This window comes from Podarcis liolepis (assembly GCF_965112155.1).
Source record: "Podarcis liolepis genome assembly, chromosome: 5".
NCBI classification, from domain to species: Eukaryota; Metazoa; Chordata; class Lepidosauria; order Squamata; family Lacertidae; genus Podarcis; species Podarcis liolepis.
This window is the reverse complement of record NC_139556.1, coordinates 65,785,315-65,929,493: the sequence shown is the minus strand read 5'-3', so window position 1 is coordinate 65,929,493 and position 144,179 is coordinate 65,785,315. Positions and strand designations below refer to the sequence as shown.

Here is a 144,179-nt window from a genome sequence, read left to right as displayed (position 1 = left end):
GCCAGCCAATCCAATGGCTGGGGGGCATGGCTGGGCCCCATTTAAACTGAGGCGCGAGCCAGAGAGCTTCCTCTCGGCTCATTTCCTCGATCTGCTTGTTTTGCGCTGCACACCCAGCTGTCTCTTTGCTCCAGCTGCCTGCCTTTTCAGGAGAGCGCTAGGCTTTGGAGGGAGTTGCCGCTCCAACCCCCATGCTAATGGCTTGCCTCTCGCTTTGGGAGAGCAGCTATCTACCGCTCTACAGCTGGCCCATGGCTCCCGGAAGGCAGCACGCAGAGGGGATTTCCCCCTATAATACGCAGGTTTTCTTTTAGTGTGAAAGTGCTTGTGCGGGTGGTCTGTTGGGTGAGCTAGGAGGCGGCGCCATAGAGTGTAGTCTCAACAATACTCAGGTTTCTTTGCTGTGAGTGTTGGTGTTCTGTGAAGCTGTGAAGCTGTGTGTGTGTGTGCTGGGAGTTGAACGGAGCCGCGTTCCCTTTCTCAGGCTTTCCCGGTTGTAGCATTTTGGGGGGCTATTACTGAGGCTTTACAATAAAGTTAAATCATTGAGCAGTGCCAGATTCCGGAAGTATGGCAGTAGCAGTGAGCAGCCAGTGGCAGGTGGCAGACAGGTGGGTGGCGGCAGCAGGTGAAGGTGTGTGAGGGCCCATCAGCAGGGTGGTGCAGGCGGGGGAGTGGTCAGAGCCCAGGGAGGGAGCAGGAGCAGGAGCAGGAGGGAGCCAAGAGAGATGGGTTGTGTCCCAATTTGCCTCACCCCTAGTATTTACCATTTGGAATGGTCCAAGTGACTATGCAAATTTGATCCTCAATAGGTCACCACGCTGCCTTTCTCTTTGCAATGACAGAATGCATAAATGATTAACCAGTCCAGTGCTGATTCCAGTAATGTCAGCCTTCCTTTTCTGTCATTTTCACCTACAACTGTACCAATAATTTGAGCACCAGAAAGTCCCAGTGCTCAACCCAAAGCAAACTGACAGTGGCTGATAAATTGGCTGTGTAACTAAATCCAGCCCAAACTGGTATCTGCTGCCCAAATTCTTCTCTGACTGTGGCAAATTAGTGTTTATTTTCTAGTTTATTTATGGTCCCCTACATTTCGATCATCCATCTCAAAAGCTTCTCCTTGTGGTGAAATTTGCACTGTTAAATTATTAAAATGTTATCAAGGCCAAGCAGACATGCTCAGTATTTTTCTTCCTACTGCTGAATAAACTGTTGTATAATTCAATTTTTGTTCCACTTTCTTCCCTTACTCTAAGAAATGCCCAACAAGTCCTTCTTTGCTTATATGGGAATGCGCTTTTTTTGCTACATCTTCTTCAGTCTTTAGCACAACAAATTAGGTTTCTAAAATAAGAAATCATAATAAATAAAAGGACTCTTCTTTTATGAATATTTCCTCTTAGCTAATTGTAATATCAATGAAATAACATGGAATTCAAATTGCTGGTTCTCTGTGTCTTAGGTCCTGCACCACAGATAGATACTTGATATTGCTCTAAAACACTTGGACTTGCTTCAGACCTAACAGAAAATTATGATTTCCTATGACAAGAAGGTGTTGTAATAAGCCTCAGGATAGATAGAGGATTGATTGATTGATTGATTGATGATAGATAGATATATAGATGATAGATAGATAGTGATATAAAACAAAAGCACATACATAATAGCAATGCAAATCCAAGACCGATGCCAACTGGTATAAAGTTGTCCATTTAGAAGGGTTGTTGAAAGAGGAACATCTTTTACAGGCAATTGAATAGAGCTGGGTATCACTGGCGCTCTTATTACATCTCAGCCTGTCTGTCTTTCTTTGACACACACAAACACACACACTGGGAAGCAGATAGATTGGGGAAATATTTATTGATTTCTTTATTCTGTCCAAAATATTTATAACCCTGTTGTTCATGGCAGCTTATGAAAACAATAAAACACTAAATATATCAGAGCATACCCAATTCCCCGGAGTCTGTGTGGCCTACTGCAACCCTGTAGTCAATGACACTGTGGTTTTGCAGATTGCCTCTCTCCACCTAGGGGACATATGTACATAAAAGGAAGCTTTTCTGTGTGTATCCTGTTTTGATGAAAACCCCCGAGTACAAACCAATGATGTTAACAGTGGCTCTTTCTTGGATCCAGCTGTTGCAAAATTGCTTTAAAACTACTTGAACTTCACAGTACTGGCATGAAGTGCTCTTCCACAAAGTGTTGCTGCTGAAAAATGCAGTAAGATGCAACACTTTTGTATAATCATATTTCCAGCTCAGCCCAATAGGCGACATACATGCCCAGAGCAGGCTGTTGTCTGCCTATCCCTACCAGGATGAGAACCCACACACTCTACATAAAAAAAATCAGACCCAAACCGGTACTGCAGGTGCCATTTCTTCCCAGATCCAGCTGGTATGTCTGCATATGTGTGTAGTTCTGTTAGAAAAACAAGCAAAGTATCCAATACATTGGTGAAGAGGTGTGTGGCTGTCCCTACAGCTGCCTCTACGCAGTCAGTTGCAACATAGGACAATGCCTTATTACCAAGTCAGTCTGTTGGTGCATCCAGTTCAGTATTGTCAACACTGGCCAGCAGTGGCTCTCCAGAGTCTCAGGCAGGGCAGAGGTCTTTCCTAGGCCTACTTGCAGATGCCAGGGACTTTGCATGCAAAGCAGATGCTCTCCTGCTGAACTATGGCCTATTCCTAGGGCAGCACATTGGGCAATTTTCTGACAAAGCTACGTCTGAGTGATCTCAGCCGTGTGTACACTGCCGGAATGGAACTTTTACGTGCAAATTAAAGAACTAATATTGAGAATATGCCAAATTCTAGCATGATCCAATTCTGAGCATGATCTGTTACCGGAAAAATTCGAGGGCTCCCTTGGACAAAAACAAAGACACCAACCAGGATAACTTGGAGCAAAACAGCAGCCTGTAGGCTTGGCCTTTATTGAACTGTTACAACAGGGTGCTCCCCTCACTTGCAGGAGAGAGGAAGGACCCAGAAAAATGGTGTGCAAGACCTTATAAAGACTTTTGAAATTGCCACCCTGTAGATCAAGACAGCCCCCAGAAACATCATACATACATCACAGAAGGGGTGTAACCTAAGACCACCCCTCAGATACATACATCACAGAAAGGAGGGGTTGAGGGAGGAGTTGTGGTGGTAACCTGAGTGTCCTATCACCTGGCTGGTTCCCCCTTTCCCCCTCCCCATGAGTACTTTCCAGGTGACAGAGGGGAGTTTGCAGTTTCCTGCCCCCAGAGAGAAGAGCTGATTATTGTCCTTTGTTCCAGTCCGTGCTGAATCCACTCCCATATGCAAGTTCGTAGCGTATGTAGCGTATGTAGTGTGTGAGTGTGTGTGAAGTTTGTACAAACTGAATGATTGGGGGGGGGTGTCCTGCTACAGATCCAGAGGAGGAGGCAGCTGTCCCAAGTCAAAGGGTGCTGAAGTCTAACCAGATCCCAATGCCACACCTGAGCAGAAGCAAATTCATTCTAGGGTCAATTTTCGAAAGCTCCACTTATTTCAGAATTTTATAAAATGAAGTTTGGAAGTCTCTGTAAAGAGCAGGCTACATAGACCTTTTTTCTAACCCAACAATGTTGATCATTTACCCAGAGGTAGGATCAGAAAGAGACACCTAGTACTGCTTCAATGGCCACAGGAGCTTTTCTCTGTTTCTCTGAACTGCCCCTCTGTTCGGAACAAAGTTGTTACATTGAGACCTGCCATTCTGTATGCTGACCATCTGTCATATATGATTTGACAGAGATTCCTGCATTTCAGGGGGCTGGACTAGATGACCCTCAGGGTCCCTTCCAAGTCTACAATTCTATGATTTTATGATTCTATGGCCAGACAAATTCTGAATTATTGCACTGGACTCCCTTGCCTGTATGTTGTTTTTTTTATTTACTCTGATAGCTGCTTTCCAGATAAATGGACAAATTGGATAAATGGGGGTTCTTCTGTGTGCTAAGAAGATGTTAGTAAACAGACATTAATGCTGTGATTAACTCTAGGAATCATATGCATTTTTCATGGTTCTTTACTCCTACAGATCCCACAATTTACTCCACAAAGCTCATCTTTTAAAACTGCACTTGTGATGTTTTATGATCAATAGTGTTTGGCTGCTGTTGACTGTTGAGGGCATTGCATCCATGAAGCCTTGTACTGCAATGCAAGGATGCTAAAAAAAATTTGAGAAGACTCAAAAACAGCACTTCCTGTTGCGGCTCTTTCTGGGCTCCCAAGTTGCCTCTGTCTTTGTCTTAACACATTGCCCAAAATGCATCACTATTCATTCATCAACTGCATATTGTGAGAATAGTATTGTGCTTTGAGCCAGGACTGGGAAGAAAGGGGGAACCTTGTTGATGCTAAAATCCAAATGGAAAGGATCACAAGAAACTCTGAAAGAGATAGGCTTCCTTTCCCACCAGAGATGTTCAATATAGCAAGCACAGTAGGAAGAAAGAATTTACAAAATGAAGCTCCATTTCAAAGATATCTCAAATCATCAGCCATTGCTCTTGGGAATTCTATTTTATTTTCAGTTTCAGGTGTTCCTGTGGTCTTGTCTGTCCATTAGGAGGGGATCTCTGAATTCTGTGTGGAGATTAGTTGTTTGAATTTCACCTGAACTGATGCTAGAGAAATTGGATTGTATTTGTGCTTTGAAGTCTCTTTTTTCTGGGGATGTTGTCATCATGACAGCAGCTTGTGGTACAGTATCTGATCCATTTCCCTTCTGGCTGAAAACATATAAGCCCAATTTGCCTTTGCCTCTGAACAAGGCATAATTGGGAGAAAACTTTAATATGAGCCCACACCCACCCACCCTCTTTTTTACAAGCTAAGCTCCTGACGTCCAGACCCTTCAAAGATGATGCAGGGATCAAGCTATATAAGACACATTCTCTCTCTCTCTCTCTCTCTCTCTGGCTAGGAAATGCTTCAAACTGCTTATTGTAATTTAAATTTGATCACTGAGCTGCATTCCTTGTGCTGGAGGGTGAGGGTTATTGCTGCAATTCACAATTTCTGAGGCATATGGATGGGGGGGGAGTCTGTTTGAACTTGCAAAAGAGGCAAGAATTAATCTAATGTGACTGCATTTGTGATGAATACTCCCTTTGCCACCCTTATACTGGGATTCATAACAATGTGGTATTTGAACAAATGTAATTAAATGCCCATGTAGATAACACTTTTTGGCAAATAAAATCTGCATTTTGCAAGACAAGAATTTACTTGGAATTATGCAAACTTAAAAAAAAAGGAAAACAAGCATGGGAGTCAAGAAGATTTTGCATGTGAGTTAGAGACACTGCATAATGTTGGCTAATAATCTGCTTATTTTTTGCCCTTTTTAGACCATTGTTGCAAATATAAATCTTTTCTCCATGTGTTTATTCATTAGTTATTATTTTATTTCAGGTGACTTCATGCATGTGTCTTATGAGAGCAACGATGCCTTATGAGGAACGGCTAAGGGAGCTGGGCATGTTTAGCCTGGAGAAGAGGAGGTTAAGGGGTGATATGATAGCCATGTTCAAATATATAAAAGGATATCATATAGAGGAGGGAGAAAGGTTGTTTTCTGCTGCTCCAGAGAAGCGGACACGGAGCAGTGGATCCAAACTACAAGAAAGAAGATTCCACCTAAACATTAGGAAGAACTTCCTGACAGTAAGAGCTGTTCGACAGTGGAATTTGCTGCCAAGGAGTGTGGTGGAGTCTCCTACTTTGGAGGTCTTTAAGCAGAGGCTTGACAACCATATGTCAGGAGTGCTCTGATGGTGTTTCCTGCTTGGCAGGGGGTTGGACTCGATGGCCCTTGTGGTCTATTCCAAATCTATGATTCTATGATTCTATGTGCTACTTTTAATTTAATCATATATTCTCTTACCCAACTATCCCTTCGTTCTTTTCATATTAAGCCGTTTTTGAGAGTTGCACATGTATATTCCTTCCTGAGAACAACCTTGCTTTGAAATAAGATTCCCTTTTTGTCTTACTAGCTTTCTTTGTGTGATGACATTTAAAGGGCCGCTTGCACTTTGTAAATCTGCCTGGACCTTATGATCAGCATCAAAGCCCTGCTGATGGGCCTGTCAGCAAGATCAATTAGATTAGCTGGCCCTAGAGACAAGGCCTTTTCACTGGTGGCTCCGTATATGTGGAGCGCTGCCCCTGGAGATACACATCCTGCCATTGACTTTTTAAAGGACCTTTAACAGCCCAGGTGTCAGCCAGCTGACCAATTTTTTTCAGACTACAATTCACCTAGGTCCTCTTCGCCAGCTCCAGTTTTACTCTCACTATTTAGTTTGAAAGGTTCACACATTTGAGCTGGTTATTATTTGTAGTCAGCCAAAATCCTGCCACTCTTGCAGATGGAGACTCCTCAAGGGACTGAGAAGTTAGCTTCTCTCACTCCAAAGTCAGGTTTTGAGGACACTTGGAAGCAGCAAGAATCCCCCTTGAAATTTTGAGTGTTTTCAAAGCATGATATGAATAGAGAGAGAGAGAGAGGCCCTCTTCTTCCCCCAAGTCCTCTGTATTCCGAAGGAGAGGAGAGGAGAGGAGAGGAGAGAGAGAGAGAGAGAGAGAGAGAGAGAGAGAGAGAGGCTGATTCTTTTGAACAGCATGGTCTGATTAGGAATATATAAAATTAATGTGAGCAAAACTTGTCTTCCAGCAGGTTTCTAGTCATTGTGGTTAGGGATTGGGGGCTGGGGGAGTAGGTTTGGTACTTAATAGTAAACGGGGGGGGGGGATTATTCCATTCACATTTAAAGATGGATCTATCAAATTCACAATTTCCAAAAATAATATGTGAACTGAAAAACAGCTAGCCTTCATAATTCACACTTGTCCATATTTTGTGACGCAGCCCTCCAACCACCCAGTGTTTACAAAAATGTATACATTAGGGGAAAGTATGCACAAAAATAGGGATGCGGGTGGCGCTGTGGGTTGAACCACAAAGCCTAGGACTTGCCGATCAGAAGGTCGGCGGTTCGAATCCTGCGATGGGCTGAGCTCCCGTTGCTCGGTCCCTGCTCCTGCCAACCTAGCAGTTTGAAAGCACATCAATGTGCGAGTAGATAAATAGGTACCACTCCGGCGGGAAGGTAAATGGTGTTTCCATGCGCTGCTCTGGTTCACCAGAAGCGACTTAGTCATGCTGGCCACATAACCCGGAAGCTGTACGCCGGCTCCCTCAGCCAATAAAGCAAGATGAGCGCTGCAACCCCAGAGTCAGCCACGACTGGACCTAATGGTCAGGGGTCCCTTTACCTTTACCTATGCACAAAAATGAATATATTTGTATGCCTTATATATGGGGAAATGGCTTGCAAAACTAGTCAAATTAGTCAAAACTGCATATAAAAATGTGTTTATAAGGAGAAAAGCATACACACATGTTGATGAATTTTCATGAGCGTTTTTTTTAATGCAAATTGCTGCAGAAATGTGAACTGAACTTGAGCATGGAAAATTAGAGACTGGGAGAAATGAAATTGACAGTTCTCTCGATTCCTAGTGCTTAATTTGTACTTCCTGAAATGATTTGCAAGCCCAAATGCAGTTTGTTGTTGTTGTTGTTTAGTCATTTAGTCGTGTCCGACTCTTCGTGACCTCATGGACCAGAGCACACCAGGCACTTCTGTCTTCCACTGCCTCCCGCAGTTTGGTCAAACTCATGCTGGTAGCTTTGAGAACCCTGTCCAACCATCTCATCCTCTGCCGTCCCCTTCTTCTTGTGCCCTCAATCTTTCCCAACACCAGGGTCTTTTCCAGGGAGTCTTCTCTTCTCATGAGGTGGCCAAAGTATTGGAGCCTCAGCTTCAGGATCTGTCCTTCCAGTGAGCAGTCAGGGCTGATTTCCTTAAGAATGGATAGGTTTGATCTTCTTGCAGTCCATGGGACTCTCAAGAGTCTCCTCCAGCACCATAATTCAAAAGCATCAATTCTTTGGTGATCAGTCTTCTTTATAGTCCAGCTTTCACTTCCATACATCACTACTGGGAAAACCATAGCTTTAACTATACGGACCTTTGTTGGCAAGGTGATATCTCTGCAGTTACCCTTTGAAATTTACATTTCTCCAAATTTTGGAATTCAGATCTCCAATGAAAAACTGCATAAATAATGTGTATATTTAGGGAAAAGTGCATAAAATGGGGGTGGGAACTATATTGGGGAAATTGCTTGAAAAAATATGAATATTAGAAGAAATGCACACTAAAATGCTGACATTTTTGTGATGGCCTTTTTTAAAAAAGAAAGAAAGAAAGCAACACATTGCAAATGGCTGCAGAAATGTGGTAAACTGAACTTAAGGTTGGGAAAATGTGAAAATGAGAAAAATCGTAACTGGCAGATTCATCCAACCCATGAGTACTCAGTTCCACTAGTTTCTCTGATCCTATCCTCTAGTTTTATAAAAATACAGAGATAGAATCACTGTGCACAGGTAGCCCCTTTCAAACAGAGACTATGCTTTGCTAGAACAATACAAATAAATTTTGTATTTTTGGTCACCTGCTGATCCTTGACAACTTGGTCCACAGAGACCAGATACATCAGAGAACCAGGCAGGTAGGACAGGTTGACCATCTAAGGACAATTTGAAGGTGTTTCTGTGTGTTCCCAAGAGTTCCACATACAGTATCTTTCTGGGAAGTATGAATGCATCTTCTCTCTGTACAGAACCCTTTGCACTTGCTTTGCTCGTTCAATTTTTATCCCCCTCCTTGGCTTTGATCACAACGAAGGCTCTCCCCTGTGGCCTCAGCACTGTACTTGCTATAATTGCAACTGAATCCATAGAGATTGGATAATGGGCTATTGATGTTCATTATGTTCTAATTCTCTCCCTGCACCACCTATACATTTCCTGTCACCCATTGGCAGGTAATCCTCAAGTGACCTTTTGGAGAAGTGCATCCATAGAAACTACTTGGTATTCAGAAGCTCCAGAAGTGCATCTAGAATTAGCAACTACTCCAGGTTGCTCTCTGATCATTTTGCAATGTGCCACTTCACATCCCTTAAAGAGTCTGATTCGGGAAGTAAACGGGGTTTGGAGCAGGTGAAACATTAAGTAATTACAAATTATTGGGACACTTCATGGTGTAAGGACTCTTCAAATAATTTTAAATTGCTCTGCACTAATTGTGATCAGTGCTGCGTACACTTCCAGCACCTCTTCAGATTGACAGCAGTGTTGTATTTTAGTGCCTGACGTACAGAGTCAAGGCTTTTTTAAAAAAGATCAGATCTTGTTTTCATTTTTTTAAAAAAAGTTAAATACTTCTCTGCAAAAGAATTGAAGATCATTTCAAAGTCCTAGCACACTGACTTTTATTTTTCTAGTGGAATGGTATGCTAACTGAAAGGTCAGAGTGGGTGAATTCATAATGCTGCTTACCATGACTTCGCAACTTATAAAGTAGCACTATATGCGTTGGCAGCTAAGAAGATCAGGAGAAAAGAACTAGATAAAATAGTGGTCAATTGCAAAGGTAATTCGGACATTTAAGCTGGCACATTCCATCTGAGAACCCCCTGCTATTCTATCGTATGCAACAAATAATTTCTAGGAGACGTGACTGTGGTTTATTGTATTTGCAGTGTCTGATGTTTTTATGGTTTTTATGGTTATTGTTATTTTTCTTTTTGTTTCCTTTGTGAATGATGCCATGGCCTTTGGCTAGTGCAGTAAAGTTTATGATGATGACAGAATGCTGCTTACCAAGTGATAATGCATGCAAGTATACAGAGGAGTTGATCATTGGCAGTATCTTTCCATGTGGGGATGAGTCGATGAGACTTTTGTCATGTCTCCATCACAGTTTGGAACTGCAAGGAGAAAGTGGCATGGTTACACTCTCTTTGTTTCTCTCTGTCAGCAGAAACTACAGAAACCTGGTTCCACACATGGCTGCATGCACAAGGCAGGAATTTCCCAGTTTGTTAAATAGACATTGCCACTCACCTATTTGCCTGCTGGTTAATGTGCAATTAGTTTAAAGTTGTGTTGGGAAACGGCCCTTAAGACTGCAGTTCAGAATACACTGGCTGGAACACAGTGGGACTTAACTTCTTGCTAGGTGTTCCTTCGTGTCGATTAATGTGTCTGGAGGGATACATTGGGGAATGTCCCCGATGAATGTTCATTTCTTTGGGGGACCCTGTGTGCGATCTGGAGCCCAACAAAGTTTGACTTTTCTTACTTGTTTGGTTACTTGTTCATCTAGTAATTATTTGGGTCTGTCGTGATGATACTGTATCTAAACATAGCTACTGTATCTGTTAAATAAAGATCCCTTTATTTGTTTGTTTGTTTGTTTATTTAATGACTTTGGAGGGTGGTAGATCACTGCGAGTTTTGGATACTTGTTGGTAGATCACAGCCTACTTGAGGTTGGACATGCCTGGACTAGATGAACCTTTGGCTCCCTTCCAACTCTACAATTCTGTGATTCTATGAAATACTGTCCCTTTTTAGCAACGAATCTTTCAGAATGCCCCGGGAAACCTTTTGCTAATCTGAAACTTGTGGGTCATCTTGGATTTATTCTATTATTATTATTATTATTTAAAAGGGGGTTTTAAAAGAGTAAAATAACTGTAAAATGTGAACACATTGAATATAAACTATTTTATGGGGTTTTCCCAATAATATGAAGTATAGATTTTCCCAGCCTGTGTTCATAGGCTCAGCCACCATATCTACATGATTGTAATATTTCATCATGGATTAGTATAATTTCCATTGATTATGCTTCAAAAGAAAGTAAAGGGAATAGCATGAAGTGCAGTTTTCTAGCTTCATTCACAGCAGGACTCAATTCAGCACCAGTGTTTCCTTCTCTCTCACTCTAGATTAATATTGCTCAGTCTTCATTTCTCCATCACTGTCATTCATGAAAATATAAAATTGCATGTGTGATCCCTGTTGAGTCCATATGTTTGACTTCGAGATACTGACAGCCCATAAGGTCAATAGACAGATGGCCAACATGCTGAAAAATTGACAGAGCAGAAATTCAGCCGCGATATCCATCATTCAAAGTGACAGGCAAGATAATTATTAACCTTAAACATCTAAGCAATACCATGCTGCTTTTTATGCAGGCTGCGCTATTCTCTCCAAAGTTGGGAGCACACTTAGAAACAAAAAGACAAATGACGCCGACAATTGTAGTGATTTTTAAACGCTGATTGTAAGAAGCCACATACGTCTAGAGTTTCTCAGAACCCCAGTAAAGAATACTTGCTCTATATACCAGAGGAAGCCCACCACAGAGAAGCATGATTTGACTTGAAATGTTTAATAGTAATAATTAACCTTCTGCCAGGAGCTATGCCTTTTGCCTGCCTAGCTTGTCCTTTCCTCGGCCTTTAACCATTTCCATGACCCCATTTACTCTCAGCTCTTTTGCTGTTAGCTTTATGTTCAAAAACACACTCAGAGTGTCTGGCAAGAGATTGCTTCCTACTTGAGGGGTGTGTATGCACGAGTGTCTAGTTTCCTGATTGCCTTGCCACTGGATTCCTAAAGTAAACTGTGAGCTTGCCATTTGTTCTTCAAGGTGGTGTGTGCCTTGTGTTTCCATAATTTCATTTACTGCCATTCAAATATACATTGAAGAGAGTGTTCAGCTCAGCAAGAAAGTTTATCCACCGGGGCCTTGCAGTTGTCTTGGCATGTAGAGAATTGCTGAAGCCTTGAGTCACAGCCTTAGAAAGGGGCACCAAGAGGTAGAGAGAAGAGATGACCTCTGAAGGTGATAGGATAGTTGTTAGGAAGGGCAGTAGCTCAGCAGCAGAGCACCTGTTTGCATGCAGAAAGTCACTGACATCCCCAAGTAAAATCCTGTCTGAAAACCTGTCTGTAATCCTGGAGACTCACAGCCAGTCAGTGTAGATTATACTGGGCGAGATGGAGCAGTGGTCTCTGACTCGGTATATGCAGCCTCCTCTGTTCCTATTGGCTTGGGCTAGGCAGAGTGGGAGGAGGTTAGAGGGGAGTCTTAAAAGAGTAGCATAGATAAGGAAAGTGGAAATGGGTTAGTGCCTGAAAAACATGAATAAACCTCATGTAGTTCTCTGTACAGTGGTACCCCGGGTTACAGACACTTCACGTTACAGACACTTCAGGTTACAGACTCCGCTAACCCAGAAATATTACCTCGGGTTAAGAACTTCACTTCAGGATGAGAACAGAAATCGCACGACGGCATCACAGTGGCAGCGGGAGGCCCCATTAGCTAAAGTGGTGCTTCAGGTTAAGAACAGTTTCAGGTTAAGAACGGACCTCCAGAATGAATTAAGTTCTTAACCCAAGGTACCACTGTATTAGGGCATACCACATAATGGGTGCAATTGTTTTAATAAGAACCACATATGCTGTATACAAGGGGTTCCATGTATTCTTATTACTGGGCAGATCCAGTTCTGCTTAGCTTCAGAAATGAAACTCCCTTCTCTGAGCTTTTGTGACCCTCTACTTGCCTGCTCTCTTTCCATGATGATTGACTTCCAAAAGGCACTCTAATAACAAATCATTAATGGAGCTCCATGACTGAGTGAAGATTTGACTCCAGATTTCCCAGTCCTAGTCGGTCTGACCACTATGCTAGTCTGATTCTTCTCATGGAGTGAGAAAGCTAATGTCAAGGCTGCTTCCCAGCCAAAGGAATGCACGCGGCGGATACCGTATTTTTTGCACCATAACACTCACTTTTTTCCTCCTAGAAAGTAAGGGGAAATGTCTGTGCGTGTTATAGAGGGAATGCCTACAGGTGGCATGCCTACGGATTTTCCTCCTCTAAAAACTACATGTGTGTTATGGTCGGGTGCGTGTTATAGAGCGAAAAATACGGTAGTTAAGTCTTTATTGTCAAAGGTAACACTTACAGTCACTTCTACGGCTCTGGATAGCTGCACACACCAATCTAGCATCTAGGCAATGATGTTCAGGTCTGCGTTCTATGGAGTAGTTGTAGCAACAGGGTGCCATTCCCCTCCACCAGTTAATGTACCTCCCGTGATGGGCTGTGCACATGCACCCGGAGACTAAGCCTGGCCGAAAGCTTCCTCTGCTTATCCCATTTCAATCCCCTCCTTGTTCTGGGACACAGTGGGGCAGGACAGAATGGAGAAGCACCAGGCCCTTCTCTTGCCTGACCTGCCTCTTCCTCCTCTTTGTCTGTCCCACCCTGTGCTCCACCCTCCAGCTCCGAAGCTTCCCTGCCCCCGACTCTTGCCTCCTGGCTGGAACAGTTCCCCACAAATCACTGCCCCCTCTCCCAAGTCAGACACCAGCCCCTCTTCCCCCGATGCACACTCTCTAGCATCCTGACATACCCTGCCAGCTATACACACCTGTAGTTCTCTAAAGGTTGTTGGACTCCAACTCCCATCAGCCCCAGCCAGCATAGTCAATTGTCAGGGATTATGGGAGTTGTAGTCCAGCAACAGTACTGTAGTTCTGAATCCCTGATTTGTACCTTTTGCCTTCTTATAAGGTAGTGTTGAATTCCTCAGCCAATCCACATCTTACTTTCAAGTAGATGCAGGCATTAATCCTTTTGATGTTATGAATTTTGTCACTTGGGCGACTTAAGGGAGCCCTCTCCCAGTGAACATTTTACTGTAGGAAATGCCCCTCAACTGTCTGGAATGTAAGAGTAGTCCCATTGACTTAAACTGAACAAGTCCCATGGTTAACATTAAATATAAAGTGCTTTGCTGGATTGAGATTAGGAGGAGCATGTGCACCACATCAGATTCACATTGAGTTTATAATTAAAGCCTCCTGCCACCCGTTATTCTTTCAAGAGCAATTTAATAAGGTACCCATACAATGCAATGCCCTTGTGGTTTGCAAAGCAATATGAAAATCATGCATGCGCATATTCAATGTACACTCGAAGCTGATAAATATGTTCATTCATATGCATGCAGAGGGGTCCTACAAATCAGTCATTTTATATCCTTTACTTACTAGGAAAATTGGAGATGCAAGGTGCTTCTCAAGCTACAACAACAATTATTATCCACAATATAAAATCATCCAAAATTATGTGAGTATCAAAATTAAGAATAAACTGTGAATCCAGCAATTCTGGTATCAGTATTGGCATTGTAGGGTTGTTCATTCTGAAAACATTTGTTTTAAGAGCTTATTATAAATTTTTCTCCTTCACCTGTGCACCTTGGCCTGGTCAGCCACCCAGCCATTGACATTCAGGTCTATAAAAAGAAAAGAAGCAGAGTCTCAGTGCTCTCAAAACTAGAGAACCAGTTCCCTTACTGGCTAATCTGTTTTCTTTTCTCCCCACCCCCTCTTTTTCCCAGCATCCATGCAACACCCTCTTCTAGTAGCAGCCCACACCTCCTTCTGCTAAATTTGGATTCTCCTGATCCACACATAATCTGATATTTTAATTTTGTCTCATAATGAAGGGAAGGTTTTTGTTATTTTTGTTGTTTTGTCATTAACTGGGATGTTGCCTCAGGTTTATAGTTCTGTTTTGTAATCTTGAGCATTTGTGTATAATTTACAGCACACTTAAGCACAAGAACAATTTATGCAAGAAAATATATATATATCATCCAGTTAATAACAGAACCCAACACCGGCATAATGAAACATCAATAATTGTACAAAAGAAAGTTTATTTTATTGCAGTCCTATGGTCTAGCCTGTTGGGATGCATGACTTTCAGCATGCTTATTATAAGACTATGATGAAGAACTGAAAATTGTGGCTTATATTCCATTTAAGGCATTGACATATATGCTTTTGGTTTGGAGTTGACACCAGTTTTGCCCAGCAGATCACTTGCTTCTTGCTACACCCAGAAACTTGGTGGGCAAAACTGGATTAAATTGAATGCCCTCCTCCCTTAGTTATCCATCAGCCAAACCAAGTTGACATATTTATCCAGGATCAAGTCTTGGATTGCAAAGGTCCTCCCGCTTACTGGCCTGGCATTAAGAATATGAGAAAAGCCCAAGGGATCAGCTCACTGGCCAATCTGGTCCATCATTTTGTTTCCATAGTGCCCAACCTGATGCCTAAACAATCAGGCCATGAGCATAAAAGCAACTGGTTATTCTGGAACATACTGTTTCTGGTACTGGGAGTGATTAGTCATCATGGCCAGTAGCCATTGCTAGACTTATCCTCCATGAATCGATGAACTGTGGACTAGTTCATTTTGTCAGTCCAGAATCCACCTTCAGCTTGGAGGATTCTGGGTTCTAGTATTATGAAAGAGGGAGAAAAACCTTCCCTAACTGCTTTCTTCGTGCCTCTTATGATATCCCCCTGTAATCACCTTTTTTCCCCAAACCTAAAAGCTCCAAGACGTGACAAACAGAATTGTATACATTATTCCAAGTGGAACAGCACCACAGATTTTTAAAATAAAGGTATTGTGTTAGTGGCAATTTATTTTTTAAAACATCTCTTTCCTGATGATCACCAAGATGGAATCTGTCTTTTTCATATTACCTGCACACAGGAGCTATATTTTCATCAGTCTATGCATCACAACCCCAAGATCCATTACCTGATCAGTCACTGCCAGCTCATCAATGTATATGTGAAATTTGGCAGTTGATGCCCCATATTTCACTTGATTTTATTGAACTGCATTGGCCATTTAAATGTCCATTCCCCCTCTCAGGACAGATCCTTTGGAGTTCTTTGCTATCCTTATTTGTTTTGTTTTGTTAAACTACATTTGCTATTTTATTGCCCCTTCAACCAGTTTGAAGAGCTCTTTTGTGAAGCTCCACACAATCCTTTTCTGTTTTTGCCACCCTAAATAATTTGGTGCCATCAGCAAACTTGGCTACCTCTCAGGTCTCTCTGAGCTACAGATCATTTATGAACAAGTTAGAAGGCATTGATCCAAGCCAGTACAGATCCTTTGTAAACCCTGCTCATTACATCCCTCTAGTGTGAGCATTGTCTATTCATTCCTTCTCTCTGCTTCTTGTTACCATTTTGCAAGAGGACCTCTCCTCATCCCACAACTACCAAATTTGCTCAGGGGTCTTTTAGCGTGGGGCTTTGTCAAAGGCATTTGTTCCATAATTCATTATTTTTGTGACCTCTGGGTTGCTTTGCTTTTCATTACGCAGAGTACCACCAATTAGAATGTTATTTATTTCGATTCTGGCATTTTTCCTCTGGCCCAAAAGGGTCAAGGTTGGTCCACATTATTTACAGTTAGGGCAGAAGAGGATGGGGGATATTCTTTTGCTGCAAGCACACAGAGAAAAGCCATTGGCTCATTTTGTGGTTGGTTTTGGTAGCAGTTTGTATTAGCAGCAGTGTTGAAAAGAAATCTGGCATGACTCTATTTACCAGAACAGGGCATGGCACTTGACCTTTCATTTCTCTTCCTAGAGCTAGTTGTTGACACATGCTCAGTACATAGCATTTCATGGTGCCATGATCATAGAATCCTAGAGTTGGAAGGGACCCAGGGGTCATCTAGTCCAACTCCCTGTAATGCAGGATGAGTGCTCTGAGTTGATTCTGGCAGTTCAGCCTGACCTAAGTAGAGAAAACCTGCTCCAGTATGGTTGAGAAGACCATGAGTGGCAGTCCCTCTGTCGACATAGACTCATCCTACCCATTCCTCTTGCAGATCAGAGATTTGTAGGCTAAACAAACAAGGGCAGCCCATTCTCTCCGGCTGAACAGTGCAAACACTTAATGGGGGAAAGTCTGGATTCAGTTTCTTCTGCCTCCAATAAGGCGGCTGCAGCTGACAACATTAGTCATTGTACTCAAGCCCTGCTTGCATCTTTCCCATAGGCAGCAGATTGGCCACTGTAAGAACAGGATGATGGACCTCTACCCTGATCTAGCAGGGCTCAACTAGCCAAGAAGGGGATGGGTGGAAGTGCTGCTTAGCAACTAGTCAGAGTGGCATGGTCTTCAATGAGCTAGCATATGCTCTGACTGGCGGTGTAGTTATGAGGGAGTTTTTCCTCTGTACATTTGGTTGCATGTCTCCATGCTGTGTACAAGGCCTGAACTGAGAAAGACACAAAAAACCAACCCACCTTTATGTTCATTTCTCCTCAAATTATATCCTGTTTTCATTCCATTTGCTCAGTAAAGGGCTTATCCACACTTACGTTTCTTCTGTGTTTTCCAGGTATGGTCCACACTTTAAAGCTGAATCAGACTGAATGTCAATCTGAGGAAAACCTCAATAGCCATTTGATCCAATTCAGCATTAAAGAGCAGGCTTTTGTAGGGAAAGTTCCAGGGTGGGCAGGGGGGGGGGGGAGACGCTCAGACACAGAGCTTTAAAGTGTTGTTGACCTGTACCTAGAAAGAGCAGGGCAAAAGGTAGCTGGAAGTGTTATCAGGACTTTTCTCTCTGGATACCCCCTGTGTTATTTAAGTGATTTTGCTAACATTCTCATGTTTTTTGTCTATTTGGTGCCACATCAGGTGGAAATGGGGGTCTGTTCTTTCCTCCTCCAGCACCTTATTGTTTAGAGAAGGGCTATCCATGCACACTTACCACTTTCTGTCCTTTCTCCTGAATCAGGATGATGTTAACAACACTGATAGGAGAATCATGGCAGCTGTTTGGCTGCAGTGTTTTCCTCAAAAGGTTGGCAGTGTGATCTACATTTTATTCATCTCCATCTTTCCCATTTTTAAGGTTAATGAAATTTCAAAGAATGCGCTGAGGACCGAGTCCTGACTAACAATAGGAACCCACAGTATATAATGAACATTCTACTGCCGTATGGCAAACAGAGCTCATTAGTATTGAAATTGTCTCATACATAGTTCACTTGCAATTTAGGGTCCAATAAGCTTTCTATTTAGAGCCAGCAATGCTATGAATTTATGTCTTGACTGAAAGCCGGTGTAAGACTATTGCATAGACATGCAATTTCATACAGAGATAAGATACTGATCTGCTGTACTCTGATGATTCAGAACATAATTTGATATGCTTTTACCATCTCTCCAGGATAAAGGAAACACCCTTTAATTCAAAGAAGAAAAACACATTTTCGCTCCTCTGCTCCGTAATGGCACAAATAGGAAAATGGACAGATTATACCCAAAGAATGGGGGGAAAGAACTATAGGAAGGATGCTCAAGGCTGAATTCATTTCTGGAGATCTTTCATATGACTTGGGTATAGTGGTTCACCCTAAAGTTATTTTGTCTTCCAAAATGTCAGGCTAATGGTTTTAATGTGATATTGATTCACACTGCCCAACTGGCTCAGTACTGTCTACACAGAGGTGGCTAGCCTGTTGCCCTCCAGATGTTGTGGAACTACAGCTCTATCTGTCACCACCAGCATGGCCAGTAGAAAGGGATGATGGGTACTGTAGTTCAATAACATTTCCCAGCCAATCTGAAGATGCCAGGGACTGAACCAGAGACATTTTGCATTCAAAGCAAAACGTGCTCTACCCATTGAGTTACAGTTCTTCTTCAACACATATATATCACTGAGGAACAAGAAAGCAGTACAACCCAGACAAATTAAGCTAAAAGGCATTAGGCCTAAACTGTACCTAAGCTGTACCATTTAGTACCATCAACTTTGGGGCAGAGAGAGATGTATTGAATGAAAGCGCTTGCACTTAGCAATGTGGCTGATCAGCTGTAAAAACTGGTTTCCTTTCTGAAATATTTGTACGGTGGTACCTCAGGTTACAGTCGATGCTTCATGTTACAGACTCCGCTAACCCAGAAATAGTACCTCGGGTTAAGAACTTTGCTTCAGGAAGAGAACAGAAATTGTGCGGCGGCGGGAGGCCCCATTAGCTAAAGTGTTACCTCAGGTTAAGAACAGTTTCAGGTTAAGAACAGACCTCCAGAACGAATTAAGTTCTTAACCTGAGGTACCACTGTATAGGATTGGGATTGAGATGAATGCCTTCTCATGTTACCTTCTAGCCCTGTGATTGTATAGCTGTAAGAAATGGCCAGACAAAAAAAAATGGCCAAACCAGTTTCTTTGTTAAGTCAGTAACCTTGCCAGGATCTCTTAAGTTTCTGCTTTTTATGTGAGCTTGGGCCAAAGTGTTGCCATAGAAACTAAAAAGGAGACACTTATGGAAGGTGAGCTGAAGGGGGCATGCCTTCCCCCGCCCACTCCTGCCTGGAGATGACATGTTATTTCTGTTGTAAATCACTTTGGGACTTTTTAGTATGAAGTGCAAGTTTAATAAGTGCGTATGAGAGAAAGAACAGTCAGGCAGCTTTGGGACTGGAATTGGAAAAGAGACACTGAGGCCTGACTTGCTCTCTATGCTGAAATCAAAGCTATGCCCACCTCCAAGAAGTAAAAACATAAGGGGGAGGGGAGGATCTGTTGGAGTGCTGATACTTTGAGCCTTCCATCTTATGCTCACCTTGTGTGTATGTGCATAAACAAACCTTATATTATACAAGCACAGTAAGTCTCCAGTAACCTTCATTCCAGGGAAATTAAACCCAAGACATGTGCTGGGACTCCTGAAACTTCTCCCTATTTAGAGAGTGCTGTGTGTGTGTGTGTGTGTGTGTGTGTGTGTGTGTGTGTGTGTCAATAGGGGCTGTGATTTTCAGATAGATGGATAGATAGATAGATAGATAGATAGATAGATAGATAGATAGATAGATGGATGATAGATAGATAGATATAGATGATAGACAGATACTGAGGCCCCCATAATAGATGCTTTAGATATTGGAGTTTCCCATAATGAACACTGAAAACATTTCCCCTAAATATTGGGGAGGGGGAATACTATGCCGTTTGTTACTTAACATTTCATGTTGTAAAGTTTTAAGAAATACACCTTACAACTGGGACTGGCAACAAAATGTTGCAGCATGGAGTTCTCTTCTTCAGTATCCCAACTAGCTAGCTATGCCCCCCCCCCCCACACACACACTATTCAAGTTGTGTTTTCTACAGATCAGTTTCATTTGTTGTGAGACATTAGTGTTGCATGCAATATTATGTTAGGGAAAAAAGAGGGGCCTTTTCTAGGACACTTAACCATTCTCACTCCCCCTGGTTTTCTGTCTCTCTCCCCCCCCCCCCCCATGCTAGTAGCCCTCTCAGGGTTTCTAGAAGTTAAATCTCTGAGTGAGAAGCAGGTCCGTAGTGACTGCTTTTGCTGCATATCAAAGCACACTGACATACAATTCTGGCACGTCGCTTCCCTTCCATCCCTGCCTATGCAGAGAATAAATGCTGCCGAATGGGTCTTGGCTGTAGCTATTCTGTAATAACTACAAGAAGATCACTGTGAGATTAAAATTCTATTAAAGTTTTCTTTTCTTTTTTAAAAAGGTAAAAGTGTTATCACCGGTTTGCCAAGACACCCTGCTTCAAAATTCAGTGCAGGACAGGCTATGTCATTGCAAGTGAATACAACATATATCAGGTGGAGGAGAGCCTTCAGATGTCTAATGGGGAGGAGGGATTAAGCTGTGATCTGTGGGGTGAGAACAGCAATGCTAAAGAAGTATACAGGGAGGCTCATCTGGCTCCGTTGTGTATCCTTAGGCACCAGGCAAAAACATTCCTAGTTTCCCAGGCCTTTGGCTAATTAATCCATGGCCTTTTATACTGGGCAGCGGAGGGAGACGTTTATTACTATTGTTTGTTACCAGTTTCTAGAAACAGAGGTGCCAGAATTCACCATGAACACCTCCCTTGTTCCCTTATACAGTGGTACCTCGGAAGTCAAACGGAATCCATTCCAGAAGTCCATTCAACTTCCAAAACATTTGGAAGCCGCGGAAGCCCCATCAGACGTTCGGCTTCCAAAGAAAGTTCACAAATCGGAACACTCACTTCTGGGTTTATGGCATTTGGGAGCCAAAAGGGACGAGTACCAAGGCGTTCAACTACCAAGGTACGACTGTAATGGTAATGGCGCCCATTTGAGAGGTGCCAGAACTTGGTTCCTGTGAGTTCCGCCTGAAGAATGACCTGTTTGTTGTGCATTTTTGTGTTTCAATATTGCACACTGCCCTGTAATCAGAGGTGGCAATGCTTCTGAATAGCCATTGCTGGGAACTGCAGGAGGGGAGAGCATACCCTCCAACATTTGTCTGATGAAAATAGGGACATCCCATTCCATAATGATAATTTTACTATTTATACCCCACACATCTTACTTGGTTGCCCCAACTGCTCTGGACAGCTTCCAACATATAATAAAACATTTTTTAAAAAAAACCTTCCTTATGCAGGATTGCCTTCAGATGGCTCGGGGGTTGGATAACTCCATACACTTCAACATTTCACAAATGAAAATAGGGACATCCTAAGGAAAAGTGGGATATTCTGGGATCAAATCAGAAACCGGGACGGCTTCTCTAAATCATGGACATCGCTGGAAAATAGAGACACTTGGAGGGTCTGGGAGAGGGCTCTTGTGCTCAGGCCTGCTTCTGGGTTTTCCACAGGCATCTGGTTGGCCACTGTGAGAATAGGACGCTGGAGCAGATGGGCCATTGGCCTGATTGAACAGGCTCTTCTCATGTACCCTTTTAACTTCTAGAAACTCAGTTAAAATGATCAATGTGAAAAACGTGGGTAACTTTCACAGACAAAAAAAAAGGAATTGATTGTTAGAAAAATACAGTATTGACCAAGCAAATGCCAAACGGTGCTGCTGATACAGAACACAAATCACAATCAGGGAGAACATTCAATTGCTGTTAAAAGCCGATGCAAACTCTCGGGTTGGCAAAAGAGAAAAGCAAAGGCACTTCAGATTGCTGTGCGCTGTGCAGACTCCTGCGGTGCACACTTACAAGCTAGCCTAAACAAAGAAGTTTCGGACTCTGCAGAAGCTCAAATGCATGCAAATATGCCAGAATGCCCTTCCAGGCAGTAAAGTAATTCTCCCGGTTAGAGAAATTGAAACTCCATTCATTGTTATATAAAACATCATCTTGGGCTGTGATCGACCGAGTGACTATGTTTACCTCAGGCACCTTTGGAAGCTGCACACACTGAAGGGAGGTGGAGAGGTATCTTTGTTGCGGCAAAACAGGAGGAATGTTTTCTCTCTGGCTGCATTGTTGATAAGACAGCCCTTTCATTGTGGTGATGGTGCAGTTATTCCTTAAAGGAGAATGTGGCCGAGAATTGTGAAACTGCCTTTTCCCACCATGCTGACCCATGTTATACGTGTACCGTTATGCAGCAATGCAGTTTAGATCATTTAATCCTCTGGGCTTCAGAGAAGACTTGCCTGGTGAGGCAGAACTGCAGTGTGTGATGGCCTGGGACTCGGGCTGGGACTCAGAACCAGAGGAGTCTCAGTCTGCACCAGAACCTTTGCCTCAGGCATCATCTGAACCAAGTTTGGGGCCTGACCCTGAAGAGTTCCAGTCTGCACAGGTTCTCCTGCAACAAACACCAGCTGGGCTGAGTCAGGGGCCTAAGCCTGCCCTGGCTCCAGATGCACGGATTACCTCGTTGCCTTCAGCTGGGCCATCACATGCAGCTGCTCCACTTGGGTCAGGGGAGGCTGAGGCGGCCTCTGGGTCTAGTAACCCACCAACGTCTCCCGAGCTGCAGAGACTAAGGTCTGAGAGAAGGAGAGACCTGAGTACTCGCAGGAGGAGTGCTCACCTGTGGGCGAAACAGGGAGGTGAGTCACCAGGAGATCAGGACTAGCTATTACCCCGACAAAGATAAAAGGCTGTCAGACCCCGCCCCAGGTTGTGGGAGTAACATTGCTGTATGCCAGATCTTGCACCTGTCCTTGCCTGGTTTCCTGCCTCGGCCCTGTCAGACCTACTCCTAGTGGAACCTTCGGATTCTGGACCAGTCCTGGACCGCGTTTCACGGGTTACCCCCAGGCCCAGCACACAGTGCTAACTTCCTGGCAGCAACATTAATGACAGTTACTGGGAGGGCTGGCAGCCATAGTCCAGAAACATCTCTAGGGGAGCAAAACATTGACTACCCTTGTGTATTGTTCCACTTACTTCAAAAGCCGGTAAGCCAACTCTGCTGCACTTGGGGGCTCTCTTGCTCATTGTGCTGAGCTGGATGCTAGACTTCTGCTCCCAAGTCTTCCCCCGACTGCATCCCTATTTCTGTGCTGAATTTGTAAGTACTCTTCAACCCATTGAATTTCACCAGCATCTTCCACCGCTGGTTACACTCAGAGGCAAACTGCTGTACTAAATGGATCTTTGGTCCAGCGCAGAGTGTTCAGTGAACCACTCACTGACTGGGTGGCTTATAGCCCTAAAGTGGCTTGAATCCAAGTACCAAGATTTAACTGGATTGTGCTCTGGGCTGCAGCTCTCTTTATGTGAAGATTAGCTTGGATTCATCTGTTTGACACAGCTCTACAGATTTAATCCGATCTATTGCATTTGACACCCATGAGCGTGAGGCCTTGTATCATTAATCCAACTGAAAAATGAAGATGTGTTTCTCTTTGCTTTCTGCCCCTATCAAAATAGCATGCAATTTTGTTCCCATATTTCATCTGAACAAGCCACCCTTTGTACAACCAGATAGAGCGGAGATATCAAATGGCTCCTTTTAGGAGTGCATTTATGGTTTCAAAGTCTTTAAGAGAGCAAGAGGCAGCTCATTCAGTTATTCATTTGGACTCAGTACTGTTAGACACGGATCTTAATGGATAATATTGATTGAGAGAAGCAAAGCACATTCGCGTGCGTCCCCCCCTCCTCTTTTCGCTTCAAAAAGAGGACTTTGCAGAGAAGGATGTTCGGCGTTTCACTCTCATGACAGCAAAGTGCTGTACTACAAAATCCACAAGAAGCCCTCAGGATAGAATCCCAGCAAAGGAATGTGCTAAGCATTAAGAGAGTGGGAAGTGGAAATCAAAGACAATGAAGGGAATGCTTCAAGCAGCCTTTGGCATTCTTGTTCCCATTGCAGGGAAGTAGCCTAGGTCAGGAGGAGCCAATTCAGTGCCTTCTGGTTGGACTCCAACTCCCATCAGCACCAGCCAGTCTGGCCAGCTGGTCAGACGTTATGTCAGTTGCAATCCAACAACATTTGAATGGCACTGGGCTGGCTAGTCTTGGCCCAGGCTTTTGAATTAATTCTGACCTGGAAATACTGGCTGGCACAGAAGGGTCAGTGGCATAACCTTTATGATCCAAGAGTGGCTTCAGCTCTACTAAGGCATACCCAGAAGAAAACTGGGAAATGCGTCTTTCTGGGCTGCACTGCCCCACAAGTCATGTAACTTGCACAACAGCAGGGCCCCCCAAAATGGGATGTCCTGCTTAAATTAGGACAGTTGAGACATATGCTAAGGGCCAGTTTCAGCTGACCCTTGCTTAAGTTTGGAGATTCTTTCCCTCCCCTTATAGCTGAAAAACAGCTATCATTTTTATATATATTGCTCAGTAACATATAGCTTAATTTCATCATCATTAGTTTTTCATTCCTCTTTCCCCCTCAGTTCCTATCTTTCCACATTGTTTGGAGATTCTTAAGGTGGTCTGCTTCCTTCTTGCAGAAGTAGGGCTTCCTCAAGTACACAAATCTACCTCTGCATATACTTGAATTCCCAACACAGGAAACCATGTTTTTTCAGGAGTGTGCACATGCAGCAATCCCACCTTCTGCTTGTGAATTGTTGTTGTTGTTGTTGTACCACCCCACCCATCTGGCTGGGTTTCCCCAGCCACACTGGGCAGCTTATAGTCATTAGCCCTGTTCATACAGTATATAAGGGGATGTGAATGTGTGGGTGGGAGAAATAGGATTGCACCCCCACTCTAGTTAATGCTTTCACCTGAACCTGAGATCAGAGCCTGTGTGCATACCACAACTTGTGCATGCCTAGGCTCTGTACATACAAACAGGAGATAGCCGAAGGGCTTTGAAAGCACAGATTAGTGTTGCAGGATCCTCTGTCCAAGAAGGGGTGGAGCTTGTGCAACAAATGGAGCAGAAAGCACTTTTGGCCACTGTAACAATCTCCTATAGCAGGGATGGCCAACTTCAAAGAGACTTAGATCTACTCACACAATTAAAAGCTGGCAGTGATCTACTCCGTTTTTCTGAAACAGTCAGCCTCACAGCGAGAGCTCCGTCTTTTGTTCTACCGATCTAGAGGGCGGAGCGAGGGGGCGGGGCCGGATGGAGGAGCCAACAATCGACGGCAAACTACCAAAACCTCCCGGGGATCAACCAGTAGATCGTGATCAACCTGTTGGACATCCCTGTCCTATAGTGTCTGGATCAAAAGCCACTCAGAACCTGTTCCAATGATGAATATGCATTGGATCTCAGAAAAACCAGCCTCTCCACTTCCTACTAGTGTCACCTCTGACTTCCCTCAAGCCATCTCCAGACTGTTAACCCTCTTTCAAATGCTGATTTAATTACGTAACCCAAATCTCATTCCTGAAATACTATGAACCTTTGGGTCTTCGGCCTCTTTTAATTATTAGCTGGACAGTATGTTTAAGCGATGATGTAGCGATCATTTGCAAACATGGACCCAAGCCAGATTTTGCCTAGTAATCTGTTGATTGATTGGCGATATGTTCAGGACAGACAAAAGCAAGCCCTTCTTCACTCGATGAATAATTGACATCATGTCCAGCCTCCCTACCAACATTAGCTACAGATATCAAATTATAATCCAATGATTCCTCCCATTTTACAAATTAGCCTTCCTCCTGCGGCATCTGTAATTATTTCCGATATGAAATAAAACAGTCAGGCAACTCAAGAAAATTGGTTATCTCCATAGGAGGGGGAGAAGGTGTGGTGCTCTGTGTTCGTGACAAGGCTGCAATGCTGTGCACCTATCTTGCACATCCCCAGCTGTACAGCTGTATCTCAGTAGCAGCCTATACATACATTTCTCTCACGGATTGCCTGGCAGTCCCTGAGCCAAGAATAAATGCATCTCCCAACTCGACTGCCACTGGCAGAGAAACACCTTCTGTTGATAATCTACAGTGCTCTTGATTTGAAAGCATTGGTTAAACTCCTGCCCAAACTAGTTGGACTTAGTACTTTCTCTCTGCAGACACAGCCCATAATTCATAGGCATGCTCCAGCAATTTTGTACTGCTCCTTCGGTATGAAACAACCATTAGCCAGGTTTAATAAGCCAGCAAGGAGGAGTTAATAAAGTGTGCTTTCCTCTGTATGTTATACACCCAGAAAAAAAGCTTCGCATACTGTCAGCTAAAGAAAGCAGTGTGAATTAACAATGCCTGCCCTTCCTGCAGCAAGGACTGGGCATCATGGCCAAATGCTTCAACCTGCTTCAGGGTGGTACTGTTGATGCAGGAGAACAGCTTTTAGTTTTTAGTATTTGGGGCTTTTCTGTGCTAGGGCCCAACCTAAGTACCACCCCTTGTGTGCTACAACAGCTTCCAGTACTTCTGCACTGAGGACTGCTCCTTGCTATTGCCATGATACAATGTACTATTTGCAGGAGGAATCAAACATTTGGAGATCTGAAGAAGGAAAAGCAAGAAGAAAGGGCTCTCTTTGGGTGTCTCGTTCAAAATACCAGGATCAGGCAGGTGCTCTAGAATACTGTAGTGTGAAGGCTAAGCTAGACATAGTATCAGTGGCATTCATACAATTTACATGCCTGCTTTTTGATCTGTAAATAGCAGCCACAGGGCAATCTGAGCAGCTTCAGGGCTGTGTATGACAGGGGTCAGCAAACTTTTTCAGCAGGGGGCTGGCCCACTGTCCCTCAGACCTTGTGGGGGGCCAGACTATATTTTTGGGGGGGGAAATGAATGTATTCCTATGCCCCACAAATAACCCAGAGATGCATTTTAAATAAAAGGACACATTCTATACATGTAAAAGCATTCTGATTCCCGGGCCGTCCATGGACCGGAAGGCAATTGGGCCAGATCCTTCCCCAGGGCCTTAGTTTGCCTACCCGTGGTGTATGGGTTGGTCAGGAAGTTTAACCCTTTCTCTCCCTGCAACAGCCCTGATAAAAACTGCCTCTCTGAAGCTGCCATTTGTACTTCAGGGAAAGCTCCCATTTCCCTTGAAGTGCAAATAGTAGCTTTGGAGAGGTGCTTTATTGGCATGGAGAGCAAGGGTTGAACTCCCTCTCCTCACCCACCCATTTCACAGTCTTCAGACTATTCAGATTCCCCCATGGCTATTATTTAAATAACTCAACCATGCAAGTTAAGTGCACTCATGCAATTAATGTCAGCTTAGTTTGGAATTTATTTATTTATTACATTTAGCTTCTCTCTGGAGAGTTCTGCTATCCATCCATGACCAGACCTAGATCTCCTTGACTTCAGCAATATTGCTGCATCAAGTGCCTTTAGAACAAAGAATCTTTCAAAACGTAAAAGGAGCTTAGACCAGGGCACACATCCTTCACCCCATCATAATTTGTAGCCATCATAACCCTGAAGCTACAAACCATCTCTAGCCATCATGGAAGCACAACCATGTTGGAAGGTTCAGGGTCATGTGTGCCACCACAGACTCCTCTATCCATGACTGTGTCGGGATTCACAGAATGCTGTGTGAGACAGTAAGTCTGCAGGCTTGAGTTTGCTAGCTGATGCAACCGGCTGATGCAATCAGCCTACAATACTTTCTCTGGAAGTGCTGGGTCAGAATGACTCAGCAGTAATGTGCTGTCAGTTGATTGGTTGTCATCGGTTTAAAAGGGAAACCTGCCCAGCAGTAAGGGTGGTGGTGTAGAGGAGTGTGGGCAGAGAGAAAGAGTTAGAGGTCTTCCTATTTGCCTTAAGGTGCAGCCAGGTACTCTGTTTGACTGTATGAACTGCTCGTGTATTATAGCCTGTAGATATTTGTATATATAGCTCACAATAAATATACTGCACTGAAGAACCTGGAACTCTGAGCATTTCTGCTAAAGCACCACAAAGAATTAGCAACAGACTGTGCCACATTGACCAGCAGGGTCTGAGGGGGGCTTGCAAGCAGGTTCACTTTGACAGGTTGACAAGACTCCTCTGTGATCAGAAACCCCATGTGACCTGATCTCCCTGCCCTTTCTCCCTGATATTTGCTTCCCAGTGCAGAGGGACTATTTTGTATTAAGGAGCATTCAGTGTAGCGCTGGGCCAAAGTCCACTTCCACCTTTGCCAGACCTCTCCACCCACCACTAAGAAGAATGGGAGGAGAATCCTGGAGACTGTCAGATGGGGTGTTAACTAATAGCTATAGTTTACAAGCTGGCTGAGGATTGATTTTTTTTCCCCTGTCCTCTTAGCAGTCCCCCTACTGCAGAGGCATTATTTGAAAATGGGAACTGGAAATGTCTTGGTAGCATCTTTCCCAGGGACATTTCTGGGCCAAATTTCCAAAGCATGTCTCAGTGGTAGTGAGGCTACCAGGTGCACTTTATCATTACTTGAGACAGCACACACAATGGGGTTTTTTAAGAAAAGGGTAGAAGAAAAACCCAACCCTTGGATATGTTGTAAACTGTGAAGTCAGAAGTAGGCAGCCCTTTTTCTGGTGAGGTCCATATTCCCTCAGGCTAATTTCTCAGAGGCTCCATATGAATGATGCAGTGGGGACCACAGTCAAAAGTGAGCAGTGCATATCTCTCTCTCTCTCTCTCTCTCTCTCTCTCTCTCTCTCTCTCTCTCTCCTATTCCCATTTTCCCCATCCTTGCCATCCACAAGAAATTAGGCCAAGAGCTATAAGTATGTAGGACACACTGTTTCCCACACCTGCTACAAATATTAGGCAATACCCTTACTCAAATGTTCCACCACACCACTTTAATAGTCACCTTCGCTCTCCAAACTCCAAAGTTCATCTTGGTCAGACAATCAGCACAGCCCCAATTCAATTAAATAAGCCCCCATCTTCAAGCTGAAGTGGTACAAGCCTTATCTGAACTGGGCTATTCTGTCTTCAAAATAACTGTTACATTATTTATTCCTAAAATACACTGCAGATTTTCTCATTCACTTTCTTAGCTATTGCTGATTTCCCTCTCTACCCCACCTCAGTTTCTCCAGAAATTCTAGAGGCCGGACATCCAGAATGTTTCCAATGCAACAATGAACCTGAGGGAAAAAATAATTTTCTGGAAATTCTGCTGTATTGGAGCAAAGAGAAAAATGAAGCTCTTTTATGCAAAATTAAGAATGTATTTATACAAACTGAAGTGGAACTGTGTTGCCATCTAGTGGTTTAAAAAGTCACAATGGGACCCCATGAAATGTATTTTCACTTTGTGAATTAGCTGGGCCCAGGACCTCAGAGAGCTCCTGTACTTTCAAAAATTGTAAACACTGCGGCATTTAACCTCGTGCAGTTTTGACCATCAAAGCATGACCAAAAAAAAAGGGGAGAAGCTGTATTTGGACAGTTTCCCCTTTTATATGGTTTTGAAATTATTCAATATGTGAATCCATATTATCAGTTACTTCTCAGAGCAATCCTATGAAATAATCCATTGCATATCGATTGACCCTGAAGCTAAGAAAAAGTCATTTGTCCAGTGAAACTGCAACACAGCTAGAATGTGAACATAAATTTTAATTCACCAAACAATTCCTTGCATGTAAGTCTGCATCCAGCACAGAGTGCTTTCTCTTAGGAGACTGCTAAGCCCTTTGTGACATCAGAGGCTGCAGGGACACTAGCCAGAGAGAGTCACACAGACACACAGAGCACACAACACAGATAGGCTATGCATGGACTCGGCTAGGCTACAGGGCAAATCAAATTAGACATATCTGAATATATTTCTTGGCAGAGAATGACATGAGTGGAGCAAAGGTAATGTTGATGCTAATGAGCAAGGGTGGGTCTCTGCATGGCTGCTTATAGTTCTGAAGCTCTATAATAACTGTAGTTGTGATGGAGCATGGCACTGTGTGTAACCCACAGGCATTGTTGAAAGTGAGCCCTTTGGGGGAATCATCGCAGCTCAGTAGTGGACTTCTGATTTGCATGCAGAAGGTTCTACGTTGGTGGATTGTGAGAGAGGAAACTCTGCTTTCCTTTCTCAAAGTAGGCTAAGCAGGACCCCTCCAAGAACTGGGCGGTGGTGATGGTTGTTGTGATCAGGGAAGTTTCTGCTTCTTCAACTGCTGCTGTGTGCCACTCTTTGTGGAAAGTGACAGGAAAACCCACCTGGCTGAGAAATGAGACATGCGTTCTCCTTAAAGCTTATGTTGAAGCTATGATAGCAGTCCCTGTAGGTAGACCTGTAAGCTAAGTAAGCTACCATTTAGGGCCTCAGATTAAGAGGAGCCTCTAAATAAAAACAACTGAATTTCAGATTTACATAACTGGTTACAAAATACAGTGGTACCTCATGTTACATACTTAATCCATTCCGGAGGTCCATTAGTAACAGGAAACCACTCGTAACATGAGGCGCACTTTCTCTAATGGCACCTCCCACTGCTGTCGTGCCACCGGAGAGTGATTTCGGTTCGCATCTTGGGGCAAAGGTCACAGCAAGGGGCATCTACTTCCAGGTTAGCAGAGCGCGTAACCCACAGCATTCGTAAGGGGGAAGGTACATAACACGAGGTACCACTGTAAAGAAAATGAGAAAAACAAGACTCTGTAACTGACATTATCATTCTGTTAATGACAAAAATAATGTGCAAGGCATATTGTGGCTCTTTTGGAGGCTCATGGTAACAAACTACTGAGGTCATCTGAAAAAAGATTGATCTGAAAAATATCAACAGTGAACTCTGGACAACAATGCTACAAGAAAAACTGTCTGCACTAAGCATTATGTGCAATTATTTTGCTTCTGGAAGTTAAACAAAAATTCTTTAAAAATGCCATTTCTGCCAGCAGATTTCTGAAGCCTTTACAGCTGTCAACATAGGAACCAAAAATGCCAGGTAAGTGTTCTTAAGTTAAGAGTAGTGGGGTCAACCGGGAAGGGAGCATGAAACAGGGTGGCAACTTACACATCACCCAAAAAAGAGGAGTATTTGTATACATCTGCATGTGTTAAGTTAATGGTCAGAATTCAACATCTGGAGATTCTCCAGACACACTGACCCATGCTGAGCCAATTTCAAGGGTGTGCAAGAAGCCAATTTCAAGGGTGTATAAGAAGCGCTGTTGCACAAATGGAAATCCTTCTTTAGGTCTTCCACTTTAACTTGAAAACATTTTCTTCTTAGATCCCAAGTTTGCAATAACTAAGGTACTGCATATTATCTTTTAATATCCCAACTAGGGACAGTTGGATAGCAGCAAAAGGAGCCTCCATCTTCCAGTCCAGGCATACAAATATATGGTTGAGAGAACAAATTAACTGCCTCATTACGGAAGGGAACAACATCAAGGCAAATATTTTGGATTTACAAGGAGCTATGAAGAACATGAAAGCTGAGCTCAAAAGGCACGTGTCAATAATCAATGGAGTGTTGAGTGAATGTCTGATTCCAGCTTGGGAACAATTATTTTTCAGAAAGTTTGAACCTTACCAAGTTTTCCCTGGAAACTTCACAAAAATCAGTTGCATGCTATAAAACTACAGTGATGTGATGAGGGCAATTCTGATGGTTGGTGGTGTTTTCTCCTGGTTAACCAGGTGGTGGACGCTCCTCTGGAAAAGTCAGGTCCTGTCACACACATCTGGATTGCATCCAGCAGTGGCCTCTGTGGTGGGAAAGAGCTGCCCTCCCAACACTGATATCATTGTAGCGTAGTTATATGGGTCCCAGTAATGGTGAGAGAGCCCAATGGTCCACTCCAGTGGGAAATGACACACTTGAGCATCTTGCCCCATCATCCCCATTGGCAAAAGATGCTCTTGCATCATTTCTTGATGCAGGTTGCAGGAGCAACCCTTCTCTGGTGGCCTCTATGTACTTCCCCTTTCCCTGTATGAGGCTTTTATTTTCCTTGGAGGAGGGGACCAAGATAGCAGGTACTAAACACTCAAGGGGGACACATGCTTTGGAGGGCAAGCATTCTGGTTCTCGCCCAACACTGCCTGCCTTTGAAAAGTGTCTGGAAGCTTCATTTGGTGCAAATACAGCTGCAGGAGCTAGAATGTTGTCACGATTCCAGTTCTCAGTTCATGCTGATGGTTGGAGGTAGTTAGGCTTCTGAATACCAATTGCTAGAAACTGCGGGAGGGGAAAGGGCTCTTGTGCTCATGTCCTACTTGCAGGTTTCCCACAGGCATCTGGTTGGCCACTGGATGCTGGACTAGATGGGTCATCTGCCTGATATTCTTATCTGCCCTATACCACTTCATTGGCTCTGGATTTGTTTCCAGGGACAATTCAAAAGGTTGGCTTTGACCATAAAAGCCCTAAATGTTCTTGTTGTTCTTGCTATTTATTTGATGCCTTACCTACCTTTCACTGTAAGGTCCTACGGTGGATTATATTAATTTAAAAATACAATATGAAAATCCATTTCAAACAAATTACAGTCAAAGGAATGTGAGGTGGGCTTTTGCACTAGCATTATCTGAAGGATAATAATTCCCCCCATGGCTTTCCCCCATGTGACCCAACCTTCATGTTCTGACTGTCTAGTGAAGAGCTGCTCTATGCCCTACCCTGAGCTGATGGCAATATGGCAGGTGAGAGAGGGCCTTCTCAGTGGTGGCACCTGGGCTTTGGAGCCCCCTGACCTGGGAGAGTTGGATGATGTCCCTCCCCATTTCTGCCTTTCCTGGAGAAGCAAAACTGGTGCTGTTGCTCAGATGAGCAACTGATTAAAGCACTCTCTAGAATAAGCTTACCGTATTTTTCGCCCCATAAGACGCACTTTTTCCCCTCCAAAAATGAAGGGGAAATCGGGGTGCGTCTTATGGGGCGAATGCCTGCAAGCCTCGCGCGCCCGGCAGGAGGTCCCACCGGGTGCGCGAGGCTTGGGGCGGCAGCCTGTCGCCCGAAGCACGGGGAGCCCTCTGGAGGGCTCCCCCTGCTTCGTGCGAGTGTCTGCAAGCCTCGCGCACCCGGCAGGAGGTCCCACCGGGTGCGCGAGGCTTGGGGCGGCAGCGGACTGCTTGCGCGCACCTAGAAGCTTGGGGCGTGCTGAGGTCAGCGCGCCCCAAGCTTCTGCATGCCGGCAAGCTGTCCGCTGCCGCCCCAAGCCTCCCGCACCCGGCAGGAGGTCCCGCCGGGTGCGCAAGGCTTGGGGCGGCAGCGGACTGCTTGCGCGCACCTAGAAGCTTGGGGTGTGCTGACCTCAGCGCGCCCCAAGCTTCTGCATGCCGGCAAGCAGTCCGCTGCCGCCCCAAGCCTCCCGCACCCGGCAGGAGGTCCCGCCGGGTGCGCAAGGCTTGGGGCGGCAGCGGACTGCTTGCGCGCACCTAGAAGCTTGGGGCGTGCTGAGGTCAGCGCGCCCCAAGCTTCTGCATGCCGGCAAGCAGTCCGCTGCCGCCCCAAGCCTCCCGCACCCGGCGGGACCTCCTGCCTGCATGCCGGCATGCAGAAGCTTGGGGCGCGCTGACCTCAGCACGCCCCAAGCTTCTAGGTGCGCGCAAGCAGTCCGCTGCCGCCCCAAGCCTTGCGCACCCGGCGGGACCTCCTGCCGGGTGCGGGAGGCTTGGGGCGGCAGCGGACTGCTTGCCGGCATGCAGAAGCTTGGGGCGCACTGACCTCAGCACGCCCCAAGCTTCTAAGTGCGCGCAAGCAGTCCGCTGCCGCCCCAAGCCTTGCGCACCCGGCGGGACCTCCTGCCGGGTGCGGGAGGCTTGGGGCGGCAGCGGACTGCTTGCCAGCATGCAGAAGCTTGGGGCGCGCTGACCTCAGCACGCCCCAAGCTTCTAGGTGCGCGCAAGCAGTCCGCTGCCGCCCCAAGCCTTGCGCACCCGGCGGGACCTCCTGCCGGGTGCGGGAGGCTTGGGGCAGCAGCGGACTGCTTTCCGGCATGCAGAAGCTTGGGGCGCGCTGACCTCAGCACGCCCCAAGCTTCTAGGTGCGCGCAAGCAGTCCGCTGCCGCCCCAAGCCTCCCGCACCCGGCGGGACCTCCTGCCTGCATGCCGGCATGCAGAAGCTTGGGGCGCGCTGACCTCAGCACGCCCCAAGCTTCTAGGTGCGCGCAAGCAGTCCGCTGCCGCCCCAAGCCTTGCGCACCCGGCGGGACCTCCTGCCGGGTGCGGGAGGCTTGGGGCGGCAGCGGACTGCTTGCCGGCATGCAGAAGCTTGGGGCGCACTGACCTCAGCACGCCCCAAGCTTCTAAGTGCGCGCAAGCAGTCCGCTGCCGCCCCAAGCCTTGCGCACCCGGCGGGACCTCCTGCCGGGTGCGGGAGGCTTGGGGCGGCAGCGGACTGCTTGCCAGCATGCAGAAGCTTGGGGCGCGCTGACCTCAGCACGCCCCAAGCTTCTAGGTGCGCGCAAGCAGTCCGCTGCCGCCCCAAGCCTTGCGCACCCGGCGGGACCTCCTGCCGGGTGCGGGAGGCTTGGGGCAGCAGCGGACTGCTTTCCGGCATGCAGAAGCTTGGGGCGCGCTGACCTCAGCACGCCCCAAGCTTCTAGGTGCGCGCAAGCAGTCCGCTGCCGCCCCAAGCCTTGCGCACCCGGCGGGACCTCCTGCCGGGTGCGGGAGGCTTGGGGCGGCAGCGGACTGCTTGCCGGCATGCAGAAGCTTGGGGCGCGCTGACCTCAGCACGCCCCAAGCTCCTGGTGTAGCGCAGCGCACCTGGGGGGGAAATAAAATTTTTTTCCTTTATTTCCCCCCCTAAAATCTAGGTGCGTCTTATGGGCCGGTGCGTCTTATGGGGCGAAAAATACGGTAACTCTTCGTTTCCCCTGCACTTAAATATTTTTGGATGGTGTAACATTGTTGCTATTTTAAATGTTATTCTTATTTAAGTAATTTGTATACTTCTTTATTCATCAGTGGTTTACTGTGATAGTTAGCTGCCTTGATGGTCTTGTTTGGGGCAGAATGGGGGGTACAAGTCTTTGAATTATTATTATTATTATTATTATTATTATTATTATTATTATTATTATCAACACTACAATCATCCTTACCTCAACCATATACAGGATAAAGCAAGCTGAAGAGAAAATAACCTATTTAGAAACAGAGATTGAAGCCACAAAGAAAAATCAGGAAGAAGAGACTGTAACAGCATCTTTAGAGGAGCAGTATCTTAAAAAGCTGGTAGGCAAAAGAAATCTTCCTGATCAGTGTTTAAAGAGCGTGTGTGTGCACGCACACACACACGCACACGCACACTGCATGTCATCATTAAAACAACAAAACCCAAAGATTTGTTGGCTAGGTGAACACTGTCTGGTGATATTATTCCATAATCATTTTTTAAAAAGAACAACTGTATTGGTTTTGGACATTTACTAGTGTGGTATTTTCTGTGGAATCAATAGCCTCCATTGCCAGCCTTCACCAAGCTGATGACTTTCAGATGTTATAGACTACAACTCATACTTCCGTGTGGCTTTGGGATGTTGTAATCCAAAACATCTGTAAGGCACCACCTTGGTCAAGGCTGTCCTACCATGTAGGTGGCAAACCAAAAGCTTGTGTATTTCTATAGCATGAATACTTCAGTTAATATAGATTCCATTCTGTAGGCCTCACCAGGTATAGACCTATTTGTATTCATTGTTTCATCTGCTGTGCAAAGAATAACTTACACAAATCTGAGGGAGAGCCTTGTGAATGGGAGGCTCATTGCCTACAAATAAAGGAGATTGCAAAAGCAATCGCCTGGAGGCTTTCCATATTGCCATCTGTGAACAGCTATTTATCATGTGGATCCTCTGGTGTTTCCCCACACCACTACAAAACAGGAAAGAGGGAGGACTGCAGCAGACAACACTTGCTGTTGTTATGGCATCTGCCTGGGCTAGCACAGCACAGAAAACTCATTTTGCATCAGCCCAATCAAATTCAGCAGTCCTAGAACTTAGAATTGGAGAGTTAGGACTTTGAGTTGTGTGTGACACTTTCCTGAGTGTTTTCTTTAATTTGTAATGAATTGTTGCATCCCTTCAGCTGCAGCCCAAAGAGTCGGGTATATGTCAATCTTTGCAACTAACTGTGGCAATTTCTTACCCTCACAGGAGAAGGATAATGAAAATTTACACTTGAGGATCTTCATGCTTTCTGAGAAGGTACACCAATAATCAGATAGGTTTCCTCTGAATTCCATATGTGCACCATGTCCTATCTTTCCCCATGTTTGTGAATGTGCTGCAAGTGTATAATTCACAATCACCTCATCAACGTGAAGCCACTGAAAGTAAGTCGAGAGATGGAAAAAATAAACGCAGGTTGAGTAGTGGGCTGGATTTCTGATGAAGTATTCTCACCTGTAGTGGTTGGGTGGGGGCAGTGATGCTCACCTGATCTGTCACTAGTATTGCTGAGCTTCCTGGGAGGGAGATGGGCAAGGCAGTGCAGAGGCTGGCACGGTGCAAATGCACCAGAAGGAACACTGGGTGTGTTTGTGCCATGCTGGTGTGTTTACTCCATACTGCCTTTCTGCCCCACACCAGCCCGGTAAGCACAGTGAAATTGGTGACAGGAGGTCAGCTAAATGATGCTGCTTCTCCCCACTGACCACTACTGATTTGCACAATTGCTATTGTCAGCTCTGCATGGGCCCACCCAATCCACATTCCCAACATGCCAGTTTGGGTGCATGAACCAGTCTTCGTGTTATGCTGGTCCTGAATAACTGCATCAAATTTCCACTCTGAAATGAAATGGAAATGGAAATTGACACTGTTGCATTAGTGTTCGTTCAGTCATGTCAAAAGAATCGCTTTTTTTAAAAAAATAATGTAATACATCTATTATCTCCCTGGTGCTCATCTTTCTTTGTTGTATGCCTGTGTTGGCAGCACCAAAGCCTTTTTAAAGTAGGCATGAAACAGCATGCATATCTGAATATCTCCACTGTATGCTCACTTGCTGTAGAAGTCAATGTTATGCTTGAAGCTCTAGCCTTTGACAGACCGCAGTCCTTTTCACTGCATAGCTTTGCAGTTACTCTTTAATTTCTACTGGAATAAATATTAGTGTTATTTGATAGACATTGTTCCACTCAGTTGTTCTGAAATGAATGTCTAAAGCAAAGCCAAAAATGACAAAGCAGATCCATGATGGTGATTTCCCATTCCTTTTGTTTTGCTTACAAGCACCCCCACTGGGACTTAGGGACACAGGACACTCCCTTGCAACAAATCAGATCTTTGGCCAACCTAACTGAGTATTGCCTTCACTGATGTCCACAGCTCTCCAGGATTCCAGGCAGAGGCATCTCCCAGCCTTACCTGGTGATGCCAAGGATTGAACATGGGCCATTCCGCATGCAAACCAGACTCCTCCATTGAGCAACTGCCCTTACCTGACTTCCTGGAAGTTGATGAATGTGAGGGGGTTTTACCTGTTCCTCCCATGACATTGCCCCATTGAAACTCCTTCCTCCCCACCTTGAATCTCCTATTAACTCAACTGAGAGAAAATACCACTAATTAATGAAAGGGAGGGAGGGAGGGAGGGAGGGAGGGAGGTCCTTTATTAGGATTACCAGGGTCATCTCTGATTTGCCCTCTAAACAATGAGGTTGTAACAGAATAGCAAAGAAGGTTCAGGCTGGCCAGCGCATATTGGTGAGACTGAATCTGAATATTTGTGTGTTTTGTGCCCCAAACCAGAGCTCAGCATTGACTGCATCGATGAAGATCAACCAGCAGAGTTACCTGCAGCTCTGCTGCCATGTCAACAAGCTAAAAGTGAGTAAGATTATAGAACCACAATAATAAAGTAAGGTTGGAGGAGGAAGGTTAAAAGAAGTGTCCATTGGAATTAATACAAAATACGTGGGGGACAATACATGGGCAACTGAGAAAAGGAGATAGCAATATTTATCAAGGTGGCATATATATGGGGAAAACGAGAAGATTTCACACATCCCTGTTTTGGTCACCTCTGCATTTCTTGTTTATGTGGAACGCCAAATAGATGAAGTTCTTTTGCTGCACTATGCTAAAGTCTTCTGGCTCTGCATGCTAGCACCTGGGTATGACAGATACAGGGGGGGCCAGTTGAAAAAGATGGCAGTCCAAAATATCATCAGGTCATTTTCACTTTGTGCCATTGGGGATTTGGAATATTTTTAGGATGCAATCCAAACCTCTCCCCTCGACCACAGGGCTGTGCGACCACAGCCACATATGCACCTCTGAGGTTCATGGTCGTCAAGTTGGAAGGTGGTGTGTATGTGTAGAAGATCACTGGGCCAGCCTAGAGCTGTCACAAAGATGAAACCCAGATTGGGTCCAATGCCATTGTGTGATGGTAGCGAGACTGGCATCGAATCCAAAAGATCCCATACCTGAACAGCCCCTCTCCACCCCACTTTGGGGCTTTTGCTGGTTACTACTAATTCCATTGACTTCACTGCTATCTAGCAGGTGGAAGTGCTGCACCAGTGGAGTGACTCTTGGGTCACTCCGTCATCATCGGCTGGTGGAAGTCCAGCTTAGCCTGCAGAGCTGGGCACAGAGACACCTCTACCCTACCCAACGTCAGTAGGACATAAAGAGGGTTTGGATTGCTCTATTAGTGTCCATCAGCTTTTTAGTTCAACGTGAATACTTTAAAATGACTTCATCTAAAGTAAAGATATATAAATGGGTATACTTTGCTATATATTGGCACTCACATGGATTTCCGATGAGAGGCACAATCTGTTGAGAAGGTCTCCAGTACAAGCAACATTGACATGTTCTCTTGGAAGGCGACCATTTCCTTTCATTGAGGATTGAATCTCTTGGCCAGAGTGGAAAATAGAAGTCTTACTTGTGTTTGCTTCAGAGATGTTGCCAACTGAAAATTTATATATTTATTTTTAATTAGAGAGAGCTCCAGGAATGCAAACTGACCTGCGGTGAGGAGGATGAAGTTTTTACAAAGGTAAACTTAATTATCATATACATAGGAGACAGCTGAGCCAAAGTTAAGCAGTTCTGGGTTCCGTTGCTTTGGGCTAACCCTCCCGTTGAAATCAATTAGGCTGTAACATACACAATTTTGCCCGTGGGTTTATTTATTATTTATTTTCCTACATTCCACCTCTCCTCCAAGGAGTCCAAGGTGGGTTTTCCCCTCCCCAAAATATCTGCATAACTGTTACAGTTGCTACAAATGGAATCCCTGACCTGAACCCATGTGCAAAGTAGAAAAATGTTTCAAAGCTTCACTGGAAACAGTTTTAAAATGGTTACAGATAAACAATATAAGATATAAAATAATACCTCAAGGACCGCTTTTCCCCATATGAACTGACCTGAACCCTGTGATTATCATCTGATTATCATTCTATGTCCTTTTAAATGTGTTTATGGGAGGGGAGTTATTTGGTGTGTGTTTTTGTTTTTATTATGTATTTTGTGCTCTCATTTTGTATTTTTATGTTGTGAACCACCCTGAGATCTTTGGATGAGGGGCGGTAAACAAATTAAATAAGTAAATAATAAAATAAGTAAAACGTTGCTGTTTAACAGCAAGCAATGCAATCCCGTCTTCTTTTTAGTCCTTACTTTCCTGTATCTGGTCCCAGAGCGAGTTCCAAAGCAACTTGCTTCTTCATCATTGCAGAGCTTAGCCGCTGCTGTGGCTGCTGTCTCCATCAATGGACTAAGGCACTGAGTTCTTATGTTCCATCTTCCTGCTGTGAGAGCTCTTGCTTGGCTTTCCAGTGATGAGTCATCAGTTAGCATAAAGGCTGAACGGAAAACATCCAACCTTTTCTGGCACATTTGCCAGAGTGAAACCTTCTCCCTAATGCAGACTTCTCTACTTTGCAAATGCAAATTTTAAATTAGTTTTTCAAATTTCAGTGCATACCAACATTACTTTTTATGCAAATTAAACTTATCTTTAGGGATAACAATCCTGTGGTGTAGGTTAGGTTGAGAGACGGCGAGTGTCCCAATTACACCCAGTAAGCTTGATGGCTGGATTGGGATTTGACCCCTCATCTCTCAGGTCCTAGTCCAGCATTCTCTAACCACTGCACTAAACTGGCTGAAGCCACATCATCCCAAAGAAGAAATACCCATCACTTCCTTCTCCTATCTTCAGCTGATAAAAAACTATTTGACTTTTAGAAAACATCTGAAGGCAGCCCTGTTTAGGGAAGTTTTCAATGTTTGATGTTTTATTTTGCTTTCAATTTTCTGTTGGGAACTTCCTGGGGCGGGAGTGGATGGGTAGTAGGCAATGGAAGGTTGACATTAATCAGGCCCTCTTTCTTGGTCAATGCTCAATCCCAAATCCCAAGGCTTTCAAACTAAAAGATAAGAGGGCCAGACTGATTTTCAAGGTGAGCACCAGGCTGCTTGGCCGTGCCTAGTGGTATCTGATCTATCCCTTGAATATTGATGAAACACCTGGAATTGGTATGATCATACTAGGCAAAAATTGTAAGTGTTCTGACTAAAAACCCAAGGCAAGAAGGATTACAAGGATGGGGCAAAAGAAAAAAGTCATGTTCTTCTTTTCCAGATGAAACACCAAATCTGGGAACTGGAAGAGTATATACAAGAATACAAAGTGAAAATACAGGTATCTGTGTGAAATGCTTAACCATTGATGAACTGAATAAGGAAAGCAACAGCCGCCTAATTTAGGTTGCAGCACTAAACACACTTAGCAGGAAATAACCACAACTGAGCATGGTGGAACTTACTTTTGAGTAGGAGTGCAGGAAAAAATTGATTTAGTGTGTACATAAAGCTGAATCTGTCTCACTCACACTTTCCAAAACAGCTCGCAAACCAAAATACAATTATCTTTTGAAATTCACACTTATTCAAATTTTGCAATACAATTCTCCAGCAAATGTTTACAAAAATGCATATATTTAGGGGAAGTGTGAATAAAATATATTACTGAAAATAGCATACAAAAATGCATCATATTCCGGAATATTGCTTGCAATAATGTAAAGGGAAGTCTCTTTCTGCACAAAACTGCTCCATTTTGGGGAAGCCTTGCTCCTCTTTTCTCTTGCTTTCTGAGAAGTATTGCTCGTAGGTTTTTCCCTGCTTTTGCACACACTGTACGAACCTGCTCTTCACGCCTAGCTGACCACAACTACAGAACCTGATTGTTACATTGTTACATGATATGATCAATCATTAGTAACAGACATCCTAAGCTCATGGAAAACAAACTGTACTTGCTCTCCATGCCTAGCTGACCATAATTATAGAACCCGATTGTTATATTGTTTGTGCCAATTAATCCCTAGTTACAATTCAATTAGGAGGCTTCATGCCTGTCTAGTTCTAGCTCCGATTCTCAGCCTTTACTCCATCAATGATAAATGATCACATGTAATCCCCACCTCTCACATGTAATTCCCGCCTTAGTACTTATGTTAACCAATCACAAGTTTCTGTGTGTATGTATCAACCAATCAGCCACAGGCACACCTTTGGCAATGCTTGTAATATTCAATAAAAGAGGCTCTCAGGGTCCGCCCAGACAGACGCCTCATGTTACACCTGCCTCTCTCGTCTCCCATGATTTTTCATTCCTACAATAATGTGTACACTAGTGAAAGCTACATGCAACAATATGTTTGTTAGGAGAAATTCACACTAAAATGCTGATCATTTTTCATGAGAATTTTCTTTTCTTAAAAAATTACAATTACTGTAAATTGTGTAGAACTGAATTTTATAGTTGAAAAATGAGCAACTGAGAGAACCGAAATGGACACATTCACCCCTACTTATGAGTAAACATGCATCGGAAAGTACTGCTTTGTTTGGTAATTCTGAATATTTGGATTTGGTATTTCCCCATTGGTTGTTGGGGAGGAGAGGCCATAAAATGTCAAAGCAAGGAGTGCATAACATCTGGAGGGCAGCACACCAGCTACCCATGGAATGTATACAAAATTGCTCTAGGTCTTGATCTGTGGGGATTATCAGAGATCTCTGTGGGGAGGAAGAAGAAACAGAAACTTGCAGGGGACTTGCTGATTATTTTGTTTTCAGGTTCTTCAGGACAGAGAGAAAAGCCTGCAGGATGAGCTGTCAGCTGTTGCGAAAGACAAGGTTCGGTAAGACTCCTCTATGAGTCCAATCCTTTCTGCAACCAGTGTCAGTCCTTGAAGCATGTCAGATGAATCAAAGTCATGGTAATTCTTCTAGTGAAGAGCACAGCTTTCAGCTGTAACATATGTAATACTACTGAGCCAGAGAGACAGCAAGGAATAGCTGAGGTTATTTTATGACTGCAAGCGGTCAAGGAAACAGCAGATTCATATCATTTTCCTGAGCTATATTTGATGAGGCTGTGCCAGGGGTTGACCCAGAAGGTGCAGTCTACTATCCAAGGTATAGATACTGATGGAAGTGAACCTTTGCAAAATGCAAAACCAATTTACTGGACCAAAGGCCAGTAAACTCATCACTCTGTTTTTATCTGGATCCATAGTTCATTCTTCACCAAATATGTTTCAAACCCAACCTTTCAAGTTTTAATCACTCCGGTTGGCCTGCTCATTCATGAATTGCTTATCTCACCTATGTAATTTCACACATACACATCACACGGTCTGGACTTAAACTGCATTGGGCTAGGCCATGACCTCAATGTAATTATCTCTGGCCAGGTACTCTGCTATGCTGTAACCCTGCTTTTCCCTGGCCATGGACTCTTTATTTTATGTATCTCTGATGTCCATCAAAAGACAGCAGAATTACCACAAGTGCTCCTCTATCACACTACTTTTTCCACATGCAATGGTGTACAGTGGTACCTCTAGTTATGAACTTAATTCGTTCCAGAGGTCCGTTCTTAACCTGAAACTGTTCTTAACTAGAGGCATGCTTTCACTAATGGGGCCTCTTGCTGCCGCTGCGCTGCTGGCACACGATTTTGATTCTCATCCTGGGGCAAAGTTCTCAACTCGAGGTAACTCTTCCAGGTTAGCAGAGTTTGTAACCTGAAGCGTTTGTAACCTGAGGTGTTTGTAACTCGAGGTACCACTATACGTCTCAGGAAAATGCCAGCAGTTTGCTTTGTGCTGATGAAACAGAATGACATCATAGAACTAATTAGAAGAGAATGCTCCTCCTTTTGTAAAAGGAAACTATATGGCTCCACAGATCGACTGCTTATAGGCCATCTTTGTGGTAATACAAGTGCTCTCAAAACTATTCCCAATTTCCTCTTTCTTATTCTCCAGACATCCTGGCTACCTTTTAGCCAGCTGGCTTTTCAGAGTTCAGTTCAGAGCAGTCAGTAATTGATTTTATGTATGATGAAATGGCTGCTTAAAAGTTTGATTCACTGTCAACCATGATCTGGGAAATAAATTAATAAATTAAAGGGATTCCTCATTTTCAGAAGCATTTATTATGCACTTCCACATTGGTCCTCATAGTCAAAGAGAACTGTTTCATAAAGAACCCACAGAGAATCTACATTGTATCTGAAAGAACATTAACTTATTAGGAATTAAATTGAAAGTGTTTTACTTTGCATCCTAAACTATTATGCATGCACTTAGCCACCAGCATTGCAAGAGAAACCTTTTAAATCTTCTTTTTCCTTCAGTGATTTGATGTTAGGCCAGATATTGAGCTTGAACTCCAATACCACAAACACCATATATTTGTCTGCCTTGTTAAATAATTGGGAGGAGGGGAACTATCTTTTAGTTCTAATTCATAGTCATTAAAGGGAGTTTTATCATCATGTACATATGTAAAAAAAGGTGGGCCAATCTATCCTTTGCCACATTTTAACCATTATAACCAAACCACCCTCTTAATGTGGATTTGTTATGCTTACAATGTGATCTTCAGTCATTCTTGGCTTTTGGTACATCCTGGCTCTGCATGTATCAAATGTAGTATGCTATGTCAAAATAACTTCAGGATCAATCCATTTCTAGTCAGTTTCACACATGTTTATTCATAAACCCATTCCATCAATGTTTCCACATTAATCTCCTAATTCCTTTCAAAATAAAAGCCATACTGAAGGCAAATACAGAAGTGTACATAAATTCATATTTTATCACAAAACAATATTCAAGCACGTACAGTATTTTATTTCAATGTAAAATATGTATTTCCAAACCTATTTTATCCTAACATATACATATTGGTACGTTATTGGAGTGAATAACTGTATAGTAAAATTTGGTGAAATCTGAAATATAATTACGTTCTGATCTCTGCATTAGTCCCTGAGGAGCAAAGGAGGTCACTTCACTTAAAATTGTGGATGAATTGAAAATCTCCTACATCCATATGTCATATATTACATGGTTCTATCATGAAATGTTGGTTAGAAGGCTGCCAGCTCCCTCAGGGAGAGCCAGAACCTGGCTTATCCACGTGCCTTACAACATTTTCTTCTTCAAGGAACCAGAGGAATTTGTGCATTGCCCTGTTTGGGACTGCAAAGAGGACATTCCTGTAATTTAGAGAGACAGAATAGCTGCTACAAAATCTGCTAATGATCCAACCTTTTTCAATTATTTCAGACATCAGAGCAAGTTGCCAGGCAAGTTTTTGAACCTTCACCCAAAGAGCTTGATGTATGAATTGGCCAGGGCTGAACTGGTCAGTAATCTTGATTTACCCAATAAAGAGAAAGCTATCTGGTCAGTCTTGTGAGCATGAAATTTAGTTCATCGGTCAATAAACAGGAAGGTTTTGATTTTATGCTATACATAAAGTTGACAGAGTTATTGCAGCTGAACCCCGCAGGGTCAGGCCAGCAGTGTTGGCGGCTTGGTTGCACCTTGTGTTTGAATGTGAAGGTAGAGGGAATGCTATTTAACAGCTTCTGAAAGGGAGGAGATGTGTGTTGCCTGCTATGTGGCCAATGAATGCATCATAAGCTCACATTCTACATCACTGATGGTTTGTAGTAGTTCTCTTCTTAGAAAGCCAAGAGGAATGCACTGTCCTACAAGTTCTGGCTTATCAGCCTGATCTTACGATCTCTGCAGTGGCAGCAAAGCGCTGAATCTGGTACAAGAGCTTAGCACTACTCCAAGGGAATGTTTTGTCATTGTGCTGTTGGTTTGTGACACAATTTCAGCCTCTGTGCTGTGTTTCAATAACGCCCCCCTCCCAAGCATAGGTGTGGCACTTTTGCTGTTTTACTAGCATACTGGTTATATGCTACCTGCAGCATTTGAGGCAGCATGTCTCTGAATGCCAGTGGCTGAGAAATAACAGTGGTAAGGAATCTCACTGGCCACTTTAGGAAACACAGTGCTGGACTAAATAGGCCTTTGGGTTGATTCAGAAAGGACGGTTCTTATTATATATTGCTCATCACAAGCGGTTAAAATAGCCATAGGTGCTGTTCTAACTGCTGTAGTGCAAACTTGGGCTTGCCTCACAACAGCTGGCACGGTGGGAGAAGTTTGTGGTTTTAATTTGGCAGCATGGGTATTCTAGCGACAGAGAAATTGCATGGCTAGCCAGTTCCATTTTCCTCACTTCACTTTGGAGAGTCCCACAATTTAGAACTTGAAAACTCCCAGTAATGAACTGCTTTGAGTTCCTTGTTCATTTACTACTACCTGTACAAGCGTATATGTGTTGGAGGGGTAACTTTTTCCAACTTTCTTTTTAACTACAGGAAGAAAAAATGCGAAGAGAAGAGAAATTTGTGAAGAAACAGCTTTGTGGTGGTAGGTTAGTGAAGAAAATGTTTACTATTTGTCACCGCTTTCTCACTTTTTAAAAACACGCACCCATAAATGTATAACAATGCAGACATTTGCAGCAATAACCTCTGGCTTATATTTCATATAGTCATATTACTTTGGGAAGTGGGAGTTGGTCCCCATTATTTATGGTGAGACTGTGTGAGACTTCTGCTTGGATTTTCATAACTCTGTGATTAACTGGTTATGGTACCAAATTCCATAAAATAACCAGAATCCAGAGGTGGGTTTTACCTTTGATCCATGGAAGTATTGCCTGTTCCAAACAATGCTAGGACTTAACAAACCCAGCAAGATTCTGATACAGGTTTGGAAACCTCCATTAACCACAAAACTGTGAAAATACCACTGGCAAAAAGGAATAAGAGAAGAAGAAACTCCAGATGCTAAACAGAGGGCATTGAAAAGTACATATGAATGCAGACAATGCAAATAAATAACAATGACTTCCTTCCACCCATCAAGATATGTGGAAGAAGTACTGATGTGTGTTTTTCCCAATGGTTGTCTAATATTGAAACTGTCCATTTTCTGATGTGGAGTAATTAATGTTAGAATTCCTGCTCCATGATTGCAGTCATGGGATTGTTGTCTATCACATGATGGTGTATGTTTTGACTCCACAGAGTGGGAAGTGACGGAGACAGGATGTTTGTGCTACTGTGTTCTGTGAAGTGGGACTATTTTCCTTTGTGCTTTTTCTCTTTGTTGTCTGATGCTAGAGAGAGAGGGAACCATCTTGCAGTGCTCTCTGTGTGTTTATATGTAAATAAAGTAGATTAGCCAAAATGCTGAGTTGCTGAGGTCTGTTATGCAAGCTGCAAAGACTCTGCGGATCCCTAAGTGTGCTGGTGTTTGTTGGCATCGGTCGCTGTGATGTTCGGGCTGAAGAAAGCTTTTTGAAGCTCCTGAATGAAAGACCAGGAGGGAGAGAACATGCCAGTCGGACATGTTTCTCTACCAGGGTCCTACTCAAGTGTAGGATGAGCTCCTGACAATTAATAGGTACAACAAATGAGCAAGGTACATGGAAGGTATTATTAGGTGTGACCAGCCCTCTCCACCTGGTTTTCCCGGGCATGCTATTTAGCATCTTCTACAAATCAGGTCCATTCAAGGTAAAAAGGAAGACACTGTCAAACTAAAAGGAGATGTGTACAAGCAGGCATGTAACTGGGCATGGAAGGTACAGGGATGGGTGAAGCAGCAAAGCATATTGTTCATAATCTCTGAAGCGTGTTCTGAAGTACTTAACAATTATCATTTCCAGCTTCCAGTGAAGAAGGCTTGGGTACAGAATACTGACTTGGTCTAAACCCTTTCAAAGAGCTTTATTGTTGCAGGGATTTGAACATGATTCTGTCACATTCAAGTCAAACATACTAGCCATGGAACCATACAGATAGGAAGGAATCGAATGGTCCATTGCCTCTTAGGCTATTGTGGTATTAGATGTTTAAATAATGGTGTTTGTGTTGTATTTTCCTCATCTGTAATTGGAATGCAATGTCAACCTTGATTGGCTTGAATGTATTTTCATTTTCAGCCAAAATGGATTTCTTCCAGTTAAACGCATTACAAAACCAGCAATCATAATGTGCTCAGATAATACGAAAGGGCCCCACAGTGGTGCTTTTAGTGTCACTTCCTAAAAACACTTGGAGTCAATTCTCCTTCATTAAAAGCCCAAAGTTCTCTCTGGTCTGAGTGACAACCTTTCGGAAGCTGCTTATGTGCTCATTTTGCCCCATCAACGGATTGTCACTTGGGACCAAGGGAGGACAATGTCACCCTGCCTTGTCTTTATAAACTGCAGGCCTCTCTTTTCTTATTTCACAGGACAAAGATCACCTGGGTCTTGATAGGCTTGTGGCACTTTGCTGGTGTCCTGCTGGTGATTGTCTTGACCGTCCTGCTAGTCACTGTCTTCATCCTCACTGCCTGCCTTTCCAATCACACAGTGACAGAGGCATATCAGCGGCCCGTGTGGCAGTTCCTGGACTATTACATCCAACCATATATGCAACTCTACAGCACCGGCATCTTACCAAAGTGATCTCAGGATTGGAAGAAGCTGCCGACTAGAGAGAGCCTGTCATTATAATGTATCTCAGAGTGTGGATAAAGCTCATAACCTATCAAGGTCTTCTGGTGTGTAATGATTTGGGAGTGTAATTCCCCCCCCCACACACACACACACTGTACCTTACCCATCACTGGAGGCCTGCTCAGTTTGTGATATGCCAAGCCAAATACAGCACAATACCCATGTATGGGCAGGCTGTCCTGGGCGCTATAAACATCCTGGTTTTACTTCCTGTCTGGAGTATAAAAACAGAGGCAGATTAAGCACAGCACATGCAATGTTATAAATTGTATAGGTATGCATTAACGAACTACATACGATCTTCACTGGAGATCATAGCATGCATTGTGCCAATATGCTGTCCCATGTTTCCTCTTGCCCTTCTATTGATCTCTGTGTATAGGACAATAATGTGATTGGTGTCAATTTATTCTTCTGTCTTTTTCTTAGCCAGAGTTGGGAAGAATCAATCTGCTTCTTTTCTTGATTATGTAGAGAGGTTCACATTACAAACATGTTATGGGGAATAATGATGCCCCATCTATGCCGCACCTCTTAATACAATATTTGTAACATATAATATTAACTGAACTATTGTTGCATAACCCCTGTGCCATTATTATTTATCCATTAGGCGTAAAACTTCTAGATATCATATCATAGTATATGTTTGCCCTATTATGCTTGGCTGCATTAAGAAGTCCTACATCCTTTAGGTGTTTTTTTGCAACAGGATCTGTCTCATGTTGAAAGCAAACATGGAAATATTCTACAACACATGATGTTTCAGCCAGCTCTCTTCCAGAAAACACCCACTACCTACCTATACAGTAGCCAACATCTGAATAAAACCAGATTTATTTAGCTTCAGTCAGGTCCCGATACTGGAGCATCCTGGATAGTGCAAGGTTGCCAACTTTACTAGTCTGGCCAGTAAACTGTTCTGTCAGATAAACAGCACTGGGTTCTGAGAAGCGAGTAAACTTCAGATTCTGACAGGCAGCACACATGATCCAGCAACTTCTATCAGATTTCACCCATAAGTCATGTCACCAAGATTTGCTCTGGCTCTAGCCAGAGTCCCCCTAGGCCACTGACCACATGCTACTTGTACCTTCTCACTACTGTGAAATTTTGACCAAAATATGCTTTGAAATAGAGCTTTGTAGGTATCAGGGTGGAATAATGTGGGATATACAGGCTGAATTATCAGGATGTGAGAGCCTGCTCACTCCTAGAAAACCACCGCTACCTATTCTAGCACAGGGTTGCCTCGTACCTCCTTTCCTTCTTACCACCAGTTCAGGGAGTGGCACTACAGGTCACCTTCCTCCTCTTCAGCCTCAGTTTTGCTCTTGCAGAAGAAGAGGAACAAGTAAGAGACAAAACTAAAGTGAGTTGGCTCTGGCTCTCGTTGGCTCTGGCTTCACCTACTATTGGTCTACCTGCCTTCTGCCCTGTGAGTCCTAAAGAGCAATAACTACCACTATGTACAAATAACTCATTCTCCAAGTGCCAAATCTTATGTAGCCAAAATGGCACCATCTGTGCACAAGACAGAGGTATCAGAAAGCTTGGGGGAGCCAAAACAAGCCAGTGAGGACAGAGAGAAAATGAGGATGAAGGGAGAAGTGGGAAGTGGGAGCTGCCTGGCTCCTGAACATGCAGAGTCTGTAAGGCAAAATTGGGTTATGGGTCTCACTTCTTAGAAGGCTAGGCACCATTTCTTACTGTTATGTTTGCCATCTAATGCTTGTAAATAACATAACCATTAAGTGCACATGCTTGGTTATTTAATTGGTTATCACAGCAAAGATAAGATTTAATGGAAAGAGCTTTGTTGCAATATGAATGGATTACCTGTGAATGGAAGAAATCTTATCACATGGCAAGCTTGTGGGCTGGTAATGATGTCTCAACAGGCCACGTAAATTGGTATCTGAGCCTCTCTTACACACAGGAAGATGAGGGTTGTATTATGCTGCATTTGGCTTGCTTGACACCACAACAAGCTTGCCATTATTTGATATAATTAGTTCTGTGTCAAAAAAATTAAAAATCCTCCCACCTTTTTGTAAAGTGTTCTCCGACAATTAATGAGGAAAGAAATTGCTTTTGAAAATTATCAAAGCAATTAAGGCAGTGACTTGCCCAATATCACCCAAGGAGTTCATGCCTGACGAGGGATTTGAAACTAGGCCTCTCATTCCAGCAATCTAACTAGGGAGACCCACAAGATCATTGATACACTCTAGCCCCCTTCATAAGTTATGCCCCCAGTAGCCATGTGTGTTGCACATAGACGTCCACAGTGAATATGTTTCAGAAGAATGGGTCGTCCACTCCATGAATCTTGCTAGTAGATCCTCCCTGTGACCAGCAACTATCCAGCTGTTTAACTTTGGTTCAAAAGATGGTCTATAAGAAAGCTGCATATATCATTGTGAGATCTCTTGACATGGAGGCACCTGGTGGAATCATTCCAAGAGACATGCCACAGATACCTATTCTTTCTAGTGCAGTTGGGTTATGTCCTCCCCCCTCCCATTGAAATATTTTCCTCTCGTCCCCACCCCCATTGACAGCATCCAGTGAAAGAAATGGCGAGTTCAGTACAGTGGTATCTCGGGTTAAGAACTTAATTCATTCCGGAGGTCTGTTCTTAACCTGAAACTGTTCTTAACCTGAAGCACCACTTTAGCTAATGGGGCCTCCTGCTGCCGGGCCCCGCCGCTGCACAATTTCTGTTCTCATCCTGAAGCAAAGTTCTTAACCCGAGGTAATATTTCTGGGTTAGCGGAGTCTGTAACCAGAAGCGTATGTAACCTGAAGCGTATGTAACCCGATGTATCACTGTATATAATATATCCTTTTCTGAGCACCACAGCATCCTCCTCCAAGGAGGCTGAGAAAGGAGTTACATTAAAGAATCTCTCCTTCACAATGCGTTCAGCAGAGGATTGGTGATGAGGAGATAACATGTGTATACTGGGTTGGATCCACACTAAGGCTGCAATCCTAACCCCACTTACCTGGAAATTAGACCCATTGGATTCAATAGGACCTGAGCAAATATTGTTAGATTGCACTGTAAAGTGCACAGGTCCCATTGAAATCAATATAAAGAGTTATTCATGAATAACTTAAGTCCCATTGATTTTAGTGGTAACAAAACACCACCTGCTTGGTCTGGATTCAACCTACTGTATCTAAGAACCCACTCCAGAACACTGAAGAAAATGAGCTATCTGTTATATGTTAATCTTGCAGATTGTATTGTTCCACCTGAGCCTTTATGCTATTCCCAGTACATTGCTACTTTATTATGTTCTTGTTATCATTCCAAAGTGTTTGTCTGCTGCTTTCTGCTGGCAAGCTCTACACTGTACATGTCTTGGCAGTTTTATTTCTTCCCTACCTGTACGATTTTTTCCTTCTTTAAAAAAGCATTTGTTTCCTCTGCCTATCTCAGGGCAAGTAATGTGCAAATATCACCTCTAGGGTTGCTGCATTAGAAGTCAGAAACAGTGGTGCATGTCCTGGATATGAAAGGTTCTCCTGCAACTTCTTCACCATATATGTGCACCCAAGTCTAACCATTGCTTGCTGAAGAATCTTCTGCTTTTCCATGTTTTGCTGGTAAGTTCTCGTTTATTTTGAAATGCATCATACGAAAATTAAACAACAAGAACAATGAGAAATATAGATGGGAGATTAATTACTTTGGTTTATATTTATTGATATGGAAAAAGATGGATTTTGATTACCCATCACATAATATTTTTTAATTTTTTAGAGAGAGAAATATGGTCTTTCTGTTGAGTGGTTTGAGTCTCAGGGCAAGTGCATTATTCTCTGACAATGAATGTGGCCATTTCAAGAGGGTGCATAAAGGTCTGAGCATGCTGTGACAAAAGCAGAAATGTTTTGATCTCTTTCAACAGAAAATGGAAGGAAGGAACCATTTTATTTTCTTAAATAATACTTGTAGGAATAAACAAATATATAAATAGCAACATCCTATTTATGCTTACAGAGAAGTCCCACTGAGTTCATTGAGACTCACTCCCAATGAGAAAGTGTGCATCAGATTGCAGCTTTAGTGTAATACATTGATGTTGCATAAAAAGACAGTATAATCGAAGACGTGAAATATGCCTACCACAAAGGGGTGTTAAGCACTACAAGGTCTATAGTTAATATGTGCCATGTTCCAAGAAAAAGGTGTTCAGATTTTGGAGCTGTAAGCTAGTCTATGCTTCCAGGTGTGTCATAAGAAAGCTGAAGATAGTGCAGGATAGTACGCACCCCGGAAATGATCTCTTTCAGCTTCTGCCTTCTGGAAGAAGGTATAGGGTTATAAAGACTAGGACTAGCCGCCTGAGAAAGTTTTTATCCAAATGCGATTTTGGTTTTAAATGCAGTGTAAGGTAGTCTCTGTAGGAGTATATTGTATTTAATTATGGGGTATCAGAGCTTTTAGGGGCTTAACCAGGCTGGGATAGCTGGCTTGTTGACTTCTGAATGTCTGATGTAGATTTTTTTCAATTTCATTGTTCTGTATGGGACAGTGACAATAAAGATTACCGTATTGTATCGTAGTGTAACAGTACACATTTGGATATGCACATGCAATTACCTAAACCTTGGGACTGGTGATCAGCTTCCCAATAACATTAAATTAGTGTTGTGCTGAAAATTTATTGCATCTTTTCAACCATTCTTCATTAATTAATGAGAAGAGAAATTGCATTCAAAAATGATCAAAGAGGATGGGGTGGGGAATCAGTCACATTCTCATGGTTTCTTCCATGCTTACTTCACTTCCAAGGTGGTCAAAGGTTGTGTGTGTGTGTGTGTGTGTGTGTGTGTGTGTGTTTGTCTTTTCTTTCATTCTATAATCTCATCAGTGTTCTGCACTCTGCAGGCTTCCCATGCTTCAGTTAAGCCCTGGGGGAAGACATCCTGTGCAGTGGTGTAGTGGTCCAGTGTCGCAGGGGGTTGAAGCAGTGGCGTAGCGTGGGGGGTGCCAGGGGTGCCGGCCGCACCGGGCGCAACATCTGGGGGGGCGCGCTCGCTGCCTCCGGAGTCGCCGAAGAGCCTCGGGCGCAGGCTGTAGCGGAGCCGCATGTCTCGCGGAACCGACGAGCTGTGCGCGCGTCCGGGCTGAAGGCGCCCGGTAGGCAGCGGCTCTCAGCGCTCGCCGCGGAGGACGCGCCAGGCAGCCCCTCCTCACAGCCCCGCCTCCATCGCTGCTGCTGTAGCTGCTGGGCCGTTGCATTTTCCTCGCCTCTCTGCCCCCCTCCTCCTCCGGGCAAGCGGCGTCGTTTGGGCGGCAGCGCCAGCGGCAACTCGCAGGTTAGGGGTTGGGGGGGGCGCAAATTACTTGCCTTGCCCCGGGTTAGGGGGCGCAAATTACTTGCGTTGCCCCGGGTGCTGACAACTCACGCTACGCCGCTGGGTTGAAGACCTGTTGCTGTTTCTGCAATAGGGTCCCTATTCTAGATCCTAGATCTGCCCAATCAACACCAAAGAGAAGCTTTTCAGCCATGGTATGCTCCAAAGCTAAGCATTCAGAAGCACTTGAAACACAATGTGCCTCAGTTTTGTTTTTTCTTTTTATTAGATTCATAGAAATAATAAATGGTATAATTAAAAAGACCAAGTCTTCTTGTACATTGCAAAAACAGCATAATAAATTTGCAATAATATCTACAACCTCGGATTCATTATTAGTGGTCAATGTACAAGTCCTTGGTTTAAATAAACCAAGTGGATTGGATGGATTAAATAAAAACAGCAAATGGAAACAGGATAGAACTACTCAGCTCTGTTCTGTTTAAAGCTTCCTATCTTTATTATTATCATTATTTGGTTAGGAAGAAAAGAGGGGGAAAGAGGGGAAAATGGTAAGTAGGGTGTGGCTGGGTGGTTATGCTTCTATTCTTTTACAATGTGCTTCAGTTTCAAGAGAATGGTGTGCAAGTTCAGTTGTGTACAATGGAACATCGTGGAAAACACAAGTCAGCTCAAAAGAAGGTAGTTGAGCACTCCAAATAATGTGTCAATGCATGTTCTCAGAAATTATCTACTTCAAAGGCAACACATGGAGGTCTGCATTAATTGTTGCAATGCAGTCCTGATTATTATTATTATTGTAAAATGGTAAGATCATTGTATAATCTTATAAAGCTGCATGTGAGTGTGAAGAGGCATGGCTTTGAGTATGATAAAAGGACCCTGCAGACTGCAGAGCTTATAAGCCATGCTTACAAGAAAGAGAACCCTTGGCCACCTAGCAGTGATAAGGGAAGAACAAGACCCCACCCCCACGAAAGAAATTATGAAATGCCCCAAAAATGAGGCAGCAAAATGGAAATCCTTTTTCACAGAACACGTTGGAGAAATTTGAGAGTTTGGCAGGATGTTGCAACATGTACTTCCATATCTGGCTTTCATAAAGCAAATTGAAGAAAAAAGTAATTGGCTTGAATTACACACACACACACATTGATTTTCAAGATAAGAATACAAATATAAGGAAAAGAGTAAACATATAACCAAGCTTATCGACTGAAACATTGGTGTAGGTGAGCACGTAATGCAGTATCATTATAAATGTCCTCTCAATTATTATTTTTTATTATTTTAAAAATTGTATGGTTATGACTCAACTGCACCAATAACAAAAAGGAAGTTGGACAATCACCATGTGTGCATGATTATGAAGTCCATATAGATTTGGCTGTTTCTGACAGAGAGATGCACATATTTTGGTCTATGATAAAGGGATACTGAAATGGTTTTGCTTTACCCTGTTGCAGCTTTAAGTTGAATGTTATCTTTGCAGAGATTTCAATCAACAAGACGTTCTTATACGAAGATTGTATAGACAGATTTTCTAATTCCTTCCAATTAGAAGGACTAGTGGCAATTAATAAAAATGTTAACAGATAAAATATCCTTGTTTAATCCTTGATTTCCCCTCCCCCCCAAAAAAAAGTTCTGGAGTACAATGAATTGATTTTTGCAGTATTCTTCCCCCATTTCTGTATGTCTCACTATCCAAAATGCTTATAAGTGTGAGCACTCCCACCATAAATGGAAATAAGTTCCTTTTCTGTTGCATCCATGTCTGAGTCCAGCAACATCTGGAAAACCATAGGTTTCACATCCCTGATATTACATTTCTGCATCATATTCCACAAGAAAATGTCTCAAAGTGATTTACGAATCCATAAAATACCACACAGTTTGGCAATCATTTAAAAACCATACCTACAGAAGAAATATAACAGAAGAATATTTCAAAATGCTCTCCATCAACAATAATTATAATAATAATGAACTCCACGAAACAGGCCAAAAGCCTTACGACACTACATTCCAAGTGAATGACCAAAAGTCTGGGCAAAAACCCAGGCACCTAAAAGCTGGCAATGATGGTTCCAAGCATGTTTTCCTGAAGACAACATTCCACACGCCCTAAAAGAGAGTAAAAGAAGCACATTCAAATATGCACTGGAAGAAAATGATAATTTATCTCACTTCTCTTTAGCATCCTGATTTTGAGTATAGCAGAGTAGTGAATATTCACTGAAAAGGGATTAATCTGCAAAATTACCCTGACACACCTTTTGAACAGGCCTTTCCTTCCCCAAAATGATGCTTTAATGACAATCAGATGCTTCCGAGAATATTAAATTATTCATGCTGTTTAGAGTCTGCAGCCTTCTTCCGACAGCTCATCGCTTGAAACGACTCCAGTGCTGTTGGCTGAAGCATTGCAGCTGAAAGTTTCTACTGTGATAGGCAAAGCCGAGAAGGAGTGGATAACATTTATTAAGCAGCCAGCACTGAGATCAGCATCTTGGCTGAGGAGAGCTTTGCAAACTCCACTCAGCCACTTGTCTTGCAATGATAAATAGATCTTCTCTGCAGAAGGAGCAGTGCTTAATCAGTTCCAACCCCTTTGACGGCAAAAATTATCTTCTGGATGGAAAAGATGGATGTTGTGGGAAAGACAGAACAGCCATTCCTTGTCTTTTGCAAACTAGAGGGTGTTCCAAGGTACCAACATAGAGAGGGTGCTACCTTTTGAATTTTATTTTTTTTAATCAGTCAGACATGTTTGGAGAGATTGCAACTGAATTCAATAAAGTCTCGAGTTTCTGAGGAGCTGAGGCTGAAGACATGGAGCAACACCCAAGATGCTAACCTATATGAATCCCAGCTGCTACCTTTCCTGAAGTCTCCTGCAGACACAGCTGGCCTAAAGTACTGTAGGGCATCTGTTGAAGACATTGGGCTTATGATGATCTATGGCTCGTTCAGGACAGTCTCAAAATAGCTGCACAAGCAAGCTGGCTGACACAATCTCAGCACATCAGAGTTTGGGAAGAAGGGACATTCATTTTCTCCTGAAAACTGTATTACCTCCCCAAAATTGGAGGATGGCATTTTGTTTTTCTTTCTAACTTTGAACAATTATGAAATAATTTTATTCATCTGCCATCCATCTCTGATATTGCTGCAGCAGAGACCTGACATGGGCTTCCTATTCACCTCATTTCTGCTTCCATATTAGGACAGAGACACTAATCACCGATAGAGAAGAAAGAGCTCCCGTAAATAATTTTATCCCATCAGCATCCTGTCTGCAACAGAAGAGAAAGCCTGGTGCTTGGGAGGGGAATCAATTCAGACTTTGGTTCATTTTCTGAATGCAGCCCCACTGGGAACACTGAATTCAGCAGTAGCAATGGAGTCTACTCAGCAACATGAGGAGGGTTCTTTAAGTGACCCAGGAAAAGAATCCCCTTAGGCAGGTAAGGGAATCTAGGAAATGGTGGTAAGAGGACATCTATATTTATTTTTTGAATTTTACCATGAATAACGCTGCTGCATCCTGCTAATTATCTCCCAAGAATTTGCAGGTCTTTTCTAGGATTTTTGCTGGATTTCAGATCTTTTGCCATGGTCTGCATGTATAGTGAGTGGCTTTGCACCCTTAGAAATTGGATGGGATGGGAAAGGAAAGGAAAATCCCCCCAAATGCAAGCTGCAATCTTATATACACTTACTTGGGAGTAAGCTCCACTGAAAATAAATAAGGTGCTACTGGAAGGAATTTTTTTATTTTGAAAATAATGAGACATATAGGATTGTATTGTCAACCACTAACCCAGGGTTGATGAAGCTGGGGGCCTTCAGATGCTGCCGGATTACAACATCCTTCATTCCTGGCCATTGGCCATGTTTGACTGAGGCTGGCAAGAGTCCAACAACATTTGGAGGGCCACAGCTTTCACACCCCTGCTTGAACCATTCTTTTTAACCATATATTTTTCCAGGAGACTGAAAGAATTCATTCATGCTGTAAACAAGGCTCCTCATCCCACATTTCCATTGCAACCCCACAGAATCTGTTAATAGGGCACAACCTTCTGCTGAGAAGGATGGTGATCACCTATTGTTAAGGTTTTGAAAAGCAAAGTGCAACAAGTGTGTGTGTGTGTGTGTGTGTGTGTGTGTGTGTGTGTGTGTGAAGAAGAGTATGACTAATATTTATTATGTTTTTATTAAGATCAAAAGTTGGAGAATCAGTCAACATGCTGAAGGAGAGCCAGATGTACCTATGTATCTTCTTTTTGCTTGCATTTGGGATACTGTATGAGTTCTCCCTAGAACCTGGTTGCTTATTTTCCTGCAAACCTGTTGCTAAACAACTTGTGATACCCCAAGATGTCCTCTCCCAGGGGAGAAGTATCATCTTTCTGGAGACAACTGATCATCTGCAGCCTCCACCACTGGTTTTATGCTCTGTGGAATCTGCTGCTAGAATCTATTCGGACAGACCCATCATTTTTTTAATGCAAGGGCTGAACAATAGCACAACGATAGATTTCAAGTTGACTTCCCCTTCGCTGTCTTTCTTATCGGCTATGAAGAATGTTTTCCTTTTCCCCCTGGAGATGGACATTTTGTTCCAGGACACACCTCTGTTCCGGTGGTACCATCAGGTGAGAGAGAAAGAGGTATCGTTTTCTGGTGGGATGCATTAATTGCAAAGTTAGTTGTAAAATATTTTTGGTGACAAATATCAATCTCCCTTTTTAAAAAATACAAACTGCTTACTGGTGGCTTTATCAGTGCAAAAGAAAAGAAATTGTTAACTGCCTTTTCCTACCAAGACACTGAAATGTCATTGTATGCTTAAATTTAGTAATGTTTGGGGAAGATGTAACTTCAAAGCATGTTTTATTATATCCTTTGGTATCATTTTACCGTGTACAGCACAGTGTTAGTAATCACCATGCATGGCAATCAGCCCAGGTAGTGGGGAGAATTCAGAAGAGAGAGTCAATATGATGAAAAAGAACACACCATCATATGTTACACTTGCATTGGGCTTCAGAGTTTCAAATTCACAATTTCTGTTTTCCAGAAATTCTGAATAAACTGGCTACAGTGGTACCTCGGGTTACAGATGCTTCAAGTTACAGACTCTGCTAACCCAGAAATAGTACCTCGGGTTAAGAACCTTGCTTCTGGATGAGAACAGAAATCGTGTGACGGTGGCACAGCGGCAGCAGGAGGCCCCATTAGCTAAAGTGGTACCTCAGGTTAAGAACAGTTTCAGGTTAAGAATGGACCTCCAGGAGGAATTTAGTTTGTAACCAGAGGTACCAGTGTAGTACTATTCAGCATGTTAAAAATTGATATTTTCCTTTTACACTAAATATATGCCAATACAGCTCAGTATTGTTTGACTGGCAGCAGTTCTCCAGGATCTCAGGCAGAAGTTTTGCTCATCACCTATCTGATCATTTGAACTGGAGATAGTAGGAATTAAGCCTGGGGTGTTCAACAGGCAAAACATGATGTCTGTGGTCTACCGCTGGGCTCTGCTCCCACCCACAGGTTAAGTGGCCTCTGTAGGAGCTGAGATACTGATTGATGCAGTGAACCCACTGATACGTTCAGGCCCTATACCTTCTCAGGTATGCCTGTATAGAGGTGAGGTCTTTTCTAGTGGGAAGTCACATCCAGAATTTGAACCTAGGATCACATACATGTGACACCTGAGCTGCTCCACAGGGCTAAGCATTCCTGAACTTCCAGTAGTGGAAATATTGCAGGCATTGAAAGGAAGAAGTAAGGAGTATGTCTTAGGAGCTAGGGGCTATCCCTTGATTCTGTGTCCATTTTTAACCCTGCAGGTGAATGCAACACAGGAGAAGAACTGGGTCTATATTATCTCTGATGCAATCAGGCTTGCAATGGTGTGGAAATACGGTGGGATTTATATGGACACAGATGTCATTTCCATCCGACCCATCCCAGTGGCCAACTTCTTGGCAGCCCAGTCTTCCCAGTTCTCCAGCAATGGGATCCTTGGTTTTCAGCGTCATCACTGGTTCCTCTGGGACTGCATGGTAGATTTTGTTCAGCACTACAACGGAGCCATCTGGGGAAATCAGGGACCTCACTTAATCACAAGGGTGCTAAAGAGGCTGTGCAACCTCACAGATTTCAATAATGTGGAGGATCAGACATGTCACAACATTTCCTTCTTGCACCCCCAGCGCTTCTATCCCATCCCCTACACACTGTGGCATAAGTACTATGAAGTGTGGGATTCAAAGCCAGACTTCAATGAGTCCTATGCTTTGCACCTGTGGAACTTCATGAACAGGAAAGAGAAGAGAAATGTGATCATTGGGAGCAATGCCCTGGTGGAAAACCTGTTCAGAACACATTGCCCTACTACTTACCAGAGTCTTATTCAAGCTGCACAAGGAAGCAAACAGATGTCTCAAAATAAAACTAGCCCATTGTGGTAAAGCAAAAGGAGGATATTTTACCATATGCAATACTTATCCTATTAGGCGTATAATTTCGGAACCTCGGGCTCCCAAGCAGATCACCTTCCACTGCAAGATGATTTTTAATATTCTCAGGGGGGATGGAAATCAGAGAATTGCAGACTTGGAAAGGGCCCTGAGGGTCATGAATGAAAAGCATCTCAAAGAATTTCATCTAAAGCATCCCTGACACATAGCCATCCAACCTCTGCTTGAAAACCTCCAAAGAAGTAGCGTTCACCACTCTCTGAGGCAGGGGCGTATGAAGTGGGGGGCGGAGGGGGCAGGGCACCCCGGGTGCCACTCTGGAGGGGGTGACAAGATGACCCCTGCCTCCCCCCAGCTGTAGAGTGGCTGAGGGCATGCGCAGTCAGTATGGGTGCCACTCGTGCAGCGTCCATACAGGCTGCCTCTCGCATGGCGACGTTATGGGCTGCCGTACATGTGCACTCCATACGAGATGCCCCACATGCACACTCAGTATGGGATGCCACTCACATGGCAGCCCGTATGGTCGTCATGCAAGCGGCAGCCCGTACAGTCGTTGCAAGCAGACGGCAGCCTGTATGGTCACCGCGTGTACACACTCCATACGGGATGCTGCACATGCACAGTCCATACGGACTTCACATGTGCAACACTGGGCGGTTCGCCCCGCCCCTTGGCATCCTGCCCTGGGTGCCAGAGGGGGTTCTTCCATCACTGCTCTGAGGGTGTCCATTCCACTGTTGAACAGTTCTTACCATCAACAAGTTCTTTTTGAAGTTGAGGCAGAATCTTCTTTCTTGTAACTTAAATCCATTGGTTTGAATCCTACCCTCCAGAGCCGGTGGGAAGGAAGACTTGCTCCATCTTCCATGTCATAGGCCTTAAGATGTTTGAAGAAGGCTATCATATTTCCTCTCAGTCTCCTCTTATCCAAGCAAAGCATACCCAACTCCTTCATCCATTCCTCATAATGGGAAAATAACTTGAGAGAGATTAGAATGCCATGGTTTGGCAGCAATGCCACCTGGGGGAAACTCCATAATAGCTGAATAAATAATAAAATAAATGGCTATAGATGGAATAATAATTGCCATTTCCTACATAATTCTATCTTTTGCTACTGCCACTGAAGTCAGGCAGATTTTTGTTAAAAACAATGTCTACATCCCTGTTGATACACATCATGCTAAAATGCTATGTGTTTGTCGTGGTGATGGATACTATGTTGTGCATCTGTTTGCATCTGCTTTTCATTATGCTGTGGTTGATATAATAAATAAAGCTGTAACAAATAAAGAAGACTGATTTCCAGTGCAATCCTGTACATATCTGATTTAGAAGTAAGCCCCGTTGAATTCATAGGAGCTTATGTCCAAATAATACAGGATTTCAACCTTCAGTATGTATGCAGGAATATTGGGTCTTGACATAATGAATGATGGTCTTTGTCCTGATATTCTTATATATATTGTTCTTCATTTGACCCTCCTGCCTCCTTTTTAATAGATAAGCTACAGTCAACTGTCTGGTATGGTGTAACTTATTTATATACCATATTTATATGCCAATTTGATTGCATGCAGAAATAGGTGTCTACTAACTTCTGAACTTAACTACATATATTATCCTCTTCAACTTTCCTAGTAACTTTTTTGTGGGGGGAGAGGCCTTTCCTTGCTTTGACAGGTACTCAATACACCACTTATTAAGGGGCACTGAAAGGACAAGGACAAAGCCATTTCGTTTTGTCCATAAGATTCATGGAGAATCGTGAAACCCTGTGCTGGCCTCATTTAAGGACAGGATGGGGAGGTGGATAAGCCATTGCTTGTCAGGCATATGATTCTGCTTTACCTACTGCAAAACAAGTTGCTATTTAAGCTACTGCCTCTTGAGACAATTTATAGTAATTGAGCAGACTAGAATGCCCCCAATCCATCAAGGATCAGATGCAAAGTTCTGTTTGGTTTTGCAAACTGCAGTTTGGGCAAGGGTAAATGACATGGCCAGAGGAACCGAGCAAAAGAAACCCAGATAAAATGTATTACATATGCAAGTAAGTTGGTTGATTTCATGTCACCAAAACTTACAGCACAATCCAATACATATCTATTCCAAGGTCAGTCCCATGACTGAGATCAATGGGGCTTACTCCCAGAGATAGAACTGTAGCTGTAGTCTTGCATTTTTATGCACATATTAGTGAAAATAACATAGAAAAATGCTTTACATTAGAGGAAACTAGCTTGCAAAAATGTATATACAGTGGTACCTCTGGTTACGTACTTAATTCGTTCTGGAGGTCCGTTCTTAACTTGGAACTGTTCTTAACCTGAGGTACCACTTTAGCTAATGGGGCCTCCTGCTACTGCTGCCTCGCCAGAGCACGATTTCTGTTCTCATCCTGAAGCAAAGTTCTTAACCATAGGTACTAATTCTGGGTTAGCGGAGTCTGTAACCTGAAGTGTATGTTACCTGAAGCGTATGTAACCCAAGGTACCACTGTATTAGGCAAAATCATATAGAAAAGTGTGTCTTATCAGGAGAAATCCATGCCCAAATGCTGATCGATTACCCTGAGGACTTTTAAAAATAATAATCATTGCAAACTGATGTGGGAAAGTGGCAAACTGAACTGAAGACTGGAAAAACGAGTAACTAAGAGAAACCCATGTTGACAGATTTGCCTGTCCTTAATTGCAACCGTGAGCCCAGCCTCTTCACCTGCAGTTACATGTTCGGGTACAATTATAGCCACGGGGAGGCAGCTTTGTTATCAAACATACAGCAGCTTAATAACCCCCTGAGCATCGATGCTCTAATGCACTTTTATTACCTGATCCTCCCTCTTTCCGCGTTAGCAAAGCCAAACAAGAAGGGAAAGGGAAATCAGGTAGGGTGTTATTAGAAGTTACTACAGCAACGGCTTGGCTTTGGGGACGGCCTCGCAGCGATTCCCCCCCCCCCATCCTCGAGGGAGCAGCTCTCTGCGCTCAAAGCCCTGGAGCTGCTTTCTCCCGCTTCAGCCTGATGTTGTGCATTTAGGCCGAGGCGATTCGTCGCTGTGGGGAACCAGCGCTTTGCTGGATGGTGTTGAATTTCCTGGGTGGGAGGAGAGAAGGAAGATTCCAGCTCGGACTGAGTTGCGCCTCCAAATCCAGGCTGCTTTAGATCGCTCTCTTTCTCTCTCGCACGCGCCCAGTTCCCAACCCCACGCCACAAAACATGCGCCCTGGAGACAGGTAAGGATTTGCTTTGTTTGGTACTCTAAAGAACTGAAACGTTGCATCGTGAAGCTCTGTAGCAAAAGAGTTGGAGGAGGGAAGGAGGGAGGGAAGAGGGGGAGGAGGAGGAATGCAGAGAGGTGGGACTAACCAGCTCTGCTTTGTTCAAGCCACTGCTCGCCTTCTTTCCCTCTTGCATGTTCCCACCGCTCCGGAAAACATCAGCGGATGAAGTGGCTTGTTAAATTTCAAACACTCGCAGGAACCTCCGGACTGGAAACTTAAGGAGCTGAGCTGACCAAGCGAACTAAATCTACATAGTAGCTCCTCCCTCGCTGTCCACCAAGCTACTCCTGCCTGCAGCCTGCCTAGGAAACTTTTCTCCAAAAGCCGATTCCTTGCAAACTTTACTGGAGAATCTGAAGCAGCTAAGGGGAGGACTTGGGGGCTGCGTGGCAGGAAGGGGAGTTGGTTTACCGGGAAGGGAAGCAGGGGCGCTGATTTGGGGCATGCTGGTTATAAAGTAGCCTGCCACCAAAAAAAAAAAAAAAAAGGAGAGGAGGATGAGGAGGAGGAGAAAAGGCATCGCTCCTTGTTCAGTTTTGAAACTGCCTGAGTAGAAATTGCTAGCCAAAATTTGCGGGGGCGGGGGGGGGGGAGAGGGGAGTTCGACATTCCGCGGCCAGAAAGGCCCGGTGCATCCTTCTCTTCGGAGGCATTGGGGCTTCTTAGCACTTGGAAATCCAGGGGCAGTTTTCCAGAGAGGTTGTCGAGGGTTGTCAAGAGAGGCATGTTACTAAGGCCATTCTCTTCTATGGTGTGAGAGAAAAGGTAGGGGGAGGGAAGAAACTCAGTGTTAGGGCATCTGCACTGCATGCAGAAAGCCGAAGGTTCAATCTTTGCCATCTACAGGAAGGGCTAAAAAAGACCCTTGTCTGAAACCCACGCCAATCTGTGTAGACCAGTGTTTCCCAAACTTGGATCTTCAGCTGTTTTTGAACGACAATTCCCATCATCCCCGACCACTGGTCCTGCTAGCTAGGGAAGATGGGAGTTGTAGTCCAAAAACAACTGGAGACCCTCAACCCTTTTAATCAGGGATGATGGGAGCCGTAACCCCACAACTTATGGGGAACTGAAGATTGAGAAACACTCATGCGGACAATACTGAGTGAGATGGACTGATAGTCTGACAGCATAAGGCAGCTTCCTGTAATTCTGTTTAAGCAGCTTCCTGTAATTCTGTTTAAGCACCACCAATGATGCTTTACAATGTGGCTTGCCGCCTTGCTTCTGACAGGGCCCCTGGGACTTCAGCAGCTGCAAGAAAATTTATTTGCCTATTAATATTTATTAGATTTTTATACCACTCAAAAGATCTCAAGGTTGTTCACAACATAGAAATACAAGATAAAAGCACAAATAAATAGTTAAAACAGAAACAACAAAACAACAACCCCCTCCTCCCCCCCCCACACACATTTAAAAGGCTTTAGAATGTTAATCAGCCAAGGGCCTGGTTGAAAATTACATCAACCTGTACATTTTGCCCCTTTCATTCATAGGCAAGCTAAACATGGTGAGGGGAGTGATAACAGCCCTGCAACATCAGTAGGTCTGCCCCTGCAGGAGGGGACCTGAGAAAGCGCTCTCTCTGTGCGCAGGTAAACAGCAAGTGCTTGAGAAGTGCACTCCCAGCACAAAGCAGATTATAACCATTGCAGCAGAATGTGCTTCAGGTGGGCAAATAGTGTGGGACACTGGGACAGCATGGGGAGGACATTATATGTACAGCACCCCTAAAAGGCACTTGCATCCAGCACTGAATGCACATTATTATGCAGGCTGTACACACCCCAGGAGTCCTATGGCACCTAAAAGACTAACACATTTATTATGCCACTTGCTTTTTGTGAACTACAGTCCACTTCATCAGATGCATGAAGTGTTATCCTGAGGTTTTGGTATGGGGGGTGGGGCAGGTAGAGGGAAACTGTTAAAAGTGAAGTCAGAGGGAAATGAAAAGCGGAAAAGTACAGAGAGTAATAATTCCATATTTAACAGTGGGACTTCACAAATAGTTATTGAGGGCACAGGCACCATGCTTTGTAAAGCAGTTAACATCTCTAATATGCTAAAGTCCTTTGTCTCGGTTCAGCCCACAAGTGATAGCACTGAACCCTTTCATACAATTCAGTGGTTTCATATTGCAATCTCCCTTTGAATTTCCCTTGCTGCAGGATGGCTACTTTAAGGTAATTTACAGAGTATTCTGGTAGGTTGAACTGTCCCACCACTGGTTTTTGAATATTCCCACTTCAAATGTCAGACTGGTGTCCATTTAGTCTTTCATATTTAGACTGGCCTGTTTGTCCTGTGTAGAATGCAGAGCAGCTTTGCTGGCAGATGAGAAGACATGTTATCACCTAGTTGTTCATTGTGATCCTTGTTTGCTCATACTGGAGCTGCAAACAAATACATACAAAGCCAAGAATGAATATTTAACCACTTGGAGCGTGCTGCTTAGCTATGGTATATTTGTGCTACTGTGAGGGAAACTTTGGAGTCCTGTTACCATCATGCCAGGACACACCTAGTAACACACCGTTGCACAACACAACTGTCTGTTGTGAATAAGCAAGGGGTCCAGATAGATCAGAACAGCATTTCTATACTGGAAAAAATGGTATGTGTCATTTTAAAGTACTTTCCCCTAGAGACTACTATCCTATGCACACATTCCTGGAAGTAAATCCCATTGAGCATAATAGAACTTTCTTTTGAATAAGCATGTCTAGGATTACATTGTAAGCGGTTTTGTAATTGTGGCAATTAAATGTTGAAAGCAAATTGTTATAATAAGAGTACCATATCAGATGTCCTCATTTTTTCAGTCCTCAGAACTGAAAGCTCAGTGACTCTCGTGCATTTTCTATTTGAGTAGGAATCAACACAACTCAAATTATAGTTGTTTGAGTACATGAGCACAGGAGTGTTTTTTATATGGAAGCTGGAACCCTCGCCTGTATTTTTGATAAGCCTATATTGAGAGCCAACTTTGAATTTAATAGCGAATGAATCAAACATTTCAGCTAGAAACAGCAGTCACCTTGATTTGCTCACCTATTCATCTTGCTATTTTCTTCACTTATTTGAAAACTTAGTAGTTGTTTCTAATCTGTGGTTGTTTAACGATCAAGTATGGTAATAAGTAAAGTGATATAGAAACATAGAATTGTAGAGTTGGAGGGCACCATGAGGGTCATCTAGTTCAACCCCCAATGCAGGAATCTTTTGTCCAACATGGAGCTTGAATCCATGACCTTGAGATTCAGGGTCTCCTGCCCCACTGACTGAGTTCTCCCATGTGCCCGAGGACTGAGTAGAATAATATAAAAGGAAATCAGTTTTGCAGGCTACGCAGAAAAGGGCAGCCAAAATGATCAAGAGAATGGAGCAACTTTCCTATCAGGAAAGGTTGCCCCATTTTGGGACTTTTTAGTCTAGACCAGTGGTTCTCAACCTGTGGGTCCCCAGATGTTGTTGGACTACAACTCCCATCATCCCTAGGGAGTTGTAGTCCAACAACATCTGGGGACCCACAGGTTGAGAACCACTGGTCTAGATGAAGGGCAGGGAAGAGGTGACATAATAGAAATCAATGGCATGGAGAAAGTGGATAGAGAAAAGGTCGTTTCCCCTTCTATCATAACGCTAGAACTCACAAACATCTAATGAATCAGAATGTTGGATAATTCGGGATGGATAAAAGGAAGAACTTATTTATGCGGAACATAGTTAAACTATGGAAGTCCCTCCATCAGGAGGCAGTGATGGCTTCCAACTAGAATGGCTTTAAAAGAGCATTAGACATAGACTAGCAGTCGCTATCAGCCATGATGGCTGTGCTCTGCCTCCAGGGTCAGAAGCAGTAATGCTTCTGGATAGCTATTGCTGGGAACCACAGGAGTGAAGAGGGTTCTTGTGTTCAGGTCCTGCTTGAGACATTCCCATGGGGATCTGTTTGGCCACTGAGAATAGGATGTGAACTAGATGGGCCATTAGCCGGATTCAGCAGGCTCTTACGTATATGTTTTGGGTCTGCTTCAAGTACACAAGTACAGCTCCCATTTTGTTCCAGCCTTAATTCATCTTGTATCCTTTTCATTGCCCAGCCTTTCGCTGCTAATATTTACTACCCACCACAACTGTCTGCACACCGTCATTATTGGACAGGTATGCCAGGCTCCACATTTCCTGTGAACTTCCCAAGCAGCAGCCATCTCTTGGGCAGCATGCTCGCCGGTCCGAGCATGGTCCCCGCCTTTAAATTCCAGTTGCGGCGAGACACGATCGACTGGAGGCGGTTCAGTGCCATCGATGTGGAGCGGGTGGCTCGCGAGCTGGACCTTGCCACTCTGCAGGAGAACATCAACAGCATCACCTTTTGCAACCTCGATGCAGAAAAGTGCCCCTACTGTCAGCAGCCAGTTGACCCTGTGCTCTTGAAAGTCTTCAAGATGGCCCAGCTGACCATCGAGTACCTGCTGCACTCTCAGGAGTACTTGAGCATGAGCCTGGCCCTTCAGGAAGAGCAACACCAAGCGACCCTGGAAGACCTCAAACGCGTCAAGCAGGACTGGGATAAGCAAGCAGAAGAGCTGAAGGGTGTCAAGGAAGAGAGCAGGAGGCGTAAAAAGATGATTGCCACGCAGCAATTGCTCTTGCAAGCTGGGGCCAATAACTACCACAAGGTGAGTGATATGGCTGCATGCTTTCTGTGCAGCTTTCATAATTGTAAGCAGGGCTAGCTGATATCTAGTATTCAACATTGTGGTATATCAGCAGCTAAATACCATGATATGTTGATATATCATGATGTCTGGAATGTAACTCGGATGCTTCTTCCTCCCATCACCCAGTCCTAACAACAATAACAACATCAACAATTTATTTATACCCCGCCTATCTGGCTGGGTTTCCCCAGCCACTCTGGGCAGCTCCCAACAAAATATCAAAAACACACAAAAAATTCAAACATTAGAGGACTTCCGGTCGGTGCCAGCGCTTAATGGCGGTCCTAGCTCCGAGCTCCGGAGAAGGACTGCTTCGCAAGTTCGGGTCTTACCCGCTACGGCAAGCGGGGGACCCCTAAAATCCCAGGCGCTGAAGCCTGAGAACAAGGAGACTCGGTGGGCACCTTTGCGCCCCCCGGTACCGTGAAAGAGCCTTTTTAAAGGCTACGGATCGACATCGGGAGTGAGCGCGGTGCTGAGAGTCGCTACCCAGCCTGCGAAGTGAAGCCGCGTCGCCATAAGCGGAGAGCGCCGATTCCTTCCTGAAAAGAAAATCTGGACTGAATCCCCGTGAGTAAGAGCTGAAATATAATCGGGACCTTTAAAATTTTAAAAATTGGGCTAAAAACGGGGGAGATCTAAACAAAGGAAGTCTGCCTCCCCCCGACTGCATGAAAGTGAAAGCAACGGAGCTCTAAACCTGCATCCGTTTAAACTTGCTCTTTGATCAGCTTAACCGGACATTCAGACCCTTTGATCTCCCCTCTAGCTAGCAGGGCAGAGGGGAGGTGAATTTGAGCAATAACTGCAAGATTTATTGGAAGTAAAAAACCTCTGCTGTCTCACTTATTTGAAAGCATGAAACGGTCTGCCTTCTTAGTACACTGAACTGACTTTTCCCTGTGAAGTGATACTTTGATACAAAGTTTCCACAGTGCCTGGCTACTGTACAATACAACAAGAAGTAGCATAAATAGGGCAACTGTGGCAATTTGAAGTAACAAGCTTCTAGACTTCTGACTGTGTTAATCTCCCTTTTATATTTTGGACATTTGGGACAGTCTCCTTTGTCTCTATACCTGGAATCTTTGCTCTATGGCCATTTTGATTTGCCCCCTCTAGAGGACAAAGTGAAGTCCGGCACGGCCTAAGACAGTGGAATTTTCCAAGGGAGAATAAATCCCGTGGGAACTGACCTTGACATGAGTGGCGCACAAGAAGAGATAGTCACAAGGGCCAAGACCAAGCAACAATTACAACAACAGCTGCAACAGTCACAGGTAAAGAAAAGAGGCTCAATCTCAGGCGCAATAGTTGGATCAACAGGAACAACAGCATCAACAGGACAAGACAAAGGAGCAGCCGTCTCTATGGAAGCTGTGACAGATGCCTTGCTCAAGATAAACCAAACTCTGGAGTCTCTGACAAAACAGACTTCAGAGAATACACTAAAATTAACAGAAATTTCAGCAAGACTAAACCAGAATACAGAATCTATAAATAAATTGGTGGAGGAAAACGCCACTACGCGCCAAATTGCGGAAGACGCCAAAGCTACTGCGGGAGAGACACAGGAGAAATTAGAGCCGATCGCCAAGAAGGTCTATGAGCATGATGCAACTTTGGCCTTGTGGGAGTTACAGAGGAAAGAGAGAAATTTAAAAATAAGACTGATCCCGGAGAATGAAGGAGACAACCTTGTGGAATACTTGACACGGGAGTTTGTGGATTGTTGGGAACTCCAGGAAGACGAATTCAAAATTACGACTGCCTTTAGATTGGGTAAGAAGCAAAACAGAAAGACTCCGAGAGACTGCTTGATTACACTTAGATCCAAGGAGGAAAGAGACAAAATATTGGGACTACACTTTGAAAAGGCCTTGCAGATTGGAAACTCAGCTGCACAGATCTTTAAAGACATCCCAAAATATTTTCTGGACTTAAGAAACTACTACAAGGACTTAGCCCTTTTATTAAAGAAAAACGCTATCCGTTTCAGGTGGGAATTCCCACAAGGGCTGTCATTTGACTATAAGGGAAACAAAGTGAAAATAAAGACAATTCAAGATAAAGACAAATTTTTGGCAAGACACCAGGAGGACTTACAGAAGGGGACTGTTGATGTACTTGCAGAACAGAGGAGAGCATTGGATATCCTGAATCTCCCGTTTGGACAAAAACCACTACCATCAGAAGAAGAGCAACAACTTGGAGCTGTTGGAGGAGCCTTAGAAAAATAACAAGATGGCTCTGCAATTCCTCAGTTGGAATTGTAATGGGCTCAATGGGCCTTTGAAGAGAAGACAAGTATTTCATATATTGAATAGAGAACAATTGGACTTGATATGCTTACAAGAAACTCACATAACCAGAGCCCACAGGAGATTACTTTCAAATAAAAGGCTAGGACAAGAATTTATTTCATCAGACAAAGTTAAGAAGAGAGGAGTTGTAATATATGTGAAGGAGAAATGGGCTCCAAAAATGATATTCAAAGATGAACAAGGGAGATATTTGGCTGTGGAGATACAAGTACAAGGAGAAAAATTCCTAGTTGTTGGAATTTATGCACCAAATGAAGGCAAATCCGACTTCTTTAAGAGACTTCATGAAACTCTGATGGACTATCTGGACTACAATATGATAATTATGGGAGACATGAATGGCGTGGTCTCCACTAATATGGACAAGGCACAAAGACTTACAGTCACCAAAGAAGGGAGACTCCCTAAGACTTTTTTCGAAATGACTGAAAATATGGACTTGATAGATATTTGGAGAACAAGGAACCCTCTGGAGAGAGAGGGAACCTTTTTCTCCCAAGCAATGATGACCTGGACCAGAATCGATCAAATCTGGGTTACTAGTGGAATGGCTCCGAAGATTAAGAAAGTGGAAATCTGCCCAAAAACTTGCTCCGACCATAACGCCGTGAAGATGGAGATGAAACTCACAACAACTGGTCAATTTAGATGGAGAATGAATGACACCCTCTTTCGAGATAAGGAGATTCTCACGAAGGCCCAAAAGACCCTAAAAGACTATTTTGAAATAAATCTGAGGACCGACGTGGAGAAAAGAGTGATCTGGGACGCAAGTAAAGCGGTGATGAGAGGATTTTTGATTCAACAAAACTCAATAAAGAGGAAAAAGCAAAATGAGAAAAAAGAGAAGATTCTGGAAATGATAAAGGAAGGAGAGAGGAAATTAAGAACAAAACCAAAGTCTCAGGACATTTTAAGAGAGATCAAATTATACCAAACACAATATATGGAATTGATGAACCAAGAGATTGAATGGAAGATAAGGCAAATGAAGCAAAAGACTTTTGAATCAGCAAATAAATGTGGCAAACTTTTGGCATGGCAATTGAAGAAAAGGCAGAAACTAAATACAGTTACAAGCCTGGAGGTGGATGGAAGGAACATATCCAAACCCAATGAAATTAGAAATTGCTTTCTAAGCTATTTCAAAAAACTCTACACCCAAGGCCCGCAAAATGAAGAAGATATAGACAAATTCCTCGGAAAATATGGACTACAAAACATCTCTCATCAAAGTAAGATGGACTTGAACCAGAGAATCTCAGAACAAGAGATAGAGGCTGCCATTCAGAATATGCAACTGGGCAAATCTCCAGGACCAGATGGACTGACTTCCAGATACTACAAATCGCTGAAGGAATGGTTGACTCAACCACTAAGAGAAGTTTGTAACGAGATCCTTGAGGGAAAAAAGGCACCTGAATCGTGGAAAGAGGCATATATTTCACTCATACCAAAGTCAGAGACTGAAAAGACCCAACTCAAGAACTACCGCCCAATATCCCTGCTTAATGTGGATTACAAAATTTTTGCAGACATTTTGGCAAAAAGATTTAAAAGAGTTTTGATGGAGAAGATTCATAAAGACCAAGCAGGCTTTCTCCCTAAAAGACATCTAGCAGACAATGTAAGGAATGTAATAGATATTTTGGAGAAGTTAGAGGTGAATATAAACACCAAGGCAGTATTGATCTTTGTGGATGCGGAGAAGGCCTTTGATAATATCTCTTGGAGTTTTATGAGGAAGAATCTTCATGGGATGGGGGTAGGTCAGGGCTTTGAGAATGGTATGGCTGCAATATACTCTGAACAAAAAGCTAAACTGATTGTAAACAATGTTGTGACTGAGGAGCTTAAGATAGAAAAAGGAACACGACAGGGGTGCCCGATTTCCCCATTACTTTTTATTTCAGTTCTGGAGGTGTTGCTGAATATGATAAGAAATGACCAGCAGGTCAAAGGTGTGCAGGTCGGAGCCAAACATTATAAGTTAAGAGCGTTCGCAGATGACCTAGTATTGACTTTGCAAGAGCCAAACACTAGTACGAAAAGGGCTTTAGAAATAATACAACAGTTTGGCCAGGTAGCTGGATTTAAGTTGAACAAGCAAAAAACCAAAGTTTTAGGGAAAAACCTAACAGATATGGAAAAGGAGAAATTTCAAGAGGAAACAGGTTTGACTGTGGTCAAGAAGGTTAAATACCTAGGGGTTTATTTAACATCTAAGAATCAGAATTTGTATAAGGACAACTATGAAAAATGCTGGTCAGAAATTAAAAAAGATTTAGAAATATGGTCAAATTTGAAACTGTCAATGTTAGGCCGAATTGCAGTAATTAAAATGAATGTATTGCCTAGAATGTTATTTTTGTTTCAGACCTTGCAGATTATTGATAAGATGGAATGTTTTAAGAGGTGGCACAAAGATATCTCGAAATTTGTCTGGCAGGGCAAAAAGCCCCGAATTAAATTTAAAATATTGACAGATGTTAAGGAAAGAGGGGGTTTTGCCCTGCCGGACCTAAAATTGTACTATGAGGCAGCAGCTTTTTGCTGGCTCAAAGAATGGATGCTCCTCGAGAACACGGACATCTTGGATCTGGAAGGTTTCAATAACGCTTTTGGTTGGCATGCATATCTTTGGTATGGTAAAGTTAACAGTGCCTTTAAAAATCACATTGTCAGAAAAGCATTGTTTAATGTTTGGATAAGATATAAAGATCTACTAGAAAACAAAACCCCTAGATGGGTGTCGCCAGTGGAGGCTAAAGCAGTGAAGAAACTCAATATGGAGGTCGGATGGCCGAAGTATTGGGAAATCTTAGAACAGGATGGAGATAAGTTCAAACTACAAAGTCAGGAGAAATTGAAGCATAAAGTAGAAAATTGGTTCCAATACCGCCAAATAATGGAATTTTTTAAACAGGACAGGAAAGTCGGTTTCCAGGTGGAAAAATCAAAATTAGAAACTGAACTGTTAGAACCCAATACTAAGAATTTATCTAGAATGTACAACTTGTTGTTGAAATGGAATACACAGGATGAAACAGTTAAATCGGCAATGATTAAGTGGGCTCAGGATGTTGGACATAATATTATGTCAGCTGACTGGGATTGGTTATGGAACACCGGTATAAAATTTACGGCATGTAATGCCTTAAAGGAAAACATTATGAAAATGGTATACAGGTGGTACATGACCCCAGTCAAGCTGGCAAAAATCTATCATTTGCCTGATAACAAATGTTGGAAGTGTAAAGAGATTGAAGGTACCTTTTATCACCTTTGGTGGACATGCCCGAAGATAAAGGCCTTCTGGGAGATGATCTATAATGAAATGAAAAAGGTACTTAAATGTACCTTCCCTAAAAAACCAGAGGCCTTTCTCTTGGGCATTGTCGGCCAATTGGTGACAAAGAAAGATAGAGCTTTTTTCATGTATGCCACAACAGCAGCAAGAATACTCATCGCAAAATATTGGAAGACACAAGATTTACCCACTTTGGAAGAATGGCAGATGAAAGTGATGGACTATATGACACTGGCCGAGATGACAGGCAGAATCCGTGACCAACGAAAAGAGACGGTGGAAGAAGAATGGAGAAAATTTAAAAGTTATCTTAAGGACTACTATAAACTTAATGAATGCTAAAATGCCGTGGTTACCAGAAACAAAGGGGTACAGGGATATAAGGTCAGATTATAAAAGAGGACTAAGAGGATAGAGATTGGAAAGTAACAATTGGGAGTTGCTAGTTGAACTACGGACATTGGGATGCAGAGAGGGGGGGTATGGGGAAGTCCAAGAAAAGAGGTTTATGAAAATATGTTTGAAACTATACGTGTATGTTTGTCATTTTTAATGTTTGTTTGTTTTTCTTAAAAATGTTGTAAAACCAATAAAAATTTTATAAAAAAAAAAAAAAAAATTCAAACATTAAAAACTTTCCTAAACCGGGAGGCCTTCAGATGTCTTCTAAAAGTCAGATAGTTGTTTATTTCCTGGACATCTGGTGGGAGGGTGTTCCACAGGGCGGGCCCCACTACCGAGAAGGCCCTCTGCCTGGTTCCCTGTAGCTTCACTTCTCTTAGTGAGGGAACCTCCAGAAGGCCCTTGGAGCTGGACCTCAGTGTCCCAGCTGAACGATGGGAGCAAGCCCCAATACCTCTGTGGCTTATGTTAGCCAGAAGGGCAGGGGCTTCATTAAACTGTTCAGCTGGGGGCAGGAAGCCTCCTGCCTCCAGCTGAACTAGCCCCCAGACTGCTCTGGCTCATGTGAGCCGGAGAAGCGGGCTTCCTCAAAGGTACAGGCAGATGGAGGTGTAGAAAGTGCTTGCCCAGAACCCTTTTGGGCTCTGTCTGCCTGTCTGTCTGTGCCTTTGCTGTCTGCAGGCAATCTGAGCTGGGAATACATCATGGCTCCCTGGCCAGCACAATGTATCACCCGCTCAAAATGTCTGAAACCGGTATTGCAATCAGAACGCCATACCATACAAATTACCAGTATATCACCCAGCCCTAGTTGTAAATAGGGACACACATGGGTACTTAGGACAGCCTTGCTCTCACAGTAAGGATCATTGCTGGACTATGCCTCCCCCGCCCCTGCCCCCTGCCACATCCTAACCACAATGGCATGCTGTAGGAAGTATTTGAGCATATGTGTACTATTGGGATAGACAGCTATTGGTGGGATGGAAGGGAAGCTAGTGGACTTTTCTGTTTGCCTATATATGCACATGGGCAGAACAAGCCATGTGTCACACCAGCAGTGGCTGATTATAACAGTGGCACAGCCACCACTGCATCAGCAACCCTGCTGCTCATGCCAGCAAGGGTGGATGGTGGGGCAAAAATGCACTTTTGCTATACCAGCTCCCAGACTAGGGCAGCAGACAGGCCCAGATTGGGCCAATTTCCATCAGTTGACAGCAACAGGGCCGCCTCTACCCCCTCCTCTCTCCCAGAATGTGCTCCTACATGAGGATGCACAGACTGCTCCCAGCAGGGATACTGCCGGTGGTAGCTTCCACCTATTTGCTGTTTGGGTGGGTGCACTGAGTGGAAAGTAGGAAAGGACCTTGAAGGTGGAGCTGAGCCCAAACTTCTCAGATGGCATTTCCCTGAGAAAAAAACTGCCTGAGATCTTTCTTTTTGCCATCCCCTCAGCCTGATTTAGTTTTAATTAAAATTTTTTCCCCAGCAGAATTTTCTCCAGATATTCTCCTCCGTTTTGTTCTGGCGGCCACCCTTAGCCCTGCAATGCTCCAGGATGATGTTAGATCCAGGGGACTGATGAGGATGTAAAATGGTGCTCATTCTGCCAATGCTGCTGCTGCTGCTGCTGCTAACATTTGCAGTGGCAGCAAAAGGAGAAGGGGAAACTTTGTAGGTGGTGGGTGGAGATAAGGTACTGGAGATACTGGAGAAATTTGGTGAAATGAGCCTGCAAGTTTCTGTGCCCGCAAACATAGTGGAGGATTTGGAGAGATTGCCTGAGCACTGTTGTACCACAGGTCATCTCGTCCAACCCCTCTGTTCAGTGCAGGATTTACAATGCAGGATGCAACTACAACATCCCTGACAGTTTCTACTTAAATACCTTCTGTTTTCTGAGGACTGTCCTTGGTAAATAGGGACAGCTGGAGCATACGGAACTGCATTATGCACTGTGGATTTTCAGTCAGCAGCCTGTCAAGGAAATGTGAATGATCTTTGTTTTTCTTCCAGCTCATCTGCCTGATTGTGGTTGCAGAAGCAAACATAGATTAGCAAACATTGGGTGGGGGGGAGGTTACAGCTGTCTGGGTGTTAGTACTTCAGCAGCCATTCACAAACATCCCATAATTCAGATTTAGTTTGAGCATCTGGTCCTGCATTAAGCTTGGAGTTGGCCTAGTGGAATGCTTTGCTCCTCCTCTGGATTTTTAGGTCTATGTCAGGGATCAGCAACCTTTGTCAGCCGAGGGCTGGTCCACCATCCCTCAGACCTTGGGGGGGGGGGGGCGGACTATATTTTGAAGGGGGGAAATGAACCAATTCCTATGCCCCACAAATAACCCAGAGATGCATTTTAAATAAAAGGACACATTCTACTCATGTAAAAACACGCTGATTCCTGGACCGTCCGCGGCCGGTTTGAGAAGACGATTGGGCCACATCTGGCCCCCGGGCCTTAGGTTGCCTAACCCTCATCTATGTGATAGCTGTCAAGGTTGTAAAGAAGGACACTCATGGACACATAGGCCAAACTCACACCATGCTTTCAAAGCACCATGATACCACTTTAAACAGTCATGGCTTCCCCCAAAGAATTCTGAGAGCTGTTGTTTGTTAAGGTGCTGAGAGTTGTTGGGGAACCCCTATTTCACCTCCATGGTTTTCTGTTTCTCAGGGTGATTTTACAGTCAATCCCTCTTCCCAAGGCTCTCTGGGAATTGTGTGGGGAATAGGGATCTCCTAACAACTCTCAGCACCCCTCGTAAACCACAGCATCTTGAATTCTTTGGGGGAAGCCATGAATGTTTAAAGTGGTGTCATAGTGCTTTCAATGTGTGGTATGGATGTGGTCCTGGTTTGTTTGGCTTAGCATGTGGTCTAAATCCAGAATTGTGATTCAGCTTTCTTCTCCTTGACCTATTGCCAAAGTTTGTCCTGCAGTTGCAGGTCATGGTCGTGAAGGAGGCATCTTCACCCTGATCCCTGGTCTGAGTGACAGGCTAAGCAAAACTCTGGCTTAGGTGTCCTCCCAGGCTAACTTAAAAGCCCGGGGGAGAGAGAGAGCAGTGTGAGTTCCTAGCTGGGAGCCAACACATTCATGCGGACATGATGAGCCACCTTCTGGCTTACCTTGATGTGTCAACCAGGCCAGCGTGTGACCTATCTATCCTTTTCTTTGTCTTTCTCTAGTGCCAATTCTGTGACAAGACCTTCATGAACTACTCCTTTCTTCAAGCCCACATGCTGCGCAGACACCCAGAGGTCACTGCAGCACGTGAGCATAGAGGGTTATTTCATTATGTACTGCTTCATATTTCAAGACTAATAATAATTGCTAATTGGTTTACAGTGTCTTAAAAATATCACAAATACAAAAAGAAACCAGCAATACCCCCCTTTTTAGCAGCGCAGAAGAAAAGAATTATATATGTCTTAAAACATCAGTATAAACAAGCATTAACATATGGGGACCATGATAACTAATAGCCGATCCGAAATACAGAGGGCATTGTTATTCGGTGTGCTTGTTCCTTCAGCACAAGGACTTTTAGCTGTGCAGTGGAACTTCCCCCTCCCCCTCCCCCTCCCCCTCCCCCTCCCCCTCCCCACAGGACAGCCTGTGTGCCCTCTAAATCTGTTCTGGGAGTTCCCCAATGCTCCAGAGCACATTTGGGGAATGTGCAGAGCACACACATGAAGAGAATGTCATAGAAAATCTACTCAATATTGATCCAGAGCAGAATTCCAACATATAGTTAGCAGAGTGAAAACTTAAACACATTGCAGGATTCCCCAAAAGTAAACCAGAGGCAATTAATAGTTCATGCAGCAGAGCTTTACTGCTACTGAAGACAAATGAGCATAACGGTTGCAAATCCAATACATTCAGGATTGGCACCGTTCATAAGAAATCCAGTTGCAGCAGACTTAAATTAAACTTACAATAACTTATACAGTCATACCTCATGTTGTGTTAGGTTCATGTTGCGTCTTTTCGGCTTGCGAACACAGCAAACCCGGAAGTGTATACTTCCAGGTTTCAGTAGTCAAGGGTGATGGATGTTATAGTTCATCTGCAGGACAGCACAGTTACTGCCCCTGATCTGAAGTGTTATTTGAGACCATCAGGGGCCCATTGGATCAATCAAACTGTAAAAACATTTCATTTTTGAGTGCCTCTCTCCATATACAGGTTGATACCCAGTAGTTTGTTACTAATTAAGAATTCAGGCATTTTCTTTCCCTTAACTCATGGGTAGAAAATCTGGAGAGATTTCCTTTTACATTAAAAGATCATTATAATGAAACAAACTGTTTAGCTTGCCCATTATCTACAAATAAGGGGCTCAGTAGCTATCATTTTTTTTCTGAATGATTTCACATATAAACTGAAGATGTCATTCTGCAAATCTGGATACAATCATGCAACTATAACTGCCCCACCTCAGAAGGGTATACTTCATACTCACATAATTATAAGGTTAGCCATAAAGCATATAGATTAAAACATGACAAATACATTTTGTTCAAATTGATTTACCTCACCAAATAATATGCATGAGATTCTCTGAGGTATAGCTTTGGATTTATGACTGGGAACAAAATTCTTCTAGGAAGCCTAAGAAAACTGCAAAATATACCACACACAAAGGTGGCAAAGGAAGTTCACAAAATGAGAGGAAAACAAAATCCACAAACCTAGAGGAAATTCAGCTCTGGGCATGGTTTTGTCCAGCAGAGGGCAGTGGTCCCGCTATAATTTATGATGACAATCCATTATAGAGCTAGCTGTGCTGGTGTGCTTTGAAATCAACAGGCCTAAACACATTTATTACTGGATTGAAATGTGGCCCATGTTAATGCACTTGTGTCAAATATTATTTTCCTGACATACAAAGCAATGTTTTAAGTAAAAAATAAATGAGAAATAGAGTTTCAGGCTGGGAAAACCAAGCCAGATGGGCAGAGTATTATTCTTACTACTACTACTACTCATATTATTATTATTATTATTATTATTATTATTATTATTATTATCATCATTATCATTATCATTACCATCATCATAAGTGCTTTTTTTCTGGGGGAATGCGGGAGTACACATACCCCTAAACATTTTGTGAATCTAAGTTTGGCCTCATTGAGGGGCAGTATTTCAATATAAGTAGGAAAATGAGAGTACCTCTAAACATATTTTTTTAAAAAAAGCACTGATCATCATCATCATCATCTTACATTCCTGGGTACCACAGTTAAAAATGTTTGCAATTGACGCCATAACTAACTGTGCCTTTTTCTGAATGAATTTTATAGAGCAGGAAAAGAAGAAACAAGTGGTACAAATGGAAAGTGAGATTGAAGAACTGAAGGTCAAACTGAAGGAAACCCATGCCCAACTGGAGGCTGAGAGCCAAAGCAGGGCTCAGGTATGAACTCACAAAAGCCAAAGCCCTCATAGCTTGCTGAATTACAACAATCTGTTTGTAGCCAAAGTGAAAGCAGTGCATGCGAAACTCTTGATAATGCACTTTTGCACCACGGCAGCTGAAAGGGAAGAGGCTTGTTGTTTGTTTATTTGTTTGTTATATTTGAGTCCCATTTTTGCATTTTGAAAGTAGTAAAGTGATTTACACAGTAAAAAGTAAAATAACAAAGACATTCAAATCAGATTAAAAACACCAATGAACAAAACCTTTTTTAAAAAAAAAATACCCATCCAACAATATTTCTTCTGATCCAGTAATAATAAATCCAAAGGTGAGTTGCCTCCATTGCAGAAACATGCACACTATGAAGGTGTGAGGGGACCCTGAAGGGCAAACATTTGCAGGCACATGGAAGTCCTTCAGAACAATGCCAGTCATCTCAGATAATCTCTTGGCCTGGGTATCTGCTGTTCAGTGGGGTGGCCAATAAACCAGTGTAAAGGAATTCCTTGTGAGCCTCACGTATATCAGGGAATGGCTGTAGCGCAATGGCAGAGCATCTGCCTTGCAAGCAGAAGACCCCAGGTCCGATCCCTAGTGTCTCCAGGTAGGGAAATATTCTACCTGAAACCATGGCCAGTCAAGAGTCTATTGAGCTAGATGGACCATCTGCCTCAGTATAAGATAGCTTTCTATGTTCCTGTGTGCGACAATCATACACCTTGAACTCAGTGGGACTTAGCTTTGACTAGACATAATAAGATTGTACTTTTAATATATTTGATAGGGCAACTTGTCTGCACAGGTCATTGCCACTCCACTCATCCCCCTCCCACTGTTGCAAGCTATGTTGAATATCCAGCTTAAACTAGCTGGGCAAGAATTGGACCATCCTGCCCTTTGCTTAGAGTATTTCCACTTCCGTTTGAACGAGTGGGATTTCTGGAAACTGCTGTCAAATCATTCCATAGCCACAACTCTTTGTCTTTTCTAACCAGCTTATTTCCAGCTTCAGATCTTGTTGTTTTGTTGATAGGAAGCAGAGCACATGAGGCAAAGAGAAGAGGAAAGCAGAAGAAAATTTGAGAGATGGAAGGAGGAGGAGAGGGTAAAGTTTCAAAGGGAGATGGAGGACCTCCGGCACCTGTTCCTCACTGAATTCAAGGACATTGCCAGCAAGAATTCCGCCTTGGAGGGGGTAAGGCGAATGCACAACTTGAACATTCAGGGCAGTCACAGCCTTCAATAAACTGGCATGCTGCTTTTAAATATTACCACAAAAGAACAGCAGGGCCTTTTCTTCAAGGATTGATAAAATTCCCTATGTTAGAGAAGGATAAATCACTTTGTTTGAGCATGGAGGGACCTTGGTAATGTGGTGCCCTCTGTGTTGCCAAAATTTCCATCCTTCTCTGGAGATTATTCAGTAGAATGCACTTTTCTGGTTATAAATAGCCTGGATAATTTTGCAAGGTCTTGTTCACTTAGCTGAATTTCCATCACCATGCAGAAAGTGGAGAGCCATGCGATTGGTTATGCTCCTGTTTGTGGGGAATATCCACACTCTAGCTAGTCGTCCTTGCCCAATCAAGATAGTAAAACACGAAGCGAGAAGCTGGTGTTCCTCTCAACAGTTATTCATACCTACATAGGGAAGTCCCAACTTACATGACAACTCTGTTTTTTATATTCCATCAGATATGGCACAGAAACCTAACCTACTGTACCTGAGTGATGCCTTAATAGCTCTGGCTGCTGCTCTTTGCCAGCAAAGTGTTTACATGTACCACTTATTCCTCCTCCAGAAGCTGCAGGAACTACAAGGCAAGAGTGCAGTGGTCTCTAATCTGGGGACATTGCAGGATGATGAGTCACCTGAACAGCAGCAATGGAAGAAGACTCAGAGGGAACTACAGGGGATGAAAGCAAAGATTGAGCAACAGGTGCGTGAGCATAGATGTGGTGCTTGTGAGCTCTGCAAGATATCATCTCTTGCTTGTAGAATATAACAGGGTAGGAGGAAGACACTTGAGAATACAATCTTATTTTTGCAGTCCATTACATTCTAAGCCCCACCCCAGGAGCCAAACCATAAAACCTAAGCTATATAACTATTGTGGGGAGTGGGAAATGATGGCATCAGATAGATTGTTGTGGAGTCACTTATGAAGATGTCCCTTGTGCTCTGACAGTAATACAACATGGTTTAACAATAGGAGGCAAAACATTTCAAAAGAAGACATTGGTAGGTGAAGTCAAATATAAAAAGCACATTTAAAACAGCATAATTAAGAAGAAAATAAAATATCATCATAAGCATGACTCAGCTGTTTGGCGGGCACAAAAAGATGGGACCGTTGAGCAGCCTTCACGCCCCACAGCTGGGTGATGGTCCTCCGGCCTCATGAGGAGCCTCTTTTATAGGGCTGGGTGAGTACAAATAAGTTTGGCTAAGACTGAGGTTGTTGTTGTTTTTAATTTATCAGAAAACAGAATGGAAGTGGAAACTGAGGGATCTTCAGAAGGAACACCAGATGGAGAAGGAAGAGGTGAGTGTGCTGAAGAATGTATGTTTCACTCTCATTAAGAGTTCAAACATTGTACTGGTGTAAAGTCAGTGTCCAAATAGGAACAGAATCTGCCCACACCTGTGTAGAGCATGATACACAAACAGAGATTATGCATATACAATGCAACAAACTATTACATGCCTAGACTCTGTGTATACATTGTGCTGGATGCTGAGAGCAGAGCCTGCACACACAATAACACTACCTTCATGCAGTGGGTCCTCATGCCCAAATCTCTAAACAATTTGTTCTTATCTCCTCAGCTGAAGGGTGAGAATGAGAGACTACGGGCCTCCTTGTCTTCTGACCAATGGAAAATGGCCGAGCACAGCAAGCAGCAAATAGCATCACTCAGCGCACAACTCAGGGAACAGGTCAAGATCATCCAGTCACAGGAGAAAACAGTAAGTTGAATATGGCCTCCTGCCTTCAGTCCTGTAAGAAGCACTCTGTTCACCTCTTGGGGCTCAGGTTCAACAAGAGTTTTGAGTCCTGTTCTGAAGCAGACTGTTGCTTCTGCTCTAAGACTCAATCTGCACAATAAGCAGAATTACATGCTGCTGCTCTTGCCAAATAACAGGTGGCAATCTGCATGTTTGAATGTTCCCCTGATATTAAACTCCCTTGTTCTACACTGTGATTCTTCTATTCAAGTTCTTTTGATGAAGAGAACCTTTCATATGATAGCAGGGCTTATACCAGAGGACCACTTTGAATGAGATCCTGGTACAGGGATGGGGAAGCTGTGCCCCTCCAAAAGCTGTTAGTCTCTAACTCCCATCCAGCCCAGCATGACCAATGGTTCCCCATGTCTGCCCTGCCTAAAGAATACAGTGCATCTTTGGGGCTCCTTTTTCTGTTGTTTTGCTTTTTTCCTGATTATGTGGACAATCACAGTAAGTAAGCAGTTCCTCAATCTGTAAATAAAACTGATCTTTTAATAACGTATTTTGTTTTGCAGATTAAGCTCTTGTCTTCTAGCAAACCTAAAGGTAATGGTCAAAATCTAGACTGAATGAATTTCCATAGATAACACTAGATGCTTCTTTTTCTCTTTTGACAAAGTGTATGAAACTGGGCAGGTTTAGGCAGGCAGATAAGGAAACTCTGTAATAGCCATATCTATTGATTCAAAAGCTCACAGTGAAGTTAATTATCCAGCTCTTTTTCTAAGGTCATTCTGAACATTTCACCTCTGATTTTGGTGTCCGTGGGAATTAAAATTGGAACTGAGGCCCAGAAGCAAAGGAAGCCCCAATTGATTCCATAGTTATTTGCTGTTATAGATAGTGACAACCACAGATTGCTTTCTGGAAACTAAGATTTCTTGCAGCCCCAATACAAACTGCACATCAAGGATTAGTGATTAATAGTGGCTCTAAGGTTGCAGTCTACTTGCAGAGTTAAAAGAAGATTTTTTTCTTAGAGCACATCTGTGAGGGAGAGTTACTACAGTCAATTTTTTCCCATTATGCTGCTAAGGGGACCGAAGTCTTTGTCTCTAGCGATTTAGCAGACAATAAGAATTCTTGTTTTTGGAATGAGAGCAACCTCTCTTTTCTTCTGCTTGTTGGAAGAGTCCAGTATATTGTCACTGAGTGACAGATACTGCAGTCAAATTAATCACTGAATTGTAAAGCCACAAAGGAAGAGTGAGCAATAATTGCAGTTATTGTTGTTGATTCAGTGTGCATGATATCTGACAGAGTACAAGAGGTCAGGTTCGTGCCCCAAGGAGCTTCTAGTCTAAACTTTGATACATAGGAGGAGAGGGGAGGGGAGGCAGTGGTTAACAGAGAAAGAATGCATTTTTTTCATTTACACATTCTTAGAACTGGTAACATGTAGTTGCTGTAGAACTTGAGAACGTGTTCAAGTACTGTACACTTGCATCAGGTCTTTAAATCAGTTGATAGGCCTGGAGAAGGAAGGATTTATAATCACATTTAAACCTCCCCGGTTCATAATTGAATTGGTTAAAATTAATGGGACTTAACTGAAGTATGAGAAGATTCTGGAATGATCATTAAGTTGCTTGGAACTCGGCATTGAAGGGTTTTCCTTTGTGCTGAAATATGCAGTCCAACAGTAGCAGAAAAATCTGATTTATTACTGCAAATAATAAAATTACTCTCAAAATTCTAACCCTCTAACCAAAATATGCAATCCAGTGCTTTCATCAAAGCTATTCCATGCTCATCCAGCAACTTTTCAGTGATTTCATGCCTAGAGGTCTTTTGAAATGTTTAATGTGCTCCATAACAACTGAGTGGTTTTATCATCCTGAGCACTATAAATACAATTAAGATCATACATGTACACACACAAATTCACATGTACAAAAAAAACAACCCAGTGTATTTTGTATACTTCAGTACTACAAGCATACGGTAGATTTAAGCACTTGTGCGATCTTGGAGATGTGAAATAGGCATGCAGAGTAACTAATCTGAGAGATTCTGGCTGATCCTTGAGAGCTCCAGAAGAGTGCTTTGCTCCCAAGTTCCATAAGGACAAAACTACAAATCATTTTTTTTCTGGGATAAATGAAACTCTACAGTTTAAGTTCCATGCTAATGTGTAAGAACTGTGAGTTCCACCAACTGGAATTTGAATAATGTGCCTTTTCCTAAGTTACTGTTTTTAATTTCCAGAAATAACTGTTCCTAAGGCAGAAACATCAGAAGAATCTACTGAAGAAGGTATTTTTCACCCCTTTCAGTTGCTCTTCTCCAATTTTCTGCTAGATACCGTTGTTGTCCAAAGTCCAACCTGACCAGAGGACCTTTATAGGTCTCCAGAAGCCAATGACTGGCCCATTACCTCTGGAAACCAAGACACCCCTTTGCACAGGGAACAACCCCCCCCCCATAGCCCACCCCACCCTGGCTAATTACACAGGACTGCACTTCACTGATGGACGGTTTCTTAACTTTAGTTTGCCACCTCCTGATAAGCATCATATTACTGATTATAATAATTATTAATTGGATTCTGTCAAGCTGCCATAGGATGAAGGTGGGTTTTAGGCCTACTTTATATATTTAGAACTCTATCCCCCCCCCCTTCAAATAGCAAAAGAATAAAGTATTGGAAGCTCTCATTCAGTGGCAGAATACAGTTGTACCTTGGATCCCAAATGCCTTGCGAGTCGAATGTTTTGGCACCCGAATGCCACAAACCCAGAAGTGGGTGTTCCAATTTGCGAACATTCTTTGGAACCCAAACATCCAACGTTGCTTCCACAGCTTCCGATTGGCTGCAGGAGCTTCCTGTAACCAATTGGAAGTTGGCCTTGGTTTCTGAATGATCTGGAAGTTGAACGGACTTCCAGAACGGATTCCGTTCGACTTCTGACGTACGACTGTAATTAGAAGTTTATAATTCAGGCAGTGGGGACGTGGGTGGCGCTGTGGGTAAAACCGCAGTGCCTAGGACTTGCTGATCGTATGGTCGGCGGTTCGAATCCCCGCAGTGGGGTGAGCTCCCATCGTTCGGTCCCAGCTCCTGCCCACCTAGCAGTTCAAAAACACCCTTAAGTGCAAGTAGATAAATAGGTACCGCTTTATAGCAGGAAGGTAAACGGCGTTTCCGTGTGCTGCGCTGGTGCAGGCTCGCCAGAGCAGCTTCGTCACGCTGGCCACGTGACCCAGAAGTGTCCTCGGACGGCGCCGGCTCCCGGCCTCTTAAGTGAGATGAGCACACAACCCTAGAGTCGGTCACGACTGGACCGTACGGGCAGGGGTACCTTTGCCTTTACCTTTAATTCAGGCAGTATAGCAAAGACTAAAGCTGGTCCCAATGTTATTGCCTGTGCTCACAAAATTATTACATATTTCTGATCGCCCGAAACAAATGTTTAGGTGTCAGCCTTATGCTGGGATATGAAAATAATGGCAGCATACTAAGGTGCCAGAATCCTATAAGCAGTTCTGATGATCACTCTGAACATAGTTTTCCTCTCTGTCAAGGTGTGTGGAGAAGTTCCTCTCCATTCAGCAAAGCACCGTGATGCTGCCCACTGGTCCCCCTTCCCAAAGAAAGATTGCTTGGGGACCAGAGCTGACCGATGGGGTGGTGATTTGCCACCATTTCTTAAGATTTATTCTGGTTCTTGCCATTGGTTTCACTACAGAACTGGAAGATACTCTGGACAGAAAGAAGAGGGTTCTGGAAGCACTGAGGAGGAATCCAAACTTGCTGAAACAGTTCCGGCCGATACTGGAAGAGACCCTTGAAGAGAAACTGGAAAGCATGGGAGTGAAGCGGGTAAGTTCCATGAGAGAGGGAAAGTAGATACAGAGAGCTTTTCCCCTTGTGGTCAATTGCCCAATGTTGAATTCCTTTTCCATATCCAACTGAAGATTGCAATGCCTAGTATTTCTGACAATTTAGAGACAAGTCTCATTACAAGTTCCTCCAACACAGCCTCAGCATGTGTGGACATTCATACCTGGTCAGGAAAATAGACACCCTGGTGCTCATCAACACTAGGAATCTTCATCTGAGGAAAATGGCATGCAGAAGGGACCATATCAGGGGAAGTGTTCCTTTTCATAATCAACTTATTAATGGAAATTCTGTAAATTTCCCATCTTGGGTCCAAAAAATACTTTCCCACAGTTCACCTGCAGTTATTTTTATGACAGCACCGTAATGTGTTTGCCTGTCAGGACTCACTCCAGGTTTGAGGGAGGTCTAGGCCTCTGTGTCCTCTGGTCGGCCCGTTTCTCTATTAGCAGCTCTTGGCAAGCTTATCTGGCAATAGGGATAGAAGGATCTATGAGTTTCAGTTCTCTAAGACTGGAAAAAATGAGAATTTACAAATTGCTCTAGAAATGCAGCTAACAAAAATGAAGGAAGAAAAACTCTCATGAAGATACTTCAGCTTTTTAGAATGCATTTTCCCCAGCAAACACGTTAAAGTAGTTTTGACAAATGAACAGATTTTTGCAAGCAATTTATCCTAATATAGTGCATTATTTTCACTGATATAGTCATTTTAATGCACCCTTTAACCTAATACGTGCATTTTTGTAAACACTGGCTGGAGCAACTACACTTCAAATTCAGAAAAGCGCAGTTTTCAAAGATGTTTCTCACTTGACTTTGTAAGGTGTGAATTTGATAGAGTGAAAACTTAATGGAATTTCTCCTCCATCCCTACCCGATAGCTGGTAAACTAAAGATGGAAAATCTGTGATCCTGCAGATGTTGTTGAACTCTAACTCCCATTAATCCCAACTACTGGCCAGGTTGCCTGGCAGTGCTGATGGGATTTAGAGTCCAACAACAGGGCTCTCCACCCCTCCCTCAAAACGTATTTGTTCTATGTATCAGTTATGAATGAAAAGGGCTGTCGTCTACCACCCAAGAACAGAATTACGCAGTGATGCAATCTGCCTTATTCATGATTGGTTTTTTTTCAGGGTTCAAAAGGTATCCCTGCTCAAACCTATAAACATTTGAGAGACGTGATAAAAACCCAACAACAGCAGAAGGCCAAAAAATTTCCACAGCTCCTCGCCTTAAGAGACAAAATTGAGCAAGAAGTGAAAAGGAAAGTCAGAAGGGGTCAGAGGGATGAAAGTGATCTCTCGCTGCCACTCTCGGAAACCTCAGGTAAGAGGCTTTGTGACAGCCTTTGTCAACCTGAAGCCCTCCAGACTACAACTCCTATCAGCCCAAAATCATAGTCCAAACATCTGGAAGGCAACGTTACTTAAAGTTTCCCTATGATATTCTTAATTTAGGATAGTGATTTTCAGCGCATTGCTTTTATTTTATTTGGGGTGTGTGTATTATTTACCTGGATCAGATACTGGTCAATTTGTTTTCCTCCAGATGTTTCCAATCATCTCTTTCAGGTAAAAGCCAAAGGAGCCTACAGTCTGCAATTCAGGTTGTGTCTTCTAAGCCCAGAATGCAACAAGTTGAATTCAAGCCTTATACCTCAGAGATGCCCAAACCAGCCCCTCGGAGCAAAGTGAACTCCAAGGCCAGTTCAGTGGAGACCCCCAGGATGCCTTCTCCAAAGCAAGTGAGGAGCAGCACACCATCTCTTCAATACTCTGCTGCCCATCATCCCAGGTGGGTTAAAGTTCTGCGTTCCATTTCCCTGTTTTTATGCTGAATTGTCTTGGTTATTGTGTATGAAAACTGATGATGTGATTTGAACTGTTGTGATTATGTTTTAGGCATTTTACAAACATTTTTTCAAGCTTTTAATTTCATGAAGAAAAGTGCGGCTTAATTTTTAATCTTAATTTTGTGTGGGAGAGTGTTACTCGTCCTAAAACAGCTATTTCCAGCAGACCTTGTTAATTGGCTAAGATTTGCAAAATACCCTGGGAATCTCTCAAAAGTGTCTCAGTTGGATGTTTCTCCAAAACTCTGCAGGCAGAGTTGGGGATTTTCATTTCTTACCCATGTCAGTTTCACATGTGTTTGTTCATAGATCTGAGTCCTGTCCTGTCCTGATTCTGCATTAATCTGTAGTGTAGATGTTTTTTAAAAATAAATAAATTCATATTTTAAATTCATGTATAAATATGTACGTCAGTATGTATTTTTATCACAAAATATACATTTTTCCTCAATGTGTGCTTTTCTAACCTTATTTCATCCTAGAATACATACATACTCTTACACACATTTTGGTGAGGTTGTGTGCGTGTGTCCGTGCGTGCGTGCATTGAGCTGAGAAATGCATCCCAAAATTTGGAGAAGTCCAGAATTACATTCTGATAAATATATTAGCCTGGAAGTGTACTGAATGAGATCAGTACGCTTAAAAAATGCACCAAGTGAAATTCTCCTCCATCCTTTGTTTCTGTTTCCCACTCTGCTCTGTTTCCATTCTCCAGCACTTCGCCTTTCAGCTCTGAAGAAGAGTCTGAAGAGGAATCAAACTTTACATCTCCAAAGTTTACACCCTGCAAGACAGAACCAGACCCTCCCAGAGCAGCGCAGAATGAAGAGAGTGACTGGGATTCATCTGACATAGAATTGTCGGAGGGGAAAGGCAGTATGGGAAGGGTCCTTGCAACAACAGCAGAGACTCGTTCAGGTGTGTGTGCGTGCATGTTTTAATATATATTAATTCACATCTTAATATGCATTGAACTGTGTATTTTAATGCTTATTTAAATGCATATGTTCTCTGAAAATGTGCATTTAAATCCATATTTGGTGCTTTTCAACTACCAGGATTTTGTTGCAGTATTGAAAGAAGTGCAAAATGTGTTGGCTATGTCGTTTTCATATGCAGTTTGATCTGATAAGTGCAGATCAGGACATTTCATACAAGAATTTGTGAGGCTCAAATTCTTCAGGCTTCTCTAGTTATAATGCAACAGGGTAGGCTAGAAAGCTCTTACCTATGTAGTTGTTCCACATGGCTGGCATAGCATTTAAAAAACGTTTTCTATGTGCTGCAGCCCATTCAAGGGCAGTATTTGTATGCCAACAATCTGTGACCTGAGAGGATGCACAACTGCTGTGCTATCACTGTGCATGAATGCTCTTGTTACACAGTGGCAAGAGTTCGTGTGCTAGATACTTATTGCCATAGGTTTTCCTGGACCAGCTCTCCAGTCAGACACACGTCAGCTCATTTCTTAGTTTTGTCATTCTGACAGCTTTCATTAGAATTATACAATTCCTTAGGTCAGTCATAACCTTCTAAGAAGCTATTTATTATTATGAACAACTTTGCTTTTTAAATCTGATGTCTAGACTCGGATCCTAACTCTTAATATGTACAGTGGTGCCCCACAAGACGAATGCCTCGCAAGACGGAAAACTCGCTAGACGAAAGAGTTTTCCGTTTTGGAGGTGCTTCGCAAAACGAATTTCCTATGGGCTTGCTTCGCAAGACGACAATGTCTTGCGAGTTCCTGCTGGTTTTTTTCCTCCCCCCCCCCTTTTCTAAGCCGCTAAGCCGCTTATCAGCTGATCCGATCAGCAGATAAGCCGCTAATAGCGCTAATCCGCTAATCCGTCAATGGGCTTGCTTCGCAAGACGAAAAAACCGCTAGATGAAGAGAATCACAGAACGGATTCTTTTCGTCTTGCGAGGCACCACTGTATATGAATTGTAGGTTTTTGTTTGAATTTGTTAATGGTGTAATGTATTTGGGTGGAACCCAGCATAGCACTAAGGTAACTATTCCACCATCCCAGGGAGTTTTGCTTGCTCATCAGAACATCGTCTCCTTCTCTTTCTTTGCACCCACTAAATCTGTTATCAGGGTTTCCCCTGGAATAGATTTGGGGAGGGTGCAGGACACATGCAAGGGAGGAGAGGGGGATACTCCCATTACACAAGTGAAAATTCTTGCACTGATGGGACTTGTTAATATAATACCACCCTTTATGTTTTAGATGTGTTGCAAGTCACTTGGAGACCTCTGAGTAATGCACAACTTGAGTAATGAATGACTAGCAAGTTTAATGAATAACAACAATTCTTTGCTTCTTGTAGAAACAGTGGTGCAGTCAATGGCTAAAAATCTGGAGAGGACACTGAGTGCATCTGGGAAAAAGCCTGCTGGTGGAGTTAAACTCTTTCCCATCCCTACCAAAGAAGCTCCTAAACCTGGCCCAACTACTAAAAAAATCCAGGTACTATACAATACACATTAGTTTAGGAAATCAGACAGGTGGTATCTCCCTTTCTCTGCCTAATTCTAACCCATAAGAAACATCATTCCAGTTTTTGCTCCGGACTATTAATTCAGCATGATGAAGAAATCTGGAGAGCTTGAAAGCTTGCTCACCCTTACATCATTTTATGCTTGACGACCTAATAAAAATACAGTGGTACCTTGGGTTACATACGCTTCAGGTTACATACGCTTCAGGTTACAGACTCCGCTAACCCAGAAATAGTACCTCGGGTTAAGAACTTTGCTTCAGGATGAGAACGGAAATCGAGCTTCTGCGGCACAGCGGCAGTGGGAGGCCCCATTAGCTAAAGTGGTGCTTCAGGTTAAGAACAGTTTCAGGTTAAGAACAGACCTCCGGAACAAATTAAGTACTTAACCCGAGGTACCTCTGTATTGTCCTACTGTGGATTTTAGATTTTCCCCCTCCTTTTGGGCCAACACAGCTACCTTTGCTTTTCATTCATCAGTTCTTTCTCATTAACATTATACTATGCATATTTACTCAAACATAAATGTCTCAGTATTCTATGAGTCTTGCTCATGAGCGTGTTTAGGATTGCAGCTGTCAGGGATTCAACTAACAGGGTGCGATCCATCAGGTGGTTCTCCTGCACAAGACACATGGAAAGAGGTGCTCTTGAGCAGCACCCATTAACTGTGACAGTGCAAAGCACCCAACCACTTGAAAACCCACCAGTTGTATACTGACTCATGGGTAGTAGGTGGCAAAACTGGTACTAGGCATAGAATGGGAAACTTGAATCTACAGCTCTGAATTAAGAATTATTTACTTATTTGTTGTATTTATATCCTACCTTTCCTTCAATGAGTTCAAGGTGATGTACATGAAATAGGTTAGGCTGAGAGACTGTGATTGGCCCTAGGCCACCCAGGGAGTGTCATGGCCAAGCAGAGACTTGAATCCTGGTCTCCCAGCACTGGAACCACTACATGGCCTAGGACCCACGTACCTACAGGACCGCCTCTCCTGGTATGCCCCGCAGAGGACCTTAAGGTCCACAAATGACAACATTTTGGAGGTCCCAGGTCGCAAGGTGGTTAGATTGGTCTCAACTAGGGCCAGGGCCTTTTCATAACTGGCCCCAACTTGGTGGAACACTCTGTCACAAGAGACTAGGGCCCTGCGGGACTTGACATCTTTCTGCAGGGCCTGCAAGACAGAGCTATTCTGCCTGGCCTTTGGTTTGGACTCAGTCTGACCCTTATGTTACGCTCCCCTTATGGTCTTGATTTATAGGCTACTTTTAAAATGAGGCTGCACTTTAAATTGCATTTTAACCAGTATTTTAAATTGTTTTTTTCCCCCATTATGTTTTTTACTGTGATTTTATTGGTGTTAGCCACCCTGAGCCCTGCTTTGGCCAGGGAGGGCGGGGTATAAATAAAATTTATACCCCGCCCTCCCTGGTGGGGTGTGCCTTCCCCGAGAAGTATCTTCTTCTTCACTGATTTAGGGTGATTTTGAAGGAGGAGGATGTGAGCCATTGCAAAGATAAGAGAGTGTGGCTGGTCTTTGCCATCTGCTGCCTGCTCTCCTATCTGTTTTCTCTTCTCTCTTGCTGCAGTTCATTGAGGAGGAGGACAGTGACTTGGAGATTTCTTCCTTAGAGGAAGTCACCCCACACCTGGAGACCAACAGCAAGCTGAAGAAGCCACCAGCCACAAGGAGCAGCGGGGACTCAGCTGATTCTCGGGGCACCAGCCTCTGGGGTTCTGGCAGCACAAGGGCTGGCGCCTGGTAATCTTTGCATTGAGCCGAGCTGTGTGAGACAACAGGCTCCATTTGAGATGGAACAGTTCCTGGGGCAAGCCAACAAAAAAGATTCTGAACTTTCAGAGAGAGAGAATGTGAATAACTACCATGCTCAGGATCATATCTTTGGACTCAAGTGTGAAGTTGTTTTGCTTGAATGTTTTTCTCCTTAGTAAAAAAAAGAGAGAGATAGAGAGAGATAAAGTACTCTTTCACTGGAAGTCTCAGGTAACAGTGAAGTTCACCTTCTGATGAAGGAAGCACATCTCCACTTGAAGCTGAACCAACAAGAGGAAGCTCCCTGCTCTTTTTTTCTATGGAGGAGCATTCAGTCATATGAGCCCCCAGCTGTAGTCTCTAAAGTGCAATAACCCCAGCACAGGAGCATCATTATCGCTTCAAGTATAGCTAGACTTAAGGCATTCAGGGCCACACGTCTACTAAATGCATAGCAACATTTCTCCTTGCTCTTTACCCCGTGTGTTTTTGCACAAAATATATGAGTGTAAATAAGTTTTTTTAAAAATCTATATTGAATGCTTTTCACACTAAAAACGCTTTCATAATTTTAAAGACTATTTTTCTATTTAGGATATTTTTCTATAGAAACTAGTTGTTGGAGATAACATGATCCAATGGAAAGACATGTCCCCCCCCCCCCACAGGAAAATAACAGTTATGGATAACAATTTAGATTGGGATGACAATGTTGGAGAAAGAGTAAAGCCACCTCCCATCTCATTTGCCCTCCTTTCCCAATTGCTGTTTTTAATATGAATTTAAAGAGATGTGAGGTATCTCATCTGGTGTGGCTCATAGTTAACATAGTTGAGTTCTAGAAACACCGTTAAATAAAAAGTTGCTGGATAGAGCTGACCACTTGATGGCACCACAACTCAAGAAACATACGTATTTTGAGATGCTGCAAATGGCACTTGTTACGAGAGTAGATTTATGATTTTTTTTTTAAAAAAAGAGAGTATTCAGGAGAACAAATGGAGTAGGTAAAAATGAGGCATGCTATGAACCTGCCCCAAAAGAAATTACACAAGAGCAAAACTGGGGGTGATCATAAGGGGTCCATATCCCCTTCTGCCCTTTCTTTTTATATTAAAAAAACCCTTTCATTAAAAAAATAATTTTGAAGCATTTGCTTTATAGAAGTCCCATCTGCTCATTCCCAGATTTCTCAGGATATATGTGACCATATGTGCTGTCTTTGCAAGTTACCACCCTGTGTGTATCTCAAGAAGGCAGATGTGTAAAATACCTGGCAAAAGTTATTAAGCATCATGACGACATTTGCAAGCTTGAAGATAGTATTTATTGAGATCTTCCTTTTTCCAGTAAGACAATACAGTTACATAAAAATGATCGCGGTTGGCAATAATCCTCAATGTAAAGTACAAAACCTGCAGAAATTGTATGTGGGATCCATCTGACCCCACACTTTTTTAAAATGTAAAAGTAATTTACCATTAAGATAGAGGGAGCTTGCAACTTGCATACTGTACATTTAACTTGTGCACATTCAGCTTTATGCATTTGTCAATTTAAAAGAAAAAAAAAGAAAGGTAGGGGTGGAAAGGAGGTGGGCATCCGTGGAAAAAATACTTTGGCAGTCCCACCAGCCATAGCACTCAAAGTGATTTGACTCTACATGAATGAATGAATCGCCTGTATGTATAACTATAATATTTGCACAAGTATAACAGCACAATAATCATGATTTGTGAGTGACTCCTAAACAACAAATGTTTAGCTTCGAAGTACAGATATGAATGTTTATAAGTTCGGATGTTAAGGGTTGGGTTTTCTCATTTTAGAAAAGGAGGGGCATCTCCAGAAATAAAAGTTTCTCATGCAACATTTGTGTGTTTGTTATGTAAACTCTGGTTGCATGTTTGTGTGCTTAATATTTGAATTTGAAATATTTTTTAGTAGAGGGAAATGGCAAAGTTAAAAAAAAATCAGAAGTTAACTGCATGTATGGTATGTTCTTATTCTGAACGCATCCTAAAGTAAGGTATGATCTCTACAGTTTTCATGGTGAAATAGTCTCTGGATGAATATATTTATTTATTTTCTTCTGTATTACAGAATGTATGTACAATGCTGTTTAAAAACATTCCAAATCTTTGCAAATCCACGCAAAGAGGAAGGTCAGTCCCTGAATGAATGTGTATGTGAGCAATGAAAAGTATGCAAGTATTTCTTGTAAAACAAAGGCTCACCTCTATTTTGAATTTTTCATCAAATGGTTAAACAAAGAACTGGAAAATATGCAGAAGGTGTGTGTCTCATAACTGATCACCTACAACAGAGAAACCTCGGCAATTATACACTCCTTCTGAAGGTTTGGTTACTGCAAGAAGGTTTGCCCTCTTTAGTATGATGCTAAATCTATGGGCAGGGGAAGCATGCACATAGGTTTTAAACTCTTTCTTCCTTCTGGTGTACAGTGAGCACAGCCACAACTGCAGAAAGAGTACTGTGCCAAAAACACAGTTAATTATGGATGTGGCATGGAAAAGACTAAGATGAATTAAATGTGAATCTGATCAAGCCCAAGGTCATGTTTAATTACCATCCTATACGGAATCATATCAGAATATGGAGCACTATTACAAATAGTATATTAATTAATATTATCTAGAAGAAAGTGCAACTGTGAGAGATATCCAACTAAGTCATACTCAAAGTACTCCCAAAGAAATCGAAGTCTGTTCATTTTAACTGGTCTGCTCTAGAATGGAGGAAGAGTCGCCCTGTTCAGAGTCAAAAGTGGACTCGCCTGACTTGATCTAGGCATATCATGATCTGGATCGGATCAATAGTCCACTTCAGACTATGCAGTCCAGTAGATCCCTTTATGAGGCAGTCAGGATTGTGCACAGGACCATTTTTTAAAAGCTGAAAATCACATTTATGGCTGGGCATTGGAAGCTTTTTTAAAACAACAACAACCTGAGGGCCACATCCCCTTCTGTAGAACTTTACAGGGGCCACAGGTCAGAGGTGGGTGGAGCCAGATTGTGTGTGTGTATTTTTACAATCAAGCGTTCTATAAATTTTATGAAGTAAATACAAATAAAATAAATAAAAGTGAACAAATGAAAAAATGGAAAAAACCATTATACAGTAGGTTAGGTTTCGACACCCACCCCACACAGCCATTTCAATCCTCCCTCCAAGACATGGAAGAGGCATTATCACAATTCCTCAAACCTGAAGTTCCACATCCCTGATTTGTAGCATCTTTAGATCAAAACTGTGACAAAGCTTTACAGGAATACTAAAAACCCCACCATATAGAACATCGGATCTATTTTATACCATCCATCTATGCAAACTGACTGGCTTTTATACAGTTTTATATAGTATTACACTATATGTATTTCTAAGGTGGCTTCATGACACTGCCACATATTATCAGGATTAAAAACAAGGCATCATTTTCAACTTTAGCCACATGGTGGTGCTTTTTAACTATTTTGATGTGCAACAGAAAATGTAATATAACGTCCAATGTGCCCATGTGGCTGTGTAGTTTATATATGCAGGAGGAAACTGTAACAAGTATTTGGCCATTTCCAATATCATTCTAGCAGAACTTTCGCACCAGGGATGTGTGTGAGCTTATAGCTATTTCAGTGAACAGAAAGACCCACAGTTAATAAGAGGAGCATGTTAATAAGATACATATGGCTTGAAGAGAAGCTGTGGATGAGGCAATGGAGGAGGTGCTACACAGTAAGCAATAGAAAATAATCTGGAAGGAAGGACCACATTGTTCAGCAGTATAGTATATGCTTTCTATGAAGAAGGTCTCAGGTTCAGTCCCTGGCATCTGCTGCCCATCAGTGTGAACAACAATGAACCAGATGGACAAATGGTCTGGCTCAGTATACGGCAGCATCCTATGTTCCTAATGTAAACATCTGTACCCAAATACAGCACACGGATACCTTATTTATGTGTATTGCCTCATGGGTCCATTTCCCCTTCACTATCTCCCAAACTTCCCTTTCCATATATACACACCCATTTACATTTACTTACAAACAGTGCTTTTTGTAGTGGTACTCAGTGGTGCAGAATACTGCCACCTCAAATTATTATTATTACTATTGTTATTGTTATTGTTATTTTGCTGTCCACGGCAGCCATTTTGTGCTGGCATCCATGGCACTTAATCAAGTATGAGTGCTGGCACCTCATTTTTTACAAAAAGGAGGGGGAGCAATACTCACAGCAACAGTACTCAAGCATGCCATTGTCATACACAGTCAGAATCGGTCTAACAATGGGCTAAAAGTTAACAGTGCTGCTGATATTTTTCCCAGCAACAGAACAGAGCCTCATCAATACCAAGGACTGGTGTGTCAGCAGGATTTTTAAACTTCCAGTTCTGAACAGGTTGAACATTCTTTAAGGGCTCATTCACACTTCTGCTTGTCCCGTGCCTAGATAACACACGTCTGAGTGGATTTCCCCTTGCCCCACACCTTTCCCAGGGAAAACCTGCTCTTTAGTGCTAAATAGGAGCAAACTAAAGAGAAAACCTGAGCTGCTATGTGCTCTGAATGAGAGCTAAAGAGTGGTTCACTCCAGGGGAAAGCAGTGTGGTACAGGAGGAAGTGCGGATAAGCCCTAATATTCCAAAACAGCTCTGTAGCTTAGCCAGTGGCTAGGAAGCATTCACATCAATCCAGAAATGGATGTAGGAGAGCACGACCGGTCCACCTGCACTGAGCTGCCAGGGGACCACAGCGGGTGTTGCAACAATGACAAACGGCAGAAGGAGAGAAGTGGGGGGGGGGGTGCGCGCCAAATTTTGGCATCGCAAAGGGCGCCACTGAAATTTAAAAGCCCAAAGTCTGCATCCTGCCTTTACTTGAGTTACTTCATTTCTTGGGTGTACAGTGGTGCCTCGGGTACCAGACACTTCAGGTTACAGATGCTTCAGGTTACAGACTCCGCTAACCCAGAAATAGTACCTCGGGTTAAAAACTTTGCTTCAGGATGAGAACAGAAATCTTGCTCCAGCGGCGCAGCAGCAGCAGGAGACCCCATTAGCTAAAGTGGTGCTTCAGGTTAAGAACAGTTTCAGGTTAAGAACGGACCTCCGGAATGAATTAAGTTCTTAACCTGAGGTACCACTGTATCTGGTTTCAGAGTAAGGCTGTGCACACACCCCTGTTTGCTCTGCATTCAATGCTCTTCCACCACTGGTTTGGAAAGCAGTGCACATACAATGTCAGGCACAAGCCATATCCCCTCTGTATCTATATTGTCATTTCTTATGGGATATTGCATTTTGAGAAAAAGAATGACCTAGCTGTATTTTAAACGTGCCCACAAGCTTGAATTGGCAAAGCGTGTTCTCCAATAAATGAGAGCACGTGTTGCGGTGTGGGCCACCAGGCCAGGCCTCTTGTTGCCAGGCAGGTTAATAGTTGTTGCCTGGCATCATGACTGGGTAACCGGGTTGCTGGGGCAAATTGTATGTTGCAAATTGGGTGGGTGGGACCATAGTCTTTAAATATTGGTGCACTCTGGTTTCTCTTTCTCTTTGCAGAGTGCATCGGATCACCCGCCCGCCCGCCCTCTTTCTGGTTGACCTTGCTTTGCCTGTCATGGGGTCGTCTGCTTTGGAGCAGGGGCCTAGTAGTAATTTTGCAATTTGGTGATTGGCTGTGCCATTTGGTTTTTGCCTACTACTCAGCAATTCGTCACAACTTGTAAGGTTGCGGTTAGGCATTGGTTATAATATGCTGGTGGTGGAGGGGTCCAGGCTGGGCCTGCCCCTCCTATTGCGCTGAAGGGAATTCCGTTAAAGGAATCCTGGGGCTTGCCATGATTTCGTCCAATCCCTGTTATGGGACCAGGGCCGCCCAATCCCTGTTATGGGAATCCTTGTTATAGGACCGGGCAGGCAAGCTTTCGGGGAGCTGCTTGGGTGAGCGGCGTGGGTCCGACGCTTAGCTCAAATGACCCCCAAGTTTGACTTTCTCTTCTACTGGCTACCGATCGGACCTCGGGATGTCAGTTCTGTCCCAGGCGGGGGGACAGATAGTCATAACCAATGTCTAAACAACCACTCACTGATTTTTTATTTTAATAAAGTTGTGGCCAAAATAGTGCCCAAAAACCAAAACTAAAATTACGTGTTATGTGTGAAGTTATTTGAGGGGTGGCCTGGGGACCTACACACGCAAAGCCACTCTTTTTCTACAAATCTGTTTATGTTCTGTTCTTTGCTTCGATGCATCACTCATCTCTCTTCAGATAGGTTTAGTACCTTACAAGATTACCCCAGGCTGACCTGGGATTCACAAATAAATGTAGAGGTCATAATCATCATTGTAATATATGCATTATCAGCTAAATATCTGCCATGTTGCCCCTTTCAGAGAAACAGCTAGCTCTTGGAGAACTGACTCAAAGATGTGGCCAGGTTGGAGGAGATAGTTTCTACTCTGTGCAGCCTCCCAGGCCTAATCAAGAATAAAGTTTAATTAGCCATTAGCTCAGCTTCTACTGTGTTCCTAGATAAACAGCAGAAGACAATAAAGTCCATATTTAAGCATAATGTGCCCATTTTCCAGGGCACGAATAGGAGAATCTGATACAACAAATAGCATGTACCTCCCAAATGTTAGTGATGCTGCCTTTACATCCAGAAGCCACTCTTTGGTGTATAGATTTCCCAAGGAATGTGGTACTGCATTAATTAAGCATCACTAAGGGTTGCAATATCCATCCCTTCAGCTCAAAACAAATAAGCGTGACACCTCCGAACACTAATTTCCAAGCCAGAAAACAATACATAACAGATGTTAAAGAGATCGTGCTACACTATGGTTGATTAGAGCAAAAAGCCAGATATTATCACTGGCTATCTCTGCTGCCAGCTGATGAACAAGATATGTTTTGACTAAGAATGCAACTCAATAAGCATCAATCTTTCTGGGTTTCATAGTTAGCTACAATACAGGCATGAATGCAAATAGTCAGACTGACACGTTTATTGAAGTGCAGCATCAAAATACAGCTGCAAAATTGTATCTACTATATATATTGGAAAGTTGTTTGTCTGGCTGTTTTTCTGTTTGTTCAGATGCCTCTTGAGATATTGTCACCAAACTAGGCACAAAGATTCCTGAGGTGGGGAAGTGGGTCTATGTTGATGTGTCAATGCCAGGCGCCATTTTTAATCAATATGGCAGACCAAAACATCACTTTGGCATGACTTTGCACATTTTTTTACATAGATTTGGCTTGAGAGATCACCACCAAACTCAGCATGAGGGTTCCCGAGGGAGGGAGTGGCAGTCTTCAACACCAGGCAACCTATTGAATCAAAATGGTGGACTGAAACATGACTTCACCCAATTTTGGGCATAATGGGTCCAAACTAACAAATTACACTTTCAGTATAATTAACAATCTTTTCCTTTTTTCTTTTGGGTTTCTAAAAAAATCCCAGGCATCACCAGGCATTCCCTGCTAGGCTCCTATGCTATTTACCTCAGAAGTGCCATGTTCCTCTAAACTTTCGCTTAACTCACTTGAGTCTGCTATGTGACCCAGTCCAACTCATATAAGAACCTAAGAGGAGCCTACTGGATCAGGCCGGTGGCCCATCTAGTTCAACATCATGTTTTCACAGTGGCCAACCAGATGCCTGTGGGAAACCTGCAAGCTGGACATGAGCACCACAGCACTGTCACGGTCCAGTTCACGGGTGATCAAAGTCCTGGCAGGGGACGTCAGGACCGGGGGCAAGATGGTGGGGTGGGAGCAGGAACGGGGGTCCAGAAGCCAAGAGTCAGGAAGCCAAGAGTCTGAGGGTCAGAGAGCTGGGAGTCAAGAAGCCAAGGGTCAGAAAGCAAGGGGTCACAAAGTCAAGGGTCTGACGATCAAGAAGCAAGGAGTCAAGAAGTCAAGGGTCCGAGGATCAAGAAGCAGGGCGTCAAGAAGCCAAGGTTCAAGGATAAGGAAGCAAGAAACCAAAGGCAGGAAGCGTGTTGCTGTGGCAAAGAGCCGAAGGGAAATGCTGACCTTATATCCCTTCCCAGCTCTTGCCACCAGGTGTTGTGAGTTACCAATCGGCCTCACCTTGCCTCTTCAGAACAAACTTAGGAAGGCCCCAGTCCTGCAAAGTCCTGTTGATCACAGGGCCTGGCTCCTGCACGCACACCTGACAAGCACACTGTCCACCAGAGATTCCCAGCAACCGGTATTTGAGGCACAATGCCTCTGACAGTGGAGGGAGAACATAGCCATTATAGCTCCTAGCCGTTGGTGAATCTGTCAGCTTCCGTTTCTCTTGTCACCTCATTTTTCCAGTTGTTATGTACTGAGTTGAATAGGATCCAAAATGCAGCAGCCTGATTGGTCCTAGAACAACAGGATTCAGAATGCACCAGTCTGATTGGTCCTAGAACAATGCAACAGTATGATTGGTCCGCAGGAGCCACCCAATCCAACTCCAGGTGGAAGTGAATCCATAACCTGATTGGCCTATAGGAGAATCCCGGAATTAGCAAATCACGTGCAGCCCATTGTGTAAAAAATGTATATAAAGCAGATATTTTGAGGGAACTTTCATTCCTCCTCACCACTATGAGCTGAATAAAGAGCTTGAAATCCACTCTCGACTCCGAGTATATTTCACCAGTCTTAACCTACTCTGAACATTTTCACATCAGTTTATGAACTTGTTTTTTAAAGGGGGGAATTTGCAGGCCTTTTAGTGCAAATTTTCTCCTAATGCACACATTCCGGTTTGGAAATGTGTCTGATACGTACACATTTTTGCAAGCCATTGCCCCTAATAAAATGTATTATTTTATGGTGTTTTCACTGATATAAGCATTTGAATGCATACTTTCCTCCAATACGCGGGTTTTTGAACTGATCATTTGGTTGGAGAACAGCATCTCAAAATTTGGGCAAGTGCAGATTTTGAAGAATAGCTTTGTTTCGGTTAGCAGATTGTTTGGGGAAATGTGAATTAAGTAAATTTGCTTTAAATTCCAAATCAAACTGAATTCCTACCCCCCCCACCACCCCATGTGGTGTCATTCTTGGACCTATCTTCAAGCAAGCCTTCTGAAGCAGGTTCCAAGAGGGAAGGGAACCTTCCTGGAATCCAAAGGATTTCCTCCGACCAACTGCTCATGTATTTCCTGTCTGCTTCTTCCCTTTCTCACATAAAGGCAGCAACATGCCTGTCTGAGCCTTTCACCCTCCTGCAGCATACATGCTGAGGGCCAAGGCAAAACACACACATGCAGCAGTGCTGAAGCAATTAAATCTCTTGCCACTGCGCTATTCTGTAAAGTGCCCTGCGACCCAGTTTCGTCGCTGATGGCTGCTCTAACCCTACATTCCTTATTTCCCTTCCTACCCTTTGCCTCTGCAAAGGTCCACAAGGAGAAGCCTTTACCCCACAGTGCTTTTCAGCTCGTGACGATTGAAGTCAATTCCTCCGTTACCTCATCAAATGCTGAAGAGCGCTAAGGGCTCAGGCAAGCTACCTGAAATCTCTTCACCATGTGCTTATCTGCAAGACAAGAGTCCACTCAAGCCTAAAGATGTGTATTGTTTGTCACTCCTCACTTCCCAGAGTTCCAAGTTCCAGGTGAAGACAGACAACATCAGTTTCTTTGTGACAGGAGAGTGCTGACGACTGATGCTTCTTTTATATCATACTCTTGATTTGCAGATGTAGAAGCAGAGCAGCTGGAAGCAGGGAGGTGGTATAGATGCTCCGACCCACGCCTGCTCCAAAGCAAGAGGAAACTCTTGCAGGTTCCGAAGGCTGCTTCTCATCAGCCAGCTCTCCAAACTCACAGCTCCCCAAACTCTCCCCTGCCCTCACAGGGGGCCTCTTTTAGGGGTGCTAGCAAACCCTGAGAGATGATCATGGCCATGGCTGGCAAACCTAGAGAGAAGGCTTTGCACAAGAGGAACGAGTGGCTATAAGATCACCACATTGCAACCCAGAATACTATGTTGTACTCCAAGGTTTCCCAATGAACTGGAAAACAGGGCATCCGTGGCTCCTTCCACTGGTACTTTCCTCAGTCCAGTTGTCTACTCTTCCTTTTTGAGGCATGGCATGCCTAGATCCCAATTTCTGTCAAAAAAAAATTCTTGTTGTTCTTTTTTGTTTTCTACATGAGTACTATTTCTTTTCTTTCTTTTCTTCTTTTTTTGTGCCTTATCTTACTCTGTCCACTTGTAATTATGTACTTTTTATCTTTCAATAAAGAATAAAAAATTTAAGGTGAGAGAGGGAGAAGGCAACAGAAACAGGAAAGGGAAGTTCTGGGATGAAATCTATGTTCCTTATTTCCTACTGCATCAGGGAATCCTAGGAATCTCCTGGTTGCAATTCAGCAGCCCTAGACTATGATCCCTTTCAAATGTCCTGTTTATTAAAAAGTCATCCTGACGTGTTTGCTGATATTCTCTACTTACTGAGTATTAATTCAGATTTGTTTACAGGGAAGTTAGACAATGGCCACCAAGCAAGTGTTCATTCCGCACTTACCTGTGCATTATCCTGTCACTTTCCTTATCTCTAAAAGTCCAATATTTGGGGGAAGTAGATTTTTTATGCAAAACCTCCAAATCTACTTTAGTTGCACAACCCGAGTTTCCCAGTATATGATTGAATCTCACCTGAAAATAGCAACAGTCTGGAAGCACCTAGTAAAAAGATTACTCCTGGTATTATATATCTTCTGGTGTCCGAATCTGGTTTTTCTTATGAGTTGAATTGCCTTGTTGCAAAATTGGGGTTTGAGTTCAATGCACACTACCTATGATCCACTGCTTGTATGAAAAGCTAGAATTAATACACTGTACAATTATTCCATGTTCTTCATGTACTCTGCATTTATAACACATCAGAGAAAAGGAAGGGAAGCAAAGAGATTACAGAATTCAAGAGAATAACTGAAAAAGAAATGTGTAAATCCATAGAAGACAATGTCAAAAAAGTGGACACTGAAGGGAGGGAACTTACTTTTAATCGAGTTTAAATGGAGAAACAGGTGCCCTGATAATTCCTTTACACAAAGATTTGTTTGTAATGGCATTAGAAAACAAATTTAGCTTTCCCACAAGAGAACTAGAAAGGAACAAAAGCTTAATCCAAAATGAATTTCCTTCTTTCTGCAAAGATGAGATTCCAAAACAGCCACAAGACAATGAAATCCTATTACCGGCACATGCCACTGGGACTGGGGTAGGCCAGCACTCGGTGTGAAAACGCATTTCATGCAAATTGAAGATGTTAATATGTGGTGTGACTTGTAGCATATTCTCCATTCAATAACACACCAAAACAAAAACAAGAATGCAGGAAACTGCCTTTTGAAATCTTTGGGTCTGATCCACAGCTGGTGTAATCTGGCAGAGCTCCCAAAAATCATAAATGATGAAAGTAAAACACACACACACACCCCTAGTCCATTGTTCCTCTTTCTGACCAGAAGATGAGGGTAGCAGGGGGAGGAATGCTAAATGCAAATGGTAGATGGAAAACTCAAATATGGGGAAGTCATGTTTCTCTGAGCAACGCACTAAGACTGCCACAGGATCAACACAACTTCTGCAAAGTAAATCCCCTCCCACTCACCTTCTAGAGCCCTGTGGACATGGGGAATGTAGTAAACATTGTTTGCTTGGATTTTCAAAAAGCTTTTGACATAGCCCCTCACGAAAGACATACATACATCATTTTATTTATATGCCACCTTTCCACAGTTTAAAACGTGCTCAGGGCAGCTTATTACAGTATGGGGGGGGGAACCCTGTAACTCCAACACTGATTACAACTTTAACCAGGCTTTTGGCTTATTGACATCCAATACCCTTTTAAAATATGTTGTGGAAGGTGGGGGTTATTGGATTGTTCTTGTTTTCATTTTGTGTTTTTATACAGTGGTACCTCATGTTACATATGCTTCAGGTTACATATGCTTCAGGTTACAGCTGCCGCTAACCCAGAAATAGTAACTCGGGTTAAGAACTTTGCTTCAGGATGAGAACAGAAATCGTGTGGCGCCAGCAGGAGACCCCATTAGCTAAAGTGATACCTCAGGTTAAGAACAGTTTCAGGTTAAGAACGGACCTCCGGAACAAATTAAGTACTTAACCCAAGGTACCGCTGTATTGTGAATTTATGTTGTGAATCGCCCTGAGACCTGCGGGTATAGGGCAGCATACAAATTCAATAAATAATAATAACATAGATAGCTTAAAAAAAAAAAAAATTCTTGGAGGAGGAGGCCACTGAAGGCTACTAGTCATGGTGGCTATGCTATGCTTTTACAGTTGGAGGCAGTAATGCAGGCTTCCTCAACCTCAGCCCTCCAGATGTTTTGAAACTACAATTCCCATCATCCCTGACCACTGGTCCTGCTAGCTAGGGATCATGGGAGTTGTAGGCCAAAAAAATCTGGAGGGCCGAGGTTGAGGAAGCCTGCAGTAATGCTTCTGAATACCAGTTGCTGGAAACCACAAGAGAGGAGAGTGCCCAAATCCTGCTTCTGGATTGAGCCATTGGCCTAACCCAGCAGGCTCTTCTTATGTTCTTAGGGCCAACCCAGCCACTAGCTAGAGTGAGGCAGCTGCCTCAGTCAGCAGATGGTGGAGGGGCAGAGTTGGGGAGCTGGGAGGATAGAACGGTGTGTTCTGTGCAGCCTGCCATTCATCCACTAATCTTGTTTGTAATGGAGGAGGCTGTCCTATCACTGCTGTTGAAATAAGATTCAAATGCCACCCTGGTCAATTTCTGAATGTGAAATGGAGAGTACCATTTTCCCCTTTGGCAAAATATTTTGAACCGCTCCTAGCAACAACTTATGAATCCGTTCAACAGAGTGTCCCAAATGGCCACTGCGAAATCATCACCGTATATTTAGGCAGACCCAGTTTGTAAATATTGTGAGCCCGGCTTCTGCATGTGTGTTCTACAGTTCTGTGAACTGGCACTGGTTGATAGTCAACGCTAATTAGGCTGTGCTGATTTGCAGTCAGTGTGTGAATCCGCCTGACTGTTTAAAAATATTTGTGTGAGCATTTCGTTTTCCCACTTGGCACCTCTCTCTTTTTGAAAAGGCTGGGTCTACCAATGAAAACCTTGCAGAGAATATAAATGATAGCTGAAATTAAATAATCAAATGGCACCAGCACCTACCCTTGGAAACAGAACAAAATTCGCCAAAATAATGCACTCCATGAAAAATAAAGGAAAAGAGAAATGCTATCAAGTTTGTTCAGCTGGAATATCTCACCAAGAGAGCTCTGCTCCCATAATATTTGGGCCAGAACCATGTCATAAATCTTAGGGCTATTAACCCAGTGTCTCATTCATCTCTGCTCAGCTATAGAAGAGCAATAACCTTGTCGCTACAGGAAGGGAGATAGAGGCTTTTAATTGCACGGAGATTACAGGAAAGCTCTTATCTAATAGTCCAATTTGTAACTCCAGATACAATTCTTTGCTCAAAGTCAGTGCCAGTCTATAGTGCCCCGTACTTAATAAATACTTCAAAAGTTTGTGTCCCCTACAGAAACGACTGCTGCATTAAGGTCTCTTTGTAGAACCCGGTGCTAAGAGATGCCCTGCGGTCGTGCTGCTGAAGTAGCTGCATCACCACATTTCCATGATAAGAGGGGTAAGTCCACCAAAACATCCCACATTTCCTACTGGAACTTTCAGGGTGTAATTTGGTGGTGACATAGATGTAAGGAAAGCCTTTCCATTCAGGTGTCCCCCTCCTTTTCTGATTCTGATTGCATGAGGAGGCACTGAATGTGAACCTGGACTTCCCCCACCAATATTTCTCCTTGACACAACCACTGCGAGTTAAATACACCAAAAGTGGGGCAGGGGAGAGCAACAGTGTTAGGAACAGGGCCGTAGCTAGGGGGGGTGAGGTGGGCCCCCGCCAGGGGTGCAGGTGATGGGGGGGCACAAAATTGGCTAAAATATGTTCATAAATATAAATACTGATTATTGCCTCGAAAGAAATGGTTTTAAATAGAGGGTGAATTGAATGGGGGGGGTTGGAGGAGAGGTAGAAAGAAGAGCTAATTTGTCCATGGCTAGGTCGTGCAATCTGGATGGTTCTGCAAGCTACGGCTCTGGTTAGGAGCCAGAGTCAGGAGTAGGTCAGCAATAAACTAACTTCACTAGTGTCAGAGAAGTTAACTCTCTATTCAATGAAACCAAATGAAGCCAAAATAGTGTAAGACTAGCGATCCCAGTGTTTCTGTGTTCTGCTCTGCTTCGCCAGAAGCGGCTTAGTCCTGCTGGCCACATGACCCGGAAGCTGTCTGGCTCCCTCGGCCTATAGAGCGAGATGAGCGTGGAACTCCAGAGGTGGAACTCCACAACTGGACCTAATGGTCAGGGGTACCTTTACCTTTACCTTAGTGATCCCAGTAATCTTCCCAGTAGGTCTTGCCCCAATGAGGCATTTGTGAGGACTGAAAGTCCCTGCCCTCCCACTGCTCTCTAAGGCTCCTCCACCTGTTCCTTCCCCAGCAGCCTAAAGCTCCATCTATTCTCTCATTCCTTTGCCCTCCTGAATGTTCTGGGAGAACGGGGGGAGGAGAACTGGTTGCAGCAGGAGGAGGAGGATCCCTGAATTCTTCAGCAACCTGCCTCATCTCTGTCTCCTGCCCCCCCTCTTCTGCCTCTGATTCTGGACTGCTCTCTGCCACAGCCTCTCCCTGCTCACCAAACCCTGTTGCCGCTACAGCTTCTGACACACCTCTCCTCCCAGTCCACTCCCTCTTTTCCCTTTGACCACGCATCATCATCCCACCACCAATCCCCTGGCTGTGAGCCTTCTTCCCCTGAGGGTTCCCCAACTGGTGCCTCCCACCACTCCTCTGCATCCAGCAAGTCTGTGACAGACAGACAAGCAAATGATTCCTTGGAGCCTCTTCCACCATCTTATCAGCAGCTGCCCTCTGGGAAGGATTGCAGGGGAGAGACAGGCAGGCAAAGATCACCCCAGCATCTTCTTCAGCTAGATGGCTGTCCCCCACCTCCACATACACAGCCAGGAATCTATCACCAATTGCCCTATGGGGAGATTCCCAATGCCAGGAAATTTTTGTTGGTTTTACTGTCATGTTATGTGCAAACAACCTAGCAATAGTTATATGTTCAGGATATCATTCTGTGTCAAGATAGAGCAGGTGTCCTTAGGTGTTCAGTCTCCACTGCTGGGAATCACAAGTGCGTAGGGTGGTGGTATCTCAGTTTGCATTTCTTAGTGCAGAAAGTATTGATCTGATGTGTGGCGATCTTTCTTATTCTGATTAATACAAGAGGATTCTAGAAGCTACTAGAAGCTTCTCTGTGTGAGAGAAGCAGGCAGAAAGGTCATGATTGTTTGGGTTACACCTTCTGGGAAGCTGGCTTAAACTGGTTCTCTTATCTCTTCAAATTAAGGTCTTGCTGACTATAAATATAGGCCAGAGGGAGCCTGGGTTTGACTTTCTCTTTCTGTCTCTCTTCCTTCTGGTGTGGTGTTCTGTGCATCGTATGCTTAGTGCTAAGGTTTAGTCTTATTGTGAGTTAAGTTTATAAGTTTTATTGTAAGTGCTACAACTGGATTTTTATGGACTGTGTCAATACTGAATGTATTGGATTAGTGACCATTACACTCATTTGCCTTCAGCACAAATAAAGCTCTGCTGGATGAAGTACTATTGCCTCTGGTCTTTTTGGGGGGAACTCTGCTACATGTTTAAGGTTTTCCTCCACACGTATGACATGGTATGCTCAGGTCCTGCGTTGTGGTTTCCCATGTGCCTCTACATTCCCGTGTGTTGGTCTACATGGGCCACTGGCCTGACCTAACCGGCTCTTTCTGTTTTCTTAGATGTCAATATAAGCTCAGCCCAAACATGTGCCAGCCTCTTCAAATACACTAAGGGACAACAAAGGCCTCCAAAAATTACATTTCCGCTGGGATCATCACATTTGTCTTAGTATTGTGTAGGATCAAGGTCACTTGGTTTGTTGATTGATATTTCCAGGGGTGTTTTTTGTATAAGCAATGGGTGCCAATATTTGGAGTGCCATTCTCTGCACCTGTAAATAACTTACCCAAAAGGAAAATAATGTGCTTTCACAAACGACGTGAAGAGCAAAACCCCATTTTCTTTCTTTTGTCCTGGAATAAAACTGAAATGACTGTGAAACTCTTACAGTGCAGTACTGCAGCAGCAGCTCAGTTGGATAATTTTAGACTCTGGACTTAATGGTCTTACAGTGGGCCTTACTTTATAGAAAGTCAGACCATTGGTCCATCCATATCAGTATTGTCCATACTGACTGGGGGTGGTTACCCAGAGTTTTAGGCAGGGTTCTCTCCCAGCCCTTCTTGGACGTGCCAAGGAAATGTGAGCATCTGCATGCAAAGCAGATGCTGTACTACTCAGCTATGACCCCTTCCTCTAAAAAGGTGCCCTCTCGTTCTTTGATTCTACTTCAAAATGTGATAAACCAGCCCTGCATTTGGGGGGGGGGGGGAGAAGCTCAGGCTCATTTTGCTGAGTACAGACCTGGACCTCTGCCCCAATGCCTTGCCTTGGTAGCACCACTGTACCGAGTCTAGAGATTACTGAAGACCCAAGCAAGCAACAAGAGAAGAATGGCAACCCTTAAAGTATTTTATTTTAATGAGAAATAAATCAGTGTTATAAACAAGTGAAACAGGCATACAACCAATAGGTCAGCTTTGTGAAAAGCTAGTTAATTAAATTAAAAATACACACGTCAGGTTTTTTTTAAAAAAAGAAAAAATACATGCAAAAAGTCTTAAGGACTATGCAACAAGCCATAGATGCCTAAAAACTAAATGTCAAATGGTACTAACATAAATCCTTCCAGTATTTATTAGCATTGCTGGGCTAAAAGAATATTAAATGGTGATCAGTATACATTACATGTTTCTATGCTTAATGAGACTTCTGCTATAACATAACTTGTATTTTGGTTACCCATGAGATGTGAAAGATAGCTTCTTCCATCCAATCAAGTATTTTAACACAGATGCTGGTAGTAGCTGCCATTCTGTCATTTATGCACCACTTCTGTGGTGATCAAACTTTCTCAGTTCTTGCACCTTGACCTGCTAAATGGATGCCAAGGTGAAAACTCACCTGGCTGGCAAGTGTCACCTGCACAGTAATCCTACTGGGGTTCTGGATCACTTGTAATGACTATTCAATGGATTAAGAAACCATTATATTGGAATTAGAGCAGTGCATCTTTGGATGTTGTTAGAAATAACAATGACAGGATGAGAGTTGGGCAACAGTGTATTATATTTATTAGAATACAGAAACAAAAGTTTCTTAGGCCAATTTTCTTTTCTTTAACCCTGGCAGTAATGAATGACAGCAGGGTGCAATGTGACTCTTCAGTAAGACTCTGGACTGTGGGCCATCATCCCTGATCACTGGTCACGCTGGCTGAGGCTGATGGGAGTTGGGAGTCCAACAACAGCCAGAGGTTCCTCATCTCTGGGTGACATGACATGATTCTGCTCAAGGTCATGTGGCCCAGATTCCTCTGGTTGTTGGTTACTATCTTAAGGCATTGCATAGCAGTGTGATCTCATGAAAAATATGGTATGGTGCCATTGTGACAAGGCAATTTCTGCCAGCACAAATTATCAGGACTGAAATGTAAGAGTGGCAGTAAATTCTGTGCTTTGCCACAAAGTCAGAAGGATACCGCTGGTTTTCTTATGACAGATAGTGTATTCAAATATATAAAAGAAGTGTTTGCTCTAAGAAATATTTGACATATTTCTATTCTATATGAGGATTTTCTGTATAAGCTCATATGGCTGTTCAAGAGAGGATGAATTTAATGAAAGGGGAAGAAAGCAAATTGTAACTTTGTTTCCTCTGGAATTCTGTAAGCAGGTGGTGGTTATTTCGGAAATTTATATTAGATCAGTTTTACGTACTGTATGAAATTAAGTTTTTAACATTTTAAAATTTTTAATTGGCCTCTGTGTAATGGTGTTGTTTTAGCCTTGTATTTCATTTTGTTTCATCAAGGGCAACCAAACACTGAATGAAGTCTCAATGCATGAACTTTACATGAACTCAACACTGTACGTTGCAGTAATGTTCTGATCTTAAACATCTACTTACATCTATTAAAAGAAACAACAAAAGGTACATTAGTAAACCAATTCTTCAGCTGTCTTTAACTGCTATTTTAACAAATGTAGTGGAAGGGAACAGTTCTTATGGAAGTCTTTATAATGTCAGGAACTATACACAGTCATATTAAAAGAACATTTATAAACAGCAAGCCAAACCAAAGAAAATAAGAAAACAGACTTGAGAAAGGCTTCAAGTTAGGACTTTGCTGTTGCTTTGGTCTAAAACCATAGGTTTAGGAAGGGATTATACATAGTCATATTTTGAAGGATAGGAACGTCTCCCATCATCACTTTTGATAGTATTGGTTTCAACTACTGGGACCTTCTTGGCTTCATACCCAGTTCCAGACTTATATCCAGCGCTCTTGTAGGACACGGCCTTGTAACTGAAACAGAAATAAAACACAAAGTGGTGTCACTTTGTGGAACTGTCTAAGATAACTGACTACTCAGAATCATCTGTTCTATTCCTTGTTACTTAGTGAAGAATATAATACAATTAGGTAAGCTCCATAAATATCCATTTTCTATTTCACTACAGTAACATGTAGAACAGACTCAATCATTATGAAAGAAACCATTTTATGAAATGCTTAGTGGTTTTCTCATCATGCATGTAGGTAGGGATGGGTGAATCTGACAATTTTGGTTTCTCTCAGGTTCTCTCAGGAAGTATGATGGTAAGAGCTGTTCAACAGTGGAACAGACTCTCTCAGAAGGTGGTCTGCTCTCCTTCATTGGAAGTTTTAAAGCAGTGGTTGAATGGCCATCTGTCTTGGATGCTTTAGTTGAAATTCCTGTATTGCAGAGGATTGGACAAGATGACCCTCAGGGTCCCTTCCAATTCTACAGTTTTATTATTCTATTATTTTCTCATTTCTCCAGTCTAATGTACAGTTGTCCACATTCGTTGGGGGGGGGGGATAAAAAGTTCTCATGAAAAATTACCAGCATTTTAGTACAAAGTTCTCCTGGTATACACATTTTTCAATGCAATTTTGCCAAATTAATGCATTTTTATGTTATTTATGTGCATTTTCCTAATATACACATGTTTCTTCTATACATTACTTGGCTAGAGAACTGTGTTCCAGTTCATGTATTGCTTTGGAAAGTTCAGTTTAGGTTAAGTTCACTTTCAAAAGCAAACTGAGTCAATTGTCTCCTCCATCCCTGTGATTTAGTGTGGCCACTCTGCCACCTTTTAAGTTGGAGATTGAAGAAAAGGATCTGTCTTGCCCTTCCACATTACAACAGTTCCATGAATATGTATAGGCACTCACTGGGTCTCTTCGGGTACCAGTCCTCTGCAGGCAATGCACATCATAATGCCTCCAACCAAGGCCAAGCCTCCAGCAACCCATCCCACAAACAGGGCAGCCCCAAATGTGTATCTGGAAAACAAAGTGAGTGATGGTACTTAGTTTACTCAAGTCCACGTGTCTTATTCAAGTCAATATGTTGCTTCTTAGAAAGGATATTTAAAATGAAGTTTTGTTAAGGGATAAGCCATGTATGGGAAACCTGTATCCCTCCAATTAAGGAATGCATTACCTCTGGTATTTAAATTAAAACAAGGGTTTTGTGCAAGGGTTGGCAAATACATTTGCTCAAAAGGAGTGGGAGGGGCATATTGCAGCCATGGCCTATAGTAGAGTATGTCTCTGTCATCGCCCTGCCTCTATCCCCCTTGCCTGTTCTCCTGATCTATCTGAGCAATGTACTGGTTTCTTTTGCACCATGTTTTGTAATCCCAGCCTACTCATTCTGTGCCTTACACCCACACGATGTGGACCTAGCTAGCCCACATTACTGGGAGGATATCACTCTGTGATAGAGCACATGGAGGAGGTCCCTAATTCAGTGCATATTCACACCAGACTTTTTCAACACATCCAATTCTCATTTAAAGCTCATGACGTCCTCCAGAGAATCCTGGGAAATGCTGTTTGTTGATGAAGCTGTGGATTGTAGCTCTGTAAAGGGGAAACTACACTTCTCATGATTATTATTGGGGGGGTCATATGCTTTAAATGTGGATTTAGTATGCTTTGAATGTATGGTGCAGATCTGCCTTTAGTTTTCAGTATCTCCAGATTATTATTATTTTTTTTTAAAAAAGATAAGGTAACAGGTGATGAAAAACACCTCTGTCTAGCACCTCATAAAACTGTGGCCAATCAGAATATATAATATTGGGCTATATGGACAAAACTGGGCTAGAGACCCAGGATAAAGTAGTTCCCTCTGTTACTGTGTGATCCATGACATTATTTTATACACTTGACTTGGCATGCATACATTGAATATATTACCAATGAATCTAGTTAATGCTTAGCAAAGAAGATGACACTAACTTATAAAGCCAGTCTAGACTACAAAGCACATCAGTTTTGTATCAGTTTAATAGTGTTGAACCATAGAATCCTGAAAACTGTAGCTTGGTGAAGATGTTGAAAATAGCCCCTCCCAATGAATACAATTTCCAGGAGTGAAGAGTTCATTCCTCTTGTGTAGTTATGCCTTAAGTCTCATCATTATGGCTAGGCATGTCATGAATGAAGCACACAAGTGGCTGCACACACACACACACACACACACACCAACACTGAATGCTGTGCATGACCCAGAATTACCTTGTCTGGAGTGTCTGCATCATTCCTGGTTGATACATATTAGCTGTTGCCATCCAAAAGTTTGTAACAAGCATGTTGGCAAAAACAGATACCCCACAGATAGCACAGAGACCTGTCAGAGAGAAGAGATCATTACTTGCTGCCAGAATGGAATTCAAGGTGGTCAAGGCCAGATTTTTAAACTTAATTTTACTTACGAAACAGGAATCCATAGAATAATATCATCAATGCCCAGGTGTGTGAATGCCGCTACCTTTCACTGCAGGTGTGTATCTATACCAAGTTAAATATCTTAAACTCTGTTACCCAGAAATGTAGAAAGTAGGGTCAGGTGCAAGTGTCCTTGAATCAAAGTGGTAATATTAAGCTGGTGTTGCACCTAAGCAACAGAACACCCAGTTTATTGCACTACTATAGTTCAGGAGAGTCCAAGACATAACATTTGTTTTGCTGGTTGTGATGCTAATGCTTCTGTTCCAGTTTCTAACATTCTCATTATACTACATACTGCACCTACTGCATTGTGGAAATTGTTGGCATCCATCTGTCTCAAGAGACAATGGAGTGCGCCTCCAGGGGTGAAGTCAAACAGCTGTGCTTGCAGTTCTGAAGTGACTTCCCTGGATCCCCTATTGGCCTCATTTGCTCAATTCACAGGAGCCTGTCTCCACATGCAAGGGAAATCCCTAACTCATGGAAGGTTTAGGACCCATTGGCTACCCTCATCTGGTTTAGCTGGCCAGTCGAAACCATTCCTTGGGTGTGGCTGCTGTCACATCCTGACAGTTTTTAGGAGCCACAGATAGAGCTGAGCACAGGGTGGGACCAAAAGTGGACAAGCTACCCCAAAGGGGCATGATATGCCCCCCACGAGAGGTACTACCCCTCCCCAACTTCCCATTTCATTACTGAAATATGGGTTTTTTAATTGATATACCACATCATACTAAATTTTAAACATCAGGAAAGAGCTGTATGCTGGGATACAGCCTCAGATATTGTCATGTGAAAACTGTGGGAAATTACAATGCAAAACTTGTGTGGTTCTCTGTGTTAATAGATTTGCACATTGATTTATTTTTTTCTGGAAACAATTAACATAGAAATGAGTGCTTAATTTCCACTAGATTCCACTAGAGTTCCAGAAGTGGCTTTTACATTGTGTGAAATATTACATAAAATGTGAAAAATTACAGGTAAGGAAATGTTACAGATAGGTAGCCGTGTTGGTCTGCCATAGTCAAAATAAAAAAATTCCTTCAAGTAGCACCTTAAAGACCAACTAAGTTAGTTCTTGGTATGAGCTTTCGTGTGCATGCACACTTCTTCAGATACCTTATTTTAGGTAAGGAAATGTCTGGAAAATGGAATGAAGTGCCATCTGAATGCACTCCAATGCCTGCTTATAAACTTTATTAGTCCCTTGTTGTAAGTTTGTTAAATGCTTTCAACCCCTTTATTTCAATTGTCTCTTCCAGAACAGAATGCACTGTGGAGCCCCAGTAAGAACCATCACTCACCAGCTACAATGCACATGATTCCAGCAGTCAGAGTCATGTTTGCTTTGGCAGAGTCCTCCATATTTCCGACCCGTAAACACTTCAGGGAAAAAATAGCCACTAGGAGGCCAAAAGCACCCAGCACGATGCCCACAATCATCAGAGCTCTCACAGCCTGGAACATCGCTGCAAAACACATGGGGGAAGGGGAGGAATCATTTAAATGAGTAGCAAAGGGATAATACTCACAATTCTTAATACAACCAAAATCAACTCTTATCAAAGGGCTGTGGTACAAAGGAACCATTGGCAAAATGTTCAGGGCAGGGGGGGAAACATGTTACTAAATGCAGAACTAAACATAACCTCTTGGGCTCAAGCTAATGTAGGCTGTTCAAAAGAAAGAAGGGAAATGCCTGATGATTTGTGAAGTAAATATTGAAAGTCCCTTTCAGAAACGTCCACATCCAAAGCTGCTCTCCATGCTTAATGTCTGTTGAGCTAACATCAAGAAGCACACATGTTCTTTTTGAGCAGAACAGGACTTCAGTTTGTTCTCTGTGGATATGGCCCTTGACATTTAGATAATGTGCCTGTGACATCTACTTTCTCATGTGTTTTGTCTTTTTTTCCCCTGCCTTGTAGAAAGCTGGCCCATTCTGACTCGAGTCAACCTTTCAAACCCTTTTCCCTCCAAGAAACATATATACTGCAAGAAGGAAGGTTACAGGAAACCAGGCAGAGGGCCTTCTCGGTAGTCATGCCAGCCCTGTGGAACAACCTCCCATCAGATGTCAAGGAAATAAATAACTATCTGACTTCTAGAAGACATCTAGGGACGCTTTAAATGTTTGGTGCCTTACTGTGTTTTAATTTGTTGGAAGCCACTCATAGTGGCTGAGGGAACCCAGTCAGATGGGCAGCATATGAATAATAATAATAATAATAATAATAATAATAATAATAATATTTTATTTATATCCCGCCCTCCCCAGCCGAAGCCAGCTCAGAACGGCTAACAACAGTAAAAATAACACAGTTTACATAAAATCACAATCAATTAATTGAAATACATTCTAAAACCAATTCATTCTAAAATCAATTCAGAGTCAAATTATTGGCAACCATTGGGCTAGAGTTCTATGAGGATTACAGAAGGAGGGGGTCAGGCTGTGCCTTGGCCACAGGCCTGGTGGAACAGCTCTGTCTTGCAGGCCCTGCGGAAAGATGTCAAGTGCCGCAGGGCCCTAGTCTCTTGTGACAGAGTGTTCCACCAGATCAGGGCCACAGCTGAAAAAGCCCTGGCTCTGGTTGAGGCCAGCCTAACCTCCCTGTGGCCCAGGATCTCCAATATGTTTTTATTTGAAGACCGTAAGGTCCTCCATGGGACATACCAGGAGAGGCGGTTCCTTAGGTACAAGGGTCCTAGGCCATATAGGGCTTTAAAGGTTAAAACCAGCACCTTAAACCTGATACTTACCTCTTTTTTGTGGTTGTGGGTTTTTTTTTTTTTTGTTTAATCTATTTTAGTAATTCCATGGTGAAAGGTTTCTGAACAGGAAGCGATTAACAAGTTATTTGCCATACCATCTAAAGACCCTATTACCCTGTGTTATAAGAAGTCCATTTTGCAAACGGTTACCGACTGCCATACTATCTGCTGCAGCTGGTAAATGAGTCATTCTACACATGAGGTGTGGTCTAATTAGTCAACGCATGAACACTAATATTAACAATCCAAGCATTTTCAGACCCCCATTCATCAGCTCAGGCAGTTGCCGAACAACTCCAGGCACGCCTGGAAGAAGCGGACCATTTGGATCCCTTCCAGTCGGGATTCAGGCCTCATCATGGGACTGAAACTGCCTTGGTCGCACTGGTTGATGATCTCCGGCGGGCTAGGGACAAAGGTGAGAGCTGTTTCCTAGTTCTGCTGGATCTCTCAGCGGCGTTGGATACCATCGACCATAGCATCCTTCTGGACCGTCTTGAGGGGCTGGGAGCTGGGGGCACTGTCATACAGTGGTTCCGCTCCTTCCTCCTGGGCCGTGTTCAGAAAGTGGGGGGGGGATGAGTGTTCAGACCCCTGGGCTCTCACTTGTGGGGTGCCTCAGGGTTCTGTCCTCTCCCCCATGCTTTTCAACATTTACATGCAGCCGCTCGGAGAGATCATCAGGAGGTTTGGGCTGGGTATTCATCAGTATGCGGATGATACCCAGCTCTACCTCTCTTTTAAATCAGAACCAGTGAAGGCGGTGAAGGTCCTGCGTGAGTGTCTGGAGGCGGTTGGAGGATGGATGGCGGCTAACAGATTGAGGTTGAATCCTGACAAGACAGAAGTACTGTTTTTGGGGGACAGGAGACGGGCAGGTGTGGAGGATTCCCTGGTCCTGAATGGGGTAACTGTGCCCCTGAAGGACCAGGTGTGCAGCCTGGGAGTCATTTTGGACTCACAGCTGTCCATGGAGGCACAGGTCAAATCTGTGTCCAGGGCAGCTGTTTACCAGCTCAATCTGGTACGTAGGCTGAGACCCTATCTGCCTGCGGACTGTCTTGCCAGAGTGGTGCATGCTCTGGTTATCTCCTGCTTGGACTACTGCAATGCACTCTACGTGGGGCTACCTTTGAAGGTGACTCGGAAACTACAACTAATCCAGAATGCGGCAGCTAGACTGGTGACTGGGGGCGGCCGCCGAGACCATATAAAACCAGTCTTGAAAGACCTACATTGGCTCCTAGTACGTTTCCGAGCACAATTCAAAGTGTTGGTGCTGACCTTTAAAGCCCTTAACGGCCTCGGTCCAGTATACCTGAAGGAGCGTCTCCACCCCCATCATTCTGCCCGGACGCTGAGGTCCAGCGCCGAGGGCCTTCTGGCAGTTCCCTCATTGCGAGAAGCAAAGCTACAGGGAACCAGGCAGAGGGCCTTCTCGGTAGTGGCGCCCGCCCTGTGGAACGCCCTTCCAGCAGATGTCAAAGCGATAAACAACTACCTGACATTCAGAAGACATCTTAAGGCAGCCCTGTTCAGGGAAGTTTTTAACGTGTGATATTTTATTGTATTTTTGGTTTTTATGGAAGCCGCCCAGAGTGGCTGGGAAGGCCCAGCCAGATGGGTGGGGTATAAATAATAAATTATTATTATTATTATTATTATTATTATTATTATTATTATTATTATTATCTTCACTATTACACATAGGGAAACAAGAGTTCCTGGGCGAGTGCTAACGGTACCAAAGGGTGATCACTGCATGTTTTGTGTACAGAACAGAAGGAGGCAAACAGAAAGGCAATGCATGATCTGGCTGTGTATTATGTTCCACTTTCAGTTCCTCAAAATTCATTTCAGTGGCTCCTGTTTTACCAAGATCAGAAACTTAAAAACACATCTGGACAATAGATGAAAACCAAAAACATAATGAGAATAGATTGGCATATTTTGAAAGTTTGAGTGCTATTTTTAAAATAAAATGACTGGTGTTCTAACATATTATTTTGGCCGTAACTACATTTAATTTTCCTTTAAAAAAATATATTAAAAAAACCAAAACACCTATCCATATCTAGGACCACTTTGTATTCTTAAATCACCTTATATCCCAGCCCAATCACTGCAATCTTAGGGGGAGTCCCTGTTGGTGGTCCCCTGTGTCTCAGATGTACAGCACATAGCTATTAGCTGCTGTGCATTCAGTGTCGTGGGCCAAGACTATGGAACTCCCTCTCAACTGAGATTAGACATGCACACTCCTTGAGGAACTTCAAGTACATGACTAAGACTTTTTTTACTCCAGCAGGCATTTAAAGGTAGTGTTTGGCTTTATGATAAAAAGAAATTCTGGGCCTTGTTTTATGTACACTGCTTTTAGATGTGAATAATTAAGTGGTATATTAAATAAGTAAGTAAGTAAGTAAGTAAGTAAGTAAGTAAGTAAGTAAGTAAGTAAGTAAGTAAATATCATGACCAACTTCACCATAAGGTCCCAGGGCAGGTTGCAGCAATTTCAAAATATAAAATTATATCAACTTAAAATCATACTACCATGGTTTCACCCTAGACATGTAAAGTCTGCTCACTTGAAAACTTGATTTCAAAAATTAGAAATGTGATTTTCAAAATGTGAAATATATATTATTCATGACATATCAGATATGTTTCATTTAATATTTTTGAATGTCTGTCTATTCCAAAGTCATTTTATGGTTGCACTTACTGTATTTGCGGCCTATTTGCACTGACCCAGATGTTGAAATCACATCCTTTCTTGATAACAGAAATTTGCCCCTATCTACTTTCCAACAGGCACACACCCTGCCAAATACACTCATTGCTTTGACCACAAAAAGTTCCACTAAAACTTCAGAAACAGAAAAAGGCCAGAATGATACCTGAAAGTTTATTATTATTGCGGCCGAACAGCATACTAAAACCAGAATTTCTGCATAGTTCTTCACAAAAACAAGAAACAACATTTTCTCCTCCCAACATGTTCAGGCCAAGTATCTATATTACTTACCAGTGGGCGGTGGAAGGAGGGATTAAACCTATTTACTGTCATGTGGGAAAATTGTTTCTTTCATTGGTGGGTGTGCACACCGATATCCAAGATATGATATCAAATCAGTTCATTCAAATAAATACACAGTGCCCAAATACACACTGAGTTAGTCTTGGTCTGGCGGGTAGAAACTGCTCTTCTCCTCCGAAAAGGAGTTTGGTTAGTTTTCACTCTGGGTTTCTGGCACCTTTCCCCATAACAATAAAATATGATCTTTTAAAATGATGTGTGCAATTTAATATCCTCTGTGTGACAGTTTTATTCACAGCAATTGATTCTACATTTATAAGTACATCACTGCAGTCAATATTAGTCTCCATTTACATTAGCAAGCTGTTTAAAATATTGTTTCTTGCTAGCCTATTAAAAATCATTGGCTTTTGTCACATCTCTGGGGTAGCCTTGCTTGGCCAGCCCCTGTTCCATACCTGGAAGCCCAAGGATTGTGAAATAAGGCCGGCACTCTGTAAGACCCGAACTCTGACTGACGCAGCTCCTCCAGAGGCCTTGGTACTGGAATACAGCTGTCACTGGGTTGTCATATAAGTCCTGCGTACTCCATGCATCCATCGCTGTGGCCGCAATACAGCCAGCGAAGCCCAGGGTTGAGACCACAAAGCCCAACACTTGGCAAATTGTAGTGGACATGAGACCTCCTTTGCAATCAGAAGCTGCTACACCACTGGCAAAGCTTAAGGAAGCAGCGAAGTCCCATTCACTGTACCAGCCAACAGTGGCTGCCCTTATCAGATGGTTTCCATTAACAGGCTTTGTTGACTCAATGTGTTTTTGCAAGATAGCGCAGTTTCAGTTCTGTTGGTTGGTGTGTGCTTTGGGGTTGGCGGGAGTGAAGACTGGTGCCTTTGTCCCTTAGAAGCCCTTGTTGGCCAAAGAGTCATTGTTGGACTAATGGAGGTCAACCTGCAAGTTGCATTGAACAATCTGTTCATAATGCACATGATCAGCCCCCCTCATTCTTACCCCTGTTATTCAGCTTTGCTTATTCCATGTACCTGACATGTTGCTGATTCCAATGAGACGAAAAGAACTGAGGACAACACCAGCATTACAAGCTATATTTTCAGTGCTTTCCAAAATGACCTGCTCTTGTCAGCATCATCAAAGTGTACTCCACTGTAAACTTTTAGTGATTGTTATGTGAAGTAGGACTTTTTAAAAATATATTTTAAAATCACATTGCATTTTGTGACTGTTTGCTTCTTGCTTACTTGGAATTAGATCTCTCTCTTGAACCAGGAAAGGTGTAAAACACATTCCTTGCAAGCACTCTTAAATTGCTCTGTTTTCAGAATAGGAGAAGCGATAACGCTCCCCCTTTGGGAAAGCTATTCAAAGGGCTGTCTACTTTGCTTGAACATAGCAGGCTAGCTGAGAGGGTATCAGGCAAACTCAATGGCTCACACAGATCTGTCCTGTAATTCATTGTCTCTGATCTCTTCCCCCATCATCTGCTACCTAATGGTAGGGCTGGAATAAAATGGCTCTGATGATTTATGTGTTGTTCTTGTACTCTTGCTGTTGAGTTCATCCATTACGAAACAGGGATGAAGACAGGGCCGCTGGACTAAGGTAAAACAGTTCTTTTGCTCTATTTTAGTAGATGAGAGGTTGTACTGGTGCTGATTAACGCCGAAAGTTAATTGGGGGTGGGGTGGTAAGCCCTGCACATTTCTATAAAGCTGTTACACAACCCGATACCATGAATCATTCTACTGAATTAACAATGAGGAAGGTGTCTTGGGCTGCACCCCTAGAATAATAAATTGCTTCCTTAACCTAATCTTTACCAATGTGCAACCCCTTTATCTGTTACATTCATCTAGTACTGTGTTGACACAAGAGGAAATGCAGTAGAGGTCTGGACGCCATGTTTGATTTTGGTTCTTTCAGGTTTAGAAGAGTTGGGAGGAGGACTGAAAGAATACCAACAAAATATGAAACATTTAAATAAATGTACAATGGTGAGCACCAACATGCCGATACCAAGGACAGAGCATAAATGTCTCCGAACCATAGTCTGAACGGAGTAAATAGTTTGGCTGGTGCCATTTCCATTCCAGTGTAAAACATACCAAATGGTGAATAGCTTAGTCAGTATGCCTGTCTAGTCCCAGGAATAACTATTGTATTTCAGAATGGCAGAACAATCTGAGATGCTACAGTACTTAACCAGGAACAATTTATTGTTACAAAGTGTCTGGAAAATCCAGGGTAAAACTAAGACTGGTGCAATCTAATCGCATAACATTTATCTCTCATCCCAGCTCGTTTTGGGACTCATTCAGTGTGTGCCCTGATTTGCACATGGTAGTAAGCCATAAACTATGCTTTACTGCAAACAAGCAATGTGCTAGTGCATGCTTCTCGATTACAACCACCCTTCTCTACCCTGTGCCAAGCCGAGAAGAAATAAACTAGCTTAGTGTTACATGCAAACCAGCACTCAAGGTTTGTTTCTCTCTAAACAACCATGAACAGAATCTTAGGTTTGTTCTGGTTATGCCAGTGCTCTGGTTTGTTTCCATGAAGGGATGGGCAGATATGATTGAGCAGCCTGCACCAGCAGTAACCCATGGTTTGTTTTAAACCACAGGTCACATGTGAACTGGACCTGAGTGAGTTTATTTCTGAATCAAATCAATTTTGTGCCAAAGAGCCACAAAGTTTCTTGAAATAAGTAATATGGGCATGAAGCCTTTTGCTATAAATGTACTACTACAAGTTACAACTGAAAACACAATAAACCTCTGTGTACAAGAGACACAAGGATGGCCTGACTATACAAACAACCCAAGTGACTGTTTTGGACAGCAACATTTTTAGAAGCCATTGTGAAGCAGCTGGCAGTCCAAAAGCATGTCCCAGGATACCTTGTAATATTTCAGTAGAACCCAGGACCTGCTCTCAGAACATGTGGTAAAGCTGTTTGGGGTTTGAAAAATGTCTAGGGATGACTTTAACAGGCAGGGAACATATAAATAAACAGGAGAGGAGACTTTAGCATCCTTATGCTCACTGAGAAATCAACCTAAAGTGACACTTGATGGCACAACTTAATTATTGGTTCAAGTGGAATAGTGACATACACAAAGAGGTCACCCATCCATAATCCTGCTTCCATTATTTCCCAGATGACCATAACAGCAGAACCTCAGCCCTAATCAAGCGCACTGTGGCTGTGTTTGAACACTTGCCCATGGCTCCATTATTATTATTATTATTATTATTATTATTATTATTATTATTATTATACTACCCTATACCCAGAGATTTCAGGGCAGTTCACAGAACAAAAAGCCATAGCTGATAAATCATGGATGAGTCCTATGGCCATGTGTTTCTTCATTGCCCCTCCCCTCTCTTCCCCCTGGTTTATTATCCTGTTTTGTTAACCAACATCAATCCAGAGTTCTCTGGTTCAGACATCACAAAGAACACTGGCATAATGTAAGCTGGAATCTCTGTGCCAAAGTCTGTGAGTATAGGGAGGAGTGAAGGAAAGAGAAGAAATGAGGAAGGAGTGAATGGCCATGGCTCTTCTCTAGAGCTTTATGAATCATAGTTTATCAAGTTGTGGATGAACGTACCAATGGTGGTTTCGGTTAGAAATGCCCTCATACAAGCTAAGGGAGAACAGCCGTTTTATAGGTGGTTGTTGGGAAAGGCAGAATGGCTGTAAGAATTAGGAAATTAATTTCGTTTCTCCACTGTGGTAAATGGCTCTGGGGAGTGATATAAATTTGCCAAGCTGCTCTGCCAGATGCACGGCAGTGAGTTACAGAGGCCTTCTGGACTCCGGGCTCATCAATTCTGATCTAATACACTCCTGCAACTGATTTACTTCAACTCTGACCTAGAAACAAATCCAGCTTTTACCCAGTCATGCTACTCTTATTTTCGACAGACACAATCAATACAATATTCTCATTGTAAATTGAATGAAAACTATCATTAGGAGGGATAATTTACAGGGAGCTTAGTATGTATAGGCTATTATATAAACATGTCGGTAATAACTGCCTAGGTGGGCTGGGCATCCCGGTAATATATAAAATTTAAGAGGCTGGATGTTTAACTATATGCATGATAAAGAACCACACCATCTAGCTGAGCAGATAAACATTGGGTTGCATCCAGTGTAGTTATTGTGCTGGGGAATGTTATTTCACGAGGCAAAACACAAGTACATTACCAAAGATTGTTGTGCAGCAGATTGCCTAAGAATCTACTGTTGTGCAACAAGAACCAGCTGTTGCTGAAATAGCTTCCACTAGTGCACTAGTCCCATGGACTGCAAACCTATCAATTCTTAAGGAAATCAGCCCTGAGTGCTCACTGGAAGGACAGATCCTGAAGCTGAGGCTTCAATACTTTGACCACCTCATGAGAAGAGAAGACTCCCTGGAAAAGACCCTGATGTTGGGAAAGGTTGAGGGCACAAGGAGAAGGGGACGGCAGAGGACAAGAGGGTTGGACAGTGTTTTCGAAGCTACCAGCATGAGTTTGACCAAACTGCAGGAGGCAGTGGAGGACAGGAGTGTCTGGCATGCTCTGGTCCATGGGGTCACGAAGAGTCGGACACGACTAAATGACTAAATAACAACAAGTGCAGCAATTGCATTGGATTTTTGTTGTTGTTGTGTAAGCTAGCAGACAGAGAATGTTGGATATGGGGGGTGGCGGATTTTGGCATTGCACAGGGTGCCACTGAAATCTTAGATGCCAAGGTCCACCACTGCTGGACTACATCTCACATCTTCCCTGACCACTGACCATTCTGTCTGTGTCTCATGGGAACTGGAGTCCAGCAACATGAAGAGGGCTGCATGTTACTCTCATGCTAACGACAAGGTTAGCCTATTAAAATATCTGTTCGATTGTCCAGCGAGCATCAATCTACTGGTCCTATTCATCCCATGATCCAGTGAAGAGATTATTCCAGGAAGATGGGGCAAGGAGTCACCATTATGAACTACTCATCCCAGACATGAATTGTATTGCACTTGTTTGGCTCATGCTGTGTTATAGTACAGGCAACCAGATTCATGCAACTTATTCTTTGCCACTGAGTCACACCCTAGCTCCTAGTTTCAGCAGCACCCACCCCTTTTATCTGCCCTTTCCTCAGACAAATGTGTATTTGATCACTGCACCCACTGGAACATTTCAATGTTATCATCGCTGCTCCTACAAAACTACCCGAAACTCATGTTGACTTTCTTTTTCGGTAAATATAGCATACTCCCACAGAATGACATCCAGTTGGAAAAACTGGGGGAAATTAAGGCAACTCCACCCTTTTCTGTACAATACTTCTTATGCTGTGGACTTGAACCCAAAGAGTGAAACTTCAGTAACTGGAGTCTCTGAATGGCTTTGCAGGATGAATTAGAGTTTTCTCTCCAAACACAAAGACTCTTAGTCCGAAGGCCTTGGGGCTGCCTTTGTTCATTTACCATGTCAAGTGCCAATCCACCTTTTTCGGGGCCCACCCAGTGATTAATTTGCATATCAGATATGTTCATGTAATACATCTGATCCTCAGAGTTATAAAGGCAGGGACTTCAGTCTGCATTGGTCCTCTATCTTCACTGGTGTATTCAATTAAAAAAATGCAGCCAACACACTGTAGAAAAGGATCTAGGGGTGTTGGTGATCTGTTGACTCCATAAAAAATGAAATGATTCACCATTCTTGTCCAGCACCCAATTGGCATCTTCTTACAATCAATACAAATGGCATGAACTAGGCTGGAGTTCAAGATACAATGATATTTCATTTGGTTTACAAATAAAGCAGGTACCACACCATTTTCTAGCTATCTTTCAAAGCAGCACCAGCGCTGGGAAGTACCAGACTAGGGAAGAGAAGTTTTGAAAGTTGTGACTGTTATGAGCATGGATACGAGATATATTAATGGAAAATATTGTGGAAGTCATGAAAATATCACAAATCTGGAAGGAAATGGTCATATGATCGTTTTGTGGCATCTCTAATTTGATAAATTATGCTATCTGGACCAGGGTGGTAAAATGGGGTAGGTGATGGAAGACAGAATAGGACCTAGCCGGCATAAATGTTGATGGTATATCAAACCTTGATTAGATTTTTGTAAGAGATGAGTTGAAACAGAAATTGAGGATATAGTTCACCAGCCACAGATGCTACTCTGGAGTAGTGCTAGGTAAGACATTATGCCTACTCTAGTACCAATGGCTTGAAGACTGACACAATTAATTGTCATTACACCTTCCCTTTTGCAATATCTTGTACTAGACTCTCCCATTTTAGTAAACTTCTAAGGACAGAATAACTTTAACTAAAATAAATCCCAAGGACTCTTTGTTTTTGGTGCACTTGAGAGCATTAAGGCAGGGTGGGTTTGGGGGTTGGGGAGAAACACTGAAACCAAAATGTCAGTGATACATTTGGGTTGCCTGGCTGCTCCACACCAATCTTACTGTTTTTATTCACTATGACACTATTGTTCATAATATAAATTGCTATTGTCAGAATAATAAATAGGGCTTTATAATGGAAATACTGGCAGCCCCATTAACTATGTCCAAGCGGGAGAGGTGGCTGTAATGTAAAAATGGGTGGGGCGGGCTTACAGTAAACTCATCCCTCAATCTCGTAGTTTTCCATCCTAGAGAAAGACATATTGCTACAATTTGATTATTTATATTTACTTGTTTTCCCTGAAACATTGTTCTCCATTACTCATTGCAAATGGTGTAAAGACAGCTCTATCACACCCAGAACGCCCCAGTAAAACATGGACCTGCCTCACTGGCAAGGCTCTTCTTGTATGGATATTCCCAGCAATTACAATCATAAAATATACAATAAGTGAGAAAAGTGTTTCTACTTTTATTCTTCTTAACAAAAGACATGCTGCTTTAGTTTTATGTTGGGGCGTGGGTGGGTGTATGCCATTTCTTTCTTCATTAGACTATGCTGATAATGATTAACAACTACCAGCTACTTTGGAGTAAAACATATTTGTATGTACATTTATATTACATTTACTCACAGAATAAATACTGGTGGGGGGTGCCAGAATCCTCCTCCGCGGCTGAGGAATTTACATGCTAATTGATTTGGTCTGTTAGCACTTTAGGATGACAAGTTAATTAAAAACATGTACACAGTGCTGAATCACACACAAAACCACTCCACGCTTGCAGATTGATATTATTTTGGCCAAGCAGAGCTGCGATAGCTTTGTCTCCTCTGTCTCTCAGCACAAGGTCTATTCCCAAGTGGTTCTTTTTCTACTTTCGAGTGCCTGGGGAAGTGAGGTAGAATATTTCATATTTTGCCTTGCAGCCGGCTTTGTTTTTCACAAGAGGTGAAAATGGACTTCTTCTCTCGCCGTGTGACAAGTGATCAATTGTGCCCAGAGCCATTAAAATAATAATAATAATCACACCACCTCCACCTCCACTGAACAGCTACCAAAATAACAAAACAAACCCCCTCACACATTCAAGGACAATGGCTCATGGCTGTGGAAGGTGGTGTACAAGAGCTATTTCATTTTGTTCACAGCAGCACTTATCCTATGTGTGTCTTACCTTACAGAGGACCTGTTCTCTGTTTAAAGGCTGTTCTTGGCCAAGCCTTCTTTAAAAATGAATAATCCTAAGAAGGAAGTGGAGGGGCCTTGCAGTTGCCCCTTGACCATGTGGGGAGGCAGACTGAGCAGGGCTGTGGGTCACTTGACCACAGTTTCCCCCCTAAGGTGAGATGTACTATATTACATTTCTATTTCAGCATTTATTTCTAAATTCCCATATTTACTTATTGATTAGCACATGCAAAGCTTATGCGAACCTATGTCTTCTTTGGGGGAGTGACTCATAAGCTGCCATCTTAACAGCACTGTTACAACGTGTAGTTTTTCTTTGCTTATAAAGTGGAATGGCTGAGGCTGAGATGTGTGACTTGCCCAACTCTGCCCCATCAGATATGATTCACTTCCTACATTTCCAGCCATGTTTTTCATTATTAAGCAACGAAGGGTAGTTTCTAGCGGTACCACATGCAGAATACTACACACCCATTTGCATCACCCACCACAATGCGTCCCTGCCTTTTGCACACTGGAGTCATGCTACCAGGAGTCATGCTTTGTCAAGCATTAACCCTTGTGTAAGGGGTGCCAACTGGAATAAAATATTTGGGGGGCAGGAGAACCCCACCCCACATAATTGATCATATGGCATGGTGCACACACACTGTTTGAAAGGAAATATCCATCATATTTGGGGGAGCTCAAATATTTTATTGGGGCGGCAAAGACCCCTCAGTCCCTAGTAATTGGCTCCAATGCCTTGTGTTGGCCAGAGATGAAGTTATGATTGCTTTAAAAATATGTGTGTAAAACAAATTTTAGCATTTTTGATCTGCTTTTTGCTTGTTTAGCTCCAGGCTAATTATGATTTATTGTAAATGTTTTTAACTTAACACTTTGCAATCTGCTGTGGAGTTTTTTCTGAGTGGTGAAGGGCTGTCTAGACATATATTAAAGAATAAATCAAATAAGTCATTTGTTGGCATTTCCTGTTCAAAAGGTCCTCAACTATAGGGCACCACATGGCACAGAAAGATCTGTGGAGACCAAGATAAACCAAAAGCTTTAAGGTACAATTTTTTGGGGGGGATTCCTACTTCCATATGTCTCAAAACCTGGGAGCCTGTGAGATTAATTTTTCCTGGGCTAATTCTCTGGATTCCTGTTCCTTGTTGATTCCAGTATTGAGAAAGAGAGAAAGAGACTGAAGGAAAGGGTACCTTGGATACGTTTTCGGCCAAGACAGGAAGCAAGCTTTATAAGGTTTGGAAGCTCCCACATTCCTACTGCTAACAAATAGTCTTACATTTACTTTGCTGATATTTATTTTATCAATGCATCACATTACCTACTTTGCCTCGTAGGATGATAACATGCAGTTTTTAACATGGTGAAAGCAAGAGCAAACTTTACTCTTTAGTCAGATCTATCTATATTGTATAATGAATACAATGTAGTGTTACTGTTTTAAAATAGCAATGTGAGCACACCACTACCTGCAGATAAATTTGTAGGAGGCACTGTCGGCAGTTGATTTCAAAGAAATCGTTTGGGCCACTTCAGACATTGCTATTTTCCTCCATGGATATAATTGCTGTAGAGGAAAACATGAGCTGACCATGATGTGTAAGTGTATCATAGGTGCCTTTGACACCCCAAGCACACAGATTAGGTTGCTCCCACACAGCACACTTTTGGCAGAAAACTCATTTCCATTGCTCTTTGCACACACTGATAAATGCATCCCTTCCTAAACTCAATACAGGGAAATTGGAATGTCGGGTTTGCTTGTCACTTTTTATTGTTCGGCTCTCCCCATCGAATATCGATATGTTTACTTGCTTGTGCAAAAAGACATATGTTGGAATTACAAATATTGTAATAAAAATAACAGTAAAGCATAAGCGCAGAGATGCCAGTCTTCCACTTCTGGATCTTCCCCACCACTAATATCTAAGGCAGATGCCAGAAAGGCTCTGTCCAACATTCTTCTTCCTATACCTACGTGCTAGAATCTGAGAGGAAGGAAGACTCTTAGGGTAAGGCCATAGCTCTGTGGAAGAGCATGCAGGTTCAATCCCTGCCATCTCTAGGCACTGCTAGGAAAGGATCTGAAACCCTGAAGATCCACTGCCAATCACTGTAGACTGACCATAGGTCTGTCTCAATATAAGGCTGCTTCTTATGTTCCTATGAGGTGGTCACCCACGTCCAGAGACCTACAAAGAGCAGCAAAAGAGGAGTACACTAGGTACTGACTTGACAGATGCTTCTATTCAGTATCCCTCATTATATAGGTAAGTTCAGAAGAGTCTTAACTAAACATTTTACCCCTGGAGGAACTAAACCACAATATAAAAAAAATAGAACTAAGTCATTAAGCACGGATAAATCTTAAAAACCCATTATAAATATGCTGGAATTGTTTACCAGTTTTGTACTTCTAGCAGAATACTAGAAGAGTCACCATACTGATGTTACAGGAGATGTATGCCATTATTATTAAGAATCTGTTTCTGGCATTAAAGATTTAGAACAACAGGGCTTAAGTTGTAGGCTGCTCTTCAGCAGTTGATAAGGAGGGCATGAGGATGATAAATGTGGAGGGTTTTCTGCATCGCCTGAGCAGCAAGAACAAAGAGGATACCTTTGCAATGGCTCCAATCAAGAAAAGAAAACACACACAAAAGACTTTCCAGAATGTCGCTTTGGGACAGGTGTCAAGCGCTTTATTTCAACCCCAATGAGGTTTGATTTCCCCCTTTTCTCTGGACAAATAGGAAGCAAAGATTGTATTTCCAAAAAGAAAAGAAAAAATATTTCTAATCTGATATTAAATCATCTGAAGACTAAACGTTACACTATTTAATAAGAAAGTGGTGGGGGTAAGAAAAACCTAAAGGCCTTGCACAACATGAGGTAAAGATCTAGTCTCCTGAAAGTAGTTTTTATTTAATTGATCGTATATGACTTCTATCTTATATATTTTATTCTTAACTTTTAAAATCCTCCCTTTAGAGGTATCTTTAGAAAGGAAGACAATATCTCTTTCCCAAAATCAACATGACATTGGTCATGTGGACTTGGGATGGTGGGGGAAAGTTTGAACAAAAGCAATATTATACTTTTGAATTCTGAATTTCAAACACACACACACACACGTATATAATCTGCCATCCTCTTCCCACATCATTAGAAATAATACTCAGGTCATATGGGGTTTTTGTCATTTGCCGTCTACCTCCTGATCCCTTTGGATAGTTCTGCATCCATGTTTCTGCACTTCTGCCCCCACATCAGCCAGCCTGGCAAATGTTGGTGATGATATGGGCATCAGTGTGAGGGGGGAAATGTGACTATCTCCAGCAGAGCATTTCACTATATAAAATGCTGTCCTCTAGGTAGGGAATAGACAGATCTGTCAATTTTGGCTTCTCTCCATTTCTCATTTTTCCCAATCTTTAAGTTCAGTGCTCCACAGTTCCACATGGGTTTGCAACTTTTTAAAGCAAAAAAGTCCTCACAGCAATTTGTCAGTGTATTTATGCAAATTTCTCCTAATATGCACATTTTGTATGCATTTCCTCCAACATACGCAAGCAATTATCCCCAGTACAATGCAATTTTGTACATTACTTTCACTAAAATATGAATTTCAATACACACATACATATCAACATTATTTCATCACAAAACTAAGAGAAGGGCACATTTTGAAGGATAGGTGTGTGCCAGTTCATACTGCTTTGGGCAGCGCAAATTAAGTAGGCTTGCATTAAAAGGCCCACCAAACCAAATTTCTTCCCCTGTCCCTTTCTCAAAGTCTATGGAAATGAGAATAATGCTATGAGGAAGGGAGCAAGAGCAAACGAGAGGATCTGGTTCTCTCAGGGGCCTACAGCAGTCTTGAGTCACTTCATCCCACCAGCTCTTTTGAATCGCACTATTGAGAGTGCAGCATATTCCCTACCTGGTAGTCCAAGGATGGTGAAATAGGAGCGGCACTCAGTGAAACCAGAGCTCTCCCTGACACAAGTGCGCCATAGACCCTGGTAATTAAAGACGGCTGTCACCGGATTGTTGTAAAGGTCTTGGGTGCTCCATTGGTCCATGACAGTAGAGGCAATAACTCCACCGACCCCCAACATTGACACCACAAAGCCCACGGACTGGCACATTGTCACAGACATGATGGCGACCTGCTTTGAAAAGGACTCTGCAAGGTGTACCGATGGTTCTGTGATCGCATCTGAGTACCTGTCAAGCAAAATGGGGCTTTTACTGACAGGAGGCTGCACACGTCACTAACAGGAAGGGAAATTTGGCCTCCGCCATACAGACTTGCCCTGCTCCTGTTATCTGTTTCAGTTAGATTATTTGCCTCAGTCGGTACCAGGAGCCATTTGTTATCCATATTGCAAATGCCTCACTCTCTATTTACCTTTCGAGAATAGTTTTCATGACTAATTCAAAAGGGTTGGCATTAGTTAAGCCTTGCAGGCACCTTTCTGTTACAGAAATGTTGGGCTTACACACCAAGGAGCGAAGTTGGTCGTGTCATTAAAATGTTGTTATTTAGCATAAAAACATTGACATGTCCTCCCCTTTAGGTTTCGAATATAATTTACTACTCTCGCTACCTATTAGAAATCAGGGAAATGTACCAATACATATGGGGTTTGACCCATTATTCCAGCAATTACCTCCTTTCTTCTGCAAGTAATGTTGCATCTGTCTATCTGCGTGTGGATTCTGGGTGTACATTTATTTATTAAAAGCATATTTATTTATATCCTTCTTTTATTAAGACATTCCTATCAAGGCAGTCAACTGCAGAACTATAAAACAAAACAATAATCCTAAACATCACTAAAATTTAAACTAAAGCAGACCAAATAAATGAAAAAAAATATTTAATATTCTGTTGGAAGCCACCCAGAGTGGCTGGGGAAATATAATTGATGGTGATGGTGATGCAGGTCGCACAATAGCAGTGGCCATGACATGGGAGCAAGAAGTGAGAGACACTGAGAGTGGTAAAGTGGTAATTTAAAACAACAGCAGAAGGTTGGGGAAAGTAGGGATGGAGGGGACAGAAGGGGAAATAGTGGTCTTAAACAACAGCAGAGGTTTGAGTATTCTGAGTGCTATTGGAGGGCTCGATGTCTTTTATCTCTCTCAAACGAGGCAGCTGACGAATGAAAGAGAAGTTTGAGGATAGCAAGAAGGGAGAAACACTGAAAGGAAAGTAGCTGTTTTAAACAACAGCAAAAGCTTCAGTAAAGCCGGGGTGGAGAGGAAAGAGGCCGTTTAAAGCAATGGCAGAAGTTTGAGTAGAGCAAGCAGGAGATAAAACTGAAAGGATAAAGTTACAATTTAAAATAAGGTTTGAGAACAGTGAAAAGGGAGTTAAGAAAGGTTCTGTTGCGTTAGCTTTTTGGAGTTAGCTTCTGTGCTGAACCCATTTTTACTATTTTCCCCCTAAAATTTGTTTAATAATTTTAAAACCCTTAGTGACCCTCCCTCCCTGCTCTGCCGTTGCTTAAAATCACAATTTTCATCTTGGGCTCGGTGTTCCTCCAACCCATTTCTATCATTGTTTGATTTTTAAACAACCTGGGGCTTCTCTTTCTCCTTGTCCTTCAGCGTTCTGCTTCATCCTTCTCCAACAGCCATGCTAATAACACCGGTCCTGAAAGACCTACATTGGCTCCCAGAACATTTCCGAGCGCAATTCAAAGTGTTGGTGCTAACCTTTAAAGCCCTAAACAGCCTCGGCCCAGTGTACCTGAAGGAGCGTTTCCACCCCCATCGTTCATCCCGAACACTGAGGTCCAGGGCCAAGGACCTTCTGGTGGTTCCCTCACTGTGAGAGGTGAGGTTACAGGGAACCAGGCAGAGGGCCTTCTCGTTGGTGGTGCCCACCCTGTGGAACACCCTCCCATCAGATACCAAATAAACAACTACCTGACTTTTAGAAGACATCTGAAGGCAGCCCTGTTTAGGGAAGTTTTTAATGTTTGAAGTTTTATTCTGTTTTATATTCTGTTGGGAGCTGTCCAGAGTGGCTGGGGAAACCCAGCCAGGTGGGTGAGCTATAAATTATTATTATTATCATCATCATCATCATCATCATCCAAAACATCTGGAAGGCAGTTCATTGGTGGAGGGGGGGAGGTTGTCCTACCTTCTTGTGCCACTGCTTGAAGGAATATGAAAGAAGTGTGTCTCCACAGCTCTCCGCACCACTCTCCATCTTTCATCCCAGCAAGCAAGAGGCCTTACCACAGTTCATTGACCCATCCCAGCTGGGTAAAATCACTAGAGGAGGGTGCAGAGCAGGACCAAAGATATGTGTGTGTGGCAAAGTCCTAGAGAGACTTGGAGGCCTGCATTTGACAACAGAGCCTGACCTTCCCCACCCCTGGGATATATGGACGGAAACCTGCTAGACAGTAGTGGCAAGAAAGCTTCTTTGTATTATTACTAACATAAAAAGAGCAATTAAGTGTTGAAACTTTGAGGATTTTCAGGTAATAAAATATTGTGTGTTTCTGTTGTGTATTCTTACAAGAGGCCTTGTCATCCAAGTGTCATATTTATGGATTGATAATATAATATAAATGTGCACATTTGTTTTAATTGCCTCTGAATTTACTTGCATATCAGTCCTTCTGGCTGGAATCTTAGGGATTTATTTTTTTTGGGGGGGGGGAATAACAGGAAATTGCTGGCAGGGAAATTCAGTAATGTTAATAGGCAGCTCAATGTTGACTTGGCTAGGTCTGAAATCAGAACTACATCACACGGTGCAACTCAGTCTAAAGTCAGCAGCTGTAGCATCATGTGTATTCTAGATGAAGTCACTCTTGGTATCGGTCAACACAGGATGAAGTTCTCTCTGAATAGTTTTCTGGTATTGCCTTAATCATAGCTACAAACATGCTGTCTGAGTCTGCCGATTGGTTCTGAGAACACACAACTCTTGAAGGCTTCCCTTTTCAGTCTGTGATAACTGCACCTTGGGTTTGATGTACCAACTTGGGTTGAGTCATGACTAACATAAGTTCCATTGACTTCAATGGGCTAACTCTTAAGCACGATTTAGGCTGCTACCCTAACTCCATTTACCTGGAAACCTCACTGAAGTCAGTAGGGCTGAGTAGATGATTAAGATTGTGCTGCAAGTCTAGATCTAATTTACTATCTTCGAACATTAGACATGAACTTTGTGTTCTACTTTGCTAAAGCAAATGACACAAATGTTATACCTTGTTGGAACCAGGTTTGGGTTTGATCCAGACAAAGTTAGCTGAACTTAAGTTCACATTGGAATCAAAAGGAAAAGTTAGCCATAATGCAAGGCCCATTGATTTCAAGTGGGGAAAGCTGAATTAATTGAATCTGGATCCTGTTCAATAGCCATATTTTTGTTTCGTTTTGTTGCACTACTTGATCTTGCTTTTCTTTCTTCATCACAGTTTTCATGACTTCTCCTTCTTCCCCGACAATGGGGGCAGGGGGAATCTCCTGTGTTGAGGGTTTGTCTCTGTTGCCAATGATACCTTTCAATGATTTGCCATACAGTGGTACCTTGGGTTAAGAACTTAATTCGTTCCGGAGGTCCGTTCTTAACCTGAAACTGTTCTTAACCTGAGGTACCACTTTAGCTAATGGGGCCTCCTACTGCCGCCACCTGATTTCTGTTCTCATCCTGAAGCAAAGTTCTTAACCTGAGGTACTATTTCTGGGTTAGCAGAGTCTGTAACCTGAAGCGTCTGTAACCTGAGGTACCACTCTATTGTTATAGAAATAGGGGGGATCCTGCTAAAGCCTAGAAATTAATAAATGCTAGGATTTGGGGTTATTTGTGATATGAAGGGAGAATATAAACTGCAAGGGGATTCCTGGGCTCCCTTATGCAAACCAGCCTGGCTGGCTGAGGGAAGAGCAGGGCTGTTAGCATTACAATAGAGATCCTTCAGGGTCCTCAACAACTCCTTGTCCCAGGTGTGACCAGAGCCTGGAGATTTGGAAGGTTGCCAGGGTAACTGCTCTGGGGGAGGGCAAGTGGCTTCTGGGAAGAAGACAGAGGAAGAAAGGGGATATTCATCTTGGTGAGGGTGAAGGAAGGACTGCCTGCAATGCTCTGGGCCATGCTATAAGATTTGGACCCCCTCCATGCAGATGGAAGGTATAAATAGACAAATAAACCCTATTTCTTAAAGCATGGCAGCCTCCGCCGTGCCTTCTGTTCTCTGAAGGGACACAGACCCTGTATGTGTGCCTATGACCCCATGCGCTCTGGCCACTGCTTGGCAGAGAGGGGGGGCAGGCACCAGGCTTTTGTAACAATATTATTCACAAACCAACTGTAACTTCAAAGACATCTTGGTGACCTATCTAAAGCTGGGCAAATTGCTTAGCCTAGAGAAACTGCCTTCTTCCTCATCCCTCCTGGGATCAAGTGTGGCTGGGTGGCACAGGGGAGCTTCTGGAGGAGTAATATCCAACTGGACAATGGAGAACACTTTGACAGAGTGTTCACATTATTGGCTGATAGGGCTGCATCAGTCACTCATTCACAGACACAAGGTCTAAATTGCAGAACCAATTAACGGCACTAATAGCCCTTGCCTGAATTAATCTTTGAGACAAAAGGAAAGAGAAGTGGAAGTGCTATTAGCAAATCAAGCTGTACCATCCCTGCTTTATTGCGGGAATCTAAGTGTCTGTATTTGGCTATTATGAACTGACTGCAATTACAGCCCTCATTTAAAATGATTAAGTGGTTATAATTATTTTTCAATTAAAACTTAGATATTCTATTTTGCAACATCGCAGGCTTCAATTAAACTTCTTTCTTTTTCTTTCTTTCTCCTTTTTAAAAGAGGGCCACTCTGCCAAAAGAGTCCTGGATTCCCCTCTAACCATTAAGAGCCAAATAGGATGCTAATAGTACTTCTGTTTACATTCCTCAGCTTCACTTGAAACGGTAGGCAGTGATAGGAATTAACTAGCAGCTGCAGTACTTGCAGTGCAGCAGAACTTCAGAGATACAAATATCAGAGATGTCAATTGACCGACCAGACAGCAGTTCCACATAGCTCCACTATTCCCTTCTGCATGTTGCTCTGCGATGGCTCGTTCACCACCTGCTTTGAACCAGAGCAAATAAATCAAGCAACCATATGTAGACTGAGATACTAATTTTCAAAAAAAGTACGAGCTGTGGACAACGGTGCATCCATTCACTGCGTCAGTGCGCAAAACAAGTAGTGACATCACAGGGGTTATTTGTCCATCTAGCCCAGTATTATCTACAACTCTAGGCACACTCTTCCATTGTTGCCAGAGACAGACGAAAGCCAACCACAACTCTGGGAGGTACCCATTTTCTGGTATCTCTTTCCCATCATCTGCTACCATTTAGCCCTTTTAACTGGAGATTGTCAAGGACTGAATATGGGACCTACAGTAGGAAGAGCACGTGCCCTGCCACTGGTCCCATCTCTCTAGTAATTATTAAATATGAGGGTTCTAAAGTAGATCAGGAGCACTTCTTGGACATTGGAGCCCCTTATTATCTGATACCTATACAGAATGGGTAAAATGGACAAAGCTATAATATATTTCCCTCCACTGGGGTGGAAAGGGTTGCTCTAGATTCATTACTGACAATAAAAAAGTGAGGCAGACTTGCAGAGCAAATGGCAGGGCATCATGAAAGAATGGGATAGGAGTAGTAGCTTGAGCCCCATTCTGAGTTGATAACTACATCAAGGGTGAGGGACCTGTAGATCTCCAGATGTTCCTGGGTGGCAACTCCCATCCCCCATCGCCACTGGCCATGCTGGTTGCATGTGATAGAAGCTGGAGTACAACAAGGTTTGAAAGGCCACAGTTTCCCTAGCACTGAATTGCATCTATTCTCAACATCATAAGAAACCAGAAGTTCTGTTGTACCAGCTGGAGATCATGACCAAGACAGACATTGACAGCTTGACAAAGTGTGCCTGCTAGGCTTGTCCCCTTTCTTCACCCCCTCCCCAGTACACAGTGCATGGTACAACAGAGCCATATAGGAAAGGCAAAGATCCGCTGTGCTTGGCTTGGAGTTGGGTCCCATCACTAGTCCAAGGTTCGTCTTGTCATTCCATCACTCCATTGATTCATTCAATGAGCCACAGCTTCACAGAATGGATTTGGCCTTGTGATTCACTGCTCTCCAACTAATCCACCTGTAAGAACATCATGTTTAATCTCCCACTGTTCGCTTTCCCCTTTTCCATTATCAGGTCATTATTTATTCTTGTACCACTTTATATAATTCCTTGATAACTTTGGGACTATTTCCTTTCAAAGGTTTCCATACAGGATAATATTCTATATGACTCTTTTATTATCTATTCTCTGAGGCTGGATGCGACAAGATCTCTTAATCTCTCTTTCTGAGTCATGCCCCCTAATCCCTTTATCATATTTGTTGCCTTTCGTTGGATTCCCTCCCATGTCTTAAATAAATAATTAGATGCAAGCAATATGCTAATAAAGCATTGCAGAGGAACACTTCCCATGACTCAAAATCCAGGAAATTGATGTTAGGGCTCACTGCCCAATTGGAGCTTAAGGCTTGCCTTGTTGAGAAACATCATGTTGAAACACAGTTGGGGCAGTTTTCTAAGCAATACAGGCTTGTTGTTTTGCTTTCACTGAAACTGGAATGTGTGTTCTGTCCTGTGACCTGTGCCACCCTCTATGTTCATAGGACTGTGTGTTAGAACCTTACCTCTCTGTGTCTTCTCCATACTCTTGAGAGAGTTTCCATTATGTTGGGCTAAATAAAGGAGCAAAGCTGAGTTCTGGGACTTCGGTAGTTTGAGAGGTGCAGCCCAGTGCTCAAAATACAGAAGGAGGCCTATCAGAAGTAGCCAGGGATCACATAAACTTGCAGTCTTCCTTTGTTCCCTGCCAGTTTTTGGCAGATTTGTGAGGCTAGCAGAGGTCACAGGAGCTTCTATCCACGTGAATCTGCAATTTATATCTGAGCATAGTGAGGGCTTTGAAAACTCCATGCAAATGCTGTCTACAATCAAGGGAAGACTTGGCAGACAGTGGTCATTTGGGGTCAGGGGTGCAAGTGAGTGGTTAAGCCAGAAGTTCTTCTCCAGCTCAGGCTGCTGGTATGACCATAGGATACTGTCATGTGCAGAGACAGATCATTGGTCCATCTTGTTCCGTATCTACCCTGACCTGACAGCTGTTGTCCAAGGTTTCAGGCAGAGAGAATTCCCAGCCCTGCCTTGAGATGCTGGGGATTGAAACTGGGATATTCTGCATGTGAGGCACATGCTCTGCCACTAAGCTGCAGCCCTTTCCCATAGCTTCTCCCACTTCCATAACTGCTTCAGTCAAAGCACATTCATTGCCACCATAAGACAGCAGTGCTGTTCTGGTTAGTGTTAACTTGGATTGTTTTTCATTTCCACTGTTTAACCATTGTCTATTTAAGGATTTCTCAAAAACTTGTCTAAAATGTCAAGGCAGTTGCCACAAACATAATTTTACTTAAGAATTTCAACTGCCACCAGTCTTTTGTTCCCACTCATTGCTTTGGCACCAAGTAACTGGGTTTGCAAATAAGAAAGCTTTCCTGAGATCTTACAATAGTTGCCTTTGTACTGAACAATCACTTTGGTCCCTCTGCTCCTCTGAAAAAGAAAGTGTGTCTTGGTATTGCCTTGCACTAGTGGCCATAAACTGTCCAGCGCTCCCTTATCTCTTAAAATTCCATTTTGCTATTGATATCAGTTATTTGCAAGGTGTGTCAGAAACACCTGATCAAAGCAATCCATCAGTTCCTGCCAATGATTCTAACTTTGGAGAATTGTCGTTGAAAGACTGCAGGTTGAACAAGTAAAAGGACATTTTTTGAGCTGCCACTTTTGGGGGAAAAAAAGCCCAAACCATCTAGCCTACATTCTGCTTCCTACTGTGGCCACCCAAACCCTTTCGAGATGCTCACAAGCCGGGCAGGAACGCCACCAGCCTCCCTTGCTGTTGACTTCCATTTTGAAAAGAAAAAAAAGCTTGATTGTGCAGAAATGCATTCCATTGAGGAGATTATACTATTCTATAACTATAAGAAAATTATACTATTCTATGACTGAGGAAGGTACCCTTCCTCAGTGACTGGGCATGTGGTTTGTAAGAGTATGATTAGCATCATCCCTGACCATACTAGCAATACTAGCTGGGGCTGTTGGGAGCTGAAGTCCAACAACAACTAGAGGACCACAGGTTCTCCATGCCCGGTCAATACAGTAAGTGGTGGTGATGAGAAGTATATGGTCAGAAGTGCCTTCACAAGATATGTTGCAGGGTTGTGACCTGGCCATGAAAACAAGTTCTGGGCACAGATTAAGCACTGAGGTGGGGTATAGAGCAGATAAGTGGCAACAAAGGAATTTGATGTGCATATTAACATTACCATCAAGGTTCTATGGAAATGATAGTACTTATTGTTTTACTTTAAACTAAATTTGTGTGTGTGTGTGTGTGTGTGTGTGTGTTGTGAAGGGATTCTCTCCCCCCCCCCCCCAGCATCTTTTACTTGATTAAAGAACTGTAACTTATACTGAACCCACTAGATGGCACCAACAACTTAAGTATATCACCATGTTTGCCTTCATCCTTCCTTTCTCCTTTTTTCCAGCAGCTTCTGCTAGGGAGGACTTTCTCTATTATAGTCATCAAATTGAGCTATTTCATTGTCTGGAAGTATTTTCTGCAGCTCTCTGTGCAGAGGCCTTACGATAACAGTCATCTCTTACATTTCAAGGAGAGAAAGCCCAGATAAAGGAGTGTAATAGTACCATCCTGCCCTGTGCCCAGTGGTGTGCCGCTCTCCTATCATTTGGAAGCAGTATGCGCTGGGATTCTGTGTGAAAGGGCGGAGGGTTAATTGATGGAAGGTGTTGAATACCCTCAGCTGAGACTGAAATGTCCCAGCAGCAGCACTGAAACAGAAGGCAGAGGCAGAACTGCTGGGTCACCTTGTTCATTGGGTTGCTGCATATTATATGAATCTAGCTTGCTCTATTCAGGATTGTTCACAGCAGCACAAGGCAGGAGACCATTGTGGCTCCGCTAGCCTACAGTTCCTCTCACAAAGGATGAATTGTGTTTTGCCAGTGGTGCCATCAGGGCAGGACTTTGGGGGCAGAAGTCCAGGGTCCCACTCAGCAAAATGAGCGCGGGGGGGGGGTTCATATGCAGCAGGCCACATTCACAGAGTTCGAAGGGACCTCGAATAGTCATCCATCCACTCCAACCCTGCCAATAGCAGGTGTTACACATTATCATCCAAAGGCTACTAAAACCAAGGTCTAAAATTGCCTAACTGCTAGGAGTATGCTGTGTGAGTTTGCCAAACGAGGTGAATCAGGGTGATTCAAGGAAAGTTCTCACATTTCTGGGTCAGAACAGGGTTCTGACCTGTTCCTTGAGTTGGTTAAGGAACTCAATAAGCTTCTGAGTCACTCTGTGACCTCAGCTGTCCAAAATCTCAGGTAGCCATTTGTTTTTTCCTAAGAAAACAAAACCTAGCTGACCCAGAAGCCACCCAGAGAGTGTGGAACAGCTGTGTTGGTTATGGTGCGAAAATTTTCATTAAGATGAACAGGTCTAGTTTTCAATCACGGTAAATTATTTTCCCTCCAGACACAGTGACTTGAGGGAAGGATTAAAAACTGTTTGTTTTTCACATTTATTTATTTCTTTAAAATGAATTGCCCCTCATACAAAACATCAGGGCAGCGTACAACAAAATTTGCAAAAGAGATAAAATACCATTAAAACAATGAAGGAGAATATATGCCTTCTCCTATGCAAGTTACTGGAAAGACCTCCATTGTATCACCAAAAATCTGTGGAGGGCAGTAGCTCACCTCTGTAAACAACCCTTGAGCAGATGACATTTTCCTCACCCTAGTCTTTCCTGGGGGTCCACCACTGCCCACCCCATGATTCCAATTGTACCCACCCCCAAACAGCAATGCATGTGCTTATGGAAGAACCACTGCAGCAATCATTTTGAAATTAGGCAGGCCTTGCCCCCTTACAGAAAGGACCATGCCTGCAGATTTCATCCAATACTGGGAGAAAATGAAAAAGCTGTAGACTTTTTACTTTGTTTATAAGAATAAAACTTTAAAGGTACCTACATGACACCCCACCCTAGATGTATCTGCCTACAGTTTTGCAGACTTAATCTATTCTGGAAGGGCTACTGTGGGTGCTGCTGTATGGAAGCATACCAGTGCAAGTAGATAAATAGGTACTGCTCCAGCATTTCGGTGCACTCTGGCTTCCGTCACGGTTGTTCCAGAAGCGGTTGAGTCCTGCTGGCTACATGACCTGGAAAGCTGTCTGTGGACAAATGCCGGCTCCCTTGGCCTGAAAAGCGAGATGAGTGCCATACGCCATAGTCGCCTTTGACTGGACTTAACCGTCTAGGGGTCCTTTACCTTTACCTTTATTCCGGAAGGGCTGCTATACCTAATAATTTCATCCACTTTTGTAAAAGTGCTCAAGCTTGATTTGAAACCATGCTGGTTCAGGGCTGAAGCCTGTTTTGAACCCAGATTATAAAGGATCTAGATCAGTTTAATCCAGAAACACCTGCCGTTGCTCAACCACCTATGACACAGAATTAACTCTGTAAACCAACTGCTGATTTAGCAATTTCCTGTGAATCAATTTTAGGGCTATATACTGTAGTTTTCTTAGGAAAAGAAAGCCAATCCCCAAATCTATCTGTAATTTCTGCTTGAGGAGACATTAGAAGGGCCTAGGCAGACACCCATGTTGTATTTCATCCCTTTAATGCAGCAAGCAACTAACATCTGGATCTATATAGCTGAGTCATCAACATGTAGCTTGGTTTAGCTTCTGGTTAGTCAAGCTGTACATACTTAAGGCATTCAAGCTTTCCAGCCCATTTCATAGGTTTTGTTGCTCTCCCTTGAATTCCCTCCCATTTATTGACATAGTGGATGCTGCCCATTGATAATGGCCAAGCAGAATACATCCCATGGATCAGCTGCCTGCCACCAGCAGATGGCAAGGCTTAACTTGCCAATGTCCTGGTCTGCATCTTAACTGTTTTAACCATTTCTCATGTTTAATCCAGCAGTTAAGAGTCAAAATATCATATATGTTACAGTGTTGGGTTAGCAGTGTGTGGACCCAAGTTCAGATCCCCACTCAGCTATGAAGCACCAGAAGATCTTCAGCCAGTCACTGTCTTTGAACATAACATTCTAGGGCTGTGCATAGGCCTCAAGATTTTCCTTGAATTGTATCTGTGTGTTTTAAATTTTCTGCACTGTTTCTGAGTCGCTTTTTGCACTCTCGGCTTCAATCTGTAATTCAGGTTCTGGGCTGCTCTGCCCCTTCCCAACACACACACTATAATGTAGATTCTAAAAAGCAACTGTAACTTTATCCTCTTTTGGCTAAAGCAGATGAAATTTACAGGAGTCCCTACAGAATGGATAAAGTCTGCCAAATTGCAGGCAAATGGGTCCAGAGGCCTTTTGTGGGATAAATAGAAAGGATCCCCTAATCCCTGGAGGGGAATAGTGAGGGTTTGTCTCTTTCTTACTTAAAATAATTAAGAGATGGCTGAGTGGTGTGCATTCTTGCTTGTACTTTTGTTGTTGTTTTTAAAAACATTGTAGCTTCACACCAGCCTTTGTTTCTAGTGGCTGTTTGTGTCCTTTGATATATTTTGCAGGTCTCCAAATCCAAACAGGTTATAATTGTGTCTAACAGGATTTGCAGTGTGAGGCTAACTGGAACACAGCCGAAGACCTCTGTATTTTGTTTTCTGCTTTTTGTTTTGTTAAAGCAGATGGCTTTAAATAAAAAAAAACTTAAATAAAGTGTTTAAAAAATAAACTCTTTCACTGCTGTGCTTTAACGAAAAATAATCCAGAGCTCTTCAGTGCTCCACAGGCAACATTATGGACAATTTCACTTTTTGCAGAGCTAGATAAACATAGATATAATATAGGAAATATCGTGTTATCGGTATGGAAAAATCCAGAACCAGAGTGGCATGAGGTTTTATGGGGGCCTTGATCTGATGGAGGGCATGTATTGACATTGCATTTTGAATTGGAGGAGGGGAGGCCACTGGAGAACCCCAATTGACCTTGTTATTTGGCTCACCAATGGAACAGATGCACCCCCCACAATGTATCTCTCTGGGTTGATGTGACTGAAGAATTGTGTATTAATGTAAAAGAGACACTGTAGCTATAACTTGTATAGGCAGCTGAATAAATGAGAGGATTCTTTTCTGCACCAGAGCCTAGATATGATCCTGAGACGACGTCAAACACAACAATGCACACACACTACACACCTTACAAATATCAACCCATTCTAAGTATCTTTTTGTGAGGCTCACAAATGGAACCATAATTCTATAACTATTACTACACTACAGTATATTTGAAGAAAAATACATTCCCCCCTGCCACTTAAAAGGTAGAATGACCGATAGTTAGAACATTGACACCTGGATGGTTGCAGGTGAACAAAAAGGGAAGCAACAATAGCTCAAGTCAACAACCATGAGATTTATCTTAGCTTTTGTCAAACAGATTTTTCAGGTGCTTCATGAGATGGTCTCAATGGGCTTTTCCCCCACGCCCTTAAAGACTATGAATCTACAAATATTCCTACCAATCCTTATATCCAGGTCACCCAATGGGTTTTGAATTGGAACCCTACAATAATCCTCTTGAGCTTTTTCATTGTGTGGCCTTGAGTAAGCCTCTCTGCTTTCTATTTGTAGAATAGATGTGACCTTCTGCACAGGGTTTTGCTACTTTCAAAGGCAAGCATGATAAAAAAAAAGTGTAAAGCAATTTCCCCACCCCCACTATCCTTGAGTTAGGAACCGGTTACAAAGAGATGTGGAACTCTCTAATTTCTTCTGCTCACTGGCACATCTTTTTGTGATGGGGAGTGGGGTACAAAACCCTACAAATATCTCCTATTTATCAGAAGGTGTTGCATAAGAGTCATAGTCTACAAATAACAGCACAAAGAATAATAAGAAATAGATTTTTATTTTCAAAGGAACAATAGTCTCTTGTATATCTATGTGCTATAAGAATTATTTCATTTTTTAATTCAAAGGATAATGTTTATAATCTATTGTGCAGGTTTACACACACACACACACACACACACACACACACTGCATGTACCTGCAGAGAGGGTTCACTCTTCAGCCCCTCCCCACACTGAAATTAGTTTTGAAACAGGTACCGGTATTCTGTTGTGTGTGTTTGGTTGTAGTGTGTGGTGCCCATCACAGTTTGTCTCATTTTCAGATGTGCCCAGGAACCTGAAAAGGTGGGTGTTAGAGGTATAACATAG

The 144,179-nt window shown here is 43.0% G+C and overlaps 4 protein-coding genes across 15 annotated transcripts; 3 read left to right on the top strand and 1 right to left on the bottom strand.

The window, feature by feature from the left end:
* The first annotated feature begins 29,689 nt into the window (after window positions 1-29,689).
* On the top strand, window positions 29,690-47,892 carry LOC310708319 (uncharacterized protein). 7 transcript variants are annotated; one of them, XM_083506577.1, is made up of 12 exons: window positions 29,690-29,835; window positions 30,877-30,923; window positions 31,268-31,432; window positions 35,051-35,168; window positions 36,092-36,142; window positions 37,691-37,768; window positions 38,895-38,951; window positions 40,545-40,604; window positions 42,047-42,106; window positions 44,551-44,570; window positions 45,663-45,714; window positions 47,590-47,892. In XM_083506577.1, the coding sequence occupies exons 1-11, from the start codon at window positions 29,821-29,823 to the stop codon at window positions 45,694-45,696; spliced, it is 705 nt and encodes a 234-aa protein (XP_083362703.1). In that variant the 5' UTR covers window positions 29,690-29,820; the 3' UTR covers window positions 45,697-45,714; window positions 47,590-47,892. The 7 variants fall into 7 exon arrangements, with proteins under 7 accessions (XP_083362703.1, XP_083362699.1, XP_083362702.1 ...); XM_083506573.1 differs by having other exon boundaries at window positions 42,047-42,111; XM_083506576.1 differs by having other exon boundaries at window positions 42,047-42,111; window positions 45,663-45,718.
* Window positions 47,893-51,344: 3,452 nt separating this feature from the next.
* A4GNT (alpha-1,4-N-acetylglucosaminyltransferase) lies at window positions 51,345-60,990 on the top strand. Of its 2 annotated transcripts, XM_083505768.1 has the most exons (4): window positions 51,345-51,475; window positions 55,958-56,687; window positions 57,423-57,858; window positions 59,059-60,990. In XM_083505768.1, exons 3-4 carry the CDS (start codon window positions 57,448-57,450, stop codon window positions 59,680-59,682), a joined length of 1,035 nt encoding a protein of 344 aa, XP_083361894.1. In that variant the 5' UTR covers window positions 51,345-51,475; window positions 55,958-56,687; window positions 57,423-57,447; the 3' UTR covers window positions 59,683-60,990. The 2 variants fall into 2 exon arrangements, with proteins under 2 accessions (XP_083361894.1, XP_083361893.1); XM_083505767.1 differs by lacking the exon at window positions 55,958-56,687.
* Window positions 60,991-62,506: 1,516 nt separating this feature from the next.
* DZIP1L (DAZ interacting zinc finger protein 1 like) lies at window positions 62,507-94,062 on the top strand. Of its 4 annotated transcripts, none has more exons than XM_083506390.1 (16): window positions 62,507-62,584; window positions 67,091-67,669; window positions 76,946-77,026; window positions 79,066-79,182; window positions 80,219-80,380; window positions 80,988-81,125; window positions 81,669-81,731; window positions 82,016-82,156; window positions 82,714-82,744; window positions 84,407-84,454; window positions 85,888-86,021; window positions 87,182-87,374; window positions 87,620-87,842; window positions 88,619-88,821; window positions 90,238-90,377; window positions 92,008-94,062. In XM_083506390.1, the coding sequence occupies exons 1-16, from the start codon at window positions 62,513-62,515 to the stop codon at window positions 92,182-92,184; spliced, it is 2,502 nt and encodes an 833-aa protein (XP_083362516.1). In that variant the 5' UTR covers window positions 62,507-62,512; the 3' UTR covers window positions 92,185-94,062. The 4 variants fall into 4 exon arrangements, with proteins under 4 accessions (XP_083362516.1, XP_083362515.1, XP_083362518.1 ...); XM_083506389.1 differs by having other exon boundaries at window positions 76,946-77,030; window positions 79,070-79,182; XM_083506392.1 differs by lacking the exon at window positions 62,507-62,584 and adding an exon at window positions 62,661-62,933 and having other exon boundaries at window positions 76,946-77,030; window positions 79,070-79,182.
* Window positions 94,063-108,900: 14,838 nt separating this feature from the next.
* Window positions 108,901-130,989, bottom strand: CLDN18 (claudin 18). Of its 2 annotated transcripts, none has more exons than XM_083506643.1 (5): window positions 130,693-130,989; window positions 114,582-114,746; window positions 113,062-113,173; window positions 111,709-111,819; window positions 108,901-110,811 (listed from the first exon to the last, which is right to left on the bottom strand). In XM_083506643.1, the coding sequence occupies exons 1-5, from the start codon at window positions 130,910-130,912 to the stop codon at window positions 110,670-110,672; spliced, it is 750 nt and encodes a 249-aa protein (XP_083362769.1). In that variant the 5' UTR covers window positions 130,913-130,989; the 3' UTR covers window positions 108,901-110,669. The 2 variants fall into 2 exon arrangements, with proteins under 2 accessions (XP_083362769.1, XP_083362770.1); XM_083506644.1 differs by lacking the exon at window positions 130,693-130,989 and adding an exon at window positions 119,551-119,851.
* Between the last annotated feature and the right edge of the window lie 13,190 nt (window positions 130,990-144,179).

What these genes read in the sequence shown, in the direction of transcription:
- LOC310708319 (XM_083506572.1), top strand. An exon ending in GCCATGTCAACAAGCTAAAA is followed by an intron (nt 37,769 to 38,894) that starts GTGAGTAAGATT and finishes ATTTTTAATTAG; the next exon opens with AGAGAGCTCCAGGAATGCAA. An exon ending in AAACAGCTTTGTGGTGGTAG is followed by an intron (nt 45,719 to 47,589) that starts GTTAGTGAAGAA and finishes CTTATTTCACAG; the next exon opens with GACAAAGATCACCTGGGTCT.
- CLDN18 (XM_083506643.1), bottom strand. Translation starts at nt 130,912, where the DNA reads ATGTCTGTGACAATGTGCCAGTCCGTGGGCTTTGTGGTGTCAATGTTG. An exon ending in AATCATGTGCATTGTAGCTG is followed by an intron (nt 113,174 to 114,581) that starts GTGAGTGATGGT and finishes TCTCTCTGACAG; the next exon opens with GTCTCTGTGCTATCTGTGGG. An exon ending in ATGCAGACACTCCAGACAAG is followed by an intron (nt 111,820 to 113,061) that starts GTAATTCTGGGT and finishes TTTGTTTTCCAG; the next exon opens with ATACACATTTGGGGCTGCCC.
- DZIP1L (XM_083506390.1), top strand. Translation starts at nt 62,513, where the DNA reads ATGCACTTTTATTACCTGATCCTCCCTCTTTCCGCGTTAGCAAAGCCA. An exon ending in AGAGCCAAAGCAGGGCTCAG is followed by an intron (nt 79,183 to 80,218) that starts GTATGAACTCAC and finishes TTTTGTTGATAG; the next exon opens with GAAGCAGAGCACATGAGGCA. An exon ending in AAGCAAAGATTGAGCAACAG is followed by an intron (nt 81,126 to 81,668) that starts GTGCGTGAGCAT and finishes TTAATTTATCAG; the next exon opens with AAAACAGAATGGAAGTGGAA.
- A4GNT (XM_083505767.1), top strand. Translation starts at nt 57,448, where the DNA reads ATGCTGAAGGAGAGCCAGATGTACCTATGTATCTTCTTTTTGCTTGCA. An exon ending in TGTTCCGGTGGTACCATCAG is followed by an intron (nt 57,859 to 59,058) that starts GTGAGAGAGAAA and finishes TTAACCCTGCAG; the next exon opens with GTGAATGCAACACAGGAGAA.